At 56.6% G+C, this 139,850-nt stretch overlaps 4 protein-coding genes across 31 annotated transcripts; 2 read left to right on the top strand and 2 right to left on the bottom strand.

Annotated features, from left to right (window-relative positions):
* Positions 1 to 39,598: 39,598 nt before the first annotated feature.
* On the top strand, positions 39,599 to 41,005 carry LOC130856797 (basic salivary proline-rich protein 2-like). Its single transcript, XM_057741654.1, has 4 exons — positions 39,599 to 39,778; positions 39,893 to 40,038; positions 40,135 to 40,212; positions 40,408 to 41,005. Exons 1-4 carry the CDS (start codon positions 39,599 to 39,601, stop codon positions 41,003 to 41,005), a joined length of 1,002 nt encoding a protein of 333 aa, XP_057597637.1.
* A 14,193-nt stretch (positions 41,006 to 55,198) lies between these two features.
* On the bottom strand, positions 55,199 to 90,834 carry BRD1 (bromodomain containing 1). Of its 8 annotated transcripts, none has more exons than XM_057741656.1 (13): positions 90,703 to 90,834; positions 86,552 to 87,929; positions 77,349 to 77,505; positions 72,310 to 72,441; positions 71,844 to 71,972; positions 71,198 to 71,510; positions 69,466 to 69,726; positions 64,276 to 64,770; positions 58,536 to 58,677; positions 58,029 to 58,156; positions 57,631 to 57,740; positions 57,254 to 57,408; positions 55,199 to 56,621 (listed from the first exon to the last, which is right to left on the bottom strand). In XM_057741656.1, the coding sequence occupies exons 2-13, from the start codon at positions 87,913 to 87,915 to the stop codon at positions 56,438 to 56,440; spliced, it is 3,570 nt and encodes a 1,189-aa protein (XP_057597639.1). In that variant the 5' UTR covers positions 87,916 to 87,929; positions 90,703 to 90,834; the 3' UTR covers positions 55,199 to 56,437. The 8 variants fall into 8 exon arrangements, 7 of the variants coding, with proteins under 7 accessions (XP_057597639.1, XP_057597638.1, XP_057597640.1 ...); XM_057741655.1 differs by lacking the exon at positions 90,703 to 90,834 and adding an exon at positions 90,093 to 90,522; XM_057741657.1 differs by lacking the exon at positions 90,703 to 90,834 and adding an exon at positions 90,093 to 90,519 and having other exon boundaries at positions 64,276 to 64,380.
* A 20,089-nt stretch (positions 90,835 to 110,923) lies between these two features.
* Positions 110,924 to 119,905, bottom strand: LOC130856794 (collagen alpha-1(I) chain-like). Its single transcript, XM_057741641.1, has 9 exons — positions 119,718 to 119,905; positions 119,533 to 119,620; positions 119,108 to 119,294; positions 117,102 to 117,178; positions 114,969 to 115,751; positions 114,326 to 114,864; positions 113,960 to 113,989; positions 113,739 to 113,865; positions 110,924 to 111,394 (listed from the first exon to the last, which is right to left on the bottom strand). The coding sequence occupies exons 1-9, from the start codon at positions 119,903 to 119,905 to the stop codon at positions 110,924 to 110,926; spliced, it is 2,490 nt and encodes an 829-aa protein (XP_057597624.1).
* On the top strand, positions 115,117 to 139,411 carry ZBED4 (zinc finger BED-type containing 4). Of its 21 annotated transcripts, XM_057742237.1 has the most exons (8): positions 115,117 to 115,268; positions 115,827 to 115,880; positions 116,597 to 116,728; positions 116,991 to 117,066; positions 117,469 to 117,625; positions 118,354 to 118,458; positions 128,762 to 128,854; positions 134,660 to 139,411. In XM_057742237.1, exon 8 carries the CDS (start codon positions 134,991 to 134,993, stop codon positions 138,507 to 138,509), a length of 3,519 nt encoding a protein of 1,172 aa, XP_057598220.1. In that variant the 5' UTR covers positions 115,117 to 115,268; positions 115,827 to 115,880; positions 116,597 to 116,728; positions 116,991 to 117,066; positions 117,469 to 117,625; positions 118,354 to 118,458; positions 128,762 to 128,854; positions 134,660 to 134,990; the 3' UTR covers positions 138,510 to 139,411. The 21 variants fall into 21 exon arrangements, with proteins under 21 accessions (XP_057598220.1, XP_057598207.1, XP_057598210.1 ...); XM_057742224.1 differs by lacking the exons at positions 116,597 to 116,728; positions 117,469 to 117,625 and adding an exon at positions 117,736 to 117,868; XM_057742227.1 differs by lacking the exon at positions 116,597 to 116,728.
* Positions 139,412 to 139,850: the final 439 nt, after the last annotated feature.

Here is a 139,850-nt window from a genome sequence, read left to right as displayed (position 1 = left end):
TAGTATGTTTTCCTATGTTGTCTCATAAAAGCGTTACAAACATTTGTATTACCATTAAGTGCTTAATCCATTTGGAACCAACTTTTATGTTTGGAGTGGGGTAAGAGTCCTTTTTCTTCCTTTTTCTAGGTATTAACCAATTTCTCTAGCATCAGTTACTGATTGTCTCCTTTCCCCACTGAGGGGCAAGGCCAGCTGCACTAGAAATCACATACACACGACGCCCTCGATTCCTTCCCAGACTTTCCACGTCGTCAGGACTGAGCTCTGGGCACCAGGGCTCCCCTGTGCCTTCAGGAGGGGCCTACATTCCGTGAAAATTCACCACTCAGGATTTCCACTGTCTCTACAGCTCTGGCCTCTGAGGCCTCCTTACTTTCCTGATAGTTCATTGACGGGATGAAAAGACCTTTTAAACAGATTGTACCCAGCAGATTAGTCATCTGCAGTTGGATTACGTTTGGTGCTTTGTGACTGCCAGACATGGGAGGCCCTCCACACACCTTGGTGTAAGAATCCACCAGCTTCTTCCACTCCACTGTCATTCGGACTTGCCGTCACATTCACCAGTTTCTTTGATCACAATCCTTTCTGGCACTTCATTCTACATACACCCCATCAAGTGCTTCCAGCGAAAGCACACTCTGGTCTCAGCCTCAGACTGTCTTTACCCTTGTCTTGAGCATTTTAGCTGGGTATAGAATTCCAGATTGGCATTACTTCCTATCAGCCCATCGGAGCTCTCTCACTGCCCTCAGTAATCACTGCCGCTGATGAGACGTCTTCTAACCTAACTATCTTCTTTTCCACAGTGACTCTCTGATAGAGCACAATATTTTCTGTATTTATGTGTGTGTGTATATATATATACTTGTGAATGTGCCTGTGTGTGTATGCAGATGTGTGTCTGTGTGGATGTATGGTGATGTAAGCTTGTGGGTGTGGATGTGTGTGCATATGTGTGTATGCATGTATGTGGGTGTGTGTGGATGTAAGTATGTAGGTGTGAATGTGTGCATACATGTGCCTCTAATGTTCCACGATTTCACTTCAACATGATCAAGGTGCGTGTTTGCTTTCAGTTACTTCACTCAGTAGAGGGTATTTTCGTCACTCTTGGCAGACCCTCATCTAGTGTCCATTCAGGCATTGCCCTCCACTGTGCCCCCTCTTTTCCCTCCTGTGGAATCTCAGCAGATGGCCTAGGCTTTCTCATTCCATCTCCCTTCCGCATGTCTCTTCTCTTTGTGAGGAAGTGGCTTTTTTCACATCTACCTTTAAATTCACTGATTCTCTCATCAGCTGTGTCTATTGGCCACATAACCTGGTTACTTCTCACGTTAAAAGACTCTATTTTCATTTCTACACATTCAATCTGCTTCCTTTTCATCTGTTTACAATCTACCACCTTCATTCATAGTTTCCTACTCTTGCTTTGTCCCTGTATTATTTTTTTCTCCTTACGTTTGTTAAACACACCCACCTTAAAGCTCTTAGGATGTGCTACCATCTCTCATCTTTGGGGTGCACGTGCTCCCATTCCTTTCATCAGTCCCCAGGGCTGCTCTCAGGGTGCCAGGTTTTCATCTTTCCTTCTGACCTTACCTCCAGTGAGCTCTTCTCCACGGCAGCCTCTTGTTCCTAATTTGTGGAAACCCACACCCCCAGGACATATGACTTTCACTGGATCTACACAGATTTGCATTTTAACTTCTCAAGTTGCCTTCCCATAGAACGAGGGGAATAAATTCCACGTTACACATGGGAATGATTCAGGCAAGGGTTTCCCATCTTCATTCCATTGAGAAGCTCTTACTGAACACCTGTCTCATACCAGGTTCCTCACTCTTAGCTGACCCCGAAGACCACCCCAGCCCCGACCCCTGAGCCCTCCGCAGCCCTGACCACTGAGTCCAACCCAGCCCTGACCCCTGAGCCCTCCGCAGCCCTGACCACTGAGTCCACCCCAGCCCTGACCCTGAGTCCTTCCCAGCCCCACCCTGAGCCCACCCCAGCCCCGACCCCTGAGCCCTCCCCAGCCCTAACGCCTGAGCCCACCCCAGCCCTGGCAGAGGACTGGCCACCTTGTCGTTTCCACCACTTGCCGTGGTTTCTTTGGCCCCTTTCATCAGGATGGAGGCCCTCTACTCCCCTGCAAGCCTGCTCCAGGTGCCCACGTGGGCCTTCCCCTCAGCCCCCAAGGCCCATCCCTGAGTCTTCAGCTGCTTCTTACCCCAGCTGCCCCCGACTCAAGCTCCTTCCTTGTGTCTAGGTGGTGGAGAGCCCTATCCTTTTTCATCTCCTCTGTGTGTTTCTTGAGTTGTCATATGAAAGCATTTCTCAGCTTGTGGGCAGAGGGGGTTAGGTTCGACCTACCCCGCTATGAGCCTGGGGGGTTGCTACGGGGAGGAGGGGGTTGAGAAGCAGAGCAGGAACAGAGCTGCCCCCAGCCCCCCACCTCTGACAGGTGCGTGACAGGCTGACCCAACTTGTGTAGCTCGGGGTGGGGGAGGGGCACCTCAATTCTCGGTCACTAGAGCACGGCCGACCCCTAAACCCCACCAGGGGCTGCTCCTGGCCCCTCTCTCTCTCGGAGCTGCTGGTCCCAGACTCTGGCCAGGCCCCTGACTGCTGTCCCATCTGGGGAGGGACGTGCCCCGGGTCATACCTGGTCCCCCCCAGTCCCCTGCTTATGCCGCGTGGGGACCCCGCCCCACCAGGTGTCAGATCCGGGGAGAGAAGGCGGACCCTGAGTCCTTCCGGGACAGCAGACACGGGTGGGACAGGTCAGCCTCGCGCCCCCAGGACGACCACCGACCACCAGGAGGGCCCCGGGCCGGGTTGGGGCGGGAGGGGCAGGGAGGGGGCGCGGGAGCTGGTGTGCAGGGTCAGCGGCTCCTCTGTGAAATGTGAGGAAATGAGCCTCTAGCTCTCCTCCCACCAAAAACCGGGGAAGCTGCTAAAAACGAAAGAGTGTCTAAACGGCGTCTGTGGGAAGCGCAGGCCGGCAAACTCAATTAGAAGCATCTCCAGAAGCTGCAGGAAAATCAGTCTCCTTTCTTCATGGAAATAATGAAATTTTCTGTATTCCTACCCAAAGATGGTGCCTCCCAGAGGTGCCGGGGTGGGGGGGGAGGGGGGATACAGCGCTCCACTCCTGTGGGGTCCCAGGGAGAGCCCGGGGGGCGGTGGACAGGCTGGACCTGAGGAGAGGCCGAGCTCATCCACCAGGCCCAGCCCGCCTAGCTCAGAGCCGCTCACATGAGCTGTCCCGGCCTCCCTGTCCCCAGCCTCCCTGTCCCCGGCCTCCCTGTCCCCAGGTCTCCCTGTCCCCCAGCCTCCCTGTCCCCGGCCTCCCTGCCCCCAGCCTCCCTGTCCCCGGCCTCCCTGTTCCCAGGTCTCCCTTTCCCCAGGCCTCCCTGTCCCCGGCCTCCCTGTCCCCGGCCTCCCTGTTCCCTGGCCTCCCTGTCCCCGGCCTCCCTGTCCCCGGCCTCCCTGTCCCCGGCCTCCCTGTTCCCTGGCCTCCCTGTCCCCAGCCTCCCTGTTCCCAGGCCTCCCTTTCCCAAGCCTCCCTGTCCCCGGCCTCCCTGTCCCTGGCCTTGCTGTCTCTGGGCCTCCCTGTCTCCAGCCTCGCTGTCCCGGGCCACATGCAGGTGAAGGGACGGGCTCCCAGGCGGGGTCCACAGGGCCGGGTGGGGGACGCCTACAGGACATCACGTGCGTGTGGCACCACCTCCCTGGCCCCCTCTGGTCTGTGACGGGCTGCCTGTGAGGAGCAGAGAGAGGCTGGGGGGCCCTGGTGAGCAGTGCGCGTGTGTGCACGTGTGTGTGTGTGTACAAGCCTGCTAGTGCCCACGTGTGCATGTGCATGCACGGGCCTGTGTGTTTGTGCACACGTGCGTGTGTATGTGTGCAGAGGAGTGTTTGGAGCCCGTGTGACTGTATGTGTTGTGTGCCTGTGAACACGTGTGCGTGTGCGCATGTGAGCGTGTGTGCCTCTGCATGTGTGTGAGGCCCCCAGCTCGGAGCCAGCAGAGTCCTCACCGCAGCTCTGACCCTTGGGCCACGCTGGGCCCAGGCCCCAGCCCAGGAGCAGTGGTCAGCCGGCCGCGTGACCGCAGGCCAAGGGTGACTCAGCAGGAGGAGCAAGGAGAGCGGGGACGCGCCCCCGGGGACACACTTGCCGCCTCTGATCGTCGGGACAGGGGGGCCTCCTGGCGTCCAGGGGGTCGAGGCCCCGACACTGCTCCACGTGGGTCCCAGGCCGTCCCGAGGCTCCACGGGGATGACCGGGGACGCACGGGCAATGGCGAAGCTCTGGACACACACAGAGGGCTGGACACAACCATCTCATCACCCGGCCTCACCCTCCTGCAGCCCAAGGTCAGCCGGAGGTGGTCAGGAGGAGGTGCCAGCTCCCGCAGCCTGGGGTCATTTAGGGCAGGTCCAGGCGGGCTGTGGTCACGGAGCCAGGACAATCTTCCCAGGACCCTGCGTGCCCTGGTGGTCCTCTGCCCCTTTCCTCGGTGCCCCCCGAGGACCCCGGGCCCAAACACTGGCAGCTCAGCCCTCATCCCACGATGGCCCAGACCCTGGGGACCCCACACCCTTCCTCCCCAAGGGCCCCTCCTTAACCCGCGGCCTCCACAAGCCCCCAGCCCAGCCGGGCCCCTGGGGCGTCCCCGCCAGGACTGTTCAGGCTATGCGTTCCCCCCCCACCCCCACCCCCGTAGGATCCCGCATCTCCATCCCCCTCTTCCTCCCAAGAGAGCAAACCTTCATAATTTAGCACCGCAGGCCGGTCTCCGAGGCAGCTTTCAGGAGCTGCTTCATTAGTGAACACAATTAGAGGAGAAATTGATTTCTGGCCAGAAACGCGCACAAAGGAACCAGCCTCCCAGGTGGGAAGAGGCACTTTTGAAAAGCTGGGGGGAGTCTTTGAGATGCTAATGTTCCCCCCACCAACAGCAGGGGAGGTGGGAGGCAGGACGGGCAGGGGCGGGCGGGCGCCTGGACCCTGCGCTCCAGCCCCCAGGGCCTGTCCCTCCGTCCCCTCCGCACCGCGGTCTGGAAGCCCACGTTCTCCCCGAGACCCAGGCTCTCAGCTGCCCTGGCCAGGACCTCAGGCCACGGTCAAGGCGGGCTCGGCAGAGGCCTCACCGGGGCGAAAGTGTCCAGGAACCAGGGGTCAGGATGCCCCATCCGCGGGGCAGGAGCCCCCAGTGACGAGTGACGCTTTGGAGAACGGCCCCGGGGAGCCCCCAGGGCCCGAGGGATGCCGGCCCGGCCAGAGAGGCCACTCCCTGTCCCGCCCGCCTGTCTCCACCAGCCCGGAGCTCTGGGCAGAGGCGCTGGGCCGTGCGGACCGTCCTGGCCGCGCATCCTGTGGGCAGCAGAGCGGGAGCCCCTGCCGTGCGGGCAGTGCCGCGGCCGGGGGGGCAGCCTGTGCGAGTCACCCCCACGTGCTCACGGGACAGGACGGCGGAAACACACACGTGCACCGGCACACACGCCGGCACACGCGACGCACACGTGCATGCACGCCTCGGGCCGCCGTGTGCCCCTGCGGTGCACCTGCGGGCCGGTGGCGGTTCCTGGTGGCGCGTCCAGGGAGCTGATGGGCCGCGGCCCTGACGATGCCCCAGGAGCCCGGGCTGGGGAGCAGAGGCGGGGCAGGGGCCGCGGGGGCCGCGCCCGACCCTGTGCCGCCCCTTCTGCCTGGGCCCCCACCCCCCATCCGGGGCCAAGACATTCGGGGGTTTCCACTGTCTGACAGAAAGGACTGTCCCTCTTTCGTGGAAGAAGGGCGCCTGCTGCTAGAAACCAACTAAAACCAGATAATCAGGAGCCCTTTCCCTCCACCGCAGGACCCCCTCCTGCCCCGGGCACCCCAGCCAAAGCAGCCGAGCCTTCAGGCCGCACGGCCTCAGCCGCCTCCTGTCCTGTCCTCCGTGGCCTGAGCCACCTCTGGTCCACCAGCACCCAGCCAGGGACCCACGGTGTGGAAGGCAGGTGCTGTGTGTGGACGGCCCCCCAGGTGGGTGAGAGGCGCCAGGAGGAGAGGCTGTTTCTCATCCGTCTCCAGCCTCAGGAGAGCTGGGCTTTATTTTCTCAAGAGACAGGCCCATGCCCACCCTACAGCACGCCAGGCGCACGCGGGGTTCCGTGTCCTCAGCGAGCTTGGGTGAAGATGCAACACCCAGGAGGGGTGAGGAGGCCGGGGTGCTTCCTGGAGGCAGAGGCACCGAGAGGCTCCCAGGCCAGCGCAGGAGGCCCGCGGGGGCCGTGGGCTGGGGGCGGACACGACAGCTCACAGAGCCCTTGAGGCTGGTCCAAGGTCCTCTCTCTCTGCAGCTCGGGGGGATCACAGGACGCGTGGCCTGTGATCCTGGAGCACAAAACAGCGTTGAGGACCACGTCCACTGAGGATGCTCATGCCACATCCGTGGCATCCAAGCTGCCGGGTCAGCCTGGCCTTGCTGGAGGCACCCCCGCCACTCCCGCACATTCCTCTGCTGGGCCCTCAGCAGATGGCTGCTCATCTAAATTCTCCCCGTAGGGAGATCGGCATCAGATAAATCAATGCCACCGGTGGCTCAGGGAGGCAGCCCTTTCATGAGTCACCGTGTCGGCATCCACAGAAAATCTGTCCCAGCCTCTTACTGCAGCGCTGTGAGCACGGCCACGATAACCAGGCCGGCCCGCTCGCGAGGCCATGGTGCCCGGCTCCTCACACAGGCACTCGCCTCCCACCGCAGCCACTCCCACGGGCGGTGATTTATTTTGTTCACGCATAAAAATGTCTTTCTGTGGGAAAATGTGATTTCTGTTTCGCGTGTAAGTAGACACCATTTTTAACCTACGTGTCAAGTACTTATAGAAAGTACTGAATTTTTCAGAAAGACTCCCCGGGAGACTAGCTGGGAGTGGGGCGGGGGGCGCGGAGGGGATTCTTTACTTATTTACTATTTTAACCGGTGAAGGCCTGACAAGGAGCTGGCAGGGCAGCCTTTGGAGGGCGGTGGCTGCGGGTGGGAGCGTCCGTCAGGCACAAAGCGGATACAGCTGTGCCACGGGGGCCCCAAGGAGAGGGGCGAGCCCGGGTGACGGTCCCTTAAGGGCCCCGGAGCCAGGGCCCACCTGGCCTTCCTGTGACAGTGGGAGGAGGCCACGCGGGCCGGCGACTGGACACCACGGACGGGCCTCCCCCTGGACCCCGCGGCCGCCCCGCCTCCCAGGTCCAGGCCATCCCTGAAGGGCAGTGACCCCCCCCCACGGCCCACCACCCAGCTCAGGGAAGGTGGCATCAGGTCACCTCGACGGCACGTCCCTCGAGCTGAAGGGGACGCCGGCCGCTGCAGGGCTGGGACAGAACGGCCGCTCAGCGATAGGCGCGCCACGCTCCCCTGCGTCCGCGTCCCCAGCGCGCCAAGGGCGCCTCCCTGCGCTCCCCAGGGCCGCTCGGCCGGTAAGCGAGCGGCCCGTCCTGCTAATCAACCCAGGCTGGCGGACCGGCCATCAGGGAACGCGTGGCCCGGGGCCGCGGTGGGTCCCGGGAGAGCGCGTGCTGCCTGAACCCCTGCCCGCCGGGCGCGCGTGGCGGGCGGCCCTGCTCCCGCGTGTGGCCCACAGGCCGGGACCGTGGACCTCGCCCACTCTCGGCAGTTCGCACTGCCTGTCCGTCCCCACGCGCCTCCACGCGGCCAAAGCGGGTCTCCAGGCCCCGGTGCTCGCGGCGCTGACCCCCCGGCAGCCAAGCCCGCAGCGGGGCCGCGCTGCTCACTGCCCAGGAAGCCCCTGGACGCTGCCCGCGTGCTCGCACAGGCCCCTGCTGCCCGCTGGGCCCCGGGCTGGTCCTCCTCTCCCTCCCACCCCCCCCCCCCCCACCACAGCGGATGGATGCCCCTCCCCGGAACTGGCCTCCACGAGCTGCTCCTGGCTCCTCCGTCCGAGGCTTGACATCGCGCTTGGTCACGTGTCGTGGGCCCCTCGAGCCCAGGCCCAGCCTTCGCTCCGGCCACGTCCTCTGGACCCCCAAAGCCGGGGACGAAAGTGCCTGGCAGCCTTCGTCCCAGGAGGAGCCTGGGGGACGTGGAGCCGGGAAGGTATCCCCTCGGTGGGAAGCTCACGTCCTGAGTGACCTGTCCGCTGGTCTCAGCTGTCACACACCGACCCTCGTCTTGCAGGGTCAATCCTGAGGCCGTTTCAGCGTCCACGAGGGGAGAGGACTGGGGGATTCCTTTCCACGTGCACCCGGAGGTGCGCTTAGCAGGGAAGGAAGGCCTCGCCGCGGCGTCCACACCGCCTTGTCACGCAGACACCCACGGCTCCGCCCGCAGCTCCCGCCAGCCTGCCCCCTGCGCGCCAGGCCAGGCAGGGCCGAGCACACGCTGAGAGGCACACGGACGGCCAGGCACCCCGTGTCTCCTCGGGAGCTGACTGGAAATGCCAGCAGTGGGGACCTCCGACCACAGGATCGCAAGTCGCTGGGGGGTGGTGAAGGGGGGCAAAGACACGCAGAGCCCACCCGCCTGCTGGTCCCACAACGGCCACGCCCTCCAGTCACCCACACCCCGCCCTCCGGCCACCCACAGCCTTGGGGTCCGCACCAGCCATCCTCTCCCGTTTTCTCCCGGTGATGTTCGAATGTGGCCGCCAGGCTAGCAGGACCGCCAGGCACGGTCGCTGCACAGACGCCGCCTGCCGCAGGCTGAGGGCCAGTCCCGGCCACTGGCAGCCCCCTGCCCCCTCCTGGAGCAGCCGGACGGGCAGCGGGGCTCACGGGTGACCCCGCTAAGAGCCCGGCCCACACCTGGAGGGCGCCCGTCCTGCCAGGGCCGAATGAACAGGAGCCGGGGGCACGGTCGGCCCTGGGAGGCGGGGTGGCTGTGCCCACCCCCCCCCCAGCCCCGCTCAGCAGCCTGGACCACGCCTCTTCCCCCCCACAGCCGTGATGCCCAGAGGTGCCGCCTGAGGGTGGCCTTGGCTGCCGGCTCCAGGCTGCTCATTTGTCTTGGTTTTTTCCTCTTCAGGGCCCGCGCCCCCAGCCCCGCCCGTCGTCAGTGGCTCCCGAGGCCAGAAGAGGTTTGAGGGAAAGCAATCAGCGAGAACAGCTGCTCCCGCCCAGCGGGCCCTGCGCACGGCATCCGCTCCCAGCCCTGGGGCGGGAGGGGGACTGCGGCAGAGAGACGGGGGTCCCTGGGCTGCCCGCACCCCACCCCTGCGTCGCGGGCCATGTCGGGCAGGGCCTGAGCTCCAGGGCGCGGGATGAGAAGGAGGCTCAGGCTGGGTCGTGGGGCAGCGGGCGGCCTGGGGTCCCCCGGACAGAGCCCCTGACCCTGGGACCCGCCCTCGCTGCAGGTCTGCGTCTCCCGCAGGGGTCGTGGGCCCTGTCCCGGGTCCTGTCCCGACCTCCGCAGACACTGCTTTCAGCTCAGAGGCCGGCCAGGTGCCAGGGTTGCTAAGGGCGACCGGAGGAGGCCATCCACCCCTGTCCTGGGTACAGTGCAGGCCCCAGGCCCCCTGCACAGGTGGGGGCCGCTCTGCCCAGAGCCCAGAGCTAAGCCGCAGGGTGGGGGGTCAGGACCCTCGGGGCGATGGGCTGCCAGCCCAGCCGGAGGGGAGCGGGCCTCTGAGGAAAGCGAGAATGAAAAGGGAATTCCTTCCCCACAGCAAGTCCAGCTGAAGCCCGGGCATCCACCGGGTGGACGGGCGGAGGCCGTCGAAGCCCCACCATGTCTAGACGCTTTGCTCCCCGAGGACCCTGCATCCCTTCAGTTCTTCCCCCCAGTGTTCCTACTTCGCTGTATTTCCAGAACGTTTCAAGTGAATCTAAGAACATTCTGCCCTAATTTCAAGCAAAAGCAGCTTCCACGTTGCTCATTTGTCAGAGGACACTCCAGTGGGGGGGGGGGGTCGCTGGAAAGTTCGGGAAAGAGGGTTCGTCTGTTCCCTGCACCTCTAGCGGGGGCTCTCTGGGAGCAGCAGCCCCGGGCGTCCTTACCACAGCATCCTCTCCAGGCCTTCAGAGGCAGGTGGCCCAAGACAACGAAGACGCTCGGGGAAAATAAGCAAACACAGAAATGGAGGAACATCGGACCTGGAGGAGGAAAGCTTGTTCTTGACTTGGAGACAGCAAAGGAAAGGTCCAGGCCGAGGTAGGGAGAGCGGAGCCCACCACACGACGGGGCGGCGTCGCAGCCAACCTCCCCCAGCGAGGCACCTGGGTGCAGGTGATGCGTCCCCCCGGCAGGTGCCCAGAGCTGCTGGGATGGTGCCAGCAGGGCCGCCCACCCACCTGCCATGAGCAGAAGGGATGTTCTGGGTACCACTCCTGGGAGCATAATTTGACCACAAATCGAACGTGCCTATGTGCCCCTTAATCCCCCTTTATAAGTAAATGATCACCAACCCTTGGGCTGGAAGAAACCTACTGCAGTATGACTTACAGAATGAGAACTCAGAAACAGCCTCAATGCCAGCAATAAGGAAATAGGTAAATAATGATACACCCAACCACTGGACGACAGAGATACATAACGCCCTCTAGCAGGTGAAACAGCACAGCCAGGCTGATGACAAAACATCAAAAATCACACAATGCCTTCAGAACACAATTAAGTCTATGTTTAAAAAAATATTCATAGAAAAAAATATCAGGATGAAGTAGACCAAATTATAACAAAAGCTATCTTTTGTGGCTGGATCTATAAATAACTTTTTAAATCCTCTCTATTTTTAAGTATTTTTCAAATCCTCTTACATAAGCACACATCACTTGTATAATAATATATTATGCATATTTTTAACTGAGGCCACCAGACCCGGGAACCCGGCCACCCACCCCTCTCGCCCCGGGCGTCGGTCAGCAGGTCCTGTGGGTCTCCTCTGACGGTCCCCGTTCCCACCGGCACCACTGCACTCACCGTCTCCACCCTCCTCACCTCTCAGCACCCCCATCAACAAACCACACGCCCCCACGGCACAAACAGGACCGGGCTACTCCCCAGCTGAACAAGCCGTCGTTGCCCAGAAGATAAACACAAAACCCTGCAGGGCCTCCACGGCACTTGGCAAAACGGCCCGAGTCACCCTCCAGAGTTGCCCCCGCGATACCCGCTCGCACCGTCCTGTCTCATACTCACCAAGGCGCCGTTCCTCCTCCTGGACCAGCTCCCCCGGGCACCCTGTGTGCACCCCTCCTGTGTTGGTGCCGCGGTGTCCCCAGCACCTGTTCCCAGGGCAGCACCATCCTCCGTCTTGCACCCCCGGCACCTAGACACACGAGGTTTTCAGGAAGCAGGACCAGACGTGGGGAAGGACCAGAGGCAGGTGGGCAGGCGGCCGTGCTGTGTGGCCGAGCGTCCAAGGGAGCAACGCCAGGACCACACAACGGTGGTGACAGAGGAAGAATCGACCCAGTTAAATCTGCAGCTGCCAACGATGGTGCCACCCGTCAGCAAGAGCTTATCACGCGCCTGCTGTGCGCAAGGCGCCCCAAGGGGCTCCTTCTCTGATGGGAGGGGGTGTAGTGTTAGTTACACAATAATAGTCACAGACACTTTCCGAGCACTGGAGCGGACACTGCTGCCGGCCTGGTCCGTGCGCGTCACCCTCAGGGACCCCTCAGTGACCCACCGAGGCAGGGGCGGTGCAGGGACACCCCCGCCCTGCAGTCTGTGCTCAAGTCACACGCGGGCCCCCAGCCTCGCGGGCGTCCCCAGACCTGCCCTGTCCGCACGGCAGCCGCTGGCCTGTGTGGTCACGGAGCTCCGGAACCACGGCCCTGCGGCCGAGGGGCTGAAAGACAGCGAACTCACTGACTTGGACAGACAGGGTTTTAAGCTGATATGCTTTTGCTTCAAAGCAGAATTGATTCTTTTTAAAAGGTGCCTGTTTGGGTCAATATGGACGTGAGTATCAAGGGAAAACGATTTTTTGTGCTCAGTTCGGGTACTGGAAAACTTTCACGCCTGTTTGGAACCACAGGAGTAGGTGGATTTACCCCCTTCACGGCAGGGCTGATGAAACACAAGTGCAGATCAAGTTTGTCCGGCGAAAACCCAGCCTCTGAACATGGCTTACACGTCACGTGCTCAGCAGGCGTCCAAGACTCGGTGCAGGAAAGCAGGTAAAACGTCCCGTGAGTAACTCCAGTGGATTACACATTGGGGTGGTATTTGGGACCTGTTGGGTGAAATAAAACACAGGGTTGGGGGGGCGGGGGGTAAAGGGGAAGCTGGGACGAAGTGAGAGAGTAGCATAGACATATATCCACTACCAACTGTGAAACGGATAGGTAGTAGGAAGTTGCTGTATAACAAAGGGAGATCCACTCGAGGATGGGTGATGCCTTAGAGGATGGGGATGGGGAGGGCGGGGGGGCCTCGAGGGAGGGAGGGGATGTGGGGATAGGTGTATAAATACAGCTGATTCACTTTGGGGTACCTCAAAAGCTGGCACAAGAGTGTAAAGCAATTATTTTCCAATAAAGAGCTTGAAAAAACATTTTTTCCACTGCGAGGTTGGGAGGGGGCGATGGGGGAGCGAGCAGGCGGTGGGGGAGCGAGCAGGCACTTGATAAAACCAGGCGTCCATGGCAGGTGGGGGGTCCCAAGGAGGGTGATTCTTGAAGCCGGGAGGAGGGACACACAGAGCTTAGTGTAAGATCGCTCCCCTTTTAAATATCTGTGAAGACGCTTGCAATTTTCCATAATAGAAAGGCTTTTGTTTAAATCCCCGGGAGAGGCTCAAGCTGGCCTTCTCCAGCAGCGGAGGAGGGGCCCTGGCGGGAATCCCGACACGTCGGCCCCCAGCCCCCCAGAGCCGCGTCCCAGCTCCACCGAGCAGCCGGCGCCGCCTCGAGGGAGGGCCAGCACGTGTGGCCCCGGCTCCCAGGGAGAGAGTGGCCGGCGGCTGCAGGACCGGAGCGTCCTCTCGCGCATCGCCTGCCCGGTCCCACCGGCGCGGAGCTGCTCCGGCGCACCTGCCTCTCACCCGCCTGGCTCCTTCCAGAGCCCAGCACGCGGGGCTGCGGCCTCAGAGCCGGAAGTGAGGCCGGGCTCTGGGCGCCACGGCCCCTGCGTGAGGGCCGCGCCTACAGCCACGTCTGATGGTGCGCCGTTATCACATCCAACACCCCGACACAGAGCGCGCGTTGCGGGAAGTGTGCCGCGAGCCCATGGGGCAATCACACCCCGCGTCCTCCCGCCGAGCTCCCCGCTGTGCGGGCTTCTTCGGAAGCGGCATCTGGCCGAGACGATCTGAACAGACCACAGTTTAAATGACATTTTCACCTTCGGCAAATAGCCCTCTGCCTGCTAGGAATGGCAGTCCGTGTTGCAGACACGTCAGAAACAGGTGCCACCTCTCGTCACGCTCTGAGGATAAGCCCACTTCTCAGGCCCCTGGAGGGAGGCCGGGATCCTGACCCCCACACACACCCCCTGTGGTCCCTACGCTCCCTCACTCGGAGACGCTGGCAGCTTTCCTGTTGCCAAGTTCCGGTTGAACACGAGGGGACGAGGAGCCCTGCAGACAGACGGGACTGAGGCGGGTGGGACAGACGCCCAGATTTTTAAAGCTGCCCCAGTTGGAGCTGGAGCACCACGGCTGCCGCTCTCCTGCCGGGAGCCGAGTCTGCGGCAGAGACAGGCCTCCAGGGGCCTCCGGCCACCAGGCCCGGCCACTTGGGCACAGAGCGGGGTAAGACAAGCCCACACGGGCGGGGCCCACGCGGCACGAGAGGCGGGCGGCACGGCGGGCCCAGCGGAGCCAGAGCGGGCGGGGTGAGGCCTCTACACCCATCCCCTCTCGCGCCCTCTGACCTCCACGAGGCCAGGCTCTTGGACACGCCCTCTTTGGTCACGTGACCCTACGACCATTCTCCCCCCCGCCCCGCCCCCGCCACCCCGACGTCCCCGGGTGGTTCCTACAGAGCCTGGCCAAGGGTGCCGTCCTGCACGGACTGCTGGTCTCCATCCGGCCCAGCCCTGGCCCTCCCTGCCTTCCGGCCACGGACAAGCGCTGGCCCGTCGGGACCTGGGGGAGCAGGAAGTGACAGACGCCCAGTCCATCTGCCCTGAGGGCCGGGGGGTCCAGGAGAGCCCCGGGCTCTCGAGCCGTCACGTATCACCTCATCGCTTCTGAGAGGCTGCTCCATAGACCGGCGAGGGGCCCTTGGTGGGTCCACATCCGTGTCCTCCCGGTCTTGGCCTGGAAGGACTGACTGCCCGGCCTCCCTGCGAAGCTTCCTGGGCTGGCCACGGTGGTCCGAGGGAGGGCCCCTCTGAATGGCCAGCTCCTTGAGGACCGCTTGGATGCAGGGCTGGGTTCCCCAAAGGGAGGGATGCCGCACGTGCCAGCGGAGGCCAGCGGAGCCACGTCCAGACCTGACGCTGCCCCTTGACGATGTCGTCTGCCCAGCGGTCCTCAGTTCAGACCCCGTTCTCGGCTCAGAGGGCCGCTTGGCACAGGCAGAAGAGCAGGGACTATAAATCAGGTGAGTCGGTGTCCAAATCCTGATCACACACTACTTTCTGGGAAGTCACCTATCCTCTCTAAGCGTCAGCTCACTTGAGGGTAACGTGGGAACAACTCTATGCCCTCCTGAGTGCAGATGGGGGCCTGCAGGCCTGGCACGTGGTTGGTGCTCAGGAAGCACCACCGTGGGCTCCCGCGTGGCCTCCCTCTGGCGTCGCCTCCCTGTCACCTGGCCCGGTGGTTGGGCCCGAAAACTACAGGGGCTGCAGACGCGCCCCTGAACCCATCGGATTAAGACCACAAAGTGCTTACAGGCGGCCTGGAGGGCAAGACAGGTTACGGACTTGCTGGCACCAGCCGGTGGGAAATGTGCCATGCAGGCGACCTCTCTGAACAGAAAGCTCCTTGGCCAAGTCGCTTCAGAACCAGGACACGCCTCTGCAGGGGCCCCGCCCATGGCATGTGGAAGCTCTCGTGTCTGACCTCTTCCCATGTGTCCACTTAGCTAACTTCCAGGCGACTGGAGAAATAGCCATTCACAGTGCAGAGTGGGTCCTGGCTTCCGTGTCACCTTCCCGCTCATGACTTCTAAATTTCATGACAGCATTATGAGAACCACTTTCTGGTGGAGACACTGGCGCTTAGGTCATTGGAAAGACACCTAAGGCCTTTCCCAGGCATTTTTAATCAAGTGCGTGATGGATTCGGAAGAGAAGTTTGCTGGCTCTCAGTCCAGGCCCCCCTGCAAGCTGCAGCAGTGGCGCCGCCTCCAGCAGCCTCCGACACCATCCCGGGCACGTGCTGGCTGCTTGCAACATGCTCCTTGGCGCGCGGGCTGGATGGTCAAATGAGTCATGACTTCATGACTCCGTTAAATGTGATTCATATACACACCCAACACGACCTTTGTGGCCCTAACATATTTGGAATGCAGATTAAAGACACGGCCGTGCATGTGGATAACCTGACATCACGTAGTGGACTCACAGGTCTGGACCACTTGCTGGCTAGCATCTCGCCCTCCAACCCCACCACATCCACCAGGAGTGGCCTTGCCAGGGCCAGACTCAGGGTGTTGGGATAGTGAGATGCTGGTTCCCACCAGAGCTTTAGGCCTCAGCGTGAGGAGCCAGAAGTGAGGGGCTCTGGCCTTAGAGTGGGCTTGTCTCCAGCCCCGGAGCGGCTCCGGGAGAGTCTCACCCTCTGAATTTTGGGTTCACCTATAAAACGGGAACAGCGGCTCTCAAAGGATAAACAGGATAGTTGCATTACGACAGACATCAGCTCATCAACCCTACAGACCTGACAGCAGAACTTTAAAACCCCTAAAGAAGTAGGTGAATAAATAGACAAGTTCACAATTACGGTAAATTTCAGTGCTCCCCTCACAATAATTGAAAGGGTAAGTAGACCAGCAAAGACATGGAACACTTAAACCCGTTGTCAGACATCTTACCCTAAATAACATTCCCAGAATGCTCTGCCTAACAGCTGCAAAGCACACATTCTTTCCAGTGAGTGTGGAATGTTCTGGGCCATAAAACAGGCCCCGATACATTCAAAAAGACCCAAATCATGCTAAGTGTGTTCTATGGCCACAATGAGATTAAATCAGAGGTTAGGAGCAGAAAGTTATCTAGAAAATCCTCATGTATTTGGAAACCAAGTAATACACTTCTAAATAACTCATCAAAGAAGAGTCTTCTAAACTGAATGAAAATGAAAGCACACCATATCAAAGTTTATGGATGCAGCTAAAACTGTATATAGGGGAAAGTTCATAGCACTAAAATCTTACATTAGAAAGTATAAAAGCCTTCAAATCAATGACCTCAGCTTTCACCTTAAGAAAGTAGGGAGCCAAAAGACAATATATTGAATTAAAAGTATGCAGCATAAAAGACTAAAGACCAGAGAGGAAATCAATTACAGAAAAAAGAAAAACAATTGAGAAAATCAAAAGTTGCCTTTGAATTTGGCAAAGATTTCTCAGATATGACATCACAAACATAATGCTCTATTTTCAGATAAACTTAAAAGAAGATCCAGAGGCTCATGAAGTGCCCAGGGCCCTGGAAAGTTGTGCTGCAGCCCTGAAGAGGCCGAGGTTTCAGAAGCTCCAGCCTGGCCAGCGAGGTCCCCACCTCTGCAGCCTGGTGCTGAGGGGGTGGTCAGCCAGATGTGGCCCCAAACTGTGGTGTCATCCACTACCTTCCCTCCCTGACTCGTTACCCCATGCAGCCTTCAGCCCAGCTGGTGTGGACGGGAGACACTGAGCCAGCCCACAGTGGCCCAGGGCTGGACAAGGAGGAGGCACAGCAGACCCACATCACTTCATCTTTCCAGGCATCCAGGAGCCCCCCGCTTCGAGTTTCTAATTTTACCAAAGAATTCGTGTCTGAGGGAAGGATTTGGCGACCACAGTTTATAGAGGCACCAGCACACGGGCTCCAGGCACTCAGTCCATGCCGTCCTGAAGGGGCGGACAGGGGGTGGATTTAAAGCATCCTATGTAAGTCGCTGAGCCCAGGGCCTCACATCCAGGCCACCAAGCCCCAGCTCGCTCTGCCCACAGGACACAGGTCTGAACCGTGACTCTGTGACATCTCATGGGCAAATCCCCAGGGTCTCCCTCGCTCCCTGGAAGACTTTTATTTCACCCATTGCCTCCTCCCTCCATCCACCTGCACTTTCCTCACTCTGAGCTACACCTGCCTTTGGTTAGAGACACGGGTCGCAGCCACACGTAGGCACAGCTGAGGACAGATGTTCTCCTGGACGCCGGGGCCGACCCTGTTTCCTGTGGCTCCTCCAGACGCAGCCCCAGGCACTCCCCTCCTCCACCCTCTCTCCAGCACCTGGGGAGCCTGGGCTGGAGGAGGTGGGCCCTCGTTCCCCGGGCAGGGTCCCCAGGGAAGAGGTGGCCCCCCGGAGTTTGCGCCAGCGGCCAGGGCCAGGATGATGTGGGGGAGGGGGAGAAGAGACCCAGGTCAGGAGGGAAGAAGGATGAATTGGCCACCTCTGTGGACTCACAACCGGTCCCAGACAGGACGAGGACACCTGGTGGACACACAGCCACGGCCACACACATGTGCATTAGATGCACACACACAAATACACACGGACATGTGCACATATAAACACATCCATGCACATACTGCATATAAACACACACATACTTAAATCTACACACACAGAGACACGGATACATATACTGACATACGACACACGCATGCACACAGCTTACACCCACACGCATACACCCACAAGCCCATATACACACACATGTACACATGCACCCACACATGCTTACACTCAAGTCCATGCCACCTGACACCCGCCCGTGCCCTTGTCCACGCAGGCAGGTCAGTGGCCTCGTGCCTGGATGCAGCCCCGGGCGGAGCCCACACTGAGGAGCACCGCTGGCCCCACGAGGCTGCTCCCTACCGGCCATCACACACGGCCCACGTTCATTGCTTCTAGAGGCACCAATGCAAACCTGGTGCGTGGGAGGGAAGAAATAGCTGAGCCCCTTAAAGAGCTGAAGCGCCCCTGTCGCCTGGGGCCGGGGGCGACCCCCTCCTTTACAGCTGTGTTTACATCCTGACCTCGCTCTGGGGGCCGAGGGCGCCCCGTCATTCAGCGCCAGCATGAGCAGCCCGCCCCTGGGGATGGCTGCCCGGCGCTCGGCAGATTGGCAATTTGATTAGCGCTGGAAGAGCGCTGCAGTGGCCGCCTGTGTAATTTACTTAAACGGAACAAAATGTGACACGCAGTCCTGGAACCCAGGACTACACCTGTAGGAGCTTATTTGACACAAATTGAGATTTCAAGGTTTACAGATATTGCAAATGAAAACTCCCCGTAGGCTGTCAGGGAGGTTCACTGGTTCCTTTTATTTGGTTTGAATTAATCACAAGACAGGGAAAAAAAAATAGGCTCTATTTTTGGAGGGCTTTTTAAATAAAACCATTCTAAGGAGCATGCATGTCTTGCAGAGATATAATTAAATTTCCAAACTACAGTTTCCGGCTCTCCCCTCTGCCGCCAGTGCGTGAGGGGAATCTTGCGGACATCGAGGCACCCGTCCAGTTCTCGCCCGCTCCCCTCTGTCTACACCAGCGGAGGCCCAGCCCGCGGGGGCACCCAGTGGAGACAGCAGTGGCGTGAACCGCCCAGCCTGCCCCCAGGACCAGCCCGGCCCCTGCCCTGCCCCTGCTCTCCCTCCCCTGCCTCCTCCCAGTGGACGTGGGGCGCGTGTGACTCTGCAGACGTGGCTCCCCTGGGCTGGGGGGGCTGTCGCTTCACGTGGCTACAAAACAAACACCCAAACTCAGCCGCTCGGAATACGTACCCTTGCTCACTAGTTAATGGGTCCATGGGCTGTTCTGATCTCAGCTGGGTTTGCCCGTGTGTGGAGGATCAGCTGTGAGCTGGGACACACATTTCTGGCTCTGTCCCATGTTTGGGGCTCAGAGGGCTGCAGGCTGGTCCGGGGAGGCCTCGGGCAGGACAAGTGGACACCGATCCTCCAGCAGGCTGGCCCAGCCCACCTCGTGGCGGGCAGGCCCCTGGAGGCTGGCCTCAGAACGGGTGCGTGGTCACTGCACGAAGGCAGGTCCCAAGCCCGGGTTAAAGAGTGGGGAATAGACCCCAGAGCTTTTAGGGGGGCTACAAAGTGATGGCACAAAGAGTGTGGGTCCTGGGAGCCCCCCGTCGGGGTCCTCAGGGGTCCTCAGCTCCGTCAGAGCCCGCAGCGTGCGCCTGTGCTGAGCCCAGAGCTCCGCTCCCTGCCCTGCAGACTCGGAAGGGCCATCCCTGCCTCCCACCTCCACCCTCAGGCCGCTTCCTCCCCAGACCAAGTGTCTGGCTCGAGCTGCTGGAGGACACGGGCCGTCTGCCCGGCCCTCATCCCTGAGGCACCCACGGTGACGTCTGTCGGGGGCGCTCCCCGCCTCGGGAGAGCTGGCTATTTTAGGCAAAGCTTGTGAATGGGAGACAGCTGCTGGAAAGCAAACACGGAGTCCTCTCTGCTCTGTCTTTATAAATATCCCACTTGTTTGAAGCAAGGTCCTCATGCTTCTAACAAACGGATCTACTGACACCTCTTCCCAAGGAAGAAGCGCGGTGTTCCACAGCAGCCTGGATCTGTCCAGAGTGATGTCCTTTAAAGCCCTGACAGAAAACCTACATTGTCTCAGGACGGTAGAGAGTAAGTGAGTCCTTCTTTCTGGTGGGTCATCCATAACCCCGCACTTCTGTTTAATTTCCAAGCTCACGCACAATCAGCAGGCCTCACACTTTCCTCCTATCAGGTTCCATTAGACGGTCCTTCTCTTCTGAGTCCTACCTCCTAAATCATTATTGCAGATGTGTTTCTCCTAAGAGCCATTTGCAGGAATGTATGCTAAATTAACCCACAATATTCATTTCAGCTTCACAGTTGAGGGCTTTTATATTAAATGTCAAGAAACATTTTTAATTTGTGTGTTTAACGTCATGGGCTTGAAAACAAAAGCAAGAAGAAAACATTTTAATGAGAACCAGTATATTGAAGGCATCTATCTACCACCTTTCGGTCAGGTGCTCCCCAGGAAAGAGGCATAAAAGTGCCTGCACGTTTTCCCATTCGAAGACCAGAACTAGTTTAAGGAGCCAGTTGGATAAATTACGGGGAAAACCTTTTTCATCCAGAGACAAGAGCACATCCCGGCACCCGCCGGCCATCACGAGGACTTCCGCCAGCATCACGGGTGACTGAGAACAAAGCTCCCCCGTCTGGGCAAGTCCCGCCTCTCGCTCTCTCTAGGGCAGCGAGTACACTGGGCCTCGACCTCTGGGGGCCTCTTCTGCCCGGATCTGACTCGGGAAGTTCTGGAGCAGCTCTCTCCGATGGCCTGGGTGGGACGTGAGGCTGTGACTGGGCGTGATTGGGCATGGTTGAGCTGGTTGGGCTGGTTGGGTGTGGTTGGGTGTGGTTGGGGTGGTTGGGCATGGTTGGGTGTGGTTGGGTATGGTTGAGTGTGGTTGGGCGTGGTTGGGTGTGGTTGGGCGTGGTTGGGTGTGTTTGGGCGTGGCTGGGCTGGTTGGGCTGGTTAGGTGTGGTTGAGCTGGCTGGATTGGTTGGGCTGGTTGGGTGTGGTTGGGTGTGTTTGGGCATGGCTGGGCTGGTCGGGCTGGTTAGGTGTGATTGAGCTGGCTGGATTGGTTGGGCTGGTTGGGCCTGGGAAGCAAGCTGTGTAGTCACCACAGGGACAATCTGCCCGGAGGAGTTTGGAAGGACTGGCCGCAGTGTGAATGGGAGGCCTGGCTCCTGACCTCTTGCCGACCTCGTGCCCCGTGGGCTCTGCTCCTGGTCCTTCCTGCTTGCCCTCCAGCCCTTCTTCATCCGCTTTCCACTAGCAATGCCGGCATTCCCTCCCCGGCCCAACACTCCCCCACCAGCAAGGAGACCACCTCTCTCTGTGCAGGAGGACCTGGTCAGCTCGTCCGTCCTCCAGACCCACGTCCAAGCCCCCGGGCAGCGGTTGGAAGGGCCTGGCACCAAGCGGCCCCAGCGTCAGCTTTGCAGTCAGCCTGGTGCTGCTCCAGCCTCCCGTCCTCGTGAAGGACAGCACTTCCTGGGTTTGTCCGGGTCCCCCGGGAAGGAGACACCAGCGCTGAACCAGGCAAACCAGGCACCGGAGGAGCTGCTGCCCTGGGGACGGTCCGCCATGACCCCTGCCAGGCTGGGTGCTGGGCCGGGAGCCGCCAGGAGCACGGCCTGGGCTCCACCACGGTGGGGGCTTTCACCGCACGGGCACCATGGACCCACGCTGGCGATCCGCAGCTGTGCTCCTAGAGCCAGCACGCTGCCCGTCCCGCCTGTGCCCCAGCCTCCAGCCTCCACCGACGCACTGTGCCCACAGCGCCACCCACCGGAGTGCCCATCCCCCGCCCACCAATCCCCAGCACTGGGGCCAGAGGCGCTCTTTCAAGTGCAGGCCTGACCCGGACTTGGAGCCCTGGAGCCCCGTGGCCCCTGAGACTAAGCCAGGCCCCCCAGCCGGGGCGCCTCCCACTGCAGGCTCACTGGCCTCGCGCGGGCCCTGCTCCCACCTGCTCAGGGCCTTTGCACGGCTGCTCAGGCGGGGAAGGTGGTCTTCACTTAACCCCTCACCCCCTTAGCGCCCGCTCATCCTCAGTGCCAATCCGCCGTCACTCGCTGTCACGCTTCCCGCACGCCTAGACACGCCTTCCTTCAGACCAGCAGTCGCTAAAGGGTGGCCCGTTGAGCCCGGGGGTCCCCGAGCCCCTGGGCCCAGCTCCTTCCCACAAGAACATCAAGATGCCACCTGCTTCTCCACTGACCTGGCCTTCGCGCGGAGGATGTGGAAGCCGCTGGTGGCGGAGCCAGAGGAGGCCGAGCCCCAGCCCTGCGGGGACCTGTGCCCCGCCACCGCCCGGCCCTGGACGTGGGTGGAGGGGTCGATGGATGGGGAGGAGGTGACCAGGCCCGTGGGGTGACCACCATGTAGTGCATACAGACGTCGAACGGCAATGCTGCACCCCTGAGACCTATAAAAGTGAAAAATGATGGTAACAGTGGACTCCATCACGGGGGGGTGGGGGTGGAGAAGAAACGAGAGAAGGCGTGGGCAGCGTGCGCTCAGTCATCCAGCAGCTCCCCCCTCCCCGCCCTGACCTTGCTGGGGTCGCGCCCTGACCTTGCCGGGGTCGCTCTAGCGCAGGTGCTGGTGCACACCCTTTGCTGAATGAAAGCAGTTCCCGGCCGCACCCATCACGCAGACGGTTCTTCATCAGGGGTGAAACGTACACATCTCCTGAATGATTTATTAGCCTCTGTTTCTATATTTTCACTTACCATGTCATTTATTGTTATCCATGGATTTACTAGTACTAAGTGTCGTGGTACCCTGCGAGATTTGACTTACTGATGTTTTATTTAGGATTTTATTTCTGTGTTTTCAGTGAGATTGAACTTTTTTTTTTCTTTTCTGGTCAGGGTGTCAGGGTTGCGCCAGTTTCATAAATTCCGCATTTTTCTACAGCATCAAGGACGCGTGCCTCCCCTGGGACCCCCCCCCCCAAGACGTCCCAGCAGCCCCCTACCTAACACTCTGTCCTGGGGGGGCGTGGCACAGGAGGGGCGTCTGACGCCCGCCTCTGCTCCTCTGAGGGGCACTTGTTTGCTGTTGGTGCTTGGTGCGGGGCGGGCACTTGTCTGCAGAGATGCTGACACACGCTGTTACCGGTGTCCTCCGTTACATGTTCCTCGTGAATTGCACTTTAAAAATAACAGACACTCTTCTGTGATGTTTAATGAACTTTGTCTTGAGTTTATTTTTGTCTAATATTAATACCAATATGTTTGCCGTATTTGTTGACAATCACCTGGTACATATTTTATTTCTTGTGCTTCACCTTCTTTTAGGGTGTCTCTTATAATCATGAGAGGGCTGGAACCATTTCTTTTCTCAATTTGAGATCTCTGTCTTTAAATAGAAAACGTCCAGCCTGCCACTGTACCACAGAGGCCCACATGTGCCACGGGCCAGCCCTTTCTCCCAGGTGTCCTATTTCCACGTTTGCCCGACTTTGCTTTTCCTGCCCGTTGCTGGATGGAGCCTTCTCTCTTCTGTTTCTCCTTTGGGAAGTTATCTATCCAATTTCTAGTGGTTACCCTAATTTTTAAAAATAGGTTTCCCAGGGTTTTAAAATAGTACATGCTTATTATAAAAAGTTAAAGCAGTACAAAATGAAAGGAAAGAATTAAAATTTAAAATCTTGCCGTGCAGCCCCTGGTGAACACAAACTGTCGGCTGCGAAAAGGAACGAGGAAACGGACAGAATTGACTATAGAAGCAGCTTCACACAACAAGTGTTAATTTCTATCAAGAGTTTCACGTTTTACTTGAAATAAACAGACTTTTTTAAAAGTGAAAGTGAAGAAATGGCTGAAATATGTTATTCCTTCTCCAATGTTCCTTTAAAAAATCCCACCAAACCAGGGTGGGGGAGAAGAAATTACAAAAATACATTAAAAGGTTGGAGCTCTCTTAAATTGCATGGTTTCAATTCTAAGCACATATATTTACTCAATGGCACTGAATTTGGAGAAATTCCCTTTCTCTATTCACCTCCTAAGTGTCATTAAGAAGACCACTAAGGACTTCCTTGGTGGCACAGTGGTTAAGAATCCACCTGCCAGTGCAGGGGACATGGGTTCAATCCCTGGTCCAGGAAGATCCCACATGCCGTGGAGCAACTAAGCCCGTGCGCCACAACTACTGAGCCCACATGCTGCAACTACTGAAGCCCATACACCTAGAGCCTGTGCTACGCAACAAGAGAAGCCACCACACTGAGAAGCCCGCATACAATAATGAAGAGCAGCCCCCATTCACCACAACTAGAGAAAGCCCACGCGCAGCAACGAAGACCCAATGCAGCCAAAAATAAATAAATAAATAATCAAATAAATCTTAAAAAAAAAAAAAAGAAGACCATTGATTACGTTGTCCGGTTTCCACCATCTGCACCTGTTCCATCACAGCTACCTCCGCTCTCCAGCAAACTGGACCACTTTCCCACCTCGATCCCTTCATCCCCAGCTCCCGTTGGAACAGCCCTGCTTGACTGGATTTTGCTGTCACGTTGTCCTATGTTTATCATTCTGGGTCCTTTCAGTCTTTGTATTCAAGTAGCATTTTCCTTCCTTTCATTTTCTTTATTGCGGCAAAATATACACAACATGAAATGTACCATCTTAACCATTTCTTAGTGTAAGTTCGGTGACATTAAATCCATTCACTTTGTTGTCCAAACCATCCCCACCATCTGCCTCCAGAACCTTCTCATCTACCCAAACTGAAACTCTGTCCCGTGAAACACTTACTCTCCGTCCCCTCCCCAAGCCCCTGGCCCCAATATCTACTCTCTGTCCCTGTATATTTGACTACTCTGGGGACCTTACAGAAGTGGGATCATATTATATTTGTCCTTTTGTGACTGGTTTATTTCACTTAGCATCACGTCTTCAGGGTTCATCCGTGTTGTAGCAGGTGTCAGAATTCCCTTCCTTTTTAAGGCTGAATACTGTTCCCCTGTGTGTAGGGACCACGTTTGGTTACCCATTCACTTGCCATGGACACTTCGGTTGTTTCCACCTTGGACTGTGGTGTACAGACATCTGTTCACGTCCCCGTGTTCAGTGCCCGGGGCACGCACCCAGGAGTGGAACCGTTGATCACACGGTAATTCCAGGTGTAAGTTTTGAGGAGCCTCCAGGGTGTTTTCCACGGTGCCTGCACCATTTACGTTCCCACCAGCAGTGCCCAAAGTTCGGTGTCTCCACACCCTCCCCAACCCTCGTCCTACTGTTTTCTACAGCAGGCATCTAGTGGGTGTGAGGGGCGTTCTCCTGTGGCTTTTCTTTTTTTTTTTTATGTGGCTTTGATTTGCATTTTCCTAATGATTAGTGATTTGTGTCTTTTTTGGAGAAATATCCTTTCAAGTATTTTGCCCTTTTTTAATCAGGTTGATGAGTTTTAGGAACTCTTTATTCACCCTGGATATTAGATCCTCATCTGACGTACGATGTGCAGATGTTTTTTCCTATTCGGTGGGTTCTTTCACTCTGTTGATAGTGTCCTTGGCTGCACAAAAGAACATTATTTAATTTTGATGAAGTCTAATTTACCTACTTTTTATTCTGTTGCCTGTGCTGTTGGTGTCATATCCAAGAAATCATTGCCAACCCACTGTCATGAAGGTTTTCCCCTTTGTTTTCTTCTAAAAGTTTTATGTTTAGGTATTTGACCGATTTTGAGGTTTTTTTTGTATACGGTGTTAGGTAAGAGTCCAGCTTCCTTTTTTGCACGTGGATATCCAGTTTTCCCAGCACCATTTGTTGAAAACATTTCCCTTTCCCCACTGAATGGTTTTGTTGGACATCATTTGGCCATAGTTACCAAGAGCACTTATTTCTGGGCCGTCTGCTCTGGCCCACAGGTCTGCGTGTTGGTCTTCACACTGTGCTGCTTGGTTACTGCAGCTTTGTAGTAACTTTCGAAAACAGGAAGTGAGTCCTCCAAAGGTGTTCTTTTTCCAGATTGTTTCAGCTATTCTGGGTCTCCAGATTCCATAGGAATTCTAGGATGGATTGTTCTTTTTCAGCAAAAAATGGCACCAGGATTTTGATAGAGGTTGCATCGACTCTGCAGATCACTTTGGATAGTACTGACCTCTTAACAGTATCAAGTCTTCCAAGACATGGACGCAGGATGTCTTCCCATTTATGTCTTCTTTTGTCTATTTGTGTTTTTGTTAATTTCTCTCAGCAACATTTTGTAGTTTCCAGTGCACGAGTCTTTCACCTCCTTGGCTAAGTTCTTTCCTAAGTATTTTCATCTTTGCCATGTTATCATAAATGAGAGTGTTACTTCTTTTTGGATTGTTCATTGTTGGGGTACAGAAATGAGACCGACTTTTGTGGGCTGATTTTGTATCCTGCAACTTCGCTGGGTTTATTTCTTAACTCTAAAAGAGTTTTTGTGGAGTCTTTAGAGTTTTCTACTTGTAGGATCACGTCACTTGCAAACAGAGGTAATGTTACGCCTTCCTTTCCAACTTGGATGGCTTTTATCTCTTTTTTCCCTAATTGCTCTTTCTGGTACTTCTATACTGTGCTGAATAGACGTGGTGAAAGTGGGCATCCTGACTTGTTCCTGACCCCACAGGGAGCATTTTTATTCTTTCGCCATCAGTTGTGATGTTTGCTGTGGTCTTTTTAGATGCCGTTATTGCACTGTGGTGGTTTCATTCTACTCCTGGTTTGCTGAGTGTTTTCTTGTTTGGGTTTTTTTTTAATTGAAGGATAACTGACATGCAATGCTGTATTAGCTTCAGGCGTACAGCACAGTCATTCACCTTCCATGGGGGGTGGGGCAGCTCTGAACTGGAAGCAGCTGCACAAAGGGAAGGTCTGCTCCGGGAAGGGGCTTGCAGAGCCCCCACGGATAAGCCTATGGTTCCCACGGCACTGCCCACAATTATTCCACGTTACTCAGAGTCACACTAATGGAGGGGGTGTTATTAGCCTTGTTTGCAGAAGAGGAAGGCTCCGTCCTCCACTGGGCCGCCCTCACGCCTTCCTTCCTGCCTCCTTTGCTGAGAACTTTACAAGCACCTGCTCTGTTCTGCTAATGCCAGAGCTGCCTCCCCGGGGGACGATTCCCAAAGCACGTGACTTTGAGCCTCCGGTGGGCATTGCTCGCTTTCAATGTGTCTGCAGCTCTGCTCACGTTTGAAACACCCAACCTCGTTATCAAGGAAGTCCGGCCTCTCCTGGGGCTGCCTGCATGGCTGCGGGGATATCCACTCCTGTGTCTGCCCCGAGGAGTGTGGGCCGTTACCCAGAGCAGAGGATGACAGGGAGGAAACGGCATGGCCCAGGTGGACCTTCCAAGGGGTCCAGCATCCCGTGAGGGAGGGTTAGGGCGGGCAGGTGGGTGCTAGAGGGCAGATGTGTCCATGGCAGACTCCCCAGCTCAGCGTCAGGCCCAGGGACACCCCTGTGGCCTGGCGGTTCACCCTGACCCCCCACCACAGGGGGTGCTCTCAGGACACATCTGAGGAGGGGGACTGACCCCTGCCCTCTGTTGGTTGATGATCTCATGGCAGAGACTAATCCCAAGTGAGCTGCCAAGGGAGGAGTGTCCTGAGAGAGGCTGGCCCCTGGGGGCCCAGAGAAGGAGGTGACAGCTCTGAGCAGGGCGCATGTGGGGCAACCCACGTCTCCCCCAGAATCTGGTTGGGGGTTGGCCGGGGGCGCGGGGAGGGTGGGCGTTGTGGGCGCTGTCCGCGGTGCTGACCAGTCCAGCTGGGGACACAGGAAGCCCAGCAGAGGCGCCCGCTAAGCCCTAGCGGGTGACCGGGCGCTGGGAACGTTTAGTGATGGACTCAGGTGCGTGAGGACGTGCCAGCAGGGAAACGTGCCTCCACAACGGCAGGTGGGGAAGCTACCCCGCACAGCCCCCGTCCGCAGGGCTGGAGGGCCGCAGGGGAATAGGCACCGTCCAGGAACTGACAGGACCCAGCTCTCTGCCCACAGCCACCAAACTACCAACAACTCCCAGGCCCCTGGCTTCTCTCCCACTCGGGCGAGGCGCCCACGAGGCTTGAGTCAGCCCAAGCCTGGAGCTCCGGCCGGGGCAGTGAGCTCTGAACAGAGCCCGATCGGGGCACCCGTTGTGGTGGGAGTTGGGGATTCCAGCCACGTTACCGAAAGACCACAGGAGGGCAAGCAGTGAGCATCCTTGAGAAGAGGTGGTAGCAAGAGCCCAGGACGGTGGCCTCAGGTCTGGCCAGGGAAGGAAGGAGCAGATATGCTGGGCAGCCTTGTTGGGCTTCAGTTCAGTGAAAGAAATTATTTCCTGGAACACAGAATTGCCCAGAAATAGACCAGGAGTTCCTGTGAAGGGGTGAGCTCCCCCTCCGCTCTGTAACTTCAGGAGCTGGCAGAAAGATTCAAGTTAGATCACAAAGAAGTGTGGGTTTCTGCCTAGAGAGGCAAGCGGACCACCAGGGGCCCACCCAGACCACAGTGTCCTCACCCCAAAGTCGCACTTGCTCTCTGACTCCAACCCGACCCTGGGGCCGAGGTTCTGCCGCTGTTGACGGGAATCGTTTGCAGCTGTGAGCCTATATTGGTTTCTACCAAGCCCAGCTATTTATAACCCCTTCCAAATGGAAATATAAGGAAATGTGTTGGCAATTTTGTCTTTATTTCATAAAACACAGGATGCGGCCAAATGGGAGTCCGTTTCCGAACGAACACAATTACAGATCTGAAACATCGAGTTCACTTTTAGCTGCAAATATTATTTAGAGGAAATCTCTTGTTTTGTAAAAAGAAGCTGCGTGTTGACAGATTTCTTTGCCTCAGATTCCAGAGGGTTTCAAAGTCCCCAGAGTCGGGGTCCTACCTCGGGCTGAGGGGCTCGTCTCCCACCCACTAGGGACCCCCCGGCCTCCTTCAGGGCTGGGGGGGGGGTCACCAGGTCACGAGCAGCCGGGAAAGCAGACCCCCCACTGCCCCCGCCGTCCCCGGCCACCTGGAAAACCAGCCCCTCCACCATCAGGTTACGGGGGCGCAGCCCCCGGCCCCCCGCGCAGGCATTGGTGGCATCACTCAGCAGCTGAAGAGCAGGTGGCGCCTCCCCCGCCAGGTAGCCCGCCTGCTGCCCCTCACCAGGAGCCCCAGACGCGGGGCCCGAGCCCCGCCGTGGGCCACGCCACCCTGCCTCGGCCTCCCGGGGCCCGCGGGCGCCTCCTTGACCGGAAATGAAGCCCTTCCAGCCCCCACCTGCTCACGTGCTGGTGGCCTGTCCTCGGAGGTCACCGCCTCGCAGCCCCCCAGCCACCTGGGACGCGACAGCACCCGCTCACACCACTCAGCCCCACCCCGGCCCCTGCCTCGCGTGCCTCCCACCCCAGGCTTTGCAGCCACATGTGTCTGTCTCTACCCCCCCCCCAGAGGTTGGCTGCACGAGAGCAGAGGTGCCCTCTCCTGGCACCTGCCGCAGACCCCACACCCAGGACAGGGGTCAGAAGAGCCCCGAGGAAGGTACCAGCCTAGGAAGACTTCCTGGAGGCAGCCATCTCCAAGCCGAGCTGGAAGTATGAAGAGGCCATCACACTCTGGACGCGAGGTCCCTCAGGAAGTGGGGCCGGGACTCAGCGGCCTGTGGGCCTGTGGGTAGGCCGTCCTCCCCATGGACGGAGACACCTGGGGCTCCGCAGGTGAGAGCCTGAGATGGGAGAAGGGGCGGGGCTGCCACCTCCTGCCTCTCCGCCAGAGTCAGACCCACACTTGCAGGACTCAGCACCCCCAGGACCCCCGCTGTTTGGCCTCCTGCCAGCAGAGCCCACCCGACCCTGCGTTAGGATCCCATGCTCAGGGCAGGTCAGCGCCGGCCCCTACGTGGAATCTGTCCTGAGCCTCCCCGTGGGGACCTCAGTCCGACACCTTCCCGCCAGGTGAGGACAGGGCCCCCTTCTCGGTGGCAGACGTGGACCAGACGGATGGTGTGCGACACTCGGGCCACGGCCGCCTACGGGGAGGCCGGGGAGGGGAGCTCATTTTGGCTCCGAGCTGGGGCCAGAGCCCAAAGCTACGCAAGCTCCGTTTCTCCATGGGAGTTTCCACAGACCCCGTGGCCTGGGGAGGACAGACAGTCTGTGGTCATCGTGGGAGGTGAGGGGACATCACTCCACCAGCTGCCGCTGGAGGGGACGAGGGCACCACGTGGCCACCTGCTGCCCGCTGGGCCCCAGGGCCTCCTCGCTGACTCTTCACCACGACAGCCCGTCCTCTGTTTCACAGGCGTCCATCTCAGCTGCGGCTGAGAGCCACGAGGTCCGGCAGCCCTGGCCCCAGAACACCCCGCAGAAAGGACCCAGCTGAGAAAAAGGACACAGAGGAGCAGACCCTCGGCAGCCCCGCTGACGATGGGGAGACGCAGGCCCAGGGGAGGGCTCCCCTGGACCTCCCTGCAAGCCCCGTTCGGGTGGAGGGTGGGCTGTCCCATGCTGCCGGGCCCAGCCCCTGGACCTGGCGACCCGACCCCGAGGCCGGAGACCCTCCTGCCCGGCACGTTCCCCGCACAGGGACTGTCACGGGGACGGTACGTCCCCAGGCACCACGTCCCCGGTGAGTGACGGGGCCATCGTTTATTTTTCACATAAAAAATGATTTTGCCAAATGCACAAAATCTTAGAGCATTTTAGGTCCCAGGGTGAAACGGCCGAGTTTCTTAGGAGGCGATGGCTCTTGTGGCATCTCCGGGCGATGGATGACACGAAGCCATGGGTCAGGGGCGCGCCAGCCCGTGTCCCAGGAGAGGGCAGGGGTCTGGGGCCCACCTGCTGCACAGAGAAATAGCTCTGGACCCCACCCCCAACCCCGGCCAGGGCCCTTCCTCCCTGGAGGAGCGGGAATCAGCTCTGACCAAGCAAGCCCAGGGCTCACGCTAAGGGCGGTTTTCGATATATCCCTAATAACGCAGAGGGAACTAAAGGAAGAAACGTGGGGGAGGATCCAGGTGGGCTTGGTCTGCGCCTCCGCGCGGCCCCCACTCCACCAGGCCCAGCACGCCAGCCTCACAGCCAGCTCCCCTCGCCCACCCAGCCCAGGCCCTGCAGCCCCTCCCAGAGCAGCCCGAACTGGCCTCAGCGGCCCAGGCTTCTGTCCTCTGCGCAGGACGCCCACCCCTCCCCCTCCTTCAGAGCCTGGCGCCCCCCCACCCCCCGCGGCTGCATCCAGCCCCCGAGGCGGGACCCACCTGTGCAGGTGTGATTCAGGCGCAGGTCCCCGCGTCCCACCTCTCCTGGCTGAGTCCAGGAGGAGTCGCAGCATCAAAACGCCCCTACAGGAGTGTCACACGGGAGAAAGCCGCCAAACAGGGGCCCAAACCCCTCTCCTGCCCCAAGTCCTCACTGTGTGGCCCCAGGCAAGTCGTTTAACTTCTCTGGGCCTGTCTCCACTCCTATCAGGTGGTCATGAGGGCAGCACCTGTGTTGTCGTGTGAACAGAAGTGGATGCGTGGAAATCAGTTTGCCAGGGGGTCCTTGCTAACGTGGCCTGGACGGGTGAATGGACAGACGGGCGAGTGGATGGGTGGACAGGTGGGTGGATGGACAGGTGAGTGGATGGACAGGTGGGTGGATGGACAGGTGGGTGGATGGATGGACAGGTGGGTGGATGGACAGGTGAGTGGATGGATGGACAGGTGGATGGTTGGGTGGGTGGATGGATGGACGGATGGGTGGATGGACAGGTGGGTGGATGGACAGGTGGGTGGATGGACAGGTGGGTGGATGGGTGGACAGGTGGGTGGATGGACAGGTGGGTGGATGGGTGGACAGGTGGGTGGATGGATGGACAGGTGGGTGGATGGGTGGATAGATGGACAGGTGGATGGATGGGCGGGTATATGGATGGACAGGTGGATGGATGGGTGGACAGGTGGGTGGATGGACGGGTGAATGGATGGATGGACAGGTGGGTGGATGGATGGACAGGTGGGTGGATGGACGGGTGAATGGATGGATGGACAGGTGGGTGGATGGATGGACAGGTGGGTGGATGGATGGACAGGTGGATGGACGGATGGATGGATGGATGGACGGATGGGCCAGAGAAAGAACGTTTCACACCAACGGCTCCTTCCTCCCCCCGTAGCACCCCCCAAGGAGATGCCCTTTGCTCAGGGGCAAGAGGTGGTAGGGTCACCTGTGAGCCCCCAGGGTTTCCACGGCTCTGGAAATCCAGAGACCCTGAGCCTCCAGCACAGCAGCCGCGTGTGGCCTGGGCGGTCTGCTTCTGTCTGTGGCCCCGGGCGGGAGGCCGGAGTCCCCGCCGAGAGAGGCGCGCATGCAGGCGTCGTGCACATGCCTGGCCTCATCGCCAGGCTCAGGAAAAGTCAGCAATATCCACGTGCCGGCGTCAGGGACAGCTGCACAGCTCCTCCCAACCTCGGCCCTTCTGTCTTTAAAATTATGGTTAGTAATTAGCAGAGAATTTTGACTTAAAAAAACAAGAGTAATAAGACATTTAATGGTTTCCAAACTAATTGCAAATATGGCCATAATTGGAAAAGCAACTCCATAAAAATGATAGCTTGGCTCCGGCTGAGGCGCGACGATGCGTGCGTGGCCGTGGGGACATCTGCTCCCCTTTCCCCTCCGGGGCCCAGAGGCCGAGTCCCCTTCACATCCGCGCCCCCCTGCCCTGCCTCCCAGGGCTGGCTGGATCAAGGAGCTTTCATTCTCATTACCATTTTTTATATTAAACAGCTTTATTGAAATATAATTCACATATTACTCAACACACCCATTTAAAGTACACAGGCCAATGCCTTTAGTATGTTTATGGAGTTCTGCAGCTACCACTGCCATCGACTTTAGAGCATTTTTATCACCCCCAGAGCCCCACTCCCCCCGTCTCTGGCAACCACTGGTCTACTTTCTATCTCTTCAGATGCATCTACTCTGGACAGCTCATAGAAATGGAAATCATACGACACGTGGTCCTTTGAGACTGGCTTCTTTCACTTAGAATATGATTTTCAAGGTTCATCCACATTGTAGGACGTGTCAGGGTTTCATAACTTTTTACGGTTGGGTAATATTCCGTTCTGTGGATACACCTCATTTGGTTTATTTATTTATCCTTTGGCAGACGTTTGGATTGTTTCCACTTTTTGGTTCTTACAAATCATGCTGCTATAAACATTTACGTACGAGTTTTCAGTGGACATATGTTTCCACGTCTCGTGGATACACACCTAGGAGCGCAATTCCTGAGTCATTTGGTAACTCTACGTTTAACCATTTGGGGAACTGCTGAACCGTTTTCCGAGGTGGCTGCACCACGTGTCCTTCTGACCACCAAGGAGGAGAGTTCCAGCGTCGCCACGTCCTCACCAGCAGTTGCTACTATCTGTCCTTGAGCTGTGAGCCATCCTTTTGGGTATGAGGCAGTATCTCTGTGGTTTTGATCTGCATTTTCCCAGTGACTGATGGCACTGAACATCTTTTCATGTGCTTATTGGCCATGTAGATACCTTCTTTGGAGAAATGTCTTAGATCCTTTGCTCACTTTTCAATTACTTTATCATTTTATTATTGAGTTGTAATAATACCTTATATAAGTCTTATAGATTCTAGATACAAATCATTATCAGATATATGATTTGCAAATATTCTCTCTAGTTCTCTGGGTTGTCTTTTCATTTTCTTGATCGTATCCTTTGATGCCCAAACTTTTCAATTTTGTTGAAATCTCACTTACCTATTTTTTCCTTTGTTGAGTGTGTTTTGATGTCATATTTAAAAAACTGTTACCTAATCCAAGGTCATGACAACTTATACCCATGTTTCCTTCTAAGAGTTTACAGTTTCAGCTCTTACGGTTGGATCCTTGATGCACTGTGATTTAATTTTTGAGATGGTCTGAGGCAGGGACCCCAATTTATTCTTCTGCATGAGTATAGCCAGTTGTTCCAACACTATTATCTGAAAAAACTATTCTTTTCCCCCATGAATTGTCTTGGCACCCTTGTCAAAAATCAGTTGACTTCCAGCGTAAGGTTTTATTTTCGGGCTTTCTGCTCTAGTCCACTGCTCTGTGCGCCTGTCCTTAGCAGTACCACACTGTCTTCGTGACTGCAGCCTTGCAGTAAGTTTTGAAATCAGGAAGTATGAGTCCTCCAACTTTGTTTTTCTTTTTTCAAGATTGTTTTACTCTATTCAGGGTCTCTTGAGCGTCTATGTGAATTGTAGAATGACTTTTCTATTTCCACAAAGACGTCAGCTTAGATTCTAATTGCAATAACCATCTGTAGATCAATTTGGGGAGTGTTGCCGTCTTAACAATAATAAATCTTCTGATGAATGAACATGTCTTTCCATTTATTTAGATCTAATTTAATTTCTTTCAACAATGTTTTGTAGTTTTCAGAGTACAAGTTTGCTCTTCTTTGGTTAAACTTATTCCTAAGTATTTTATTATGACGATGCTATTGTAAGTGTAATCATTTTCCTAATTTCACTTTCCATTTGCTCGATGCTACTCTACAGAAATACAATTCATTTTTGTATATGGATCTTGCAACCTGCAACCTTTCTGAACTTGTTTACGGGCTCCAATAGTTTTCAGTAGAGTCCTTGCCTTTTTATATACAAAATCATGTCATCAGCAAATGGCAGTAGTTTTACTTCTTCCTTTCCAATACGGATGCCTGTTACCTCTTTTCTTTTCTTTCCTTTTCTTTTTCCTGATGCGCTGGCCAGAACCTCCCATGTATGTGATGTTGAAAAGAAGGCATGTGATCCCTGTCTCGCGCCTCGCCTCAGGGGAAAGCATTCAGTCTCTCACAATGAGGGGTTACTTAAGCTGTGCCTTTTTCATAGACGCCCTTTATCAGGTTGAAGGACTTCCCCTTTACTCCTAGTTTGTTTTTATCATAAAGGGGTTTGAATTTTGCCACGTCTTTCTGCATCTATCGAGAGGACCATGTGGTTTTGTCCTTTATTCTATTGATTTTCAGATGTTCAACCACCCTTGCCCCCCAGGGCAGGCTGGGTTACTTTAGTGAAGTCTGTTTCCCACCGTGTGAAGCCTTTGGCGTCACTGTCCGGTGGCTCGGCCTCGGGCACGTGCCGTCACCTGGGCGACAGGCTCCCTCCTGCGCGTCTTTCCCCGTCCGTCTGTCAGGCCGCTTGCCCCGTCTGGCATCACACTCAGCCATGCAGCTGAGCCGCTGGAGGGAGAAAGAGAGGCGGTCACAGCTCAGATGCTTCAGCTCTCAGAATTCTTACCAAGTTTCAGTAAATTTTCTTGAATAAATATTTCTTCATTTGCTATATGCCCTGAGGACAGTTTCAAGAGATTTTAAGTGGGTTTTTTAAAATATTTTTTGCAAGCTTTGCTTGTTTTGCTGGGGGCAGTCTTGAGTCTGTGGAGCTCTGTGCACCACCACCGTGGAAGTGGAACTCCTATTATCATTTTGAATTCCTTTTTCTAGCCCAGACCACCCACCTGTACACACAGCTGCCTCGTGGACACCCCACCTTTGGTTCTTTAAAATCCATGTAAACCCCCAAATAACTCTCTGTCCAGGCTTACTGTCTGCGAAGCCGCCTCCACCCACCAAGTGGACCAGGTCAGGAAGGCGACTGCCTCAGCACCCCTCTGTCCTCATGCCCCACTGGGCCCTTCCAGGCTCTGTCCACAGTCTCTCCCGTCCACTCGTCCCATGAGACCCTCAGCCTCTCGCTCCTGGACGGTGGGTCATCTCCGCCCGATAACTTAACCCGTATTTATTTACCAAGGCCAGGCTCCTACCTCTGCTCCTGCAAGAGGACAGGCTGACCTTGACTTCTGGGAGCGGCCCAATCGCGTGCCCTTCCAGACACACGCCTGCATCTGCTCAGAGCTCGCAAAATCTCGTGAGTGCCACACAAAGTCCTTCAAGCTAGAACATTCTAGAACAAATTTCACATTGCAGGGTCAGATGAAGAGGTTCCTTCCTGACAAGTTGGTGGACAGGACGCCTCGCCCAGCTCCAACTGCAAATTCCTGCAAGTGCTGGGGAGACACCCCCAGGGGCGCAGGCAGCCGGGAGCCGCGGCTGGAGGCTAAGTCACCGGGCACAGGAGTGAGGGCGTAAAACCAGCTGTTCTCCTGAGCAGCGGTTACATGAATAAACTAGACACACATTTGTTTACACAAATGAATCCCAACCATCATGCTGAGCGGGGTAGCGTGAGGGAGGCACGGTGCACTATGATCCCATTTACGCAGACGTCTGGAGCGCAGAAAACAACGTCGGGCACTGCTGGAGACTGGACCCCGCGGCCGCAGGGCAGGTGCGCTGCTTGCCGCAAGCGGTTACCGCAGGGGAAGCAGCCCAGGAGGGGCCCGGCCTCGAGCGCCCGCCTTCCTCAAAGCCGAGCATCTGGCAGGTCCACGCCATGTGGCAACGTGCTAACACCTGCCCAACAGGGTGGTGGGGTGTGAGTCCATTAGGTCACTGTCTATTTCTCTGTGTAGCGGAAATGTTTCATTAACATGTTTAAGGAAATGCAAGATCATCACTGGTGAAAAATTCATACTGTTGTGTAAATGACTGACATGGGCTCCTTTCTACTAGAGGCAGGATGGGTGTGTGGAGAGAGCAGGGCACCAGGGCCACACCTGCCCCCGCAGAACGCACCAAAGCATCTCCCACATGTCCTGAACACTCACCACCAGGCGGTCTGTAACCCGAGCACTGTCCCCCCCCACCTGTGACCACAGCCAGCCGCTGCCAGGAGGGCCCGGGGGGCGGCCTGGGTTTCATACCTCGCTGGCAGGTGTCTTCTGGGGTCTGCAGGAGGAAAATCTTCACTAAGCGTTGTCGCGCATCGAAGACCACCCAGTGCCCAGGCCATTCTAGGTTTCGCAGACGCCGTAGGAAATCAGACAGGCGGCGTCCAGCCCTGCCAGAGCTCAAAGTGCAGGTGCGAGGACACAGGACAGCCTCCGTGCCGGGAGAGAGTTGAGAGGGCCGTTTAACCAGACGTAGACATCAGACCTGTGGTTGCGGTTGTGGGGGCGGGGGCGGGGGGAGGCAGGGTCGACTGAGAGCTTGGGGTTGGCAGGTGCAAACAATTACATTCAGAGTGAATAAACAAGGGCCTGCTGCAGAGCACAGGGAGCTGTATCCAGTCTCCTGGGTTAGACCATGATGGAAAAGAATGTTTTAAAAAAGAATATATATACACACACACATACGCATATACATATATATAAACAAAAAAAGAAAAGAAAGCCGTGTAACAAAGCGCGCTGGGCAAAATCCAAGCAGAGGCCTGAGTGGTGAGAACCAGCCGTGCCGAGACCCAGGAACATGGTCCAGGGGTAGGAGACACGGAAAAAGTAAATACACCAGTGGCACCGGCTGGGCCATCTGGAGGCCAGTGAGGCCGGACGGGGCGGGAGAGGCAGAGATGGAGCGGGCGGGGGTCGGGGCCGGCCACGGGCCGAACGCCCGGGTCCCGGGTGAGGTGTCTCCCGCCGCGGCGTGAGGCCTCAGGGGACTTAAGCAGAGAGGAGGCCCCTTGAGTGTCTGGCAGGGACAGGATGGATGCGACTTGAGCTGGGAGGTGGTGAGCAGACGGGGGTGTGGGGGTGTCTGGAGGGTTTGGAGACGGCCCTGGCCAGCAGTGCTGGTTGGGGAGTCGTGAAGATCCCGGGGGTCTCCGGTCGGAGCAGCTGGGCCGTGGGGCTGTGACTGCAGGAGGAAGCGAGACCCCAACTGTGGCCCACAGCCAAGGTCAGCCAAGCTCAGAGGATGCACAGCGCCTGAGCGAGGACGAGGGGCTGGGACCAGGTCACCGAGATTGGGGTGGTTTGCAGAGGGGACGGGGAACAGGCCTGTGTGTGTAGACAGTCACTTATACTTTTTATACATTATAAATCCAGCCCATGGCAGGAGGGCAGAGGCAGAGGGAAGCTAAGGCCAGAGGCAGGCTTCCAGCAGCAGGTCAGACCCCTCCAGGCAGCGTGGCCCCCGGAGGCCAGAGCCCACCCCCACCCCGGGCATGGTTCAGAGGGTCCCGGGCCCAGCACCGAGTGTGAGGCTGGACCGGACACCGCCAAGGTCCTTGGGGTTCAGCCCGCCGCTGCTGCTGCTCCAGGACAGGCTGCCCAGGGGGAGGGAACACGGGGGCAAACTCCCCTGTGTGCCCAGCTACCCCCCAGGCCCCACTGCCGCCCGCTCCCCACAGGCCCAGGACCCACCCAGCGCTGGGGTCAAAGGTCCAGAGGAAGGAGGCCCGTGGGAACGCAGGGCTGCCAAAGGGCAGGGGCCTCTGTCTCCAGGGGGCAGAGCCCAGGGGCACAGAGGGCTGGGCGTGTGCGGCCAGGACGCCCCCTCTGTCCATCCCACCTGCCGGCCTCTTGACCAACGTGCTGGCGAGTGAGCAGCCCTGGGCCCCAGACACACGAAATCCCTGCAGCCCCGCCGCAGCCCCCACAGCCCTGGGGCACCCCGCCCGGCCCAGCACAGCCCTGCGGGGGTCCTGTGGGAGGTGGGCTGGGAGGGCAGGGCCTACACCCGGCACTGTGCGGAGGAGCCCAAGGGAAGGCCCGGGCGCCAGGGGCGCTCAGAGCCCTTCCTGGGACAGGCAGGCCCGGCGCCCCCGGACCAGCTCGGGCCAGCGCCAGCTTGTCCTCCACCTCCGCAAGGTCACGTCTGGCCAAGCAGCAGCAGGGGGAGAAGAAACCGTTGACGGGAGGGAGGGTCTGGGACAGAAATGGTTCCTCAGGGGTGTGGGGTCGGTGCCAGGAACACCCGGGAGCGAAGAGCTTAACAGAAAACGGGCAGCACTGAGTCATCTTCTGAAGCGTCGTGAGGAAGCGCGGGGACAGGGATGAGGGGGGGAGGATGGAGGGGGGAGGGGGAGGATGGAGGGGGTGAGGAGGGAGGGGGTGAGCATGGAGGGGGAGGGGGAGGGGTGAGCATGGAGGGGGGAGGATGGAGGGGGGAGGATGGAGGGGGTGAGGATGGAGGGGGTGAGCATGGAGGGGGAGGGGGAGGGGTGAGGATGGAGGGGGTGAGGGGGGCCAGCAGGAGGTTGCAGGGGGCCGGGGTGGGCCTGGGGTTGCACACATGGGTGTTCTGGGGCTCCGTGGGGGGTGGGGCCATGGGGGCGGGGCTCGGGGAAGGCAGCCCCAGGCCTCGTTATCTTCAAGGACAGAGCCCGCGACCACAGAGTCACCTGTCCCCCGGCATCGCCCCCACGGACCCCCCGCGGGGAGGAATCACAGGCACATGGAACCCTCCACCTTGAGCCAGACCCTGGCCAGGGCCCAGGCCCACGTGAGGAGGACGTGGAGGAGGAAGCCCTGAAGGAAACAGGCTGTGGGTGGGGCTGAGTCTGGGTGCCAGCTTCCCGCCCAGCGTGGCCATGGGAGGCACGGGGGACGTGGCCCCCTCACACGGGGCTTAGAGTCTGCGGGGCTTCCTGGGGCTGCTGCAGCCACACCCAACGGGGAAGGGGCTCGAGACGGCGCGGACGGTCCTTGTCACCACCCTGGAGCCCGAGCCCAAGGTCAGGGTGCAGGCTGGGGTTTGGTCCAGAGGCTCCGGGGAGGTCCCTCCTGCCTCTTCCAGCCTCTGCTGGCCCAGGGCTGCCCCACCCGCCGTGGCCTGCTCCTCACTGGTCCCGCCTGTCCTCAGAGGCCCTGGTAACCTCAGAGGGACGCAGACAGAGAGCTGGGCCCCTGCCTGGCCCGGCCGCGCCCTCCAGCCTCCTGCTGTGATCTCACCCCCCCCTGCCCCCGCCACGCCGTGCACCCTGCCCCCACGTGCAGGGGACGCTCACCTCGAACTCTGAGGCGGGCAGCCAGCTTCACCATCCTGCTCAGCCAAACACAGGCCGCCCACCACCACAGAGCGGCCAGGCTGCAGACGTGCGCTCCTCGTGGGGGTGTTGTCGCAGCGGCGGGCAGGGGGTCCTGGGCCCCCGTCCTCACCCTTCCATCGCACTGCCCGCTCTTGGGGTGATGTCCGCGGGCACCCAGCCACCCCTGCTGGTGTCAGCGCCTCCACGCCAGCCCCCCACGGTCACTCCAGGCACAGGGGACGCCCCTGCTTGGAGCTGGGGTGGGAGGGGCACAGCACCAGGGTGGCCGCCCTTGGGAGCCTCCGTCTGGGGGGAGGAGGGGGGAGACGCCGTCACCCAGGTAGCGACCCCTCCCCTGAGGGGGGCCCCGAGCTTGCTCTTGGGGGCGGGGGGCTTCCTGGGGGTCGTGGTGGGGGTCGAGGCGCGTCCCAGCTGTCGGCCTCACCCCGCCCAGGTCCCGGGCAGGGCCCCTGTGCCCCCCGGGGCCGCATCTGCTCCTTCTCGGCCCAAGTCAATGGGCTCCGGAGATAGGGTCCTGCACCCCCCAGGCTCCACACCCCCAGACCTGCAGGAGGGGTTTCCTGACACCGCGAGGGGGAGGTGGGCTGCGCGTGGCCCCCAGTGTCCCCCAGCCGCCCTCAGGGTCTCGGCAGACTCAGGCTCCCCCTGCCCCCCCGCCCTGGGCTCTCCTGGAAGGAGAGGCTCCCGGGTCCGCAGCGTCCCGCCCGCCCTGGGTGATCAGACGTCGCACGCGGAGCACCCGCCCCGCCGGGCGTGAAGACCCCGGTGAGACCCCTGCACGCCCGCCCTCCTCCGGAGCCCCGGGTGCCCCAGGTCCCGGCCTCCTGCTCTTGAACACGCCACTCATTAACTAGGGCGCCACGTCGAAACTCAAGGGACCATCCCGGTTCTGCCCAAACTTTTCCTGGTGCATATTTTCCGCTTTTCTCCCAAACTTTGGACTCACAGAAATCGGTCTCGGGCTGAGGTTGGGGACAGCGCCGGGCGCCCGGCCAGCAAAGAGCGCGCCTGCCACCTGGCGGCCACGCGGGGAACAACAGCAGCAGGTGGACGGGGCCGGGGCCCCGGCAGGGGACCCGGGAGCCGGCAGGCACGGCCCACCCCGCAGGGCAGCCGCCGGGAGAATCAACACCAACGCCTCAGACGCTGCAGAAAATGCCCGCTGCCACCACGCTCTCCAAAGGGCCTGGGGGCCCCGTCTGCAGCCGGCCCACCCTCGGCCTCCCCGCTGTCCCCTGAGCCCGGTGGGCGTGGGCGGATGCAGGAGAGCGAGACCCCAGGCTCAGGCACCAGGCGTGCAGGGAGGAGACCCCAGGCCAAGGGGCTGGAAGGGAGAGGTCTTGGCTCCTCCATGGTCAGGGCCACGGGCACCACCCACCTCCACTTCCTGCTGGACCCGAGCCCCCAGCCTTGTCTGAGGGCCCACCAGGCCCCTAGCAAGGACGAGGGCAGCGCCACACTGTGCAGGCTCTGGGCCCCTTCCCTCCCCAGGCCTGAGAGGCCGGCGCTGCCCCCGAGGGGACCATGCTGGAAGCAGATGATGTGATCCCTGGTCGGGCAGCCACCAGGACAGACTGAGCTGCAGGGACCCAGGGAGGAGGGTCCACCTGGTGTGCAGCCCAGGTGGGGGTCCAGGTGCAGAGCCGCCCCCCACTGTGTACTTGGGAAAACCCTGTCTTCCATGTAGGATTCACCCTGACTTTCTTCTCTCATTTATTTTAGATCGGCTACTTCATATAGATTCAAGATTCTAAATATTGTTTAACGTATTTTCTTGCTTTTAAGCAAAATTTATTTTTATTAATAAAAATCACTGCATATGCATTGCAATTAAGAAAATCCTTCTTATAAATAGACCCGGAGCAACTTTACAGTTTGTTCCAGGAAACCCACAACTGATGGTAAACAGCCCAACAGCCCTCGTCGCAGAGTAACGTTCTCAGGTCCCAGGGGGCCACAACAGAGCTCAGAGAGGCTCCGCCCTGTTCACACGCCACCCGCAGAGCCCAGCACACAGTCGGCGATTAATGTGTGTCCGCAGGACGCCGATGGCAGTGGGGCAGGAGCGCCCTGGGAGGGCCGGTCCTCGTGGAGTCCTGGGCTGTCCTGGCCCCGGGAGGAGCTGGACAGCGAGTCCTCGGGGGTTGGCGTCTGAGGGCTGCAGGCCCCACGAGGAGGCCCCCAAGGGAGCAGCGGGACAGAGCAGAGAGGGAGCTGGGCTGCAGGGGCCCCACAAGGCCTGAGCCTCCTCCCTGTCTTGGAGGACGCCCCCCACGGGCCCAGCCGCAGGACTCAGAAGGACCCCATGATGTCACGTGGCCTTGAGCGGGATCTAAGCCCCCCGCCCCCCACCAGCCTGTTGAAAAATGAACACTCCCACTGAGGCCCTCCCGCTTCCCTCGGACCCCCCTATCACGGTTGGATCACTTAGAATACCAGTGTATTTGAAGGTGGCAATTTGTTTTCAAACAAGGACAGCTGAGCACCATTATGTACCTGTGATCGCTGTACAGGTGTCAAGAAACCGAAATAACACCTTGTCTACAAAGTTGGACGGACACCACTAATTGGGCTTTAATTTACAACAGAGTCAGACACGTTTTTTTCTAAATCCCTTCAAAGTGTTTTCTTGGGGACAAGCGAACTGCCAGGCAAGTGCACCTCCCAGGGTCCCTGCTGAGGCCACACCTGGTGATGGATCAGGGCTGACAGATGTGAACTCAAAGACAGGCAGATTTCACCATGTCCTCGGAGATTAAGATCTGCAAATTAAATGTGTATCTGGAAAGACCCCTGTTTTTAAAGTGAATGCTGTACATTTGGGCTTTTAGCCTGATGGGTAGCACTGGCTTCCGAGGAGTAACATCGATGATGGGGTGATCAGGGCTCCAGAAGGAAACCGTCCAAAAAGCTGGTGCCCGAGGAGCCGTGCCAGACGTCCTCCTGAATCACCGCCCTGGGCCGTGCCTGCCCCACACGTGCTGGGCACAAGCACAGACCCTGTGGCTCATCCAGCAGGAGGTCCTTGGAGGAGCCGACAGGACTCGGGCACCCCAAAGCTCACCTGGAGGGTTTCACACCAAGGACAAGAAAAATCGAGACGAAGCCCTCAGGTGAAGCCACAGCCTCTGAGCCTGAGAGGGCCGCCCTGGTGCCCACATGCCCCGAGGTGACTGACCAGCTTGCACCGCAGACTGTCCCCAGAACCCAGGAAGCACAGGCACGGAGCGTGCACGGCTCACACAAAGGCAGCTGAGATGCTGGGAAGGTTAGAACCATCTGGCTGTCTGGATCCCGTGTGGTGAGCAGCTGTATATTCAGGAAGACAGGCGGGACGCAACCAGGAGGCAACAGCCGACAAGGCGGGTGGTCCTGGTGGGAGGAGGGTCAATCCAGACAGCTCGCACCTTGGGATCTGCCAGTGTCAGGGTGGGGGCCACAGAGTGGACCCTCTCAGCCCAGCTTGTCTCCCCCAAGAAGGGGCCCTATTTCTGATCAGCCAGGCTCTGTGCGGCTCAGGAAGGTAACCATAGGCTGGCATGGCCCTCTGTCTCCAGCTGCCCACGGCTGGACACCAGGATCCTCGTCTGAGCTGCAGCAGAAGCAAAATAAGCAGACTGCGTGGCTGCTTTGCATCTTCTGGTGATCAAGTCTCTCAGGTTTGTGTGTCTGGGAGTCTTTATTTTGCCTTCAATTTTGAAAGATATTTTCACTGCATAGAGTTCTCGGTTCTGGTATTTTATTGCAATACTTTAATAATGATGACCCACCATCTCCTGGCTTGCATTGTTTCTGAGGATAAGTTGGCTGTCATTCTTATCTTTGTTCCTCTTTCTGCATTTGGGATTTTCTCTTAGCACTCGTTTTAAGCAATGTGTTAATACCTGGTGTCATTTTCTTCATGTACTTGCTGTTTATTCGGTTTCTTAGATATGTGGATGGATGGGTGGGTGGGTGGATGGGTGGGTGGATGGATGGATGGATGGATGGATGGATGGATGGATGGATGGGTGGATGGGTGGGTGGGTGGATGGATGGATGGATGGGTGGATGGGTGGATGGATGGGTGGGTGGGTGGATGGATGGATGGATGGATGGGTGGATGGATGGGTGGGTGGGTGGATGGGTGGGTGGATGGATGGATGGATGGATGGGTGGATGGATGGGTGGGTGGATGGATGGATGGATGGATGGATGGATGGATGGATGGATGGGTGGTTGGATGGATGGGTGGGTGGGTGGATGGATGGATGGGTGGGTGGGTGGGTGGGTGGATGGATGGATGGGTAGATGGGTAGATGGATGGGTGGATGGATGGATGGATGGATGGATGGATGGATGGATGGATGGGTGGATGGGTGGGTGGGTGGGTGGGTGGATGAATGGATGGGTGGGTGGATGGATGGATGGATGGATGGATGGGTGGATGGATGGATGGATGGATGGATGGATGGATGGATGGATGGGTGGGTGGATGAATGGATGGATGGATAGATGGGTAGATGGATGGGTGAATGGATGGATGGATGGATGGATGGATGGATGGATGGATGGATGGATGGGTAGATGGATGGGTGGATGGATGGGTGGGTGGGTGGATGAATGGATGAATGATGGATGGATAGATGGGTAGATGAATGGGTGATTGGATGGATGGATGGATGGATGGGTGGGTGGGTGGATGGATGGGTGGATGGATGGATGGGTGGGTGGGTGGATGGATGGACAAATGGACGGATAGATGGCTGACACTCAACATCTCCAAAATTTCCCAGAGCTCATTGTGACACTGCTGAGATCTAAGCCACCTCTTGCCATAAACACTCCCAAGTAACTGCTCACTCACCTCTGAGAACTCACTCTGCAAGTCAATCAACAACCCCCTGAGATGTGGTCCCACCCACCCATCCGTCACACACAGTTGCCCACACAGTGGAGATGACAGCTGCTGGGGACTGGCTGTCAGTCACTGGCCTATATTCTGCACATACCTCAGCAATCAATCACCCTCTCAATCACCCACCCCACAGCAGTCGGCCAACTTCTGAACACAGCCCCTCACCCAGCTTCAGCTCCTCCCTCCAAAAGCCCCTTGAGTGACGGCTGTCACTGCACAACTTACACATCCCCCCTTGTGTTGTTTCATCTGTCCTCAGCACATTTGCCACCTGCAGCCCCTCTGCCAGACTCAGGAACAGTGAGCTTTCCCTCAAGGAGCTCACAGATAGAAGATCAGCAGACACACAGGTGGGCAAGTTGAGATTGCACGAGGAGCTGCGCACTCGCTCAGGAGAGGGAGGGAGGCGTCCAGAAGGCTGCCTGGAGGAGGTGCCTCTGCACTGAGTCATCAAAAATGAGTGGGAAAGCACCTCGTTTTCACCATTGAGTATGGCGTTCCCTGTAGGGTTTTTGTAGATGTTCAAGTTGAAGACGTTCCCTCCTATTCCTGTTTCGCTGACAGTTATCAGGAATGTGTGTTGTATTTTATCAAATGCTCTTTTTGCATCTATAGATATAATTGCATGAATTATTTTTCTTTAGCCTGTTGATGTGATGGATTAAGTTAATTGATTTTTGAATGTTGAGCCAAACATGCATACCTGAAATAAATCCCACTTGTTTGTAGTCCCAGTGCACTCTTCTTATACACTGTCAGATTCAATTTGCCAACATTTTGTTGAAAATTTTTGCATCTTATGTTCGTGAGAAATATTGGTCTATAGTTTACCTTTCTTGTGATTAATATCTTTGTCTTGGTATTAGAGTGACATAGCTTCATAGAATGAATTACGAGATGTTCCCTCTGCTCCTATTTTCTGGAACAGATTGTAGAGAATTGGTATAATTTCTCCCTTCAGTGTTTGGTAGAATTCACCAGTGAAGCCATCTGGGCCTGGTGCTCTCTGTTTAGGAAGGTTATTATTTTTTGATTCGATTTCTTTAACAGGTGAAAGCCTGTTCAGATTGCCTATTCTTTAACAAACTTTAGCAGATTGTGTCCTTCAAGAAACTGGTCCGTGTCACCTAGATTATACACTCTGTGGCATAAAGTCGTTCACAGTACCCCCTTGCTATCCTTTCAATGTCCATGGGATCTGTAGTGATGGCCTGTCTTTCTGATGTTATTAATTTGTGTATCCTCTCTCTTTTTCTTAGGCTGGATAGAGGTTTATCCATCTTATTGCTCTTTTCAAAGAACCAACTTTTAGTTTCAATGTTCTTCTCTATTGTTTTCCTATTTCCGAATTCACTAACTTCTACTGTTTTTTATTACTTATTTTATTCTTCTTTCTTTGGATTTGACTCGCTCTTCTTTTTCTAGTTTCCTAAAGTGAGAGCTCAATTATTGGTTCCAGATCTTTCCTCTTTTCTAATGTAAATCATTCTTCTATAAATTTCCTGTAAGCACTACTTTTGCTGCATCCTACCAATTTTGATAAATTATACTTTCATTTAATTCATAATATTTTTCAGTTTCTCTTGAGACTTTTATTTGACCTGTGTGTCGTTTCTTCTCCAAATGTTTTAAGATTTTCCAACTATCTTCCTCTTGCTGATTTCTAGCTTAATTCCATTGTGGTCTAACACACTTTATGTGATTACTAGCATTGTGGTGTGAGAACACACTCTACATGATTACCAGGCTTTTGAGTTTGTTGTGACCAAATGCTTTCTGGCGCAGAGTGTGGCCTATCTGGGCGAATGTTCCACGTGAGCTTGAGAAGAGCGTGTGTCCTGCTCTGTTGGACGGGGCTGCCTGCAGGTGTCCGTCAGGGCGGCCGATGGACCGCGCGGTCGGGTTCAGCTCTGTCTGCGACCGTCTGCCTGCTGGAGCTGCCCACTGCTAACAGGAGCCCAACGTCCAGTTAACACGGTGACCTGGCCATTTCTCCTTGCAGTTCTATCGATTTTTCCGCCCTGTTTTGACGCTCTTTTGCTGGGTGCAGACACATCTGCACTTGCCAGATGGTCAGGGTAGACAAGGAGGGGAGAGCAAAGGCCCAGGGAGCTTGGCAGGGCAGGGAGGAGGGGCCGGACAATAGGGAGGGGGGCGGGGTCCAGGCGGGTTCGGCAAACCCAGCAAGCCGTGCTTAGGCCTCCCCCGGGAAACACACGTAGCACGTGCTGAGGGGCTCGGACCCCTGGTGGGGGGGTCACGGCAGACAGACGCTGGGTGGTCCCGGGCCCTTTGCATGCCCCACCCCCGTGAGCGTGACCTGTGAGGGACCCATGACTTGCTTCTGAGCAAGAGAACACGACACGAGGGGTGGTGCCCGTGGCCATGTGCACGTGATTTCCTCACATGGGACTGTAGCCCCGTCATGACAGATCGGGGGCAAAGCAGCCACATTAGGACCACTGCACACCAGGACCCGAGAGTGCCCTCTGGCCTACCGCCAGCGGAAGAGGAAGCCACAGTCCTACAACCGAAAGAAACTGGACGGTGCCCACCGCTCAGCTGAGCGTGGAGCCCCGCGGCCCGGCTGCCCCCTGCCCTGTGGCCGCGCGACCCTGAGCTGACAGCCCGCAGAAACTGTGGATGCTGGTAAACGTGTGTGGCCTGAGCTGGGGCAGTTTGGCTCCACAGCAGAGGTCACTAGCGCAACAGCTGGCGCAGCAGGTCTCCAGGCCAGGACTCTCGTGCCCCAGAGCCCGGGGGCGACGTCCCCAGCGGCCCCGCGCCCACGGCACCGAGGGCCGAGCTCAGTTCTGAGACTTCACAGGAAGGAAGCGGGCGGAAAGCGGGTCAGGACCGTCCCTGTGAGTGGAGCAACGGGCGTGGGTGGGCAGCAGGGCCGGTGGGGTCCCGCGAGGCTGGGGTGCACGGCCCCCGCCCCAGCCAGCCCCCAGCGCCAGCTCCGGGCTCCCCGTCCGATTTCCTGGGGACGCTCAGCATAAGCAAAAAAACAAATGGCATCGGCAAGGAGCTGTGATGACGAGGTGACGACAGTGGACCCGGAACCGGGGCGTGCCGGGGGAGGGGCAGTGCCGCGCGGCCGGGTGTCAAGACAGCATGATGCATGCTGTGTGGGGAGAATTATCATCGTTTTCAAACGCCTTCCAACCTTTATTTTCCGTCCACAGTCTCCAAGTTTCTCCAGCCCCATTGCTGATTAGTTCCAGCTAAGTCTGCCGTTTCTCATGAAAAGAAAAGATCATGCATTTTATTTTCAATTAACTCGCAGGAATCCGTCAGGAGAGATCCAGCTGCAGCTCACCACTCACGGCCCAGTTTCTCAAACCGCCAGGAGCTGGGGGGGGGATCCGAGGCGGGCCTGGCCTCCCGCCCGCCTGCCGGCGTCACCCCGCTGTCCGGGTTGGGGCTGCTGTGTGCACAGCAGGCTGGGGGAGGGCCCCATTGCCACATCTACCCAGAGCCCCCCCGAGGCACGCGTGCCCCTCACGGGCAGGACGTGGCCCTGGCCGCCTACGTGGAAGGGCCAGCTCCCAGAATGCAGGCAGCGCTGCTGGGCAGGGGTCTGGCCTCCTGGCCCCCCAGCAGGACTGGAAGCCAAGAGGTCTGAGGGGCCAGCGGTCCCGTGGCTCCCGGCCCCACGTCCCCGGGGCATCCGATGGGGGGCCTGCGGGTGAGCTGTCCCCCCACAGGGCCTGTCCCCGTGTCCTTCTGCATCAGACCTTCCCTGCACCCAGGTCCCCTCTGACCTTGCACCAGCACTCAGCGTGGCCAGACAAGTGACCGGCTCTCAGAGGCCTCCCCGTGCGCTCCTCACCCGGCACCCCTCAGCCCCTGCCCTTTAGAGCCGTAGCCACTGGGGCCACACATCGCTTGGATGACGTCACCCCACCGGGTGACACCCCAGGCCTTAGAGCGTAGCCCCCAGCCCCCCAGCCCCTCGCCAGCGGCCCTCGTCTCTGCACCCACCCTCCACCCGGGACCGGCCACGTAATCGCAAAACCTGCAACACGGAAAGGCCCCTTGTTCAGAAGCAACTAAGACTTTCGAGACTCCTGTCTGCCCCACCCCCAGGGCTTCGTGCTTCTGTGTTGTGTCATCTGAGCCCCTGTGCCCGGGAAGCCCGTGGGGCAGGACTCTGTCTGTAGCCCGGTGCCTCAGACTGGCCTCCTCTACAGCATAGTCCGGCCACGTCACGGCCTCCACTTCACCTGAGATGCACAACCGCCTGGCCAGCACGTGGCCAGCCCGCCTGTCCAGGTGGCCTTCCTGCCCTGCTGGGCCTCTCTGGGTGCTACTCCATCCCAGCCCTGCTGCTTCCCTTGAACTGGTCCATTTCCTGACCCCTCCACGCCGTGCACCCAGCAGCGCCCCGGCCTGGGTGATGCCAGGAGACGCCTCCTCCAGGCAGCCCGCCAGCATACCTGCAATGCCTCACCATTGTTCTGGGTGCTGCCCAGCTCCTGCCTGGGGTGGGGGGCAGTGGGCTCTCACCCACCTCTTGTCCCGACACAGAGCCTGGCACACGGTAGGTCCCAGGAACATCTGTGGACCCAGGTGGACGCATGAAGGAAGGCACGAGGGAATGAACGGGGCTGAAGAGGGGAGGGGAGGCACACAGGAGGCTCAAGAAAGAGCCAGAGGTGGAGGCTGACGTGAAGAGGGAGGCAGCGCGAGGGGCCCACGAGGCCAGGCGGGGGTGCTGCCCCAGGGGGCCCTGTGGGGCACAGCCCAGGAAGGAGAGTCCTGGGCTCTGGGAAGGGATGTGGGGAGGTGTGGCCGGAGGGCAGGAGCGGAGGGGCAGCTGGGTGGGTGCCCCGCAGGGCTGCCGACAGCCAGCTGCCCCCGACCCAGAACGTGCCGTGAGATCTGCCTCTGGGGGAAGGACAGAGAAGGCCTGGCGGTGGGTCTGGGGGAACCAGAGCAGGGCCCCTAGCGCCCCAGGCCGGGGGCATCTCCCTACCAGGAGGCCCTCGGCCCCCCGGGGTCCCTCCTCCCAGCGCTGGCCGCACAGCCCACCCACCGTCCCCGGAGGAGCCCTCCCGGCCAGAGGCCCCTGCGGGGGGCAGGTGTGGGTGCTTGCAGCCCCGTGGGGAGATCCCGGTTGGGGAGGACTTGCTCAGGGGGGCACACGGGGCCTGGGGCACGTGGGGGCGCGTGCGGCTCCCATGCGGGGGTGGGAAGCCAAGCGGGAGCCAGCTGCCACCCGCAGCCCAGGGCGCCAAGCCCCGGGGCCGCACCAGCCCCCAGCCCCCGGGAGCACGGCTCGGGCAGCCGCACCCACCGCTCTGAGCGCCTTCCCCGCTCTGGGCTGCTGAACATCCACAGAGGCCACGGAGAGCGCGGCTCCACGGGCTGCCCCGCGGAGTCGGAGCCTCTGCTGCGCATAAATTAAAACAAACCTGCTGTTTCTCTGAGGACACGCGGCTGCAACAGGCCCGGCTGGCACGTCATACATTGTGATTTACGTGCAGACAGCGTCACACCACGTGTAGAATCATCAAGAAACACCAGGAAGACGCCGCTGCCCGGGGGCCGTGGGCCAGGCTGCCCCTCGCCAGGCCTGCAGCCGCCAGCCCAGGACCGCCAGCCTCAGCCCCACAGACAACAGAGCAGAAGCAGACACCAAGCTCAAGTTCACTCACCTACACACACACACACACACACACACACACACACACACACACACGGCCTCGCCACAGACACCGTTGCTGGGGTGAAAATATAAATACAGACGGGTGTGCGTATATACATACATACAATAAACTATTGTGTATTCATCAAACCACCACTTAAAGGCCAGAAAGTCAGTCCTCGGAGGAAGACAAAGGTTCAGGCAGCTTCTCCCGCCGAGCTGGGCTGAGCTGGGCTGGGCTGGGCTGAGCGCGGCTGGAGGCGCCGCGACTCCTGGCTTGACTCTGGGGGCTGAGCGGCCAGCACGGGCTGGCTTGTCCTCAGACCTTGACGGTCACCTGGTGTAGGCCCCGCACCCACTGCAGGGACAGGTCACGGAGGCTGGGGTCACGGAGGCCGCGTGGAGGCAGGGGGCAGGGGAGGGGGCGGGGGCCCCACTTTCCAACTCGGGCTGTGTTATTAGGAACAGCAGGAGGGCCTGGGCCTCCCACCCGCCCCACCCTTGGCCCAGGGTCCTTTGCACAGGGTCCCTCACTGCCCTGGACACAGCCACAGCCCTCAGACCCCTCTCTCCCTCCACCCTGGGGGCCTCTTCGGGTCGGGCAGGTGGAGGGAGGCGTGGGGGTCTGGAGGGTGGAAGCTGGAACCACGAGATGCTTTTCATTTGCAACAGGGGAAGTACTGTAATGAGATAAGGTAACAGAACCCCATTGAAAGTGACAAGAAGAGCATGTTAAGCGCAGAATGGCCCGTGTCTGTCCACAGCAGCGAGCAGGCAGCCGGCGGCCGGGCGTTGCTTCCTGCCCGGGGCTTGCACCCTCGCTGTGCGTCCCAGGCGTCCAGGCGCAGTCGGGTGGGTTTCCCAGGGAGGCTCTGCTCTCTGCAGTTTCTCCCCAAATCTGCAGCATTTGTGTGTCACTTGTATGTCGGTGAGTCACAGATGGAGTCTCAGAGCACTGGTGAATTTTTAATTTTCAATATCTTGGTGTATATGGCTTTTTTAAGACCAAATAACTCCTCCAGGATATCAAAGCATTTATTTTTAAACACCAGTCTCGCCTGTGACCCAGCAGAGACAACCGCGCAAGTGTGCCCACGCTGAGCCCTGGAACTCAGCAGAAATCAAGCGCTGTGACCACACAACCGCCGAGTTTGTTTTTATTGAAACGAGGCATATTTACAGGGAACGTCTGGGTTATAAGCAGCTGGGACGAGAGAGTAGGGGAGGCGACATGATGTCCTCCGAGGCTCCCCCCAAGTCAGCCAGGCCCCTCCGGGCCAGCCCAGTGTCCCCCGACCCAAGGCCGATTGCCCGCCGCCCCCGCTGCCCGGCCATTGAGCGGAGCCTGTCTGCCCGCATAGCATCCCCGTCCTTTCACACGGAGGCCAGGCCGGCTGGGCGGTAGCCTCCGTGGGGCCCGGGGCTGGGCCCCGCCAGCCTCACTTGCAGAGACCCCCTTGGCCAACCCGGCTCTGGACACACTCCCAGGGATCGGGGTCTCTGCACTCCGTTCCCACAAATGCAAGCAAGTCTCCCTTTGACACAGACAGCATTCTTCCGTGCTTTGCTTTTGACACTTTCTTTTGAAGATTTTCCCCGTCAGTGTACAAAGCCCTCCTCACTCTGCACCAGCTGCTGAGGACTCCGCTGTGGAGGGACGCTCAGGTTGTTTCTAACCTTTTGCTTTTACCAAAATGCTGCCGCCAGTCTTTTCACACTGGTGAGAATATTTCTGAAGGATGAACGCTCAGCGTTAGAACCACTGGGTCAAAGGATGTTCATCTGATGACCAGTGTGGACTCCTCTCCAGGGGCACCAGCTCCGCCATGCGCCCACCAGCAGTGTCTGGGAGGGCTCACCTCCCCCGCCTTGGACATTTCCTGTGGTTTTGTTTCTTTGCCAACCTGACAGCTTAGAAATGGCCTCTATGGTACAGTGTTAATTTGCATTTCTATTACTGCGAGTGAAATTAAGCATTTTGTAATATGTTTAGAGCCATTTGTATTTACTTTTCTGTGAAATGACTCCACTGTTTGCCCATTTTTTTCTATCCTATTGGTCTTTTTAAAACGGACTTGTAGAACTTTTATTTCTTAAGGAAATGAGCCCTTTTTCTGTGGTTTGAGTTGCAAATATTCTTCCTAATTGGTCTTTTGACATGGTGAACGATGGGACTTTTTTGACCATGCACGAACAAACTTTTTAATTTTACATTGTTAAATGTGTTGATATTTTCTTTTATGGTTTCTGGAGGTCACATCATATTTTAAAAGATCATCTTCATTCCATGGTTATAAATAATCACTCCATGATTTTTTTTCTGGAATTTTAATGATTTCATTTTGACCCATTTGAAATTTACCTACTGTAAAGAAAACAACTATGGCTTTAGAGGGAATAAATGTATGTTTCTATCACATAAAAAATCTTCAGGACTGCTAGTATCGACGAGAAATTAATCAGTTGATGTATAAAAGAAATGGAACATTTTATCCAATCCAAATTTGAGGATTATAACCCAGGAAGAGCATCTCAGAAAGCTCTGAGATCTGTTCCGCCCATCACAAGTTAAGGTGCAGTTACATAAGGTTTTCCAGACAGAAGTCTGTACATCAAATGAGTTATTATTGATAATTTGCACAACCCAGATCTAAGCGTCATCGTGGCCCCTTGGGAGATCAAGAAGGAAATTTATCTTTAAGGAGTTGTCTTACTGATGCTGGGAGAATGTTACTCTTCGTGGCTGAGCAGGTATTTCTGCCGATGGGGAAGGTTTGGTCGACGCATGATGCAGACGCACAATGCACAGTAAGGGGTAGAGAGGGGGCCATAGGGCAGAGAAAACTTTTGTTTAAATTTTTCTTGTCTTGCCATAAAATATGAATTGTATTTCACAACAGGAAAGCTCTTTGCTTGCATCAAAAGCCCAGGCTCCTTCAATCTTGTGGCTCTGCCACTTTCCACATAATCAAAAAACGGCTGCTCTGGCTCCAGCCACCACATCCACATTCCAGCCAGCAGAAGGAGGAAACGCCTCCCACCCGGAAGGTCATTTCCTGGAAGTGACGCTCCCTGTTACTTCCCGTTGATCCGGTCTCCTGGCCTCACCTAGCCGCAAGGGAGCCTGGAGGTTTGGCCGTTATTGCAAGAGGCTTCACTACAATACAAAAGGAGAATGTGGTGGGGGAGGCCAGTTGGAATCTCAGCCACCCCTTCCTTCAGTGGCAGGTGTTGTGGAAGAGGCTGCTCCCCACACCACAGAACTCGGCTCTGGAAGCATGAGGCTCAAGGAGTCCTGTTCTGAGGGCCTCAGCTGCACACCAGTGGTGCTCCTCTGGGGGGTCCCAGGAGGGTCCAGGGTCCGAGCAAGGCTGGCAAGACCTGACTCCACAAGTCTGTGGGGTGCCAGGGGTGTGGACAGTCTGCCTAGCCCGGGGTCATCCCCTGGTTTTGGGGGAAAGGTTTGGGGGAGACCTCTGCTCCCTCCTGCCCCAAGCAGCCGATGCACCTGGCCCAGGAGTGGGGAGTCTGCCCTACCCACAGAGCACACCTGGAAGGTGGACTCCAAGAGGGCTTGTGGGGGGAGAGGGGCGAGCATCCCTGTCTGCTTCAGAGAAAGCCTGAGTGCCGTCCACAGAACAGGGGAGGGTCTGCGCCTCGTGGTCGGACCCTGCCTGGGGGGGGACAGGGCCGGGAGCCCCAGCCACACACGTGACCGGCACCACCTACACAGCCTTGGACACGAAACGCCCCAGGGCTGGGCTGTAGTTCTGCCGCTGCACTGGGAGCTGGGCGCTGGGGCCATGCAGGTCTGTCATGCGGGGACTCAGGGGGCTCAAGCCCCACTGCCCGCACCACGAGACCCCAGTGTCCACCTGTGGCCTTAAGGCTATAGGGCCCAGGCCCCAGGCAGCAAGTTTCTAGGAAAGACGGCCAGCCTCTCCTGGGCTGGGCTCCGGCCTGAGGGGCCCTCACGCCCCCAGGCCCACTGCACTCCGAAGCTGCCCTTTCTGCCCACCTGCCCAGGGCTCCTCCGGGACCTGGCCCCTCCCCAAGCAGCCACTGGGGCAACCCCTCCCCCTCCCCCACCCCCCACCAGCCACCACGCTGCCCACCCACCCGGGCCTTGTCTCCACGCAGGCCCAGAACACCTCCCTGTGACCCAGAGCCCTGCAAGGGACAGAAACTCAAACAGCCCAAGAAGCGGGTCAGAGACAGAAGAGCAGGACACGGCGAGCAGGGCCACCCCGGGCCGACACCCGCTCACCTCGCCCTCTGAAGTTTCCACCGTTCCATCCTTGCATGTACATCCGACGTTGTTTTTTCTAAACTACGGAAAGATGAGCAGGACACAACAGGAGGAGAGACTGGAGTCTGACCCCCGGAGGCTGCACTTTGTGGGCAAATGCCCCATCCTGTAAAACATCTCAGGAAAGGAAGCCACAGCCGGGAGCCCAGCACCCCCCGGGCCTTGATCCGGGCAGGCAGCAGGGCCCCAGACACTGGGGTCCACCGCCAGCCCCCTCCCCCCACAAGCCCACACTGTGGGTTGGAGCCAAGACACAGCCACGCCCAGCGTGGAGCCAGGCGGTCTGCACTGGGCTGAGCGAGCTTCCAGGATGGGGGCTCCCCGGGGCCGAGCGCTGCCTGGCGAAAGCCCCAGGTGCAGGTGAGGAGCTCCCGGGATGCTGACTTCAGTGCTGACACCACAAAGCCGGGGACAGACAGGGACAGGGACAAGCTGGACGCCAGTGGGGGCAGTGGGCACTCCCGGGAGGCAGGGTGGCGGCAGAGGCCGGCTCCAGCCGGACGGGCAGAGCCGGGGAACAGGAGCCCCCATGCCCTCCCCCGCCCCCCATGAGCCCAGACACATCCTGGCGGCCAGGGTGGCGAGGCTCTAAGGAATCCACAGCAGCAGGACTCAGGGCGTGGCAGCCCCTCCCTGACCTTCGGCGTGACCTCGACTCCAGGGTGTTAGAGGCAGAGGAGGCCCTGGGCGCGGCTCCAGGCTCAGGGGCTCGCGTGTGAAGACCCCGTCTCTCTATCCCTCCTGTCCCTTCTCTGACCACAGCCAGGGCCTCGCCCGCGGCGACACAGCCCCAACAGGCCTTCCGAGAGGACCCCGGAACCACAGCAGAGAGAAAGCGTCCGTCAGACACGGGACAAAACTATCAAAGGAAGATGTTTTATTTTCAAGTTTCTATGGAGATGTTACAAACAACGGAGACTTCAAAAAAAAAAAAAAACATTAAAAAATTTTAAACTACCATTTTAAAATAAAAATGTGATTACGTAAAATAATAAATAACGACAACCCACGACACTCTGAGATGAATGCGTGTTACGTGCCTCAGCTGCAGGGACCCCTGCCCCGGTCCCAGCCCGGCCGCCAGCTGCACCGTACGCCCACCCGGCATCCTAGTGATGTAGGAATGAAAGCGCCACACCGTCCAAATCTTGACTTTATTTTTTAATATAAAAAATGCAATTTTGGAAACCCACCCTACCTTCTCCCCTAACATAATGCTTTATCTCTTAAAAATAAAAATAAAGTACTAATTCTATATACATCACATGTACCATACAAAAATGTATCCAAAGTTTCTATTGCTACCAAAGTGTTCTAAATTAAAACAAGTTACAGAAAGCCCCTCATTGTAAACAAAAGATTACAAGTTACAAAATCAAAGAACACACAGCCAGAGTCATTTATACAACAACCAACACGTCCTGCTCCCGAAGCAAGTTGAATTTCCATGTGCCTGTATAAAAACGCGTATCAATATACTTTCGCAAATTTATTTTTCATTATAAAGCAAATGAATACACTTTCTACAATAAATAATCCGCTGGGAGACACACCCGTGGGAGGCTGGGGCGCACAGGCAGAGGCTGGCGGGTGGTGGAGGACGGCGAGGCTGGCCCGGAGGGAGCGCCCGCCCGGCCCTCACGGGGGCGGCGGAGTGTTTTTGGTGATTCGCGAGTGCTGCGCGGCATAAACGTATTCTCCACCTCTTTCCACAAAGTACCTTTCAAAATAATGTCATTTTCTCTCTTAAAATACACATTTGTCATCGTAAATTTACATCCCATCTATTAAATAAGTGGTACTCTGTGTAAAGAGTATGATTTACAAAATTATTAAACATTCAAAAGTCTTTAAAAAAAAAAAAAGGCTACAGTTCCAAGAAAGTGACGCTGGCAGCGCCCTCCAGAACGACCTGTGAGGGGCACAGAGCCACACGCGGGGCCGCCCCACGCCACTCATAGAGCGCCCGACGGGGACGGCCTCGTAGAAAACTGGGAAAGAAACCTCCCCCTCCCCAGGAAAAAGAATTAAACTACACCTAAAAGTCAGAATAAGTTAAGTGGTGAACAATATACAGCATGTACAGTGTATCAACACTATGGACAAGGCCGCGGCCGCGTCAGTCTATGTCGCTGAGGTCGCTGGCCGGCTCCCCGTGCACGCGGCTCAGGTGGTTCATGGCACGGTCGAAGGCGATCCTCACCGCCTTCCGGATGCTGGAGTTCCTCCCCTCCATCATCTTCAACTTGTCTATCGTCTCATCGATGCCAAGAGGCACCATCTTGGACTTTGGGAGCCACTGCCTTTGAGGGAAGAAAACAGACCGTGAGGCCCGCGCAAGAGTCCACCTGCCCCAAGGCAACCACACCACATGCACCCGGCCTCCGTGCCGCCGCGCACTTCAGGCCAAGCAGCTCCTCAGAGAGCCCCGCGAACGCAGGATCGGCGGTCCCCTCCTTCCCTCCGCATCACTTCCCAGCGGACCCTCAGCCATCCACACGCTGCCCGAGTGACCACCAAGGGGCACGCGCCTACAGGCACGCACACACGCATGACACGTGCACTCCCACGGCAAGGGGGGCGGGGAGACCCGCTGAGCCACAGGGAACCCAGCAGGGGGGCGGCGCAGGCCGGGGGGGGGGGGGGGGGGAGAGGAAGACGGGCAGGGGTCAGCAAGACACACAAACCCGACGCAGCTGCACGGGGCACCGCAGCCGGTCGCACAGCCCGCAGCCTCCGGCACGGACAGGCTCCCAGTGCTGAGCGCAGAGGCACCCAGCACCGCAAGCGCAGGGGGCAGCTCCCGCCTGCCCTCGGCTCAGGGTCTGGACCGCGGCCCAGCGGGGGCGTCCCCTGGCCACGCGCAGGGGTCTGGGAGCCCGCGAGAGGCCCACAGGGCGCCCGTGGACCCACCCAGGACCCGGCGGGGACGCACCAGCTTCTCTTGTTGTCGAAGAAGAGGACGAGGAAGAGCTTCTCGTCCGCCTTGGTCTGCATGTGCTCGCCGATCTTCAGCACGTCCAGCGGCGGGGCCGGGATGGTGACCCCATTGTGGTGGCCGGGCACACGCGGCATCTTGGGGTCGATGATCTGCCGAGGGAGCACGGGGGTCACGACGGAGCCCGCACCCCCCGCGCCCTGGGGCAGGCCAGGCCGCTCCAGCCACACCTCTACACCCCAACACCCCCGCGTCCGTTTCTCAGGAGGTGGTCACAGGACACCTGTCCCGAGAGCGGTGGGACTGCTCCAGGCCCAGGGACACAGCCAGCTGGCTCGGCGCCCCCGCGCCCCGACACGTGCTCCGTGGCTCACCAGGGCCGGGTACGAGGGGTAGCCACTGCACTTGGCCCACACGACCTTCAGGGGCTCGAGAACAGAGGCCGCGGCGTCGGTTGAAATCCACATGCTGTTCTGACCAACTTCTGGGGAGGAGAGGGAGGGAGAGGAGGGAGTCACAAGGGCAAGGGCCCCCGGGACCCGACACACCCGCAGCCGCCCCAGGCTGGCAGGAGAGACACGGCGGGCGCCCTGGCCTGAGGGCTGGAGAGCCTGGTGCCCGCCCCGGTGCCGGGAGCATCTACGCCCGCCCCCAGGCTGTGACACTGTGTCACCCTGTGCCCCCAGCCCTCCCCAGCCCCGGGACCTCTGCCTCAAGGTTCCCGACACATCCCCCTCCAGGAGCGAGCAGGTGGCCGCGGGCTGAGACTCACCGGCCGCGATGCGGGCCGCCTTGGCGTAGTTGCCGTTCTCAATGCAGGAGATCAGCTCGCTGCGGTCCTCCAGCGTGTGCCTGCGGACCAGGGCGGGCTTGCCGCGGCCACACTTGGGGGCGCCAAAGCTTCGGCGGGAAAGAGAGGCCCGTCAGAGCCTGGCTGCGGGATCTGCAGCACCACCCCGTGCACGAGGGGAGGGGAGGAGCGAGGCCGTGCGGGCCACCTTCTTTTCTTTTCTGGCCACCCTGTGGCACCTGAGTTTCCAGACCACGGGCAGAACCCAAGCCTGGCAGTGAGAGTCCTAACCACTGCACGGCCAGAGAATTTTCGGCCACCATCTTGATAAAGACAAAACTCGGGAGGAAAAGGCCCAGTGCGGACGTAGCTCACACGTTCGCAAGCTGTGTTACACTTTCCCACTTCTGGTTAAATTCTACAAAGCGGACTAACGTGCAACAGGGGCAGTGTCCCCGGGAGGGTGGGGCGGGGCAGGGCGGGGCCCACCTGGAGTCGCAGAGCGGGCTGCTGCTGGAGGAGATGCTGGACTCGGAGGCGCAGCGGCGGCGAGGCGCAGCCGTCCTCCCCGGGGCGCCGCCCAGCCCCTGCTCCTGCTCACTCCTCGCAGCCCCAAAGCCATTGGCGAGACCTGCAACACAGGTGTGCACACGGCCCTGAGCTCAGCTCCACGGGGCAGGCGCCCACGCCACCATCCTCTCTGAACCAGGGACAGTGCCAGACAGACGCACCCCAGCACCCAGCACACTCAGAACACGCGGACAGGTGCACGGGGGGACGGGGGCACGGGGGTGGGGGGGCCCAAACGAAGATGACAAGCCACGGAGAAGTCGGGGCACGCTGGTCTCCAGAAGGTGCTCTTGAAAGACAGGCCCCACTAAGGCAAAGAGGGCCTCCTGCAATTCCTTCCTGGAGGCTCCACACCCGCCAACCCGCCAACCCGCCAACTCGCCAACTGAGGCCCTGAGTCTGGGCAGGGGCCCTGGGTGGGGCGGGGTTGGGGGGGATGGAGGGGAGCCACAGGAGCCGCCCCACGCCCAGGGGCTTCCAGGGGATCCGGGGGCTTCCTTCCACGTCCACGTCTAAAGAAAACCTTCTCTCAAAATAAAGCACTAGCAGGAACCTCAAAACACTCAGACCTCTGAAACCCAAAGACGAGCACCAGGCTCGTGTGGGTGCCGTGTCCAGAAGCCACGATACCATCCGCACCAAAGCACACGGGTGAGGACGCGCCACCAGGAGGCCAGAGCTCACGGAGGTCCATACACCCAAGCAGCCCAACAAGCCAATGGCATCACCTTAGCGTCCGAGAGGCGCTGTGATCAAGGCAAATCTCGAAGCCAAAGCACAGATCCTGCCCCTGAAAGCCTGACACCAGCAGGTGGCAGGGAGGACACCGAGCACCCCCACCCCAGGGCAGAAGGTGCCGGGAGCCACAGCCCCGTCCGGCAGGCGCCGCCCGGCCCGGCCCAGCCCCTCTGGGTGTGACAGCTGCAGGGGACGGCATGTTTTTTTTTTTTTTTTTTTCCCAAAAAAGAATCCCATTCCTCACGCTTCAAAAATCTTAAAATCCATTTCTTCAAAACTTTCTTGACGTAGTTGGCCAAATTACAGGGTTTTCCCATCTGCTTTACATATTTTTCTATAAACAAATACAGGTGAGTACACCTAGATGGCAGCCCAGAGGTAAAAACGCAGAAACAGAGCAAGCTCTGCTGCTCCTGAAGAGAGAGCAGCCCCCAACCCCCTCAAGCGAACCGGTCAGGCGGCCTGCTCTGTCTCCGGCGCGCTTAACACCACGCCTGTAAGACAAGCTCAGCACTTTCCACTCTAAACCTGATTCACATTCATAAGTAGTAACTGCAGGTAGTCGGGGGCGCTATACTCATTTTCAGAACCTGGACCAAACTACCTCAAGAGAGCAGGCCCACGAAACAGAGCGGCTGGGCTGAGGCCGCTCCTCGCCATCCCAGCCCGCGGGGCCCGGGTCCGCCAGGAGGGGCCGCGGTCACGCAGGTGCACGCGCAGCACCGGCCGGGCTACAAGACCCCACCTGCACGCCCTGGGGGCCCGGGACAGCGCCCGACACTGGCCAGGTCCAGACACTCTGTGGCGACAGCCCGGGGGTCAAGGACGTGCAGCCACGAAGCCGCTCCAAGCGGAGCCAGGGGCAGCCTGCCCCGTGCCCGCCCTCCCGCCGGCCCAGCGAGCTGTCCGTCCGCCTCCCAGCAGAGCAGGCGCAGCAGCCCTGGAAGGTGGCGGGGAATCTCACCGCCTGAGACAGGCACCCGCGCCTGGGAAGAGCTGGGGTGCAGGGTGAACAGCGCCTGCCGCCCACGACCCCCATCCCCAGGCAGGAAGGCGGCGGCCAGGAAGGACAAGAGGAGGGGCAGGGCACCCGTCACAGGACACACCTGGCGAAGGTCAGACAAAGGACGGGCCTCCTGAGCGCGGGGAAAGGGGAGGGGAGACCAGCTCCGGCTCCAGCCGGGCCACCCTCGCGACGTCCCCAGGGAGGCGGCCCAGACGTCACCTGCACGGCACGCGTGGTGACAAGTGACACCGGGGGGAGAAGATCCAGGAGTGGGGAGTCCTCGACCAGGAAACACGAGGACCCAAAGGCCACAGACTCCCCGGGTGACTGTCAGTCACGCAGGGCTTCCCACGTCACCCACGGGCACAAGGCTGTGTGGCTGCAACAGGGCCAGGCTCCGCATGCCGCCCCGCGCTGCCCGGAGACCCTGCAGGGGCTTGAGATGACACTCAGCGGGGCAGGGTCGCAGGTCCGCACAGAGGCGGGCCCAGAGCCATCGGCAGACAGCAGGCGTCCCCGTGATGCCGGGGGCCACGCGCGGGAGCACACGTGGGCGCCTTTTTAAACACCAAGCGCCAGGTCAGTGCCCCGTGAAAAGTGCCTCAGGGACAGGCCGACGCCCCTCACACGTGAGCTGCACCCCCAGAGCCCGTGGGACTCAGACTTGACGCCTCGGACGACTGAGCAGGCAGCCTGGAGTCTCAACCCCCTTCTCTGCCCCAGAGGAGGACACGCCGAGTGGGGAGCCCTGGCCCCCCGGGACTCTGGTCGGCAGTGGCTGTGGCAACCCAGGGCCTCCCACAGGCGTGCTGGGCGCCGAGGTCCACCCCGCCACGCCCTCTCCGTGCCGGCAGCCCAGCCAGAGGCTCAGCGAGCAGAGGGGCTGCGCTCCCCGCCGGCCACACAGGGTGGACCCAGGGCTCCCCTCCCGCAACACGGTACTGGGGCCTGCAGGCACAGGGACTGCAGCCGGCCTCTCGGAGCTGGGGGTGTGCGTGTTATTTTAGTTACAAGTTTTTATTTTCACTGTTGGCAATAGAATTGCATCTTTTGTGCGTTTTTCCACCTTTCAATAAAAACACAGAAGCACAGCAGGTAAGATCCCCACACCCTGCTGTTGCCCAAATCGGCTCCAAGACGACGCAGCAGCGTGGAAGGCTCGCCGGGTCACCCAGCACGGGACACCCCCACGCCCGCGGCCAGGACGTCCACTCACGGCAGCAGGCGTTCGGCGTGGTGACCAGAGACCCCCGGGCAGGGCCGGGGGGAGGAGTCAGAGGAGAGGTGAGCAAGGAGGGAGCCCCGGCAGAAACCAGGAGGCAGAGGCGCCGACAGCAGACGGCGAGGGGAGGCGGTGCCGATGCCACGGGGTCCGGAGCCGAGCGTGGCCTGCGCAGTCCTTCCCAAGCCCGGCACCCGACCCAGACCCCCTGGTCATCTCAGACCCGGTCCTGTGCTGGCCGAGGGCGGGTCAGAAGCTCTGTCCACGTACATCATCTGTGGACGCAGCAGGGTCTCCGGGCACCGTGGCCCCAGGCTTCCCTCGGCACGGTCACCCTATCCGTGGGGAGGCCGAACGAAGTCCCAGCCAGCTGGAGGACGGCGCGGCCCTGGCACCTGCGGGCGTGCGGCTGACTTACAGAGGGGCGGGTGGGGTGGGGCTCCTCCCAGTGCTGGTGTTTGTTTTGTTTGGAGGGTGGCTGAACCGGCGCTCCCAGAGTCATCCGCAAGAGTGAGGTGACGGGCAAGGGCGCGGGGCTCCTCTGTGCTCCGAGCGGGCCGCGTGCAGAGCTCCCGTCCAGGGTGAGCAAGAGAAAACAATTAGGGTCCAAAGAGGGGACTACCCAGCATGTTAGTAGTTAAAATGAGAACCTGGAAAACAGCGAAAAAGCCATTTAGTCTGACTGCAGGCGCCGCAGAGCAGCCTCCTCCCTGAGCGGCCTGCGGACACGGGTGACGGACGCGCGCGCACGTGCGCACACACCCCGCCACGCACAACGGGAGCCACGCGGCAGGCGCCTCGAGAGGAGCAGCGAGCAAGGGTCCAGCCGGCGGCCGTGGGAGGAGACCCGGCTCCGGGAGGAGGCGCCAGCACGCCGAGAGGCCCCAGCGCCCGGAGGGAACACGTCGGGTCTGCTGTGACCTGGAGTAGACAGGAGGCCCCCGAGGACACCCTACGAGGCAGAGCACGCGGACGGACCTCTGGGAAAAGCAGAAGGTATCGGAACACCCCAAGTGCCGAGACTGCGAGGACTGCCGCTCAGAGCAAGAGACCCGGCCGTGGAGCCCAGCAGACGCCGGGGGACGGGCCAGCCGAGCACCGAGAGGACCCACCACGCACGGCTGAGGGCACCGCCGTTCCGGGACAGGAAGCAAAGCGCTCCACTCGAGCCGGGCCACGGCAGCCGACACCTCCAGACGCAGCCCGGCCCACTCACGCCAGGCCTGAGAAACAACCAGCCTCACCGTCGCCACGGAAAACCTGCAAAATCCTCAGCTCGGACGCGGAAACCGGAAGGAGCGGATGTGATTTCCTACAAGGGACCTTTGGTGAGGGAGTCCAAGAGGCCCCTGAAAGCCCGACAGTGGAAGGCCCACAGAGGGTAACAGCACCAGAAGAACAGCCGGTGAGCGAGGGCCACCTCAGGGCCCGGCCGCCCACCCCTCGGACGGCAGCTTCGCCGGGGCCCTTGACCACAGTGCCCTGCGCGTCTGGTGCCAGGACACGGCGCCCTGACTCGCCCCCGGTGCAGACGCCGGGACCTCCCGTGCGCGTAAAAACCAAGCCGAGCGCGTCGCTGAATGTGGCTGAGAGGCCAGTGCGGTTAAGGAGCCCTGAGCACGGACACGGGGTCCCCCGCATCTGCATCCAGGAAACGGCCAAGCAGTTCGCGGTACTCAGAAACAAAGTTTTAACAGATTATCAGAAAACCCCAACTTCGTATCGACCCATCAAAATAAAAGCACAAGAGTATACACAACACTTCAATGAAACTAATGACACCTGCAGACGTTTATTTGGCGACAAAAAGAACCGTCTGCTGAGGTGCAGGCGACGCACCTCTGGGTAAGCCGCCCCTCCAGGATGGACGCCTGGGACCGAGCCACCCCAGCCAGCGGCCACCCCAGCCGGCCCCGCCAACTCGCGGCTCAGACTCAAGCGCCGAAGGAGGAGACCCACTTCTCTGTCTAGATGTGACCCACGGACCAACAGCAGACACGAGCCAGGCTCTGGTCCACGTCCAGGACCAAAGGAGGTTCGGACACGCCTCCGGGAGACAGCCCCCAGGCACGGACGACAGGCGGCTAGTTCGCCGGCACAGAAGCCCCGGCCCTCCGCCGGGAAGGCCGGCAGCAGGCTGTGGAAGAGCAGGGAGAGCACAGGTGCCTCCCGCGAACGCAGCCAGAGGGACACTCCTGACGGCACGCGGGCCCGTGGACGTGTGGGCGAGGTCATCAGACACAACCTACAGAGGCTGAGTGCTGAGTGAGCAGCCCTGTCAAGGACGCTCTTCGCAGATCACCCACCGCGCACGCGCCAACCCAGCCGCGCAGGACAGCGAGGAGCCGTGAGCGCGCCCGCGAGCAGGGGCGCACGCGCCGCACTCAGCCCGCGCCCCGCGGACGTCAGAGGGAGGCCCGCGGGGCGCCCGCCGCCACCCCCGGTGCCCGGTGCCCGGACCCACGCGCTCAGCACAGCCGCGCCCGGCCGCGCCCGGAAGCCTCCCCGGGGCCAGACGCCCCAGGGGAGGGAGCAGCAGGGCCCCCAGGCCAGGCCGGCCCCGGCCCGCGGCCACCCCGAGGGGGGGCTCCGCGAAGAACAACGCCGTGCGACTCCTCACGCGCACGACCGCGTGCCAACCCCGCCGCCGGCGCCCCCTGCCCCGCTCCGCCCCGAGACCCCGCGGCATTTACCTGTGTCCAGGCGCTTTCCCGGGGACCCCTCCTCCACCTCGGAGTCGCCGCAGGTGCTCCGCGACCTTTTTCTTGGCTGCAGAAGAGTCTCCAACCTCGGAAGGACTACAGACAAAAAGGTTTTGGTCCCTAGCTGAGGAGAAGTTGGCTGGGTTTCAGTGTTCTTGGCAGACTTTGGGGGGCTTACACTTTTCGATTTGCAGAAGAGAACAGAGGTGCGTCTGTTTACATCGCTCGAAGGCTCCGCCCCCGCGGAGGCCGCCGCCGGCGCAGCGCCACTACTGGCGAGGGTGGGCTCTGCAGGGTGTCCGATTACCAGTGCGCTCTGAGGGCAAGTGCTATGTGACTCATTACCAAATGTGACTCTTTGGAATAGTTTACTCTGCTCTGGGTTGAGTTCTACTGGTTTGAGGGTTGGTGGTTCTGAATTAGTCTCCGAGTTTGAAGGAAGAGGTAATGCATCTGATGGTTCAAGTTTAGGGGGAGATTTATCTCCTGAAAAAATTATAAATAAAGTGATTTTTGAAAACTGATAAGTATAAAGTCTATTATAAAATTCACTATCAATGTGAAGTCCACCAAACACTAATTCAATCAAGGAAACACAGCATCACACAATACTGTCTGCACGCAGCCGCGGGCCACACTGTGTGCGCTTCCCTAACACCGGGCCGCGGCGCCTGGCGCCCAGGTGTCCGGAGTGACCCTCTGAAGACCCCTGCGAAGGGCACCGCACATGCGCCTGCATCGACACATCATTCGCGTTCATGACAATTTCTGCAATCAACATGTACTTACCTTGAGGGAGAAAAATATTTCACGTGACTAAGGGGCTCTAAGAGGGCCGCCCCCCTCCTGACCCGGTCCGCTCGGTTAGCAAGCAGGAGACAGGCATGTAAATCTGATTTCGGACCAGGGCATGCTAAGTCGATGGCAAAAAACAGGGAGCGGTGAGTGGCTGAGAACGTCCCAGGAGAGCAGGAGGACGCCCCACTCTGTCCTCAGACACACTAACGGCTGTGCCACCTTCGGAAACGCTACCACCTAAGTTCTTTCTTTTAAGTCTCACTTGAACACTAAAAACAATCGTTGGACAAAGACTATGTGAACCTCTCAAGAAAGGCTTTTAAACATTACTAACATAAAAACGAGCAGCCTGAGAGCCAGTGTGTGAGCCCCAGGCTCTGGGCGGCTGGCAAAGCCCCTCCAGGGAAGAGGGGGCTGGCCGGGGCGGGCACACCCGCTGGAATAAGCCACCGAGGTTTCGCTCCAGGCAAGGCTGACTCTGGCTTCAGGAAGTGTGACAGAAAACAGGAAAAACACTAGGCAGTACACATTATCACGAGGTACAGTTTCTATCTTATGAAACCTGCACATCTCCCCAAAACCATCCGAAATACATGCAGTTAATATTTCAAATCCAAAGTCATTTTGAAAATGAAAAGCTACACAACTTCTAAAGTTCACTTATGTCTCCAAGCAAATGTTTCGAGAATTCTTCTAACTTATGCTGGGAAGAGCCAGCCAGGCTCAGACCCCAGGAGGGTGGCACCGAACTGCAGAAGCGCTCCGCCAGGCAGCCGTGGTCAGCTCTGCCCCAGAGGCGCCTTCGCTTTCAAATGCCACTCAGAGCCTGTCAAGACACGTGACAGCGACTCAGAAAACGAGGGGAGAGCCTTTCCTCGACCAAAAGCTGTTAGGAACGTCCGTTTCAGAAAGAGACACCAACTCATCTCGTGCACGTGTGCAAACACTAGGGCATGAGTCCCACTGACGGCACACAGCTGCTCACGAAGCCCCCCGCCCACTATTCACGGCCACATGGGAACACGGAGCCCGGTGGGAACGAAGGACGTGCAGAGCGACCACCGGGAGGCTTCCTGTCACCATGAATTCCCAGGGCTTCTCCCCGGGGATGGGGCCCTCCTCCTTCCCTTCCCAGCAGAGGCCTCCTCTCCCCACCCCCACCACCGCCCCCCCCCCCCCCCAGCCCCACGGGGGCTCTCTTGCTGACCTGACACCCAGGTGCCAGCATCGGCCTTGAACCTGGGCTGGGGAAGGGGGAAAACAACGACGGCGCTACCCCTCCTCCCTCCGTGGAGGGTCCCCACTACCGCCGCCCTCACCGCCACCCCCACCCCCCCCCCCCCCGCCCCGGCAACTCAGCACACGGGCTAAGACAACCTCAGGCCCCACCCCCCAGGCGCCCGCTCCCACCTCAGGGCAGCCACCCCCCAGGCGCCCACAGACCTGGCTGCACACACAAGGCCCCGGACCACACAGTCCACAGCATCCACTACGTCCACACTCAGCCCTGGGGGCAGCCTCATCGGAGGGGCCCCCCGACCCTCCTCCTCCCCAAAGGCGGTGCTGTGGCGCAGGGCACGTCCCAGGCCTCCGGGGGCCGCACGGATGCAGGGTGGGGGTGTGGGGGTCAAGGGCAGAAGCTGCTCAGGTGACCTGGTGGTGCAAACCACTCCCGCCACCAGCTGTAGGCCCCTCGCCAGCCACTGGCCCTGAGCCTCGGTGTCCTCGCCCATCAGACGAGAGCAGACAGCACGGTGCCTGCTGGCCCCACAGCTGCACCACCGCAACCGCTGCCCGCCACCTACAGAGCAGGTGCCAACCAGGGCCCTGGGGGGCCTGCCCACGGAGTCAACACACGGGACCAAAGTTCCCGTACAGTCACGCTGCTAACAATCACACGTCACTTAAATGCGCGTGAGACGAGCTCGACTGACTTCCAGAATGAGCTCTATTCGTTCGTGGCATAAACGAACGCACAACCTCAGAATTCGTAAGCATGAGACTCGGCCTCTGCAACCCCGTCCACTGCAGCTCTCACACAGCACAGCACCGCACGCTGGCACCGCTCGGGCGACCCCCTGCCCCGCTGCTCCGGGGAGTCCGCAGGGCAGCTCCACCACCACCCGCACCCCTGGCAGCCAGCCCGCCCACGAAACGCTGCCAGACTGAAGCCATGAGCAGCCTGGGGACCCAGCGTGGCACCTGTCTGGATGCTGTGCCACCAACCCTCCCAAGTCAGGGCCCCGCCGTCCAGCCTCAGCCGTGCTGACCCCAGCAGCCCCTCTGGAGCCCCCAGGGAAGGAGATGGGCGCAGTCTTGAAACAGCGAAGACAGAGCTCGAACCTGACAACTGGACCAAAAACCTGACAACTAGAGACAAACGTCCCCTCGGCAACTCTGAGGCCCACGGCCGCAGCCACGCTGTCCTCACTGTTCTGCCCCCAACTGCTCCTCAACGGAAGCCAAACTTCATGTGAAACTGAAGACCTGGCCACGAGGCTCCCGGGCTGACGGCCCCAAACCAGCAGCGCACAGTCCTCGGGCGGAGGCCACAGGCACCTGCCCCAGGCACCCACCCCAAGCGGCACGGACCCCACACCTGCGGGCCCTCAGGCCTGACCTCAGCGTCTCCTCCCTGCCCGAGTTTCCAATGGAAGCCCCGAGACCATCAAATCACAACTAAGACTGTGTCGGACGCAGAGAAATAAGTACTCTCTGAAGTGTGATGCGTGACAGCGTGGTGCCCAGCCTCTCAGGAGACTCCTGACTTCTGCCCTGGGACCGTGCTCCCAAGCACACGCTTCCACGCCTGTTCACAGACGGCTGTTCCCGCTGCCTTCCCTGACCGCTGTGTGACCCACACGGACCCCAGCCCCACTGTCTGGAAGCCTGGCTGCCACTTCACTGGGGCCACCCCCACCCTCCTCCCGGCCTCTCTGGCAGCCCACCGTTTTCTCCTCTGCACCCACGCTTGTCTCCTTCCACGTGTCCCTTCTAAGCAGCACGGCTCCGGGCCGTCCCCGCTCACGTCTGCCGCGCCTGCTTCCCCTGACACGGGCCCGGCCCCACAGAACAGCGCGAGGGGCCCGCCGGGGACGGCCGCCTAGCAGGAGAGCTCAGAGAAGCTGCTCTGATGACGGCGAGCCAACCTGCTGACACGTCCTCCCCGCTCAGCCGGAGGGCAGCCGGGAGGCAAGTGCGCACCCACGCCCAGGCCCCCGCCCCAGGCCCTGACGACCGGGGGCCACCCTGCACCCCGGGCACCCCCGAGAGCACAGAAAGGGGCGCCGCCCGAGAACCCAGGTAGGCCCAGATGGCGAGGGTCCCCGTGAGCCAGAGTTCCTCAGAACCAAACCCCCACAGGCAGGGCCGGCGCGGGGGACACAGCAGCAAGGCTCCCCCAGACTCTGTGGGCCGAACTTAACTCCCGGCACCCCTGAGAGAAGCTGCAGCCGACAGCAGGGCCACCCACACAACGAGGTCCTCACGAGAAGGCTGCGGCAGTCACTCAGCTGTACCCACCGGGCCACTTTCTAAGAGAAGGGACACCTCAGGGCTCCAGGTCCTTCCTGCCCCACTGCTGCCCCAGGCAACTGGCTAAAGAAGCAGGACACACAGGACACGGCTCGGCCAGAGAGACCCCCACCAACACCCCACCGCCCCCTCGCGGGCACCCACACAGGAAGCACAGGCGCTCACCGCCAGGACAGGGCAGGGCCGGCAAGGCTGGCACCGTCCACAGCAGACCATGACTCTTTTAGAAAGGCAACGCGTAGGACAACTTTGTGTCTCACTTTATCAATGTTTTTGCTACTCTTACTCAGTTGCGGCAGAAAAAAAAAAATCAGAAAGACCATAAAACAGCTGCTAACAGCTGCGCTGGGAGGGAGTGTGAGTCCACAGCCTAGGGTGCTGCCGGAGCCGTGCTGGCCCGCCCGTGAGGCAAGGAGAGCGGGAGCGGAGGGACCCTCTCCCGGCCCTGGAGCTTCCAGTCCCCCTGTAGGGCCCGTCCGGGGCCCAGGCGGACCTGGCGCCCGGGCGGGTCGGGGGCAGGGCTCCTCCCGGCGCGCCCCGCCCACGCCCCGCCCACGCCCCGCCCCCGCGGAGCACGCGGGCCCTCCCACCCGGCAAGGGCGGAGGGAGGGCAGCGCAGCCAGCCCTTCCGCGCAGCCGCCCTGGGCGCCTGGCGCCACGACTGCCCCGCTGTGCAGACCCGACCCACGGTGGTGCCCGCGTCCCGCCAGCGCCTGGCTCTGCGAGGCCGGGAGTGGGGGCGGGGACCTAAGCCGTGCTCCTGCGCCAGCGTCCCAGAACCGGGCTGAGACGCCCCCGAGCGGTGGTAAGGGTCCCTGCGCTCCTGGCCCGCGCCCCGAGCGTGCTTACCTTCCTCCCCGGTCTCCTGCCCCAGCCGGGCACCGTCCTCTTCCAAGCCTGCAGTACCTGAGTCGGCGGCCGAGGGCTGGCTGTGCTGCTGGCTCAGCTGGCTCCGCAGGGCGGCGATCTCCCTCTTCAGCAGCTTGGCGCGCTTGCTCCGCGACCCGCTGGACTTCATGGCGCAGGTGAGGTCCAGCGTGTCCAGCAGCTCCCTCAGCTGCTCCTCCAGGACCATGTGCGCCCTGTTGGCCGGGTCCAGCAACCTGTCCACTGCGGGCAGACACAAGGCGTCAGCCGCCTCGGGCCACCCTGCCGGCCCCACGCGAGCCGCCGCCACGGGCGGACACGGCAGCGGGGGCGGCGCCCGGGACGCCGGGCCCCCCTTCCAGGACCAGCCGCCCGCGCCAGACAGGAGCGCGGGGAGAGGCCGGAGGCAGGAGCGCACTCCCAAGGGCGCCAGCACCGACGTCTGCGCGTCGCGACGGGTGTCTGAGCTCAAGCCTCAGGCCCAGGCTGTGGTGTGGCTTTTTTAAAACTGGGCTGCAAAACTCACAGATAATTTGGAGCTTTAATGCACATTTACTACAAAAATTGCTAGCAATTTCAATGTCAGCCAAACCCCAAAATTCATAAAGCCCAGATTACCTTACGTCAGCGAGAGGTGCCTAAGAAACCAAACAAGTCTACAGAACCCCCTGCAAATAAAACGGGGACAAAAACGGCCGTGGGACCATCCAGACAAAGGAACAGCCTCCCTCCACAGGCAAACCTCTTACTAAAGCATCCGCTCATCGACAAAAGGAACAAGACGTCAGTACAGGGAGATAAATAAGAAAGCGTTCTAACAAAACTCCACAGATAAGAAGGTTCATGGAAACAAAAATCACGTCCCTGGAGAAACCTCACAGCATCTGGCCCACCCTCAGGCAGAGGAGCACCGCAGGACAGGGCTCGGGCCACCCCGACGCTACGGGAGAAAGAGATTCCACTTCTCACCCCTGATCCTCTCCTCTGTGAAAAGCTGGGTGCGGAGACGTACGCAAGCCGCACGTGCTGACTTGCCCAGCCATTTCCTGCAAGGCCCGACCTCCCAGGCCCCAGGCCCCTGGCCCCAGAGTTCTATGGGGGCAGAGCCACGCAGAGAGGCAGCTGGCTTCCAAGGGTCAGACGGGTCAGCAGACACCAGGGCGCCCCTTCCAAGGCCGCCCTGCAAGGTCTCAAACCCAGGGGAGAGGGTGCCATGCTTGTTCCCTGTTCACTTCCAAACACAGCAACAGCCTTCCTCTGGCCACAAGACGTCCTCACAAGTCCATCAGGGCCCACCTGGGCACAAGGCCCCAACTACACTGCTTCCGGGTCTGTATCAGCGCAACCTGGGCAGTCCCGCTCGGGGCCACGGGCCATGTGTGTCTCTCAAGTGAGCCCCTGAGACGTGGCTGCTCTGAACAGAGATGTACTGAATGTAAAACACACACTACACGGCAAAGAGAAACCAGTGAAGGCAATCCTCCGTAACATGTATGTCATTTATGGGTTAAAATCGCAATACTTACACGTACTGGGTTAAAGAGTTACTAACAATCGAGTTACTAACAATAACTTTTGCCTGTTTTTCCCTTTTCCACGAGGCTACTAAAAAACCTCTAGTCAGTGGGTGACTCCCACCCCATCTCCTGGGCCTGCCTACCCAGCGTCCGCGAGGGGAGCACCCTCCTGCCTGTTCCCGGAGAGCCGTGCTTACCGTCTTCCCAGGAGAAAGGCCGCCGGGGGGCCGCGGGGGGCCGCTCGGGCAGGTGCATCCCTGAGGCCTCCTCAAAGCCGACGCTGTCCACCTGGCGCCTGGCCTGCCTGAGCACCACGCCGCCCTGGTCGCGCAGCCGCACGGCGGCCCGGTAGAACACTGTGTCCTTGGCATTATACTTCATGCAGTTGTCCACGATGAGGTCAAAGTCCTCCTCCAACTCCCTGAGAGTCCGGTACCCTTGCGCTTCTAACCGTTTCCGCATTGTGGCAAAGTCCATGGGGTGTTTAATGTGGTCCAGATAATCCGGCACCTGATTTCAGGAAGGAAAACAACCGTTTACAAAGAAAACAGGACTCCTTCACGCTACATAACCAGCACACCTGCCACGTGAGGCAGTCACGCGTGCACATACACACAGGTGAACACACGCACAGCGCTCACGCAGCACCGAGTGGCAGCACCGAGACACGCCAAACTGAAGCCCAGGTCCTTCCAGGGACCCTCCCAGCCAAGGCCCCTCAGTTACAAACGCAGGAACCCGTCCCCTGACCGGGCAGGCATGTGCTGGGAGGGGCTCCGCCTACGTCCCTTTGGTCACGGCAGAGCCAGGAAGGGTGGGGGGCGGCAGGGCGAGGACACCCACCTCCTTCAGGCTCACTGGCTGGGCGAATATCCGGGCCGGGTCCTTCTCCTGCAGCTGGTCCAGCACGGAGCGCAGCAGCGCGGTGAGCGGGCTGAGCCGCAGCTCCAGGGCCATCTGCTCCACCTTCACCTGGGGGCCAACGCGCCCGTCTCAGCGCCCGCGGGGACCCGCCCACTGAGAGGCCGCTGCCCGCCTCGAGGGCTGGGCACCAGCCGTGGCCAACGGGGGCCCACTTTAAAGGCACACGTGGGGTGCCCCCCCCCCACCCAGCCTCCCAGGACCCGCACTGGACACACCGCCCCCACGCCAGCCAGCCTCCTTCAAGACAGAGGTCAGTGTCGTCCCCCCAAAGCCGCCTGCACCCCTCACCAGGGAGGACAGCTTGGAGGAGGCAGGGGGCAAGGCCTGCGGGGCCCAGGAGGCTGCGCAGCCCCGCCCCCCAGCTGCCCCGCCCCCGCGGCCTCACCTGCTCTCGCTTGAGCTTCTCGCGCTTGCGCAGGAGCTCGATGAGCAGGCGCGCGCGCTCCAGGTCGTGCCGCAGCCGCTGCCAGTACTTGAGCTTCTCTTTGGCGGCTTGAATCTCCTCATCGTTTTCTCTCTGAGGAGAGGGACGGAGTCGGCCCTGTGCCCTGCACAGACCCGCGGAGGGAGGGCTCCACGCCCCGGCGGGGCGCCCCCTCCCCAGCGCGGCTCGGCACCGCGCGCCTCCTTCCTGGGGACATGCGTGCGCGCGCGCTGCCACCAGCCTTTCTCCAGGCCAGCGCTGGGGGAGAGGGATGGGGCTGAGCAGGGAGGGCTGGGGACCAGGCTGCGCCGACTGGAGAGACCAGGCAGGCTCAGCTCAGGCACCCTTGCCCGGCCAGCGGCCCAGCGCTCCCGCCCCGCTAACCTGCCCGCGCCGCCGGGCACCTCCCCGCTTCCTTCCAGTCCCCGGCTCTGCCCAGGACCTGGCGTCCTCAACACACTCCTCCCAGAGGGTCTCAGGACTGCTGCCTGTCCCCAGCTCCCGGGGCCCACCTGCTACTGCCTGTGCCCGGCAACACCAGGAAGGCCACACGCACAGGCTCAGCCCACCCGGTGCCGGCGTCTCAGCTGAAGACTGACCGACCACAGCTCCAGGAAGAAGGGGCAGGTGGGCTCCCTCACCTCCTTCCCACCCCGGGCCCCGCTAAGGCTCCCAGCGGTGTCGGGGCCCTTCTGATCACAGCAGCCCACTGGGCTCCCCTTCTCCGCTGCCCTCCTGGACACACACGCCTCCAGCCTCAGCAGAGGCAGCACCCAGCGTCGGTTTCCGGAACACAGGCACAACGCTCAGGCCCTCCTCTCTCCCCGGCCCCCTCTGCCCCTTGGGCTTCCACCCCGCTCCAGACAGAGCTGAAACAGCACAGTCAGGAGGTGGGGTCCCCAGCCCCCAATGCGTACCCCAGTCCAAACCCTGAACCCTGGCAGCAGGGAGCACTCTGCCCTGAGGGCGGAAACGGTGGGGATCCACCCTGAGGCCACCGCGCATGGGGCCAGATCCTGAGGGTGAAGGCAAAGGACCACGAGGAGAGCTACAAGGCACCCTCTAGCCGCTCTGCTGGGAGCCACAGCAGAGTGAGGCCGAGGGGCCGCGCAGGGCTGCGGGCTGGGCCACAGCCTCCTCTCCACCAGGGGTCCTCCAGCAACACCAGATTCCAATCACGTTATCTGAAATTCTCAGGCATCAAATAGGAGTTAACAGTGACATCAGCTGTACAAACAAGGCCAGTAAATACATTAAAAGGTAGGCTTAGAAAACACAATTCCCCAAGAGCATCTGAAAACCATCTTGTCTGCTGGTTTGGCACGGACACTGAAGACATCAGCTCAGAGGACGTTCAGCCTGTTGACCCAGGTGAGGCAGAGGACACCAGTAAGTCCCAGCAAGCCCCTGGTGCCCACCTGCTGTGCTCACTGCCCGTTCGCCCCCGGCTGCAGGGCCCCCCTCCTCACACACGAAAGCCGCGCCACAGAGGAACCTGCTGGCAAGACCTGACCAAGGCCCGGGCCTCTCCTGCACAACAGGGCCTGAGTTTCTGACGGCTCGAGTGGTCTTTATTTCCTACATGAAACCGACCCTGGAAGCTTCCATAAACTGGGATAGTAATGAAGTCGTTTCTGGCGCCATAAAGCCATCAGGAAAGAGGATCTCAGAAGATGCTGTCTGCAATCGAGCCAACATCCACCCGACGACAGAAGGGAGGACACCCGCTGCCTGGAAGGGAGACGACCAGAACACCCCCCACCCCGGGTCAGGACCAACGAGGTCAGATCAAATCCCTGAGCTGGGGGAACAGGGCAGGCCAGCTCTGAGGGGTGAGGGCCCCGGCATGGCCACCCAACTCCCAGGACATGACCAAGGACATGAGATCCTGAGGGACAGCCACCTGGGCCCCTCACGCGGATGCCAGCAGCAGCAGGGTGCCCATCGAGAGGCCCTGCCCCCGCACTGCATGACGACCACGTTGTCCTAAAGCCACCAGACAGTGGACAGGGGACACCCTCCCACAGGAGGGCGCAGCGAGGTGAGCTGGTGACGTGCTCACTCAAGGGCAGGGCAGGACAGGGCAGGGCAGACAGGAGCTGCACCCCTCCCCCTGCACAGGCCTGCAGGCCCTTCCCCCCCAGCAGGTTCTGCCAGATGGCGGAGGACAGGCTCCAGGGAGGGTCACCGCCACGGGGTCCTGCACTGGCGGCCAGGCCAGGCCTTGGTGGGCTCTGAACACAGCACCCAGGAGGTGGCGGCCAGGAGCACCCAGCGGCAGCACCCAGCAACCTGAGGCCCCGCCTGCCCCAGACCAGCTCACCCCGGCTGTGTGAAGGTCTGCCGCAGGAGGGGAGGGCCGCGCCTGCCCTCTTCCAGGGCCCGCCTCAGGGCAGGTGCCCAGAAACACAGATAAATGAGTCAGTTTAAACTCTAACACCAAGTATTTTTAAACTTTCAAAAAACATCAAAATCACACCAAGCCTTAAACGTTCTGTGTGAAACAATGTTCCAGGCGCACCCAGAAGTCACCCTTCGCTAGGATGGGCAGGAAACAGAACTGGGTGCAGCCCCTCCGCCTGTCCGCCTCCCATCCTTCCCTCAAAGCGGGAGCTCACGCCGCCAGGGGGACGGGGGGCGGCCGGCCCCCACAGGCCGCAAAGCTGAGCTCTCTACCACCCAGTCAGAATCCGCTCCTGGGCAAGCCCAGGTGCACCTCAGGGATCACTTTACGGCGTAAGGACCCACATCTCTGTGGTTCCTGCCAATTCCTTCAGCCAAGAGAGCGGACCCTTCCGTTACCCGTGTCCTGTGGGCCCATTCTCCCGTCATCACAAATTCCCCCCGTGTGAGGCAGGATGTGGACAGAACACGACTGGCCTCAAGTCCACGCCCCGGCCTCCCTCCCGAGAGCATGTGCTCCTTCGGGAGGGCCTCCGCCCCCCGCCCCCCCCAGGTGCACACAGGCACCTCGCGAGCGCGTGCCCCCACCCCCCAGCTTCCTGCCCCCAACCCCCGCCCAGGCCCCGGGCCGCCACTCCCAGCCCCCACCCCAGCCCCAGGACGAGACTCCTGTGTCTCCCACTTCTCAGCCCCTGTCCCGCCTCCCTGCTGCCTGGCCCTCTGCCCCTGGGTCCCGCCCCCACCCCCCCCACCCCCCCCCACCCCCCCCCCCCCCCCGTGGAGCGGGAGACAGCCCCCAAGCCAGCCAGCCAGCCTCAGGCCCGCCCTGCGGCCTCCTGGACGGCCCCACCCACGGCCGACCCTCCTGGCCCAAGGGCACGTGTCCTGACAGGGCCGGACGGAGACCTGAACTCTGTGCCCCGAGGGGAAGAGGGAGGGGCAGGCACTGTGTCGCTAACAAAGGCCCGGCTGTGACGGAAGGTTGAGGAAGAGTCCTGGGGGCCAGACCCCCATCGGTAAGCACGGGCAGCCCCGGCCCCCAGGGCGGGCCGCAGGACCTGACAGAGCATTCGGCAGCCCCGCCGCTGGAGGGCGCGGGAGGGGGCGCGGGGCAGCTGAGCACCGGCACCTCGCGGCCTCTACACGCACGCCCAGCACAGCTGCGGGCCGCGGGTAAGGGAGCCCCGGGTGCGGGGCCCACCGCAGCACCCCTCGGCGTCCTCAGCCAAGGGTGGCGGCGCAGGGTCTGCACAGAGGCCTAGGCCCGTGCCACCCCTCCGGGGAGGGGACTCGGATGGCACTGCAGGCGCCAGCACCACCGGGGGAGGGACGGCCCGTTCATCACTCCTTCGGGGGCAGCGGGTCTGAGACGCCCCACAGGCCGACAGTGCCTCCTTCCCCAGACACGGAGGAGGGTCGGGGGCACACCCACCCCGTAGAGGCCCAGGATCTCAGCAGGTCCTCTGGATGTCAAAAAGCATTACAAAGACATTAAAAAATCCAAAACTAATTTAGCTGAGCATCCCACTGTGTTAGTGATGGCGCATGACCTACCCTGTCAGCACAGCAGGACTGGGAAAGCTAAGAGGAGGCCTCCCGAGGAAACGTCCCCGTCCAGGCCGGGCAGTGCGGGCAGAGGGCGGCTCTCAGCCGGGGGCTCACCCTGGGGCCAAGGAGAAGCAACAGCGGAGTCGGGGAGCAGCGGCTCTCCGAACAACGGGATGAAAGCAGCCCTGATTCACTCAGTGTGGGGACTATCAGGGATGGGGACTCTCCCGGCCGCCAGGCGGTCCTGCCCCAACCAGCACTCAGTGGAGGGAGCTCCCCACACACCAGGAACCCACCTGCCAGATACAGAGCCCAGGCCCCCCGCCCAGGGCACTGCGTTCCCCTGGACTCGCTCAGCCACCGCAGCTCAGGATGCAAAGGGACAGACAGCAGAGCCTTCTAGACGACGGGGTAGGCGGCCCACAACAGCCCGACAGGAACTGGGCAGGAGGGGCCCGCTGTGCGCCCAGGGTTGGCAGAGTCCAGGCTCCGCGCTGCATCTGAGTCCTAGCAGGCTGCGCCCCTCAGCATGAGCGGGCAGACGGCCCTTGCTCGTCTGGGTCTCACAGAACCAACCTCTTCCTTTCTAAATCCATCCTTTTAGAAAAATGCTCTGCAACACCAGATGGGTCTGTGACCCCAGAGCAACCGCCAAGACGGACGTGTGAGTCTGGTCTCGTTCTCTCCTCCCCTGCTCGTCCGGGCCCTCGTCGCCTTCAGCGCAGCCCCCGAGTTGCATCCCTTCTGCACCGTGCCGGGCATCCCCCGCCCACACAGTCAGCTGGGTAGAGGCTTCCCCGGCCTCCCCGACGGGTAGGGTCGGGAAGAGGCAGAACACCGCAGGATGGCAGGCGACGCGGATGGAGGCACTGCCTGGACCCCTGACCTAACACAGCACACGGTCCCCTGTGCCTCCAGAACCAGAGAGACTGGGGCTCGGGCCGAGGAGCCCGGGCCCGAGAGGCCAGCCACGCACCTGAGCCTGCATCCTCCGAGCTCCTCAGAGGCGCTGGAGGGTGAGAGAGACCCCGGGGACGCGGGCCACGTACCTGCTGCGTGTTTCTGTGGGACTGCAGGCTGGACTGGAGTCTGCGCAGCAGGGGGGCTCCGTTCCTAGACAGCCTTTTGAGGAGCCAGTAGCTGTGGGCGCGCTCAACAAACTGCTTCTTCCGCTGAATGGCCACCTGATTCGCAATCCTATTTAATCTAGAACACGGAAAAACTCAGAGTTTAGCTGTAAAGCAGGACACGGACACGTTCTCATCATGGAAACTAGAAACGACAGCATTGCTTTTAACAAACCGCGTGCGTCCCCACCGCATCTCTCAGCCGCGGCACCCTCACCGCCACCACCTGGCTCCCTGACTCCGCGGGAACGAGCCCGGCCTCCACCTGCCCACAGGCCGCGTCCACCCGTGATCGCGCCGGCAGCCCCCAGGCCACACCTCTCAGAGGAAAACGGGGGGGCCCCGGCGCTTCCACTTCCTCGGAGCAGCACGTCCACGCGCACCGACCTTCCCCAGGCGTGACCGACCCTGGAGAACCGCTCGCTCTCACGGGGGTGGGGGCCGTAGGGTCCCCGGTCCCCTCAAAGAGGAAAAGCAGTGGGGCAAGTGGAGGCGGAAGCAGCTGGGGGCGGGGGAGCTACTCGTCACCAAAACGACTCTGCGCCTCTCCAAGCCTCGTGCGAGACTCCATCCTTTCAGAGACTGTAAAACGCAAAGGACTTGTAAAAACGTTTCCACGAGGGGACACGAAGATGGTGTAAAACCCCTGGGGGCAAGGTTCCCGGTCCCTGTCGCCACTCTCCCTGCTGGAACATGCCTCAGGAAGGGCACAAATGCAGTCGGGAAGTACACTTCGACAGGACGGGGCGGCTTCCTCACTGCGCACCAAACATCAACGTTTCAGGACAGGGATTAAGGAATTTCAAGAGCAAATTTTCTGAAAGCACCATTCCTAAGTCGTACATCACTGCGCTGATGCCCTCAGCTCTGCCACGTCCAGACCCACGACAACCCTTTCCTTTAAAGCAGCGGCTGCAGCTCGAGCCTCGGTGCCGAAGGCCACGCGCCACAAGGGGTGGCCCTGCCCGGGATGCCCAGAGGAGCCCCCACGGCGCCTACCCTGGTGGCCAAGGAGCCCACTAACGGGGCAGCTACACAGCAAGCAGAGGCCGGGGCTGGGTGAGAGGGGCCGCGGCAGACGCGGAGCCCACGCCCCAGCCCAGCCTGTCCACAGGCCCGCGTGCTCGGGACGCCTGGTCACACGGTGCGAGCGGCAGCCAGAGCATCTCTGGTGTCCTGCGACCGCTCCAGCAGAAGGTGCCGGGGACCCCTGGGCTCCTCGTCTGAGGATGGGGCTGGGTTCCTCTTGGGCACCTCGTAGGCACCCTTCCATTGGGGTCTGTTTTCACCTTTTTGACGGCAGCCTGACGGAGGGGCAGTAAAGTGCACACATCTTAACGCACAGAGCTCAGGGGTCTCTACACATGCGGATGTGTTCTGACACACGCTCAGTTACTGTGACGGCCACGTGGGACAGCGCAGACAGAGGGCTGACGCGAAACGTGCTGAGCAGCCAACTGGAGAGGTTGGGAGAAGACAACAGGAAGGCCCCGAGACCGCGCACAGGCGGCGACACCGTCCCCAAGGCCACGCAGCGCCCAGGAAAGCAGCTGAGGAGAGCTTTCATGTTCTCCCCACCACAGCAACAGCGGCTGGGCAGGTGAAGGGTGAGCGACCTGACTTCATCCCGCAAACACCTGCAACATAAGTGATTCAAATCATCGCACCGCACACCTTAAATCTGCACTGTCCCACGTCAGTGAATCTCAGTGAAGCTGGGGGAACACAGACGAAGAGCAGAAAGTCATGAAACAGGAAACGAGGACACACAAGACAATCTCAACAAGACCAGAACTGTGTTCTCTGAAATGACTCGTAAAGAAACGCATGGAACAGAAATCGATTAAAAGTGAGTATCACGCCGCCATGTTCACAGCAGCACTACTTACAACAGCCAAGACACGGGAGCAACCCAGCTGTGCATTGACAGAGTGCATGAGGAAGGCGTGGTACGTGTACACAACGGACTATTACTCAGTCACAGAAAACAATGAAATAATGCCGCTGCAGCCACACGAATGGACCTGGAGATGACCATACTTAGTGAAGTCAGTCAGAAGGAGAAAGACAGACACCATGTGATGTCACGTATAAGTAGAATCTAAAATATGACCCAAGAGAACTTATCTACAAAACAGAAAAAGACTCACAGAGAGAACAGATTTACGGTTACCAAACAGGAAAGGGGGTAGGAGAAGGATAAATTCGGAGTTTGGGAGTAACACATACACAGGACTATGTGTAAAACAGATAACAAGGACTCACTGCATAGCACAGGGAACTATACTCAACATCCTATAACAAGCCATGATAGAAAAGAACATGAAAAACTGTGTGTGTGTGTGTGTGTGTACACATGTATGTATATCTGAGTCACTATGCTGTACACCAGAAACTAACACTTTCAAAATCAATTATACTTCAATTAAAAAAAAAAGAGTATCATGAAAACTGAGATGCAGCGGCTCCCTGGGTGGCACAGAGGTTAAGAATCCGCCTGCCAATGCAGGGGACACAGGTTTGATCCCTGGGCCAGGAAGATCCCACATGCCACGGAGCAACTAAGCCTGTGCGCCAGAACTACTGAGCCTGTGCTCCAGAGCCCGCGAGCCACAGCTACTGAAGCCTGCATGCCTAGAGCCCAAGCTCCACAACAAGAGAAGCCACCACAATGAGAAGCCTGCGCACCACAACAAAGAGTAACCCCCGCTCACAACTAGAGAAAGCCCACGCACAGCAACAGACCCAACACAGCCAATAAATAAATAAATTTTTTAAAAAACTGAGATGCAAAACAAACCTGTAGAAAAATGTAACTTACCAAATAATAATTACTCTAGAAACTGAATCAGTCTTTTAAAGTTTTCTTCCCACCCCGAAAAGAAAAAAAAAGAAAGCAATTTCTCAGAAGAAGTTCACCATCAGAAGATCAGATCAGCCCAAACTCATACCAACTCCAGGAAGGCAAGGAGATGCGTCCACTTCTCTGAGCAACCGTCCCAACGAGGCAGCGGGAGTGAAGTCAGGCCGAGTGCCAAGTACAAGGAGACACCCACCTGGGCCCGCGGTCTGTCCTAGGAAGGCAGGTGGTCTCAAGATTGCAAGTCCCATAAATGCAACTCACACAGCCACAGATCAGACAGCAGAATGCGATTGCCTCAAAAGATGTGGAAAGGCAAGGGGTCCATGTGATCTGCAATGCGCTCCAGGCACACTGGGAGCTACCCCTCCAGACCAGAGCCGGGGTGCCGGCCGCCCACCCCGCCCCCAGGATCGCTGCAGGGAGTATGCTCACCACACAGACAGACTCACCGCGTGGACAGAGGCGGGTCGGCAGCTGAACACCCGCAGGTGCTCACCAGCTATGAAGGGAGATGATTAACAGAATGTTCCTGAGCGACGAGGAAGGTCTAAAACGGAGACCCTGGACGACAGTGCCAGTGAGAGACAGACAGGACACACAGGTCACCTCCAAACTGGCCTGAAACTCCATGCAACTTCCACGCTCCCAAGGGGGCGGTCACGAAGCCTGAGGATGATGTGGAAGCACAGGGCAAGCAGGCGGGTGCACGAAGCCACGCACCCCGAGCCCGAGCCCGGGGCTGGGAGCACGGTCACGGGCCTCCGGGGAGGAGACGTCACTCCGTGAGTGATGCAGCTGTCTACAGCGCAGAGGGAGCCACGCTCCCAGCGCCGAGAAGACTCATCGGGGACGAGCATGAGGGACAGCGGGGCCGGGACGGCGAAGCGAGCGCTGCCTCGCTCCAGGCGCCAGAGATCCGGGCAGCGCCCAGGTCGAGGGGGCGCGAGAGACAGGGTGGGGGCGTCGTGCCAAAGCTCTCAGAAGAAAATCTCCAGGCCCTCAGGGAATGACACGTACAAGCCATAAAACAAAATAAAACAGGAGTTAAAGAAGCAGACGATCCCCACGAAGGGTGGGCCAAGGCAGGGCTGTCCGCTCTCCCCCGTCACATCCGCCTGCGCTGGTGGCCCTCGGCCGGGCTGTTTGGAAAAAGACAGGAAAAACTGCCCAACGGTCACTTCACAGGCATTGTCCACAAAGAGAACCTAAGGGAGACTACCATGTACTACGTCAACGTACAAAAACCTACACCTATACAATACCCAAAACCGCTCGTGTGAAGAAACACACAGTTTCCAATACTAGGTTTTCCACGGAGATTTTTATGGAGAAAACCATGAACTTTCAAAAAAAACCTTAAAGACATCTTACTGAGTACCGAGGTGGGCCAGACCCAGGTCAGGTAAAATGGCGGTGTGCAGTCCAGGCTTCCCGAAGGAGCACACGCACTGCGGGAGGGCCGCCCCACGCAGGTTGGGGCTCAGGGGCCAGAGGTGCCGGGACAGGTAAGCAACAGCCCCGCCAACCGGCTGGGAAGACCCGCACGTGGGCCGCATGACCACCATCTCCTGGAGGAAACTGGGGCAGGGGCAGCATCCTCCGACCAAACCAGACACAGATCCTGCTCCAGACACAACTCACTCCAGCCCTGCGAGGCACAGCCCAGGCAGGGTTCTGCGTTTACGGACCCACATCTGCTCTCCACACTGACATACCCATGGATGAAAGGACGTGCCTGGGACGCGTCCCAAAATGACCAAAAGGAAGGAGCAGGCGAGGGGGGCGGGCGGGTGCTGCCGACGCTGGGCCACACCGCGCGGCTGAGGAGACACGCTGGGGGGAGGACACCTGATGGGCGCTACCTAACAAGCCGCCACCCACACGCCGGGCCGGAGCGGGGAGACCCACCCCGGGGGGCGCACCGGGGCATCGCCCAAGCCCACCCCACGTGGCGATCCCACGAGGGCCAAAAAAAAAAAAAAACAGGCCTCAGAGGAACCCACCCCCATTTACGACGCGTGGCTGCTGTGAAAGGAGGTGGGCTGATGGGACTGGAGGGTCCCAAAAGCAAGGGGTCAGTGAAAACATTTTTTTTTTTTTTGCTACATTTGATAAGTCAGTGTTACCGTCTAGTTTTCTGTTTTTAAACTTTTTATATAAAAGTCCCGAGAAACAGGACAAACAGCATTAAAACCCATCCCCACCTGACGTGGGCAGACCCTGGAGCCGCGCCCGGGCCAGCCCGCCCGCGCCTGCCGGGAGCGGGTCCCTCCCTGCCCCACGCCTTCTCAGCGGGCACAGGCTGGGTCTCTACCCCGCGCCCCCGCCCTCTCCCAAAGCTCGGACAGAGGTCGGGGCACGTGAGCCAGGCCCACCTGCCAGACCTGAGGAGCCCAGAGTCTTTCACCCACCTCTGGAGGGAATGGTTCCGGGCCACGCTGGCTCCTGGGCGCCCCTGGAAGAGCCGGCGACGCAGTGGAGACACTTCTGTCCAGACTCCTTGCCTGCACTGTTTTTTATTTTTATTCACATCGACTCTTTGGTCAAAATACACCTGCTCACCGGATGTACCATCCCCACGCCCCCCCACTCCGTTCCCCGGGGAAGGCCCTCATGGGTGCAGAGCCTGGAGCCGGCAGCCCGGACAGACGGACCTGCCCGAGGAGACGCGAGCCCCCCACGCCACGCACCCCCCCCCTTCCAAATTCAAAACCAAGGAAAGCAACAAAGTCACAGGAGGGTCAGAACTAGAACACTTAGAGCAGCTCCAGGAAAATGCCGCGCGCTCCCAACCTCAGGCGGGAAGAGCCTCGGAGGCCGCCTCGGCCAGGCTCACCCAACGAGGCCAGGAGGGACACCGGGAGGGACACCAAGAGGAGCGGGACACGCGGGCCGGCACCTCCACGCAGCGGGCGTCTCACAACCCGCACTTCCCGCTTCTGGCTGGGTCTTCAGGGCTCCTCTCCAGGAGTCGCTCCCTAAACAGCCCGTCCCCAAGGACCCAGGCAGGTGGGTCCCTGGGGGCACCCAGAGCCGGGCTCCCACGTGCAGGGACCAACAGGCTTCTCCCATTTCCCCAGGCCACGGCCCATCAGAACGTCCATAAAACCTAATAAAATTCACTGCCAGAAACATGAAAAAAAACATATGAAACTCAAGTCCAAACTCCCTGCTGTTACATTCAACGAGCATTAACTCATCTGTCCAACGGCTCCCGAGCGCCGCTCTCCAGCCGTCCCCATCCGCGAGGGTGCCCTCGAGGGGACAGAGCCAGGACCCAGACCCTTCATCCTCATCGGGAACTCAGGGAACGGCTCATCAGGCAGCGTCCGCACTGAGGAGCATGCACGTGAACAATCGAAGCGGCCGGGAGGACAGGCCAGGAGGACAGGCGGAAGGACGTGAGGGAGGACAGGAGGGAAGACATGCAGGACAGGGCGGGAGGACAGGCGGGAGGACAGGTGGGAGGACGGGCGGGCCGGGTGCTCCTCCTTGGAGGCCCCTCCTCCCCAGAGGCTCCTCCTGCCCAGATACAGAGCGACACCCACTGCACAACCAGAGAGAGCAGAGTGACCAGGCCTGCTGCTCGGCAGGAACATAACTCAGTTAATCACCCCAAGGGACCCGGGAGGCTCCAACGCCACGAGTCCCCTCTCCTGGCCTGGCCCCTCCCCTCCCCTGCGAAGCAGATAAAGTGGATGAAGCATCAGAGGGTCCAATCAGAAGAGCAGCCACTTGAGGAGGAGACGGCGCTTCAACAGAAAAAGAGCAGCACCAGCACAAGCCAGCAAGGGGACAACGAGTGACTCTTCTCTCCTCTTCAGACCTGACTTTTCATATCTTCCCCAACTTTAAATATGTTGCTTCTATGTTGGGAAAAATTTATTCTAATTTGAGAACGCGTGAGGGAGGGGCGACACAGACAGACGGGCACAGCTCCGTGCCACCGGGACAACCACTCAGGAGCAGCTCGTCCTCGCTAAAGGCTGGACCCTCACCTGCAAAGGGACCAAGAGGCCATGAGGACCCCGCCAGACCCCACCCACCCACCCAGGGCAGAGCACCGCATCCCATCAGCGGGCCAGCAACGGCTCCTGGCCACGCAGCAGCCTGCGGGCCCCCGTCGGCCGGCCTGGCCACCAGCTCGGAGTCCCTGAACAGGTGGGCGCAGCCTCAGAACACTCACATCTTTATTCCAGAGCCTACCACTGAGAGACAAGAAAAGCTATCTTCGTAGCACAAAGACGCTATAAATTAAAGAAATTAAACCCACCATCTCCCTCTTGTTGAGAACAGACTATGATCTCAAAATCAGTTGGTCTTTTTCACTTGAAAACTTTTAAACCACTCAAATTACAAAAGCACTTACAGTCCCTGCCATACACCCACAGCTTCTCAACGCCGACCCTCCTCTCTGCAGGGAATAAGGGAGATCCTCCTCTTCTGAGATCTCCAAAGCCCCTCTTCCAGCCCCCAGGGCCGGCTCCCAAGCCGGCTCCCAACGCCGTCCTGTGGCGGCTGTAGAGGGGTCCCGCGCCAGCGGCTGCGGAGTGCGCGGCTTCACCCCCATTTACACGCCACTGGGGCCTGGTCAGAACGGGGCCACCAGCCCAGCTGCACCTCGGACCACAGCTTCAGAACAAGAGCAGGGGCTGTGAGCCTAGGCCTCCTAGCACCCAGCCGACACCTCACAGGGCAGTCCGACGTTGGGATCTCCACACTGACAGCAACGCCTGCGGCCACGAGCACTCGCCCGGGTGCTCCAAACTGAATGCGTTCCTAAGTTAGGGAAGAACGAGACGGGAGTGCGGCCAGCTACTCCTCCCGCACGCGGTTCAGCTCCATCACCTGAGCTGAAATATTTAGTGCAAAGCAAGAGTCGTCTTCTCCATCAGGCCGGGTCACCTCAGACCCCAGGGGCCCACAAACGCTTTCTCCTGTGGACGGGCCGACAGCCCCTGGAGCAGGCAACCACGCAGGGCTGGAGAGACAAGGCAGCACCTCACACGTCCGGCCGTTCGACTTATTGGATCACTTTTTTTGCTTCATTTACTTCAATTTCGGTAAAGCTGAAAATTTCAGGCTCTTAAACAGAAGCTGTGGATACAAACCCTATGCTTTTTGATCTACAGGTAGAAATTCCAGTGAAACTGTCTTTTAAATGTCAGACTGACTTACTTGCAAAGAGACACCTTGGTTTTCAGAGAACTTCCTCTGGATAAGAGATTATAAGCACTTCCTACTCACTTGATCTGAATTTACTGATTCTCTAACATACGTACTGTTCCATAAAAAAAAGAAAACTTCATTTTGGGAAAAAGGCCACACTTCTAACTCGTAATACAAAGGACGTACCTACTCCTCTGGGGATGAAACCACGATTCTCAGTGGCAGCTCCCACCACATCCTATGACATGGCGACACCCCGCGAGCTGCTCTCGGGGGCAGACACCCATTTCCATCCCGCCTGCAGCATCCAACGCTTTCCTCCCTTAAGCAGACTGCTCCAGAGCCCCAGGTCCCACCACACGGTGCTGTGTGTGCCTCCTCAAGCCACACGCACTCACAGGCTCTGGTGACAGGTTCATCAAGCCACTCACCTCGTATCCCAAACAAGAGCGTTTAACAGTGGCAAGAAGAACAAGCAGAGGAGGAAACGAGTCCCGCGATGGGGTGGCCGGCGGGGTCCTGACCCTGCCACCGTGGACCACTCTAGGCAGAGAACCCGATGCTGACCAGGCAATGCTCGTACCACGAGAGAAACAACCAGGAAAACCAGCAAGCCCGTCCCACGACAGGAAGGCAGCCGGCACCTCCCGCCACACGGCTCCCATCACCTTCACTCTCCCCTCCACCCCGGTGTCTGCCTTACCCAGCCACGCTACTTCAGTTTCCAACAAATTATTTTTAAAATCCCACAAGATTCCTAGATTTTGGTGAGGGAGCAGGGCAGAGAATGGCATTCCATCATGTTGATGATGGCAACAATCCCTGGGGCGCCACAGGGCCCCAGCCCCATGTGGCTGCAGTCAGTGTAGCCACCCTGACAGCGGCCACTCAGCCCGCGTGGACATCAAGGAAACCAGACACACTCCCCTGTCTCACAGACACAGATCTTTGGCAACATCCACGTTCCCGCGAAGTGCAGACTGAACAAAGCTGCATCGGAGGGGACAGCTGGGGCCACGCGGACCACACGCGGTGGCCCTGGGCACACAGACCCTGGGCGCCCTCCCAGCGGGCCTGGGCTCACCGCACTCACCTCTGAGGGGGGATGTAGGGAGCACACACGGGCGGCAGGGCCGCGCAGGGCCCCCGGAGCGTCTTCTTGGCCTTCTTCGCTTTCTTCCTGACCTTGGACGTGGACCTGACCGTTTTGACCGAGCTCTCCTTGCGACAAACGCCGTTTTTCATCTCGACGTCCCCATAAATGTTCAGGGGCCTCCGGGTGCAGCCCGGGGGCGTGTGGACATCACAGTACGCGGTCTTCCTGACGGAGAAGGTGGCGGCGCCGCCGGCCAGCTCCTTCACGGGCTCCATCTTCATGTAGAGGCCGGCGCGCTGGGCGCACGTCACGTGGAAGGCAGTGTAGCAGTTGGCCTTGTGGCACTGAATGCAGGCGCCCACACCCTTCTGCTTGCAGAGGTAGCAGGTCAGCTTCCAGCGGGCGGGAGGGATGTTCCGCACGCCGTCGATGGGCTCTATGAACACAGTGTTGGCGAAGCCGACCTCGGGGATCCACAGGGCGCACACCACGTGGCCCCAGCGGTCGTCGTCCGTCTTCTTGAAGGCGCCACCCTTGTTGGGGCACAGCACGCAGTCGGCCGGCCGGGCCCGGGACTGCAGGCAGTGGCGGCAGAGCCACTGGCCTTCGGGGATGTAGGGCACGCCATAGCACTCCTGGTGCACCGCCAGGTTGCACATGTCGCAGAAGAGGATGGCGTTGCTGTTCTGGCACTCGCCGTCCATGCACACGCAGCACACGGCGTCCTCATCGATCAGGCACTGCTGCTCCCCCTGCTTCTGCTTCTCGCAGTGCGACGCCTTCTCGAAGCGGTCCATGAGGAACTCGAACACGCTCTGGGACACGGCCGCCACGCAGTCGGCCCTGCGCTTCTCGTTGACGATCTCCAGCCAGGCGTAGTCTTCCTCGTCCATGTCGTACTCCACCTCGTTGTCCAGCTCCTCGGCCGACTTCTCCACGAACCTGTAGTACACGGGCGGCCGCCGGGGCGCTGACGGGGGGCTGTACTCCACCACCCGCACCTTAGGCTCGGGGAGCGCGCTGGCCGAGGCGGGGGCGCCGTGGGCGCTGGGCGGCGCTTCGTTCTTCTTCTTGACCCGGTTGTTCTTGTGCCGCTTAGTTCTCACGCACACGGGCGGCCTCTCGCTGTTCTCCTTGTTGCTGTTGCACTCGCTCAGCTCCTGAGCGGTGAGGTCATCTTCCAGGATGATCTCCAGGGGGTCGAAGATGCTGATCCTGTGCAGGCGCCCCTCGATCTCGATCTCCACCATCCTCTGGGCCTGCGCGTAGGTCAGGGTCTCTCGCGTCGGGGAGTGCTTAGTGCTGCCGGGGGAGGAAGGGTGCCTCGCTGCAGCGCGATGACCTCGGCCTTTCCTCCTCATTTGGTACTGACTCCCTGAAACAGACGCAGAGGACACGTTAACTCCATGCAGAGGACACGAGAAGCGAAAACCACCAAGTACACTCGGGCAGAGCTCACCAACGCGCATGAAAGCAAAACAAAACTCCCAGTGGACCTATCTCCGAGGTTTCCAAAATCACTCATCCCTGGACTCACAATGGTATCTCAACAACCTTCAATAGCCCGTTGCCACCAGGCCGCCCCTCCCCAAGGACTCCTTGGACCAGTGGAGAGGGCAGAAGGCGAGGAGGGGCCCCAAGAGGCACCCACGATAAGTCCTTCCAGGACACTGGCACCCACTGCTCACAGTCGCCTTCTTGGACCCACAGGTCACCAACCGCGACATCCCTCACAAGTATCGTCCCAGCCCTGAGCCCAAGACAGCACACACAAAGGGCTGGACTCCTGCAGGCTCTGGCCCCTGGCTCCCCTCCCAGTGCTGCCCAGGAGAGCCCTGAGCCCCAGAGTGGCGGTCCTGCCAGCACTCCTGGGAGACCCAGAAGCCTCAGCAATCTAACCACAGCCCGTCCATCCTCTCCACAAACACATCTTCCACAGCCATGTCGAGGCACAGGGCCACCAGCCACACCAGGACCCAACAGGAACATCCCGTACTAGCCTGGGGGTAGGCTTCACCCCTGGGAGGCCCCCACCCAGCCTCTGCAGGGCCTCAGAATGGCCACCATGAAACCCCCCATGGGCCAGCCACCTGCCCTGCCCCTCAGGGCACTTCCCAGCTGCTAGCTTGACCATGGTGCCAGGCCCACCTCCCGCCACAGCAAAGGCCACCCTGAGACCCCCGCGCCGCCCACAGAGCCCCCTCTGTCCCGTGACAGCACAGGCTCAGGTGCCTGAAATCTTGGCCACAGAGACTTATGAGAACACGCTCTTTTCAGACGCCCGCCATCCGTCACTGACTGAGTCTACTTTCAGTCTCGCTCGTGTGATGACTTCTGACTCTGGACCACTGCCCGCCAAGCAAGGCAGCGCCTTAGGAACTGACGACGAGGATCTCTCCTCCCTCCAAACCACCACAGTTTACTGACAGAAAGCAGAGTGATGTTTAAGAGATTGACTAACAAACATCCCAACGTGGAGCCCAAGGCCCACCGCTGGACGTGGTGGCCCCGAGGAGCCAGCACAGGGCGCCTGCACCGTCGCGATCCACCTGGTCTCCGGGAAAAGCCCTCACAGGGCAGGCTTCGCTTTGTCAAACCGGAACAGAAATCCCAGCAGACCCTAAATGCGCTTTTTAAGAAAGATCCTTCAGATTGTGGTTTTCTTTTTGCTTTGTCAAATAGAAATCCACATTTGACGTGAAATCTGACATGAATCCCCTACGAAGAGGAGCATGGAAAACAGCATGGGCGGCCAATCCCTAGATCACCTGCATCTCAGGGCGATTCCAGAGGCCAAAGCAGCCCTGGATTCCTGCGGAGCGGCTGGCCCCGCTGCCTCCCAGCTAGCCCTGGCCCCGCCACCACTTCTGGGAGAGAGGAGTCCCCCCGCCTGCTGTCAACACCACAGCCTGCAGAGTGGACCCCGGTGCGCCAGGCACTGCACACAGCTTCAGGGTCCTTACTGGGCTGGGGCAGAAGCGACAGGTGGTTACTCAGCTGATGAAAACCAAACGTGTAATTTTCTCCTCGAGAGCAAAGAACCAACAGCAATGACCATAATCGGCACTTCAAAACCCACTCTCCCCCACAGCGCACTGAGGCTCTGACCACTTGGTCCAAGAGGAGCAGCGCTTAACGGCCATGGCAGCTCCGCAACGTGCCAGCTCGATGGTGACAGGGGAAGCAGGCGCGGGTCGCTCTGCAGACCACCTCCCCCGCCCAGCCTCCCTACATCCCCAGGCTCCCGTCTCTGGCCCTCGGGCTCCATCCACACTTGACGCTTCTGCGAGAGGACAGGCGTTCCAACGAGGAGGCGACCAGCAGCCTCCCCAGACCCTTCTGATAAACGCAGAAAAGCCATGTGGCCACAAGAGAGGCAGACGGCACCGGCTCAGGGCCCTTCCCGCCCGCCTGTGGACAAGCCACCTGCAGCCTTGCGCAGGGCCGGGGCGCCAGGTGAGCGCAGGCCGCGCCCGCCGCCCCGCGCCCCCTCCCAGGCGGGGGGCTCCCTCCACGGGGGCGCGGCCTGCGCTCACACCTGCGCCGCGCACCCGCAGCGCGCGTCCGCCGTAAAGCACACCTCCGTCGAGTTCCTTCTTGCAGGCGGCCCCGGGGCCGCGGGCGCGGGACGGAGAGGGCCCTGGAGCCCGGAGCTGCCCGTCCGGCTCCAACACGCCCAGCGCCTCTGTTACATAACGCGACCCTCGGGCGCACGCTCGGCCGGGAGACCAGGACCCCGGCCCGCTGCCGTCTGGCCGGGCGGGCGGGAGGCGCGGCGGGCGGGCGGGCGCGCCCCGGCGCCCAGACAGCCCGGCCTCCCTCCCAGTCGGCCGCCCTCCCCGGCCTCCCAGCCGCCCGGCCTCCCTCCTTCCTGGCCGCCCGGCCTCCCAACCCGGCCTGGCCTCCCCGCCCCGGCGGCCCGGCCTCCCTCCCTTCCGGGTCCCCGGCCTCCCCGCCGCCGCCGCCGCCGCCCCGACACCACGGCCTCCCTCGGCCCCGCCGCCCGCGGACAATGCGCCGCCGCGGCGGCCGCCAAACATGGCGGCGGCCCCAGCACCGAGAGGCCGGCGGCGGCGGCCCGCGGGCGAGGCGGCGAGACGGCGAGACGGCGGCCCCGGCCCCGGCCCCGGCCAGCCCGACCCACTCACCTTCGGGGCCGCGGCCGCGGGAGCCGGGCGGCGGGCGCGGGAGCCGGCGCGGCCGAGGCGGCGCTAATGGCGCCCGCAGCTCCTCCGCCAACGGCCGCGCAGGCCCGGCCAGCCGCCGCTCTGGGCGCGGGCTCCTGGCGGCGGCGGCCCGGCCCGGCCCGGCTCGGCTCGGCGGCCGCGGGCTCTCGAGCGGCGGCTCGCGCGGGCGGCGGGGCCGGACGCAGGCCCGGCGCGGGAGCCCGGCCGGCGGGCGGCGGAGGCGGCAGAGGCGGCGGAGGCGGCAGAGGCGGCGGCGACGGCGGGGCGCTGGCGCGGGGCTGCTCGGACGCCCGGGCCGGCTCGCTCGCTCGCTCCCCAGCGAAGCAAACAATGCGGCGAGCGCTCCGCCCGGCGCGCTGCGTGCGAGACGCGCCCCGCCCGCCGCCGCCATGACGCGCGGCCGCCGTCCTGGGCAGGGGAGCGGGGGCAGGGAGGGCGGGGGAGGGGCGGCCGCGCAGGAGACGGCGCCGGGCAGCGGGCGCCGGGCAGCGGGACTGGGGGGCGTCTGAGGGGGCGCCGGGCACCAGGGCTGGGGGGGAGCGTCTGAGGAGGCGCCGGGCACCGGGCCTGGGGGGCATCTCAGGGGGCGCCGGGCACCGGGCCTGGGGGGCGTCTGAGGGGGCGCAGGATGTGGTGGAGGAGGCGCCGCGCCCCGGGAGCAGGAGCATTTGAGGGGGCGCCGGCCGGGGAGAGGCCTGAGGGGAGGCCGGTGGGGAGGGGATGCAGAGGTGGGGGCCAGAGCAGGAGCGGGGTGCACCGAGTGTCCGGGGGCCCTGGGGGAGTGCTGGCCGCAGGGTGGAGGGGCCCCCAAGTGGGCGCCCGCTGAGGCCTGGCTGGGCCAGGCGGGGGGTGGGGCAGCCTGAGGGCCCCGCGCCCCACAGGACCGGGCGCTGGTGCCGGGGACCGGGTGCCGGTAGGGGCTGGGGGAGGGGCGGGGAGCGCTGGGGACGGGCGGGGCGGCCCCGCCGGCCCGCGCTCTGCCGGGTGATCCAGGCCTGGGATGGGCGGTTGGGTCCGGAACCCTCTGTGGGATCCGCGTGGAACCAAAAGGGCCCCTGACCAGCAGTGGTTCAGAGACCCGAGTCTTCGTCGTGGCTCTGGCTGCTGCCACTGCGGGCTGTGCTGAAACAACGAAATTCCGTGGTTTCATGACAGCTCTCATCCCGAGATTAAGTCCAAAGTGTTTTGGGAGGAGGGAGAGGCCTAGATGTTTCTTTGGCTTCCCTGAGGATTTGAGGTTAGTGCAGTGGCTGTGAAGGAGCCCAGCCCTGGGGAAATGGAGGGCAGGTGGCCCCTGCCGGTGGCATCCAGGGAGAGGCCCCTCAGTAGGAGAAGGAACGTGCCGCCCAGGGCAGAGGCTTCTGAGTTGATGAGGCCTTCCCCCACCTGGGCAGGCAGGGCAGGCAGGGCAGGGGCCACTGCTTAGGCTCTTCCAGCAAACACCTTATTGTGAGTAGGCTGGCCATGTCCACCAGGTGTCCCAGGTGGGGGGCCTGTGCTGAGCAGAACTTGTGCCCCATTGCATCCAGTGTACAGGTTGAAAAGTGAAGACGTGGAGGGTCACCCCAGCCAAGGTCACCCAGTGGTCAAGTTCCTGAGCAAGGTCCAACCTCCAGACACATCCTTGGGCCGAGGTGAGGCAGGCCCAGCAGAGGGCCGGGACCACATCTGCAGCAGATGCAGGAGCCGCTCTTAGAGATGCCTGCTTTCTGAGTCCAGACATGTCAGAGCAGCAGCCGTGAACAACAAGCACTCGGGGCCTGCACCCTTCTCCACCCCGGGCACGCCAGACGCAAACCAGGAAGCTGGAGGCAGTCTTGTGAAAGAAGAGAAACAGGAAACAGGAGAGAGGCAGGGAGGACGGCTTCTCCACCAACCGACCCAAGTGACGCCCAGGAGGAGTGAAGGCACATCAGCGTGGCCTTCTGGAATTCTAAGGATGAAGAGACTAGCTCAGAAACCTTCAGAGAGGGACTTCCCTGGTGGTCCAGTGGTTAAGGCTCTGTGATTCCAATGCAGGGGGCCCAGCGTTGATCCCTGGTCAAGGCACTGGATCCCACATGCATGCCACAACTAAAAGATCCCAAGAGACGAAACTTAAAAAAAAAAAAAAAAAGACCCTGCGTGCTGCAACAAAGACCCTGCATACCGCAACTAAGACCCGATGCAGCCAAATAAATTTTTTTTTTAAAAATTACATTGGGAAGAAGAATAAAGTTATTAAAAAAAAAAAAAACCTTCAGAGAGGAAGGATTTTCTTTAGTCAGACTGAACCTGATTGTCAGTTGGCGGAGGGGTGAAAGTGTCAAAATTCTAAGAAAATTGAGCCTACAATTCCATACTCGGTGCAACTAGCATTCAAGCAAGACAGCAAAATAAAGGTGTCTTCCCAGGCTGTAAACATCCATACATTAAGTCTCTCAGAAAGAACTAAAAGACATGCCCTAGCAAAATGAAAAGTGAACCCAAGAGTAAGACCTGGATGCCAACAAAAAAACCCACTTAGACTGTTCAAAGAAGGTCAAATAACAACTTGAGAGAAAATCCCACACGAGCGCAACATTGCACATGGCAAGGGAAGGGAGGAGCAGGAAGGAAAAGTGCACGAAATTTCTTATATTGCTAGAGGATTTTAGAATCGATTGCAAAAAAGTCTAGAATACCAGAGTTTCCCTGAGAAAAATGAAAATAGTGTTTACGGATTTCAAAACAGCTGGGAGAAAACCGAAATGAAAAATTGACAGTGCCCAGGAAAAGCAGAAAAGAGAGAGAGAGAGACACATGATAGATGAGGAACGCAGCATGAGATAACAGGGATAAATCCAAACACTTGAGTAATCAGAGACATGATGGGATTAAGTTCATCTATAAAAAGACAGAGACTCTCTTATTAGAATGCAAATACTGTTAAATACTGTTTATGAGAAACACACCTAAAAATGTGGATGGAAAGTGTGTCATACAACTTTTGCTCCTCAGAAGACCATAAAGAGAATGAAGAACTAAAAGCTGAAAGGTATTTGCAACACATGCACCTGGCAAATGATTAGTATCCAGAATATATAAAGAACCCTTCCAAATCCATTAGAGACAAACAAGCCAAAAGAATGATGGGTGAATCCCATAACCAGTCTCCTTGCAGAGAGGAACAAGGAAAGGGCCAATAACCTCACCAGTGATTTTGGAAATGCAAACTAAAACCACACCGAATGAGCACAACCGTTAAATTCAGACGCCTACCCTGCTGGCAGAAATGTCTGGTGGTACGACTGTCTTCTAAACAATATGGCATCCTCCAAAGAAATTAAGCATGTGCATCAGTTAGCTGTGCTGCATAACAAACCACCTCCCCCAAAGTTTGTAGCTGAAACAACAGCAATCACTCCTTTCACTCACAGACCTGCTATTTGGGGAAGATTCAGCAGCAAAGCTGGTCCACTCCACATGACACCCCTGGAATGTCTCCACTGGGGGCTGGAGAGGCCATGTCCAAGATGCTGCACCCATGTGGCTGGCAAGCTGGTTCAGGCTGTGCGCTGAGGGCCTGGGGGACACCCTCAAGAGAGGGTGGCCAGGTTCGAAGAGCAAGAGTCCCAAGAGAACCAGGTGGGCCCGGTATCACTTTTCATACCATAGCCTCAGATGTCACATAGCATCATTTGCATGCAAACCTGTCCAGATTCAGGAGACAGGGGGACATCAGCCCCTACTTCCTGTGAAAAAAAATGTCAGAGTCACATTTTAAGAGGAGCCCGTGGCAGGGAGAAGTGGCCGTGGCCATTTCGGAAAATGCAAACTGCCATGATGTGCACACCTGTCCTGAGCTCTAGGGCTAAGCCAACATATATTCCCAGGGACATCCCATGCCTAGCTGCATGCCGGCGAAAGCTGCACTGATGCATCAGGAGACCTGTCAACGTTCAAGGCAGCACTGCTTTTAATAGCAAAAATGCTTGCGGGGGGAGGGGGACCCTTAACTGTCGGTGGACAATTACATGAGTTAAGTGAGGTGTGTCCACACGATGGACTAGCACACAGCAACTGAAGTGAATGAATTGCACCACTGGATCCACAGGGCTGAATCTCAGACACATGATGCTGAACAGGAGAAATGTAACGTCATGATAATACAAAGTGCGGTTCCATTTGCACTCAGCAGAGAGAGCTAGGAGCGCGTAGGGCATGTGGATATGTGCATACACAAACACACACCTGTATCTTTTCTAATATCTACGAACAATTCAAGCTCATACCGATAGCTTCAGTTCTAACACAGCAAATCTCATTCTGTCCCTTCCCCCTTTCTAACTTTCAGCAGTGAGAAGCCTCTGTGCTTTCACCTAGTAGCTCCAGCTCCATTGTCTGTCAGGCTACACCAGCTGGAAACTTGGCCCCAGGCGCATCAACCACTCCCCCCCCCACCCCCCCATTAGATGCATCAGCCAAAAGCTCAGCTCTGGGAATGTCCCTGCCTCCTCTGGCTGCACAGCCCCCCCACCCCCTCCCGTTATTTCTGCAGCTGGAAGCTTGGGCCCAACAAAGGCAAGGAGACAGGTATCTGCTTTTTTTTAAGTTTCTATTTTCTGGCAGAAGTAAGATAAAATCCTTCTTTCTTCTTGTTCTATCTCTAACCTTTTGTGTAGTAGACTGTGCTTTTGCAAACAAACGAAACATTCTTTAAATGAGGTATTTTCTCCCTTCAGAATTCAGGGAGAATCATTTTTACTGACTATTCGATTTTAATAGAAACCTAGTTATTTGCATAGGTTCAGTGGAATTCAGTCCTCTTTTTTACCAGGATATAATTAGACAAAAATGCTTGTGCCACCACGGCCTCAAGCGGGTATCATACTTGATAACACGTCTACGGTGATTCAAGATGACACACCCACCTCCAGAACAAGGACTTAGCCTCTGCGTTGACCCAGCACCCACAGACCTACACCAGTGCCTGAATGACGGAGTACCAGGTTTCAGCTTCACAAGTACAGTCAGGCAGACAGGAGCTGTGGCAGACACCTACCTAGGTCCTCATGAAGAGAGAAGCTCCCCTACATGCATAGGTGCTGCAGGCAAGAGAAATGTGAATCTCAGGCATGCTAGAGGCTCAGTCCCACATTCCCTGTGATGACATCTCTAGGCAGAAGTGGATTTTCCGGCCTTGGTCGTTGGGTAACCCCATGTGGTTTTGTTGTGCCAGCCCATCAAGGAGGCTTGGATGTCATAATTACCATTTCTTTCAGTACCTGTAGATGAATCAGGTCCAAACACAAGACCAGCTTTCCATGAAGAATAACCTAACCTTGGAGATTACATACTGTCATAAGGGGGAACTAACAGAAATTTTCCAAAACATGAATTTGTGAGAGGATGGCGGTGGGTCTTTTGGGTGGGAAGCTGAGTGTGGTCCAGCAGACCCACCAAGGGTATTTTTTGATTCACTATGGTATGCATCTGTTTTACCTGCCATTTACTATTGATTATTTTTAATGTTTATTTATTTATTTGGCTGCACTGGGTCTTAGTTGTGGCATGTGGGATCTTTGTTGCGGCCTGTGGGAGCTTTAGTTGCGGCATGCAGGATCTAGTTCCCTGACCAGGAATTGAACCTGGGACCCCTGCATTGGGAGTGTGGAGTCTTAACCACTGCACCACCAGGGAAGTCCCTTGATTATGATTTTTAATAACTCTAGGAGGGTACGGGCTTCCCTGGTGGTGCAGTGGTTAAGAATCTGCCTGCCAGTGCAGGGGACACGGGTTCAATCTCTGGGCCGGGAAGATCCCACATGCTGCAGAGAAAACTAAGCCCGTGCACCACAACTATTGAGCCTGCGCTTTAGGGCCTGCGAGCCACAACTGCTGAAGCCCACACGCCCTAAAGCCTGTGCTCCGAAACAAGAGAAGCCACCACAACGAGAAACCTGCGCACCTCAACAAAGAGTAACCCCCGCTCACTACAGCTAGAGAAAGCCCATGCGCAGCAATGAAGACCCAACACAGCCAAAAATAAAATAAATAAATCACAAAATAATTCTTAAAAAATAAAAATGCTTTGCTGAAAAAAAAATAACTCGATGAGGGTAGATTTTAACTTGCAGAAAATGGATGGCTAGGTAACGTGACTCTTGTCTGATCGCAATGCAGTTTGCCCAGAGGGAAGTGATAGACATTATTTCTGTAGGAAAGGTTAGCTGGAAGAGGCTGCAGTTTCATGGCCCTGTAGAACATTAACCAGTTTTTAGTCTAAATTAGCGCGATTCCTCAAGCAAGCTTCTTTTCAGCCACTACAAATCTTTCCCTCTCTCCAGGGTTGTGAACCAGCCTCACCGTTATGCTGGTTTCCTTGCTGATTCAAATCCATCTTGGACACACCCTCCCTTCAGAGCTGTGGCAGCTCCTGCATCTCGCTGCATCCTCATCCTCGGCATCTCTGCTGTGGAGGCTGACGGACATCCCAAACTGGATGTGCCTGATGCCCAGCGCTTGGCCTCCAATCCCCAAACTGCTCCCCTGTTTTCTTCCCATCTGTTATGGGCTGAGTTATGTGCCCCCCAAAAAAGATAGGTTGACATCCTAATCCCCAGTGCCTGTGAACGTGACCTTACGTGGAAACAGGGACTTTGCAGGTGATGAAGTTAAGGTGAGGTCACGGGGGGGCCCTAATCCCATGACTGGTGTCCCTATAAGTAGAGGGAACTTTGCACACAGATTCCAGGGAGAAGGCCATGTGACAACAGAGGCAGAGGCTGGAGGGACGCAGCTGCCAGCCCAGCAACACCGAGAGTGATGCCACCTGAGCCCAAGAGGCAGGAAGGATGCTCCCGACAGGCTCCCTTCAGGGGAGGCAGCCCCGCCGACACGACACCTCAGGCGAGTGCAGGGGTCCAGCCTCCAGGACTGGGAGACAGCGCGTCTCCGGGGTTGAAGCCCCGGGTCTGTGGCGCTTTGTCACGGCACCCAGGATACTAATGCACCTTCTCTGTTAATGGTGACTCCATGCTTCCTGAGTGAGAGGCAGCCTTACTGCTCACATCGGGTCCATCAGCGAATCCTGTTAACTCCCCCTTCAAATGTGTCCAGGACCAGTCGTGTGTCACTACCTCCTGTTACCATCCCAGAGCAAATCACTGTCATCCCTTGCCTAGGTTGTCTGGTGCCCTGACTGGTCTCTCTGCTTCCCCCGGCGTCTCTACAGCTTTTCTCTGCACAGCAGCCCACGTGATACTATCGCTTCTATGACCCAGCAGTTCCACTCCTTGGTATGTACCCAAGAGAAAGGAGAACACGTCCACACAGAACTTGTATGTGAATATTCACAGCAGTATTACACATAATAGCCGAGAGCGGAAAACAAACCAAATGTCGTCAATGGATGAATGGATAAATAAAATGTGGCCTATCCATAAGTGGAATATTATTTGACTATATAAAGGGATGAAGTACTGAAATGTGCTACAGCAGAGATGAATCTTGAAAGACGTTCTGTAAAGTGAAGGAGACAAAGGTCACATATCATATGATTCCATTTATATGAAATGTCCATAATAGGCAAAGCAGGTTAGTGGTTGCCAGGGCCTCGGGGAGGGGGGCTGCAGATGGGTGTGGGGTTTCTTGAGGGGTGATGAAAATGTTCTAAAATTGACTGTGGTGAGGGTTGCACAGCCCTGTGCATATACTAAAAACTTTTGAATTGTCCTTTCTTTCTTTCTTTTTTTTTTAATTGGTCTTGCTATGCTGCTTGCAGGATCTTAGTTCCCCTGATCAGGGATTGAACCCAGGCCATAGCTGGGAAAGCCCCAAGTCCCAACCATTGGACCACCAGGGAACTCCCTTGAATTGTACATTTTAAATGAGTGAACTATAGGGCATGCGAATTATATCTCAATAAAGCTGTTTTTAAAATACATTGAATTGGGACTTCCCTGGTGGTGCAGTGGTTGAGACTCCACACTCCCAAAGCAGGGGACACGGGTTCGATCCCTCATCAGGGAACTAGATCCCACATGAATGCCACAACTAAAAGTTCGCATGCCATAACTAAGGAGGCTGCCTGCCACAACTAAGACCCGGTGCAACCAAACAAATAAGTAAATAAATAAAATATTTAAGAATAATAATAATAAAATACGTTGAATAAATAATTATATAAATTAAAAAATTAAAAATAACACCAGAGAGATGATGTAGACATCTCTTCCTTCTCCTCCAACTAAACATACTTTAAAAGCTGGGAAATAATACAAGAGACAGATTACAGGGCTCTGGTAAGAAAGAAAAGGTAGGCTGGCTGGGGACCTAGGATTGAGGAAAACACTGCAGCCTGGACTCTCCCATCCCCCTCCCAAGTCCAGCATCTCCCCACCCTCCCACCCAACAGCTCAGGGAAGCCCAACTATCCTCCCATGGGGAAGTCACAAAAGATGGAGGAGGAACCCTGCAGGCACCAGGTCTCAGAAGCATCCTCCACCCCATAGGTCCAACCGGTCCCACTCCTCATCTGCCGGCTCTGGGCAGCCTGGCAGCTCCTCTCCCCGCAAGCAGTACCAGCAGAGTTAAGCAGAAGCTCCAGTGGCACCAGGTGAACAGAATGTACCAGAACAGAAAGGGCTCCGAAAACTAAATGATCATTGGAGTCACAACCCACAAGAGCAGGCCAGGATGTGTTGCACCTGTAGCACCTGAACAGTAGCAGGATGACTGCTGCTAAAATAGAAGGTTTCAACAGGATCCAGAGGCTCCCAACATACTATCCAAGCTGATTAGATTACAGTCTTGAAAACCACTTGTCAAACCAAGAACTTAGATGAGAGGAAAACAAACGACAGATGCCAACAGGGAGACAAATCAGATGCTGGAATTATCTGACAGGGACTGTAAAGCAGCCACCACGAAAATGCATCAACAACCAATCACAAATTACCTTGAAAAAAGTATAAAAACAGAAAGTCTTAGTGCATAGAAATGTTATTAAAAAACCAAATGGAAGTGATAGAACTGAAAAACACACCAAAATTTAGAACTCACTGAATGGGCTCGATAACACAATGAATATGACAGAAGAAAGAGTCCATGAACTAAAGGACAGAACAACCAAAAGAAAACAGACTGAGGGAGTATAAAAAAATAAAAGAAGTCTAACATTTGTGGCATTGGATCCCAGAAGGAATGGAGTAAGAACAAGAGGTTGAAAAAAATATTTGAAGAACTTATGGCAGAAACTTTCCAAATTTATAACATAGATAACCAACGGAGAACCTACTGTACAGCACAAGAGACTATACTCAATATTTTATAATAACCTACAGGGGAAAATAATCTGAAAAAAATAGATATATATGTATGAATAACTGAATCACTTTGCTAACACAACCTTGAAAAGCAACTATACTTCAATTTTTTGAAAAAAGAAACTTTCCAAATTTAGCAAAAGACATAAACTTACACATTCAAGAAACTGAATGAATCCCAAATAAGATAAATCCAAAGAAACCTATACCACACACATGATTAAACTTCTAAAATTTGTGACCAAAACAAACAAACAAAAAAACAAAACAAGGACTTCCTAGGTGGTGCAGGGTTAAGAATTCACCTGCCAATGCAGGGGACATGGGTTCAATGACTGCTTCAGGAAGATTTCACATGCTGCGGAGCAACTAAGCCCATGAGCCACAACTATTGAGCCTATGTGCTGCAACTACTGAAGCCTGCGCGCCTAGAGCCCGTGCTCCACAACAAGAGAAGCCACTGCAAGGAGAAGCCCTTGCACCACAACGAAGAGTAGCCCCCGCTCTCCGCAACTACAGGAAGCCCGTGTGCAGCAACCAGGACCCAACACAGCCAAAAGTGAATGAATAAATAAATAAGCTTTAAAACAAAACAAAACAAAACAACAACAACAAAAACTCTTGAAAGCAGAAAGAAATAAATAACACATTGCCTACAAGGGAAGAATAATTGCAATGACATTGGATTTTTTATCAGAAGCCGCAGAGGCCAGAAGGCAGTGGCACATTTTTCAAATGCTGAAAGGAAAGGACTGTGAACCATGAACTGTATATCTAGTGAAAATACACTTCAAGAACAAAAGGGAGGAAACTCCCTGGTTGTCCAGTGGTTAGGGCTCCACATTTTCACTGCCGAGGGCCCAGGTTCAGTCCCTGGTTGGGGAACTGAGATCCTGCAAGCTGTGGCCAAAAACAAAAAAAGAATTAAGGGGAAATAAAAATATCCACAGGCAAAGAAAACTAAAAGAATTTGTCACTAGCAGAACTACCCTTAAAAAATAGCTAAAGGAAGCTCTTCAAACAGAAAAGAAATGAAAACAGAAGGCTTAGAACTTCAGAAAGGAAAGACAAACAATGGAATGGGTGAAATAGTGGTAAATATAATAACTATCCTTCTCACCATGAGTTTCTTATGTCATATTGGGTGGTTGAAGGAAAACTTGTAACACTGTCTGATGTAGAGTTAAATGTATATAAAAGAAATACTTCAGACAATTATATTTTTAAAATAGGGATGGTAAAGGGAGTCAAATGGAAGTAAGGCTTCTACACGTCAAAGTGCCAAAATTATATCAGTAGACTGTGATAACTTATGTATGTGTACTGTAATACCCAGAGTCGTTGGAAAAACTATACACATTGCTATACTCAAAAACACTATAAAAAATCAATATGGAATTCCAAACAATGTTTGGTATCCCACAAGAAGGCAAGAAAAGAGAAAAAGAGACCAAGAGAGGAAACAAACAGAAAACAAATGATAAAATGGCAGACTTAAGCCCTAATATATCAAAATCGTAAATGTAAATGCTCTAAATACCCTGAACAAAACACACAGATTGTTAGGGTGAATTTTAAAAAAACACAACCGAACTATATGCCATCTACAGGATGGCAAACATAATGACATAGGTAGGGTAAAAATAAAAGAATGAAAAAATACTCATAATTCAAATATTAGCCAAAAATGTAGGCGTGGCCATAGTATATTATTTATTACATGTTATTATATACATTATGTATTATGTTATCATTTATTATATATTAAAATCGGATAAAGCAGATTGCAAAGCAAAGAAAATTACTAGGAACAAAGAGGAACATTACATAATGATAAAAGGATCAATCCAGTTGGAAGACACAATGATCTTAAGTATTTATGCACCAAACAACAGAGTTAAAAATATATAAAGCAAAAAATGATAGAGCTGAAAGAAGAAACACAAATCTAAAATCATAGTTAGGAACTTCTACATCACACTCTGAGCAACTGATAGAACTTTTAGACAGAAAGTCAACAAGGATATAGAAGAACTCAACGCCATCATGAGACAACAGGATCTAAATGACGTTCATGGAAATTCTACCCAACAAGAGCAGAATAAACATCCTTTTCAAGCACCCATGGAACACCAACCAAGAGAAATCATATCCTGGGTCACAGAGCAAACTTCAACAGATTTAAAAGGATTGAAATCATACAGAATATGTCCCCTGATCTTAACAGAATCACACTAGACGTGCCAACAGCAGAATATCGCAGGAAAATATCCAAACACTTGAAAACAAAACTAAATAAACTTCTCAATTATCCATGGGTCAAAGAGCAATGTTCGAGGGGCTTTTAAAAATATTGAACTGAATGAAACAGAAATACATTATATAAACATTTCTGGGACACAGCTAAAATGGTGCTGAGAGGGAAATCAGGAGCACTCAATACATATCTGAGAAATGAGGGAAAGGCTCAAATCGATAATCTGAGCTCCCACCTTAAGAACCTACACTTGCACACACAAAAAAGAGCAAAGTAAGCCTAAAGCAAGCAGAAGCAGGAAAATAATTAAATAAGAGTAGGAATCAATGGAATTGAAAACAGAAAAACAAGAGAAAAATAATTTTTTTAAAAGCTGGACAAAGGGAGTCCAACTCGAGGATGGAAGATGCCTTAGAGGACTGGGGCGGGGAGGGTGGGGGGGACTCAAGGTGGGGGAGTCAAGGAAGGGAGGGAATACGGGGATATGTGTATAAAAACAGATGATTGAACTTGGTGTACCCCCCAAGAAATAATAAATAAATAAATTAATTAATTAATTTTAAAAAGCTGGTTCTTTGAAAATATCAATAAAATTGACAAATCTCAGGCAAGACTGACAAAGAAGTAAAAAAAAGAGAAGACAAATTACTAATATCAAGAATGAAGCAGAAGGGGACTTCCTTGGTAGTCCAGTGGTTAAGACTCTGTGCTCCCAATGCAGGGAGCATGGGTTTAATCCCTGGTCAGGGAACTAAGATCCTGCATGCCACTCAGTGTGGCCAAAACACAAAAGAAAGAAAGAAAGAAACAGGAGATATCACTCCAGACCCTACAGACATAGACTAATAAGAAATGTGATGGTTAATTTTTTTTAATTTATTTATTATTTTTTTGGGGGGTACACCAAGTTCAATCATCTGTTTTTATACACATCTCCCCGTATTCCCTCCCTCCCTCGAGTCCCCCCCATCCTCCCCCTCCCAGTCCTCTAAGGCATCTTCCATCCTCAAGCTGAACACCCTTTGTTATATAACAACTTCCCACTGGCTATCTATTTTACAGTTGGTAGTATATATATGTCTGTGCTACTCTCTCGCTTCGTCTCAGCTTCCCCTTCACCCCCCCGCCCCCTCCCAAACCTCGAGTTCTCCAGTCCATTCTCTGCATCTGCATCCTTATTCTTATCACTGAGTTCATCAGTACAATTTTTAGATTCCGTATATGTGCGTTAGCATACAATATTTGTCTTTCTCTTTCTGACTTACTTCACTCTGTATGACAGACTCTAGGTCTATCCACCTCATAACATATAGCTCCATCTCATCCCTTTTTATAGCTGAGTAGTATTCCATTGTATATATATGCCACATCTTCTTTATCCATTCATTTGTTGATGGGCATTTAGGTTGCTTCCATGTGTGATGGTTAATTTTAGGTGTCAACTTCGCTGGGCCACAATGCCCAGATACTTGGTCAAACATTATTCTGAAGGTTACTGTGAGGGTGTTTTTGGATGAGATTTAAATTTACATCAATAGATTCTGAGTAAAGCAGATGGCCCTCCATAATGTAGGTGGGCCTTATCCAATCAGTAGAAGACCTGAGGAAAACAAAAGGCTGACCTCCCTCACGCAAGAGGGCTTCTCCAGCAGCTGGCCTTCTGAATACATCCGCAACATCAGCTCTTCTTGGTTCTATGCCAGACTACCTTTGGACTTGAACTTTCACTCTTTCCTGAGTCTCCAGCCTCCTTCATCAGATCTTGGACTCACCAAGCCTCTGCAATCTCATGAGCCAGTTGCAATCAATCAATCAACACATGTGTGCACACACACGGGCATGTGCACACAGACACACACACATCCTATTGGTTCTGTATCTCTGAAGAACCCTCATACAAAGAAGAAAAAAAACCCAGGGACTTCCCTGGTGGCGCAGTGGTTAAGAATCTGCCTGCTAATGCAGGGGACACAGGTTCAATCCCTGGTCTGTGAAGATCCCACGTTGCGGTGCAGCTAAGCCCGTGCACCACAGCTACTGAGCCTACGCTCTAGAGCCCGCAAGCCACAGCTACTGAACCTCGCACACCCTAGAGCCCATGCTCTGCAACAAGGGAAACCATTGCAATGAAAAGCCCTCACACTGCAACAAAGAATAGCCCCCGCTCGCCACAACTAGAGAAAGCCCGCGCGCAGCAACGAGGACCCAACACGGCCAATAAATAAATAAACAAATAAATTTACAAAAAAAGAAGACAAATTAACAACATTAGGAAGGAAATTGGGGACTCACTATGAGCCCTATATACAGTAAAAGGATAATAAGCAAATACTGTGAACAACTCTACAGACATAAATTTGACAACTGAGATGAAACGAACAAATCTTTTAAAAAACAGAAACTACCACTATTCACCCAAAATAAAGTAGATAATTTAAAGAGCCATAAAACTATTAATGAAGTTGAATTCATAATTTAAAACTCAAAAAAGAAGAGAAATCTCTAGGCCTAGATGGTTTCAGTGGAGACTTTTCCCAAATGATTAAACAAGAATTAACACCAATTCTACACAATCTCTTCCAGAAAACAGAAAAAAAGGGGAACACTTCCAAATTCATTTTAAAAAAATGCATTAAACTCATTGTTGAATAAGTACTTTTTTAAATAAATTTATTTATTTTATTTACTCATTGGCTGCATTGGGTCTTCATTGCTGCACACGGGCTTTCTCTAGTTGTGGCGAGCAGGGGCTACTCTTCATTGTAGTGCGAGGGCTCATCATTGCAGTGGCTTCTCTTGTTGTGGAGCACGGGCTCTAGGCATGTGGGCTTCAATAGTTGCAGCACACAGGCTCAACAGTTGTGGCACACAGGCTTAGTTGCTCTGTAGCATGTGGGATCACCCTGGAGCAGGGCTCAAACCCGTGTCCCCTGCATTGGCAGGCAGATTCTTAACCACTGGGCCACCTGGGAAGTCCCCAAATTCAGTTTATGAAGCTAGTATTATCCTGATACCAAAACCAAGTAAAGACAGTATCAAAAAAGAAAACTGCAGACCAAAGTCCCTCATGAATACAAACACAAAAATCCTCAACAAAATATTAGTAAATATAATTCAGCAACGTGTAAAAAAAAATTATACACCATGACCAGGGGGGTTTATTCCAAGGCTGCAAGGATGGTTCAATATTCAAAAATAAATTAATGTGAACCATCATATTAGCAGTCTAAAGTAGAAAAATTACATGCTATCAATCAATTCAGAAAAGGCAATTTGACAAAATTCAACACCCATACATGAAAAAACTCTCAGAAAAATAGCAATAGAGGGAAATGATCTCAACTTGATGAAGGTCATCTATAAATGAACTATAGCTAACATATTTCATGGTGAACTATAGCTAACATATTCCATGCTTTTCTCCTAAGATCAGGAATAAGGTAAGTATGTTGCTCTCACTACTTTTACTCAATCACGATCATGCTGGAAGTGCCATCCAGTGCAATACAGCAAGGAAAGGGAAAAAATGCATTTATCTCTGATATGAAGAAATAAAACCACCTCTATTTTATATGCAGATGACATGATTATCTACATAGAGTATCCCAAGGAATCTACCGAGAAAATTCCTAGAAATAATAAGTGAATTCAGGCAGGTCTCAGAATACAGTATAAACGTTTTCTAAAAATCCATTGCAGGACTTCCCTAGTGGCGCAGTGGTTAAGAATCTGCCTGCCAATGCAGCGGACATGGGTTCGATCCCTAGTCCAGGAACATCCCACATGCCACAGAGCAATTAAGCCCTTGTGCCACAACTACTGAGCCCACGTGCCACAACTACTGAAGCCCATGTGCCTAGAGCCCTTGCTCTGCAACAAGAGAAGTGCAATAAGAAGCCCACGCACCACAACGAATAGTAGTCCCTGCTCTGCACAACTAGAGAAAGCATATGTGCAGCAATGAAAACCCAAAGCAGCCAAAAATAAATAAACTAATTAATAAGAAAAAATTTGTGTACATATACCTAAAAAAATCATTCATATTTCTACATACTAGCAATGAACACAAGGACACTGGAATTAAAAATATAACACCATTTACAATGTTTTGAAATAAAATTAAAATGCTGAAAATGATAAAATGCTGATTTAAAAAAATCACAGATCTAAATAAATGGAGAGACATACCACTTTCATGGTTAGAATACTAAAAATAGTGAAAATGCCAGTTCTCTCTAAACTGATATACAAGTTAACACAATTCCTATCAAAATCCCAGCAAGGTTTTTTGTAGATACAGACAAGATTATTCTCAGATGACTATGGAATGGCGAAGGAACTATAATAGCCAAAACAATTTTGAAAAGGAGAATAAAGGCAGAGACTCAGTCTTCCCAATTTCAAGATTCATAATAGCGGAACTTCCTAGGTTGCACAGTGCTTAAGAACCTGCCTGCCAATGCAGGGGACACAGGTTCGAGCCCTGCCCCCGGAAGATCCCACATGCCGCAGAGCAACTAAGCCTGTGTGCCACAACTATTGAGCCTGCGCTCTAGAAACTGTGAGCCACTACTGTTGAGCCCGTGTGCCACAGCTACTGAAGCCTGCTCTCCTAGAGCTGGTGCTCCGCAACAGAAGAAGCGGCCCGCACACCACAATGAAGAGTAGCCCCCACTCGCCGCAACTAGAGTAAAGCCCGTGTGCAGCAATGAAGACCCAATGCAGCCAATAAATAAATAAATTTATAATAAAAAAAAGACGCATAATAGCTACGGTAACCAAGGCCAAGGTCTTGGCAGAGGGACAGACACACAGACAATAGAACAAAATGGAAAACATAGAAAGAGATCCACGCAAATGCGTCCAGATGATTTTTGAGAAACATGTAAAAACATTTCCGTGAAGAAAGGATAGCCTTTTCAACTAATTGTGCTAGAGCAAGTGGACATGCATAGGCGCGAGGAGGGGGAGGGGAGGGAGGAGGGACAGGAAGACGGGAAGGAAACCCAAGGGTTTCACAATTTACACAAAACTCAAATGGATCATGAATTTTAATGTAAAGCTATAAGACTTTCAGGGAAAAATGGAGGAGAGAGTCCTTGGGATCTAGGGACAGCAAAAAGGTCTGCACTTGACACCAAAGACAAAAGACATGAAAGAAAATATTGATGAAGAAGACCTCATCGAAATTTAAACTTGCTCCGTGAGACCCGGTTAAGAGGAGGAAAAGACAAGCTGCAGACTGAGCAAAAATATTTGCAAGCCGACTACCTGACAAAGGATGAGCCCATAGGGTACATACGAACGCTGAAACTCAGCGGCAAAAACGTAAGTAATCCCACTTCAAAAATCAGCACGAGAGGTAAAGAGACATTTCAAGGAAGAACACACACAGATGTCAATTAAGCATATGCAGGGACTTCCCTGGCCACCCAGCAGTTCGGGACTCTGTGCTTCCACTGCAGGGGGAGTGTTGGATCCCTGGTCACATGCCTCCTGAGCCTCTAACGCACGGTGAGATACCACACCTATTATAACGACAAAGTAAAAAGTTGTGACCATAACTGATGCCGGCGAGGATGTGGAGAAACTGGATCACTGATACCTATTAGGAGGGATGTGAAAAGGTAGAGCATGGCAGTTTCCTCAGGAGCTAAACATGCAACTACCCTAGGACCCAGTAGTCGCCCTCCAGGCATCTATCCCAGAGAAATGAAGACTTCTGTTCACACCAAAACCTGTACGTGAATGTTCATGGAGTCTTTTTTTGTAACAGACCCAAACTGGAATCAACCCAGATGTCCTTCGACAGCTGATGCTTGAACAAAGGTGATCCATCCACAGCACGGAACACTACTGACCATCACAAAGGGCTGAGTACTGACACTTGCAACAGCACGCGTGAGTTACGCGGAGTGAAGCTGCCAGTCGCAGCAGGTTACTTACCATCGATTCCACCTGTGGAACACTGAAATGACACAGCTTGACGGACGGAGGACAGATGAGTGGCTGCCAGGGGTTAGTGACAAGGCGGGGCAGGAAGGAGGTGGGTGTGGTCATAAAAGGACAAAATAACCATCCTTGTTGAAACTCGTCAGTATCTTGACTGTGATTTCACAAACCAACCCGGCTGATAAAATTGTATAGAATTTAATACACATGGACACAGACACACACGTACAAGTAAAATCAGGGAAACCAGAGCAAGATTGGTGGCCTGTATCAGCCTCATTATCCTGGTTGTGATCTACTTTCATCTGATAAAATGTGAGTTATTACTGGGGAAACCTGGCTAAAGTGCCCAAGGGCTCCTTTGTATTATTGGAATTGCATGTGAACCTCTAATTATCTCAGTAAATTTTTCAATTAAAAAAAAAGCTATTGCTAGTAATGTCTTCTGAAGAAATAACCAAAAAGGTCTGCAAAAGCATGAGAGTGTCGTGCTCCTCTGAGAAGTCTTGGTGCTGGGGGGCCAGGACTCAGCTGGCATCCTCCCACAGAGTCACAAGCTCGCCGCTGAAAACGACCCTTTGCAGCCATACTTGGGGTGTCTATGCGTGAGGAGCTATTTTGTTAAGTGAAAACAGTAGATTTATAAGGAGTACATACAGTAAAATCTTTTTTTTTTAATCAAAAGCCTTATATATAAAACCTGGACAAGATATACGTCTCATTGTTTTCGAAGTTATCCTTTGGGGTTGTATGATCATAGATCTCCTTTTTCCTTTATTTTGGTGTCGGCTGGACTCTTACTAGGGGACAGTATTCCTGTTATGACTAGGCTTGCTAGATGAAGTACGGGACACCCAGCTACATTTAAATCAAGATAAACAACAGTTTTTTAGCATGAGGACGTCCCATGCAATATTTTGCAATTTCATCTGCTAAAACTGGCCGTCCATTTAACGTCATAAGCGCCGAGTCATTTCCACCTTGGAAAATAAACCAGAACCAGCCATCACAGACTGGTGGCCTCCGTGCCTGACATCTGGGGGCCAGCATCTGAGCCCACCTGCACCCTCTGCCCCAGTCAGGGCCGGCTCCTGCAGGGAAATCCCCTCCCAGGCCCTGGGTCCCCTGCACGCTCCGCGAGGATGCCTGATGAGATGTCCTCGGCTCTCTCCAGCAGCCACAGCGTCTCTCCCACGGGGTCCTTGTGTCTCCACCTCTCTTCCTCCCTGGCCCCCGGGGTCCCTGGCCAGCCCCAAGCCCCTCCGTGATCTGGCCCCTGCCTACCGGGCTCCGCGTTCCGCCTCACACAGGCGTTTCCCCTGTCCCAGGGCCTTTGCCCCGAGCACTCTGCATGGGCCCCTTCCGGCCACGCTACCCCTCTTTCCCCTGACTGGTGGCACTTACTGCTGTTACGTGTCCCTGCCTCCTCCCCCCAAAAGAGGCAAATGCAGCTCTGTTCCCACGCACTCCTGTCTCAGCCGGCTCACCACCGCTTGCTAGGCACCCTACCTGCAACTTCTCTCCTGATCAATGCCTTACCGAACCCTGCCACTTTCTCTCCTGAGGCCCTCTGGGGCGCCTCCTGCAGGGGCCGTGGTCCTCACCTCAATGTCTCCCCAGCACCCCAGAAGTCTTCCTAACACAGCCACCCCAGTCCTTCAAGCCCCCTCCTCTGCACCCCAAGAAGAGGCCAAACTCCAGCTGAACGCTCTGGGATCTTCCCCCCCCACACCACTCCCGCGTCGTCACCTGCTCAGCCGGCTGGGTGGTTCCAGCCTAGGGCCTCCACCTGGGCAGGCTCCACCTGTCCTCTGAGCAGGGGCGCAGGTCTGGAGGGGGGGGGGCCTGGCAGACACAGCCCCCCCACCTCTCATTGTCCTCCTCCACCCTGCCCAGAGGAGGGGGCGCCAGTATCGTTCCCACGGCTCAGGTGGGGACGCTAGAGATCCTAGCTGCAGGGTGGACTGGGGCCCAGTGGGTGGCCTGTGCCACCATCAGTTAGGCCTCGGGGTCACGGTTCCTTGCAAGCCTACCCTGTGCCAGGGGCCCCTGGATCGCCCGTTTCTGGCTGTCACTCGCCAGGCTGGTGGCACCATGACATCAACGTCGCCTCCCGTGTGGAGACAGGGACCGTCTGGTGCCGCCATGAGGTCCCAGGGCCAGAGGAGTTAAGTGCAGGCTCTGCAGCTCCTCAGCCCCAAAGGAGGAAGGCCACGCCCGGCCCTGCGCCCCTCCACCCCAGAGAAAAACCGCTGGGACACGTCACGTGCCTATTGCAGGGGCTGGAGCTCTCCTGCCCCCGACAGCACAGCAGGAGGTCACAACGAAAACGGTTCAAAAGTGGAAGACGTGGAAGCCGCAGAGGCACTTCCTCTCTACTGGTCGTGGGGGTGGGGGTGGGGGTGGAGCCCCACTCGAGGCCCCTCCCATCCCAGGCGGCTGGAGAGGTTCTGGGGCGATACCTACATGGGGGGATACCTGCGTGGGGTCGAACGGAGCATCGCCCCCTCCCTCCCTCCTCCGGTTGGCTCACTGGGGCGTGGCGCCCCGAGCAAGGTGGGAGTGAGGCTGTGGGAAGGCAGGTGGGCTGGTGGGCGGGCAGGAGTGGGTCTGTGGCCTTAGGAGTCCTCCCTCCCATCCCCTCAGTCCCTCCCTTAGCCTGGACCCAAGCCTGGGGGGGCTCCCTCTACCCCCCGTTCCTCTTCCGCTCCCCACTGCCCCCCTCGCATCCCTCAGCCCTGAGGGCATCATCCCAACTGGAGAGCGTGGCCACCGAGCGCCCGGGGAAACCTGCTCCTCCCCGACCCGGGGTGCCCAATGCCCCCTCGTGCTCCAACGTCCCTGTACCCTTACTTCCAACCCGCAGATGCCCCAGCTCCTCAGAGGGCTGGGATGGGTGCAGGGTGGGGAGGCCAAGCCTGGCCTGGAAGGGCCCGCCCCCAGTTGGGGTCAGCGCTGCAGAGTGATTCAGGGGTTCAGTTTCGAAGAGCCTTGTGGAGCCCCCAGGTGACCCCGCTGATGCCTGCGTGTCGAGGGTGGTCCTTGGAGGGGTTCTCAAGCCCCCGCCCACCTGGGCCCCAGCCACCTGCTCTGAGGTCACTGAGGCCACCGAGGCAGAGGAGTGGCCTGCAGCACCATCCGTGGCCCTCGCGGCCCTCTGTCCACGCGGGCCGCACGGCAGTCCTCGGAGGGAGTGCACCCCGTGCTAGCTTCCCAGCCGCGGGACCTCGGGCTCGTTTCTCAAAGGTGAATCAAGATCCCAAGCCCGGCTCAGGGGACGTGAGGTTGAGGGTGTCACACGTGGGAGCAGCTGGGTCCCCCAGACAAACTCACGAGCTCCCCCCTGGCTGGGGCTGCTCTCTTCCTGCCGCCCTGATTCCACACCTAACTTCAGGGAGCCGCCTCAGGACGTCCTCCTCGGGCCACCGTGTGGCTCCCCAGACCTCGTGGGGACCCGCTCTGCCCCTGCCGGCTCTGTGACCTCGGGGAAGCCCTCCACCCCCTCCAGCTCCGGGTTCTCTTCTCTGAGATGAACAGTGACACCACCTTCTGTGTGTGTGGGGGGGGGGGGGGTGGGGGGCCCCAGGGACGACGGGGACAACGCGGTGAGGGCCTGGTAGGTGCTCGGCAGCCCGGAGCCCCCTGCTGCAGCCTGACGGCTTCCCTTCCACCTGGGCCCCCCCGGGGTCTTCCCCACCCGGCCTGCTGGCAGAGCTGTCCCCCTCCTGCACACACACACACACCATTCTTGCTCCCCGAAGGAAAGGCGGGGACATGTGCTGAGGACAACAGAGGGGGACCACTCTCAAGGTCCCAGAGCCACAGAGACCTGCCCTCCGGGAGCAGGTAACCACAGACTCTGAGTTCTCGGCTGGAGGGCTGCCCCCGGCACCTGCAACAGGAGACAGGCAGGTGTCCACCCCAAGCCCTGCACGCCACTGCACAGGCACCCCTGCTTCAGACCTGGCCCTCAGGACCTTGACGTGGTCACCAGGGCCAGGCAGGGCCCAGCTGCCTCCACATGTGACACCCTCAACCTCACGTCCCCTGAGCCGGGCTTGGGATCTTGATTCACCTTTGAGAAACGTGCCCGAGGTCCCGCGGCTGGGAAGCTAGCACGGGGTGCACTCCCTCCGAGGACTGCCGTGCGGCCCGCGTGGACGAGGGCCGCGAGGGCCACGGGGGATGCTGCAGGCCACTCCTCTGCCTCGGCGGCCTCAGTGACCTCAGAGCAGGTGGCCGGTCACTCTTTACGCCCCACGTTGCCTGAGCGTGGACTACACACAGCACCTGGTACCAGGCAGGGCACACCCCCCTCCCGCTTTCCTGGAGCTCCAAGTCTGCGCTCAGAACTGGGATAAAACCCAGGCGCCCACACCTTCGTTCAGCGTAAATTCAGATCCAGCACCTCGGGGACACAGGAAGTGTGCACGGATGATGTGGGACACGAACGGCCTGCAGCTGCTGACAGGGCCGCAAGGTGCCCTGGCTCACTGGGACGGTCCAGGGTATGCTGGTGCCAGTCTCATGAGTGTCGCACCCTGTGTCACGCCCATTTGGGTATTCAGTTATGTGGCCACCCTAGGTACGGAACAAAAATCCTTCCTAGGCGAGATCAGAGCAGGCCACACCTGGCCGACCTGCAGGATGTGAAAGGTGCCCTCAGACGAAGGAGGGAGGGTGGACCTGGTGAGTCCCTCAGTGAAGAGCTGTTGCCTTTCTGCCAGGAGAATCTCTTACATCCACCTCAGATCAGCACCGGGCAGCGGTGGGGACCCCACCAACCCATCCCACCAAGACTCAGAGAGTGCTCCGTCTTCTCAGCACTGGACACAAGCAGAGACAGCCCTGCTCTCCCGGAGCGTTCATTCTATTTGGGGAGGCTGACCACGAACAAGTCAATGTCAGAGAAGAAAGTGGCTGGGAGGGGTGGGGGTGAGCACTGCTTTATCGAGAAAGACCAGGGAGAGCCCCCCAGAGCAGTGACCTTTGGGCAAAGATCTGAAGAGGTAAGGGATGAGGCAGAAGACATCTGGGGAAGAGCATTCCGGTCGGGGAAGCAGCCAGTGCAAAAGCCCTGAGGTGGGGCCCGGAAGAGGACAGCGTGGCTGGAGCCGGGTCAACAGCGGCCAGGCAGTGTGTGCCTGGTCACCATGGTTTGACTCTGAAACAGGGACCCCCTCAAGGGAGTCAGTGGAGGAAAGACCAGCCCGGGGACCGGATAAGAGGCCGCTCGTTCATCTAGAGCAGGAGTTGGCAACTTCCTCTGTAAAGGACTGGGCAGCAAATGTTCCCAGCTTTGCGGGTCCCAGGGTCTCTGTTGCAGCTCCTCACGTGGCCCGCAAGGTGAAAGCAGCCGTAGGTGGTCCATGAGAGAGTGCACACACCTGTGTTCCAGGAAACTCCGGTCAGGACACTGACGGTTCAAGTTCACAGAAATTTCATGTCTTCTTATTTTGATTTCTCAGCCATTGAAAACTGAGAAAACATTCCTAGCTCACAGGCCAAACCAACAGGTGTCGGCAGGATTTGGACTGTGGCCACGGTTTGCTGTCCACCGCGCCCACCTCCAGCTTTAGAACAAACACCCACCCTGCCCTGTGCCAGGCAGCGTCCAGCAGGCGGCTCCTGCAGTGACAACAAAAGAGCAAAAGCCTGCTGCCACTGCGACTCGTCATACATCAGCGAGTTAGAGAAGAGGCGGGGGCGTCTCCGTTCTCACCTGCCTGGCTCGGTCGCAGAAGCCAGGCTCCTGGGGCGGGAGCGCAACCGGTGGCCAAGGAGGCAGCCAGAGTGGGGGGGGAGGGGCTGTCATGGAGGCCGTGGGAGGCGGGGAGAAGGGGAACACGCCCCACTCACCCCACTGAACTAGGCCCATAACTGTTGAGTGACGGACTTCCTAAACATCACGGTAAGACTTAGGAGGTGAACATACGAGTCTCACTCTCATACAAAGTAAGCTGTAGCCTAAAATAGGGTGACACAGGAGGGGCCTCTGGGCCACAACCGGTCTGCAGAACGCACTCGGCCCGCGCGTGGACTTGTGTCAGGAAGTTGCAGGGCGAACGTCCGGCTTTGGCACGCACACCCAGCGCGAGCCCGAGGGCCGCGCGGCCGGCACCCGCCGCGGGAAGCCCCAGCCCGCCGGCCGCTGCAGAGGAAGGGCCTGCCGCGCCGGCCCCGCAGCGCCGCGCTCCCGTCGCCGGTCTCCGCGAACCAGGGCGCGCGGGGCGGCACCGCACCGCCTCGGACTCGAGGGCTTAGGTGCGCCCAGCACGCCGCGCGGCGCCCCGCAGAGCCCGCCCGCGGAAGGACGCGCGGCGCTGTCCCGGGGGAGCCGGGCTCGGGGCTCCCGCGCAGGTGCGCTCCGCGGACGGCCGCTCCGGGGCGGCGCCGCGCGCACCTGCGGGCACCTGCGCGCACCTGCGTGCACGTGGCGCCGCAGCCCTCAGCGCCCCAGCACGTGTGCGCCCGGACCGCCGCCGACGGCCGGGGCACCGGGAACACCGCGGCGGCCGGCCGCCCCCAGCAGCGCCTGGCCGCCCCCAACAGCGCCCGCCCCGCCGGCGCCGCCCACCCCTCCAGCGGGGCCGACCCGGGGGCGGGGCCGGCGCGCGGGGAATGCGCCTGCGCGGTCGGTCTGCACGGGCCCGGGGCTAGGACTGCGCCTGCGTGGTCGGCCGCCACCGGCCCCGCCCCCCCCCGCCCGGGGCGGAATGGCGCCTGCGCACCGGCCGGGACCTGCCCATCCCCAGCGCCTCGGCCCCACGAGCGGCCCGTTCGGCCGGGCCCCGGGGAGGGACCGGCATGCGGGCACTGCGCCTGCGCGCGCCGGCCCCGCCCCCCCGGCCCCGCCCCGCGCCGCGCGGGGCCCTGGGAGGGGTGCAGCGTCCGGCGGCGTCGCGGGCGGGCGGCGGCGGCGGCGGGGCGGGAGGGGCGCGGGGGCAGACAAAGCCGCGGCTGATGAATGGGAGCGCGTCCGCCCGCGCGGCCGTCGTCCGCACCCGGGCGGGAGCCGCCCGGCGCCCGCGGTGAGTGTGCGGCCGGCGCCGGCTCTGCCTCAGCCGCGCGCTGGCGCCCCGGGCCGGGCCGTCCTGGCGCGCCGTCGGGGCCGGGGCCGCGGGCAGCGGGGAGCGGGCAGCGGGGCCGCCGCGATGCGCCCCGAGCGGGGCCGCGGGGCGGGGCCGGGGGCGCGGCCTCCCGTCGCGGGGACCCCGCCCGGGCCGCCCGCCTCGGCCGCGCGCCCCCGGCCCCGGCCCGGCTGACAGCTGGCGCGCGGCGGGCCGGCCGGTCTCACCCGGACGGGGCGCGTTTTCCGGGCCGCAGGGCTCGGTGGGGGAAGCCCCCGGGCGGGCGAAAGTTGCTGCGGACCCCGGGCCGGCCGCAGGCGCTCGGGAGGGCGCGGGGACGGAGGGGCCCGGCGGGGGCGGGGGGCCGCGGAGACCGGCCCGGGGCTGGGGGGCGCCGGCCGGCGGGCGGGCGCTCGTTGGGTGTCTTTCCTGAAGTCCTTCGCCCTCCGCCACCACAGCGGGTGGCCTTACAGATTACGTTTTTAGGATTTTCCTCTAGATGTAGTGTTCCGTTTTCAGAGCGCTTCCAGGAAGAGGCGGCCAGGGGCCTTATTTACATGTCCTGGGAAGCAGGTGAGACGTTTCTTATTGCCGCATGCTTCGGATGCTTTTCAGTGAGTGCGCGTGTTGCTGGGTGTGATCGTTCACGTTTAAGCAGTGAAAATATGAATCAAATTGCAAAGCACCGTGTCGAGTGTTTTTTCCAGTTGCGGTTGTTTTTCTCGACCCAACTAAAGGTGGAGTCATTTGTGTCTCCTCTTTCGTACTTTTTCTCTGACCCACACCATCCCCGTCGCTTAAGAGAATTGCCAGCCCCCTTGACTCGCCTTGTGTTGTGGGTGACTTTCCGTCACACACACGTGCACCTGCCTGGAAGCAAGTCCCTGCCAAGCTGAGCCCTCAAGCGAAGCTTCTGTCGGCGTTCTCGTGTTCGTAAAAAAGGGAAGTTATTTGCTTTGAAGCTAACTCTGATCAGATCACGTCTATAGTTTTAAAAAATCCACTTCAGGCTTTCATGAGACCAGTATGCGGACGCGCGTGCTTCCGTGTGACTTTTTATGTTAATATTTGGTGTCTTCTCTATATCGTGGTGATCAAATTAGGTGATGAGGGATTTAGTTGGGAGTTTTTAAAAAGTGATCTGAATAAGCCAAATTTCAGTTATGAATTAATATCCATACAAAGTTACCTCATGGGAGGAAACCGCTCACAACAGTTGGACTGTCCTCGGAGGGGTTTCCTGTGAGCTGTCCACGCAGGCCCGCACACTACCTGTAACCCTTAAACAGAGCACGTCTGCTCGTCGTGACTTACGTCTTCTCAGGAAGAGACCTAGCACCGCTGAAGAGAGGTTCTCTGAGTCTTCAAGAAGTTAATCTCTTATGTTGGAAGAAAGCTCAGACTTTTAGTCCACTTCACAGGTGATTACTTGACACTTGGCCCCCAGCAACACTGTTCTGGTTAATTCCTGATGTTTTTGGACATGAAAACTCTGCCCTGTGTTTTAACATCACCACACGTCGGAGGAGGTTCGAGTAACTCAGGCTGTGCACAGAATGTTCCTGCTGCATTGGGAAAGGTTTTAAGTGAATGATTAGGGTCGTTGATGGAATTCTGTGTGTGCAAAGGAGCTGATGCCTTCTTTACCTACGTAGTGAAGGAACGTGTGTACCTGTATTTCAGATTCCTGTCCGGCACAGAGTTTGGAGAGTGACCAGCAGTGGGCAGTGGAGCTGTTGGAGCACGAGCAGCAGTGCAGGTGGGCAGTGCTGTCCTTTCTTTCAGTCTGCGTACGCGTTTCTCTGTGCCCGGCTTCTGCTCCTCCATCAGCTGAACTGTGGTCTGATCTCGTCCTTCAGTGTGAGGACTGCCTGGCCAGGGGCGGGGGCAGGTGAGCGACTGTGGAGCCTCTTATGGCTGGTGGGGGCCCCTGGCTCTCCCTCGTCTGCGTGCTGGCTCCACCTGAGCTTCTCTGCACAAAGCATGCAACTGAGAGCCAGCGGCTGCCATTCTTCTAGTTACTGTTTGGTATTTAAGGTGCTGTTTGCATCTCAGGACTTGACGTAAGCCGTGAGAACCATCGTGCGTATTTACATTCTGTGTCTTGCTGAGTTTGGCTACATGAAAAGGCAGTTTGCCTCCTGCCCTGACTGTTCTGCAGCCTCTCCGTCTGGCCTCCCTGCATTGTCTGGATGACGGTGGCTTCCCGTCAGCCGGCTTCCCGGTGTTCGGGCCCTTTCCGCATCCCTGTCTTCCCTGCTCTTCTCCCGCACCCTGTGTGTCATCGCCTGACTTCTCATCACTCTGGAATAGTTCAGGTCACTGCTTAGCTAATTTTTTGCTGTGTGGTTTTGGTCGTTCAGATCCTGGAAGGCATTGTTAGGAATAAAATAGCCTTTTCTTCTCACGTCCCCTATTTCTGAGGTAGAGGGGAGCAGGAGAGAGAGAGGTGGCTGGCTCTGTGTGAGGTTTTCTCACCTCTGTATTCTGCACCTGGCGCTGTTCTACCTGCGGGGCCCACAGCGGTTTTTGAAAGAAGGCCTTGCCACCAGAGGACTGAGGTAGTGATGGGGACGATGGGCTTAAACCGGAGCGAAAGGCCCCGTGGGTGCTCCAGGGACAGACACAGGCCCGCGAGGGGGGTGGGGACGGGCCGTGGGAGCGCGTGTTCCAGGAAGCCCTCCTTTAGAGGGAGGGGGCCTTTGAGCCCTGCCCTGGAGGGTCTGGGGGGGACGCAGTGGAGGCCCTGAGTGAGAAGCAGCAGTGTGGGGGAGAGGCTGGCCCCTCCGTTTGCGCCCGTGTCCTGTCGTACAGCCCCCTCCCCAGCCTTGATCAGGTGTCCGCTCGCATTCAGGTGAAGGCCTTCAAGCAGCCGGCCCAAGCCCTTTCCCCGCACAGTTTGTGTGTGGTGGAAACCACTGCTGCTGGGCTGGGCTGGGCTGGGCTGGGCGCCCTCCACGCCCCGCCACGTGCTCTTTGTGTGATGTGATGGCTCCTGGTCTGCGCGGTCCCACACCCGCTGTGTCCTGCCTTACCACCCCCACAGGTGTCAGCCGAGGCGCTGAGCTTTCATTCAAGGCCACGGCTAACTGAGCCTCACCTTGTGGCCTGCCTGCCTGGAGATTGCCACGAAGGGAGCCCTGTGCCGTTGGTAAGACTCCAGTTCCTCTGCCACAGGCCGTGTGCCACATCCTGGGAGTGAAAGGACGCTTTAAACACTCTTCCAGCAGCTCCCAGCCACAGCAGCAATTTCAGACCTGTCACTGGTGAGACTGCCCTGTACCCCAGAGGAGAAGGTGCTGGTGTTGGGTAAAGGGGACCCTCAAAGAGACAGAGCAGAACAACCCCAATAGCCCTGGTCTATGCCCCAGAACATTTTAGGGGCAGAGCAGGGACCAGCTGACCTGACTGCAGTCTGTTTGCCACTCCAGAATGTGCTTTGCTTTCAGGGTGGCCTTATCAGGGCTTCTGACCACGTCTCGTGGAGATGGCTCGGTTCTGGGTTTCTGAGTTCACGCCTTTGCAGTGGGCTCTGGCTCCTAGTCTGGTTTCTCTGCCTCAGCTCGGCCAGTCCTGGGCGGTGGTTGCTCCGTGTAAGTGCCGGCCCTTCTGCATTGGAGGCAGCTGACGCTGTTGCCACCCCTGGCATATGTTAGTCATGGTTCTACACCCTCAGGAGGTGTTACAGTTACTCTCAGACGTGGACCAGATCTTAATTTATAGCCTTGGTGGCAAGACTGCCATGTCCAAGGGTGAAGCAGGCAAGGGTGCTGGCAGCGGCTCTGATGCGCGAGGTGTACCTGGCAGCGCCTGGGGGGCTCGTGGACTGTGAGTTGAAAGCAGATGTGCATCTGTGTTGCAGAGGCTCCGTGGTGGGGAGTTGGGGGGACGGTCCGTGGTGCTCTCTGACCTGCCCCGAGATGGAGCGCTGGTCCCGGTGGTGCCGCGGCTGCCCCCGGCTGCCCATCCGCTGCTTCCCAGCTTTTCCTAGGGAAATTGCAGATACCACAGTACTTCACCTCTAAGTGTCCTTTTCTTCTAAGAAAAGGCAAAGCAGAGAAGTCCCTGGCAGTCCAGTGGTTAGGACTCTGTGCTCTCACTGCCGTGGCCCAGGTTCAGTCCCTGGTCAGAGAACTAAGATCCTGTAAGCCTCACAGCATGGATCCCCCCCCCCCCCCAAAAAAAAAAAAAGACAAGGAAAAGGCAGAAGGATGTTCTCTCTCACCAGCAGCACAGCCGTGCCGGAGACGGTCAGTACTCCCTCACAGTGTGCAGGGGCCAGGCCCATCACGTCTCCCTGCTGTGCTTGTTCGCTGTTGGTCCCAGACCAGAATCCAGTCCAGGTCAGCGCACCGAGCACATCGCCTTAGCCTCTCGTGTTCTGGAGCCATAACCCGCCCCGCTCGTTACCATGACCTCGACTTTTTGAAGACGAGGCCCGTTGTCCCGCGCATGCCCCGTGTTTCGGGCGCCTTTGCCGGCTCCTGCTTTGTCACGCACAGTTGACCCTTGAGCAGCACAGTGGTGCTGCCCTCCAGGTAGTCAGAAATCCAGGGATGAGTTATGGTTGGTCCTCCGTGTCCACAGCTGCCCCCCATCCTCGGATGCCAGCCACCTGGGACCTGCACATCTTCACGCGGGTGTGCCGGGCTTCCTGTGTGCTGCCCTTGGAGGCTGTCCTCGTGGGACTGACACTCATTTTCTAGGGCTGCTATTCCTTCTTTCTGGTTGTCATCTGCGTTTCCTTCGTCCGCTAGGTTCGAGGAAGACAGGACAGGGGCTGAATTCTCTCCCTTTACCACCCCTTTCTGGGGAGCAGTGGCTGTAATATTCACCTCCGTTGTGGCAAATGTTTTTATTTTTATTTTTTTTAAGATTTATTTATTTGTTTGTTTATTTTTGGCTGCATTGAGCGTTTGTTGCTTGCACGGGTTGTTCTAGTTGTGGTGAGCGGGGGTCACTCTTCATTGCAGGTGCGCGGGCTTCTCATTGTGGTGGCTTCTCCTGTTGCAGAGCTCGGCTCTAGAGCACAGGCTTCAGTAGTTGTGGCACATGGGCTCAATAGTTGTGTCTCGTGAGCTCTAGAGCGCAGGCTCAGTAGTTGTGGCGCACGGACTTAGTTGCTCCGGAGCATGTGGGATCTAACGGGACCAGGGATGGAACCCATGTCCCCTGCATTGGCAGGCGGATTCTTAACCACTGCACCAGCAGGGTAGTCCCACCTGTCTTTCATAAAATGTGACAAGTACTATTTATGCTATGTGTCTTGCTTTTTATTCAGCAGTTTGTGTACAAGGGTGAGTCAAAAATTATCTGCACTCTAGCTGTAGAATTTATTTTAATTAACTTTTAGAAAAGAGAAATACATCATTTTTTGACATAACCTCCTTGCTTTTCAATACACTTTGTCCATCTGTCAACAAGCCTTCATATTCCCTAATTAAAAAATGTTTTAGGCTGAGCTGCGAGCCACGAATGCACTGCTGTCATCACTTCATCAGAAGTGAAGCTTCGTCCTTATAAGGCTGGTTTCAGGGGACTAAACAGGTGAAAGTCTGATGGAGCAAGATCAGGACTATAGGGAGGATGCTTTCACACCTCAAACGAAGTTTTTGCAGAGCGTGGACAGTGTGGGCAGACGTGTGCAGATGTGCGTTGTCACGCAAGCTCACGAGGCCCTTGGAGAGCAGGCCTCTGCGTTTAGTCCGAAGTTTAGGCTTCAGCTCTTCAGTAAGCATCTTGCTGTAACAAGCACTGTTGACTGTTGAACCTTTCTCCTGATAATGTTCCAGTACCGGCCCTGGAGAATCCCAGAGAACTGTAAGCATCAATTCTCCAGCTGATGGTTGACTCTGGAACTTTCTCTTGGTCGGCGATTGAGGATGTTTCCATTCCACACTCTGCCGTTTACCCTCAGGCTCGTCGTGATGAGTCCATGTCTGGTCACCAGTAATGATTCTCTTTAAGAAACTTTCACCTTCCTTAGAGTATCGGTCCACTTTTTGTTTGCAGATATCCAAACGCTTCTGTTTAAATTTGCTGCTAAAATAGTAGAAAAATTCTTCTCTTTAGTAGTAAGCTGCTAGAGCAAATGACAGCATTTTTCCTAAAATAGAAACATCTGGGACTTCCCTGATGGTCCAATGGTTCCAATGCAGGGGGCACGAGTTCAATCCCTGGTCGGGGAGCTAAGGTCCCACATGCTGCATAGTGCGGCCAAAAAATAAGCCAAAACAATAGAAATATCGTTATTTGTGATTTTGAAATAACGTGTACGAAACTAGTCCAGCAGTAGAGAAACGTGTAAAATAGAAGGTGAAAGTCTGTCCTCATGAGCGTGTCCCAGACGCACCTTCACGTGTGTGGGTGCGTTTACACCCCGGGCAGGCCTGCCTGGCCCTCTGGCTTTGCTGACAGCAGTGGGCGGGCGTCCCGCCTGCAGGGGGTGGTCCTTCCCACGTCACCATAGTTTCCTGAGGTTTTTAAAAACCTTCTTATCTTAAAGTACAGCGCAGAGACAAACTGCATAAAGTCATGGCTTGATGGGCTGTTAGAAGGTGGACACTTTGTAACCATCCCTTGTGTCAGGAGAGAAAATTTTGCCCTCCCTGGAATCCAGACTGTTTGGTTGAGGCTTGTTCTCTGGCAGATTTCTCAGGAAGGACTCAAGGAAGAATATTTCCTGAATTCTTGCCTGTTGATAATAGTTTTTCTGTGTCCCTTACACTTGAAAGTCAGGCTGACTGGATATAAAATGCTTGCCTCACATATTTTCCCCCTGAAGGTCTTAAATATGTTATTCTGTTGTCTTATAGCTTAAAACATTGTTGTCAGACTCATGACAATTTTATGTTCTTTCCCCTATAACCGACCTTGGTTTTTGCCTGAATGGAATTTCTCTTTTTTAAGTTCAGTGATTTTCCTAGAATATCCTCCAGAGTTAGCTGTTAAGGATGGGTTTCCTCAGCTTAATGGTATGCTCTTTCAATATACGTAGTTTCACAGTTCTTATCTCAGAGTTTTTCGTATCCTCTTCTCCTGCTTTGTCCACCTCTTTGGGGGAGGGGCGGGGCGTGGGGGATGCTCTAAACGCACACGTTGGATCTTCTTTACTGTAGTTTACGTCGGCCAGTTTCTCCTGAGTCTTTTTTGTCTCTTCATTTCTTTCCCATTGAAGAACTGTCCTTTCTAAACTTTTATGTTTATCTTAAGCAATCATCTGTGGAGTTTATTTGTTCTTATGTTGCGTCTGAGCTAGTCTCTATTCTCAAAATGACGTTTTACTTTGTGTGTGTGTGTGAGTGTATGTGTTTGTTTTGCTGAATATTTCAGGTTATGGGGGGGCGCGTATACACAGCCCACAGCCACCACCCACCACGCCATTTGCTGGCTTCATTCTCTTCTTTGAAAGGAGAGAGCTCTTTCTGTCTCTCCCCCCATCCAACTTTCCCCTTTTTCTCTCCTAGCCTCAGGCTTTGCAATTTGTAAAATGACATTTTACTTTTATTTGTAATATTTTCTTAGTATCCATAACATCATTTCAGTGTTTTACTGTCTTGATTTATTTTGTTCTTTTGTATTATTGTCTTAATTTCTTTAGCATCTGTTGAAATAAGTTATAGTTTTCATTTAGTTCGTGTGTATATTTTTCTAGTGTGCTTTCATTATCTATAGAGATGTTTTCCTGGTCTTTATTATTTTTTTCTCTTATCCTGTTGTAGGATTTGATCTTAATCCTTTTCCATTGCTTATTTTAGTTTTCTAGTGCTGCTTTAACAAATTATCACAAACTTAGTGGTTGAAAACAGCATAAATTTGGAGGTCAGAAATCCAAGATAGGTCTCACTGAGCTTAAATCAAGATATTGGCAGGCTTTATTTCTGGAGGCTCTAGCAGTGAACGCTTCCTTGCCTTTTACATTTTCTAGAGGCTGCCTACGTCCCCTGGATGTGAGTCCCTCCCTCCATCTTCAAAGTCAGCAACGCTGCATCTCTCTGAAGTCATGTTTTCCTCTGTCTCTTCTGCCTCTTCCTTCCACTTTTAAGGATCCTTGTGATAACATTGGGTCCACCCAGATAATCCAGAAGAATCTTCTTATTATTCTGTATCAGTAACCTTAATTCCATCCGCATCCTTATTAAGAATTCTACTGTGCTGTGTAACCTAACACAGTCACGGGTCTGAGGGTTAGGACATGGACTTCTTAGGGTCCATTATTCCATCTGCCACACTTATTTTTATCTGATATTAGCTTTTTAACATTTGAGAAAGTGAGATGACGGGGGATAACTTTCCCTAACTTCATGGTGCTTTCTCCCTTGCAGTCTTTATCTGCTACTAAAAATGTGGTGGCTTCCATCTTTACGTTTTACATTGTGTATCTAGGAATAGCCATAATTTTCTTATGTCTTTAGCTTTGGTACCCAGGTGATACTGGCCTCTTAGAATAAACTGGAAAGTATTCTGTCCTCCTCTTCAAAGAGTTTGTGGAGTATTGATATCATTTCTTCTGTAAATGTTTGATAAAATTCACCAGTGACACTGTCTGGGCCTACATTTTTCTTTGTGGGAAAATTTTAAGTTACTTATTCAATGTCTTTACTTGTTACAGGTCTATTCTGATTTTCTGTTATTTCTGGAGTCACTTTTGTTAATTTATTACTTTCTAGGAATTTTTCCATTTCATGTAAGTTGTTGAATTTGTTGGTAGAAAGTTGTTCATAATACTCTCTTATATTTCATTTAGTTTCTGAGGAGGCATTGGTAATGTTCCCACAGTTTTTGCAATCTATGTCTTCTTTTTTTCTTGGTTCATCTAGTTAGGGATTTGTCAATTTTGTTGATGTTTTCAAAGAACCAACTTTTGGTTTCACTGAAGTTCTATATCATTTTTCTGTTTTCTATTTCATTAATATCCACTCTAACCTGTGTTTTTTCCTTTTTTCTGCCTTGATTTGGTCTGTTGTTTTCCTAGTTTGCTTTTGGTTTTTTTAATCTGGAGGTGAATGCTTAAATTATTTGAGATTGTTCTTCCTTTCTAATATAGGTATTTAAAGCTATAAATTTCTCTCAGAGCACCACTTTAGCTGTATCTCATATATTTTGGTTTGTTGTGTTTTTATTTTCATTCAGATGAAATACTTTCTAATTTCCCTTGTAGTTTCTTTTTGACCCATGGATTATTTAGAAGTGTGTTATTATTGCCAAATATTTATTGTTTTCTCAGCTTTTCTTCTCACACTGTCTTATAGTTTACCTTCGTTCTGGTTGAAGGACATGTTTGTGTAGTTTCCGTTCTTTTACGTTTACTGCTGTTTGTCTCGTGGCCCAGCCTGTGAGCGGTGCGGTGGGATGTGTTGTGTGCAGTTGAAAGGATGAGTCCCGTGCTGCTGTTGGACGCAGCCTGTGTGGAGCTGCCGGTTCACGCTGGCTGCCGGTGCCGCTCACATCGTCTCCACCCTCACGGAGTCACTGTCGTGCTGTTCTGTCAATAGTTGGCCTTCCTTCAAGTTTGCTGATTCTTTCTTCTGCCGGTAACCAAGCCCCTCTAGTGAATTTTTCATTGCAGTTACACATTTCAGCTCTGTAATTTCTAATGTCATAATTGTTTCTTTTTCATAATTTTTCTCTCTATACTGATACTTACTTGGTAAGACATTGTCCTACTTTCCTGTAGTTTCTTTCTTTTTTTTTTTAAAGAATTGTTTTATTTATTTATTTATTTTTCATTTATTGGCTGTGTTGGGTCTTCGTTGCTGTGTGGGGGCTTTCTGTAGTTGTGGAGAGTGGGGCTACTTTTCATTGACGTGCACAGGCTTCTTATTGCGGTGGCTTCTCTTGCTGCGGACGGGCTTCAATAGTTGCGGCACGTGGGCTCTAGAGTGCAGGCTCGGTCGTTGTGACGCACAGGCTTAGTTGCTCTGCAGCAGGTGGGATCTTCCCGGGCCAGGGCTCGAACCCAGTCCCGTGCATGGGCAGGCGGATTCTTAACCCCTGCGCCACCAGGGACGTCCCTCCTGTAGTTTCTTTATGCATGGTTTCCTTTAGTTCTTGCACCATGTTAGAGTAGCTGATTTAGAGTCTTTGTCTAGTAAGTCCAGCCTCTGGGCACCCTCAGGGACAGTTTCGTTTTTTAAAAAATTAATTTATTGATTTATTGATTGATTGGCTGCATTGGGTCATCGTTGCTCTGCGTGGGCTTTCTCTAGTTGTGAGTGGGGCCTACTCACTGTGGTGGCTTTTCTTGTTGTGGAGCACAGGCTCTAAGCGCACGAGCTTCAGTAGTTGCAGCACGTGGGCTCAATAGTTGTGCCTCACAGACTCTAGAGCACAGGCTTAGTAGTTGTGGCACATGGGCTTCGTTGCTCCGCAACATATGGGATCTTCCTGGAGCAGGGATCCTGTGTCCCCTGCATTGGCAGGTAGATTCTTAACCACTGCACCACCTAGGAAGTCCCTCAGGGATAGTTTCTTGATTTTCCCCCCTGTATATGGGCCATACTTCCCTGCTTTTTTTGCATGTCTTGTAATTTTTTTGTTTTTGTTGAAAACTGGACAGCATCTGTTGTTATTGCTGGGGTTTGGTTTTGTTTTTGCCTGTTGTTCCTTTAGTGTCCTTCCTGGTCAAATTCTGAAAAGTCTGCAGTCCTTGTAGTGTTTGGACACGTCAGTCTCTGCCTGGTTAGCTTGGTGTCAGTAGATGCTTGCCGAGAGATTTCCTTAAATGCTGCCAACAGATGCATCTGCCATCTTTGCCGGTGGCTGTGTGTGTGTGCATGTACGTGTGCCTGTGTGTGTGTGTGTGCCTGTGCGTGTGCCTGTGTGTGTGTGCGTGTGCCTGTGTGTGTTGGGACAAGCCTTCGCCTTCTGCTTGCATAGGGCTTTGAGGTCAGTCAGAGGTGAGAGGTGGGGTGGCCCCTCAGGTCTCTCCTGAGCTGTCCTTCTACAGCCACAGGAATCTGTCAGAGCCTTTTGAAGACCCCTGCAGACATCTCATCCCCCAGATCTTCCTTCTCAACCTTAGGCCAGGCTCTCGTTTGCCCCACTGGAGTTGCAGGGTTAGGCAGCTGTGGTGTTACAGAAGCGCAGCTGTTTGTTTTCAACAGAAGCCCAGGGAGAGGGCTTTTCCCGCTGCAGGCTCTGAATCAGATCAAATAACTACCATGCCCCGTGAGCGGGGCTTTTCCAGGGACCTGTGACAAAGGTCAAGCGGTGACAGTGCTGTAGAGAGTGGGACTTTCTGAGGGACTGCAGGCCCGGTCTCCCCCTCTGGTGGCTGCAAGGCTACTGTTTTCACACACAGTGTGCCGCGTGGTTCCTGTGGGGAAGGCAGGGTGGGAGTGAAATGTTCTCGCGGAGCTCCCGTCGCTTTTCTTAAATAAGCGCTCCTCGGGTTGTTGCAGGTCTTTGCTTAGCCCCAGAGCTGAGGACACTTTGATGTTGACAGCTGCCCGGCGCTGCCTCTGCTTTCCTGGAGCCGCCGGGCTGTGGAGGTCCTCCTCGCCACTCTGAGCGGTGGCTTGCGTCCTGAGAGTTCCCTCGCTTCTCTACCCTTCCTTCCCTGTTTCTTTTCCCCCTGAGCCGCTCAGTTTAGAGTCTGTTCCCAGCAGCTTCTCTTTGCTGTGGGCCTTTGCCCAGGAGGACGCCCGGGCTGTGTGGTTTTGCTCCAGCCTCCTTGGACCTTCCTGCGGACCCCATGGACCGCTGACGTATGTCCGCTGTGGTGAGTGCGGAAGGCTCCTCCCAGCTTCAGCAGCTTGGTCCTCTGTTGGCTACGTTGGGATTATCCGTAGCGACACGTGCAGGGCTGCTTTCTTCTTCTGCCTGTACAGATCTAGTGCCACATGGGCCTTTTACATAGTCTTGGTTTGTCCTGGGGGCTTCTATTTTGGGGTGAAGGAAACACCTTGTCTGTTTTGTCTCGTTGATATCGTCCACGCGACTGTGGTTTTGCTCTTCTACTCCTGTGCTGTATTACCAGTCGAAACAGTGAACTTAACTGTAGTTCAAATGAATAACTACTCTTAAGAGAGAAAACTGACCCAAGAAACCCTTGGACGGTGCTTACTGTGTCCTCAAGCCCAAAGACAAAAACGTATAAACTAATGTCTGTAGTTCAGAAGTTTGTCTCTCCTGGGTGGTGTGAGTTAGCATTCTGAAACTGCTTTCTGAACGTTGTAGGACTGAGCAAATGAACAAATCTTTTAAGGCAAGTCGGAGGCAGACTTCTTGCTGTTGCAGAAAGAAGTTACAAACATGGGGAAAGGGAGGCTGGGATCCTCCTGTGATGTTGGATTGAAGTTGGAGGTCTCAGCGTGCACGTGTGGTCTTCAGCCACCTGTGCGTGTGCATGCAGGTGTATGTGTGTACTGATGGTTTTTAGTTAAGTCCATTGAAAGGGCCTGGAAGCAAAGGCACCAGGTGGCAGTGGGCACACCAAGCGCCTTGCTCTTCCCCTGCACCGTTACCGTTTCCGTCACCCTTGTCATTTTCTGTGCGTCACTGAATTTCCACGGGGGATTACTGCTGCCCGAAGAACACTCTTCTGCATTCCCTCTAGGAAGGCCACCTGCGGACGTAGTCTGTGTTTGATTGGTCCGACAGTGTTTTTATTTCATATTAATTCCTGCAGGAATATTTTTGCTGAGTATTAAATTCTGGTTTGGCTTTTATTTTTTTCACAACTGTGAAGATATCATTCCTTTGTCTCCTGGCTTACATTGCTTCTCTTGAAAAGTCAGTAGTCTGTCTAGTTATTTTTTCTTAAATAATTCCTATGGGAATTCCCTGGTGGCCCAGTGGTTAAGAATCCACCTGCCAATGCAGGGACACAGGTTCGAGCCCTGGTCCAGGAAGATTGCACATGCAGAGGAGCAACTAAGCCCGTGGGCCACAACTACTGAGCCCACACGCTGCAACGACTGAAGCCCACACACCTACAGCCTGTGCTCCGCAACAGGAGAAGCCACCGCACTGAGAAGCCCTCACACTGCAACAAAGAGTAGCCCCCGCTCACTACAACTAGAGAAAGCCCGCACACAGCAATGAAGACCCAACGTAGCCAATTAATTAATTAAAATAAAAACAATGCTAATTCCTATGGGAGTGTTGTAAGATCCATTAGGAAGGCTAGTGTACTGACCCGTGCGCTCATCACCCAGTTGTAACAGGTACCAACTCATGGCCACTCTTGTTTTATCTGTATCCCCCAACTCAGTTATGTTAAAGCAGATACCAGAAATCCTGTTTCATCTGAATATTTTTCAGTAAGAATCTTGAAAAGATGGGATTCTTTAAAAAAAGTTTTACCCACAATATGTTTATATCTTAGTAAACTAAGAGTTACTTAATATCAAATGTTAATTCAATATCCAAGTTTCCCACATTGTCTAAAAAATGTTCTTATACGGTTTGCTAATTCAGATCAGGAATCAAGAATCATTTGTTTGTTATAGAAGCTGGGCTGTTTGTCCTGTGGAATCTCCTGTGGTCTGGATTTTGCTGATCTCATCCCACCGGTGGTGATTAAATGTGCTCCTCCAGCCCTGGTAATTTTTATTTCTCTTCTTTATCTCTTGTTTTTAGCACTATTTTTTTTTTCTTTTTCTTTAACTCTTCCTTGGGGTTTGTAGGGATTCCTGAGCCTGTGATCTGAAGTCTTTGATCAGAACTTTTTTTTCTTATTCTTTTCCGTGATGGTGGCTCCCAGGACGCTGAATAGGGTTCCCTGTGCTGCACGGGAGGACCTTGCTGTGTCTCCATCCTGTGTGCACCGGTTTGCATCTGCTCACCCCAGACTCCCAGTCCTTCCCGCCCCCACCCCTCCCCCTTGGCAGCCACAAGTCTCTTCTCTTTGTGAGTCTGTTTCTGTTTCATAGATAGGTTCATCTGTGTCCTAGTTTAGATTGCACGTATAAGTGACATCAAATGATACTTGCCTTTCTCTGCCTGGCTGACTGAGTGTGGTCGTCTCCAGGTCCATCCATGCAGCCGCACTCTCAGCCACATTTCTTCCTCCTACACTCTGTCTTCTGTCCATGCCCCCCACCCCCGGTCCCCAGGGCTTCCAGGGCTCACGTCCCAATGTGAGCAGTGGCCCGTTTCCACCTGTGTGCTCCAGACTCGTCTCTCACCCTCTCTGTGCCTCAGTGTAAAAGGAGAAACATCCCACTGAATCTTCAAGATTGTCACACGGTTTAAATGAGACACCACAGGTTGAATGCTTAAAAGATGGCCCCCAGGAACCAGTGCCTGTTGGCTCTTCCATTCTCACCACCCCACGCTCTCGCCCCAGAGAGTCTCCAGAGAGAGTGAGAGTCACCAGAGACTGTGATGTTTGCCTTGAGGAGGGGAGAGCTGGTTTCTCCGAGACCCGGAGAGAGGAATGAGGACAGGGTCGTCCTGTCCGACATCAGGAGATGTCCAGGCACTGAAGTCGTATGGGAAGGAGGAGCAAGGCAGAGCCTGTGACTTTCCTAAAGGTTCTGAGATCCAGTACCTCTTTGTAGAGGCCTTAAGACCTTTATTACGTAGATGACCGTGTCTTCTGTGACTGAAGGCAGTGTGACTTTTCCTTCCTGACCCGCCTTCTGCCTGGGACTCCCCGTGGGACACTGGGCACGCGTGTGAGCTGGGGGCGGCTCCTGCCTTGTTCCTGAGCTCTCACTGCTCAGTGTGATGGTAGCTGTCGAGTGTTTCCAAAACCCCTCGTCAGGCTGAGGAAGTCTTCACCTCCTGCCTTGCTGAGAGTCTTGACGTGAATAGGAATGGAAGTAATGTTAAATGTTTTTCTGCATCTAATGACATGACCGTGTGGGTTTCCTCCCGTTTTTCCATGAATGTGCTGAATTCTGTTGGTTGATCTTTTAATGTTAAAGCCAGACATTCTTGTGATAAACCCCATTTATTCATGGTCTGTTATCGTTAATGCAGTGCTGAATTTGATTAGTTAAGTTTTTAAGAACTTGCTGCGTTTTCTTAAGGTTTTCCTGTGATCATAGGAATATGAATCTGATGCGTTTCTAACATCTTTGCTGGTTCTGGTGTCAGGGTAATACTACCTCATAAAAAAAGAGTTGGGAAGTGTTTCTTCTTTTATTTTTCTGGGAGAGTTTGTGTTTCACCAGTGTTTTTCTTTTTTTTCGTTAATGTTTGGTGAAATTCACCTGTGAAGCCATTTTGACCTGGCAGTTTCTTTCTTTCTTTTTTTTTTTTAAAGATTTATTTTATTATTTATTTTATTTTTGGCTGCATTGGGTCTTTGTTGCTGAGCATGGGCTTTCTCTAGTTGTGGCGAGCGGGGGCTGCTCTTCCTTGTGGTGCGCACGTTCCTCATTGTGGGGGCTTCTCTAGTTGCAGAGCACAGGCTCTAGGTGCACAGGCTTCAGTAGTTGTGGCGCATGGGCTCAGTAGTCGTAGCACACGGGCTTAGTTGCTCTGCAGCATGTGGGATCTTCCTGGCCCAGGGATCTAACCCATGTCCCCTGCATTGGCAGGCGGATTCTTAAACCACCGCACCACCAGGGAAGCCCCTGACAGTTTCTTTAAGGGAAGGTTTTTAACTACAAGTTTAGCTTTTAAAATAAATAGAGGGCTGTTTGGGTTCTCTGTTTAGTGAGTTTCTGTCATGTGTGCCTTTCCAGGATTCACCCATTTCATTTAAGCTGCGGAATTTACCATCCTAAAGTCACTCATCTATTTCCTTATGATCTTTTTGCATCTGTAAGATCTTTGGTGGAAATCCCCTCTTTCATTCCTGCTATTGGTAATTCCTGTCTTTTTCTTTTTTTAACTCTAATCAGTCTGTGTAGGAGTTTGCCAGTTTTGTTGATCTGTCCAAAGAACCAGTGTTAGGTTTCATTGGGTTTTTTTGCCCCCTGCCTCTTCCTGCCCCCCTCCCCCCCAATCTTATTGATTTCAAATCTTTATTGTTTTCTTCTCTTTGTTTGCTTTGGGATTAAATTTGCTTTACTTTTCCGTGTGATTTTTTTCTTTAGCCCTTGGCTTAATATAGAAGTGTTGGGACTTCCTAGGTGGCGCAGCGGTTAAGAACCTGCCCGCCAGTGCAGGGCACAAGGATTCGATCCCTGCCCCAGGAAGATCCCACGTGCTGCGGAGCAACGAAGCCCGTGTGCCGCAACTATTGAGCCTGTGCTCTAGAGCCCGTGAGCCACAACATTTGAGCCCGTGTGCCGCAACTACTGAACCACACGCACCTAGAGCTCGTGCTCGGCAACAAGAGAGGCCACTGCACTGAGGAGCCTGTGCCCCGCAGTGAAGAGTAGCCCCCGCTCACCACAACTAGAGAAAGCCCGCGTGCAGCAACGAAGACCCAACACAGCCAATAAATTAATTAATTAACTTAAAAAAATAATAAACTTTAAAAAAAAAGTTATTTATTTGAAGATATTTTGGATTTTTCCAGATATCATCCTAATGTTGAATTCTCATTCAGTCCCCTTATTGTCAGAGACCATTCTCTGTTTGATTTCAGTTCTTTTAACTTTATTGAGATTTGCTTTATTATCCAGAGAACAATCTATCTTGATGAATGTTTTTTTTAAGATTTATTTACTTTTGGCTGTGTTGGGTCTTTGTTGCTGCACACATGCTTTCTCTAGTCGTGGACAGCAGAGACTGCTCTTTGTCGTGGTGTGCAGGCTTCTCATTGTGGTGGCTTCTCTTGTTGTGGAGCTTGGGCTTTAGGTGCGAGGGCTCAGTAGTTGTAGCTCGTGGGCTCAGTAGTTGTGGCACACGGGCTCAATAGTTGTGGCTTGAGGGCTCTGGAGCACAGGCTCAGTAGTTGGGGGTGCACGGGCTTAGTTGCCCTGCGGCATGTGGGATCTTTCTGGCCCAGGGATTGAACCTGTGTCCCCTGCATTGGCAGGCAGATTCTTAACCACTGTCCCTCCTGGGAAGTCTCTTTTCTGTCCTTTTGCTTTGAACTTATTTGTGTCTTTATCTTTGAAATGCTTTTCATAGGCAGCACATAGTTAGTTTTACTTTTTTATCCAATCTGACAGTCCCTACCTTTCTTACAATACAGCTTTACTTGGGTTTGTGGGCAAAGGCTGTCCTGTGGCGCTCTGCTCACAGAATGATTCATGTCTGGTCACTGATAGGTGCTCCCATGTCCCACGCCGGCCGTTGTCCAGCACCAGCTGGCTGTCCTTCAGTTCAGTTCAGTTCGGACACCACTGCCTGGAATCATCCTCAGATCCCCAGGATCAGGGCTCAGTCCCACAAGACGGCTCCCATCCAGACACCAACCTCAGCTGTCACCTGTATTTCTGACCAACTGGCTTAATTTGGGCTTCCCACAATAAAGCACTTTCGTATCTGAAAAGGGTATGATGAGGATCATAGATGAACAGCCAGATGAAGATGTGCAGGGAGAGGTCTGGGGGGGTCCCGAGTGCAGGGGCTTCTGTCCGCGTGGGGTGGGGGTCACCCTCCCGACACGTGACTGTGTTCAGCTCCCCGAGCCCCAGCTCTTTGGGATCCTCTGGAAGCTTCATCGTGTGGGCGTGGTCAGGATTAACTCAGCCGCCACCCATCCTGGGGGTGGGGTCGGGTGGGGCTGGGCAGTCTGCAGTAGCCATGTGCCTCCTTGCAGGAGGCACCGCGTTAGAACAGAAGCTGTTCCTGCCACTCAGGGCTTCCAAGGGCTTTCGGAGCTCGTGTCCGGGGCTGGGGGCACACATTAGTGTACATACGTACATCATACTCTTCCATGTTGGGCGTAATTGACATACAGTAAACTGCCCTTATTTAAAGGGTACGATTTGCGAAATATATACCCACACTTGTGTGTACACACAGACACAGCTGCCAGCACTTGTGTGTGAGTCTGTGTGGGGGCACAGGCGCCGCACAGGCGTGTACTGGATGTTCAGCAAAGCCACAGAGCCACCCTTTTATGGAGGAGGATGGTCTTTTCAACAAATGGTGTTTGAACAATTAGATATTCATATGCAAAATAATTAATTTGAATCTTTCAAAGATCTAAGTATAAAATACAAAACTTGTAGAAAACACAGGAGAAAAATCTTTCTACGATACAACCCCAAAAGCACAGTCCATAAAACAAAGTGGTACATTGGACGTCATCACAGTTCAGGGCGTTGCTCTCCAGAAAGCACTGGGAGAGTAAGAACCAAGCCACAGGCTGGAGTCATAGACTTGATAAAGGGCTTCTTTCCAGACACGCAAAGAACTCTAAGAACTCGATAATAAGAAAAACACAATCTGTAAAAACATGGGCAAAATACATGAACAGACACTTCACCAATGGAGAGAAGCAAATGGCAGATAAGCCCACGAATGTTCAGCCTTGTTAGTCACCTGGGAAATTGCCTGTTAAGGCCATGAGAAGATGCCTCTGCATACGTGTTAATGAGAAGGGTAGAGTCACGACGGCCCGCACCCAGTCTTGGTATTTCCTCTTGACCCTCTTTTTCTGACTCCTTTAAGATACATGGTAGTGTCTGTGTGTCACCCCCAAGCTCCTCATGTATCCCTCCCCCACCTTCCCCTTTGGCGACCATAAGTCTGTTTTCTGTGTCTGAGAATCTGTTTCTGTTTTGTAAATTAGTTCATTTGTACCATGTTTTTAGATTGCACATAATGGTGTTTGTCTTTCTCTATCTTACTGCACTCAGTATGATCATCTCTAGGTCCATCCATGTGGCTGCAATGGCATTATTTCATTGTTTTTCATGGCTGAGTCATATTCCATTGTATACATGTGCCACATCTTCTTTATCCACTCCTCTGTCGGTGGACATCTAGGTTGCTTCCATGTCTTGGCTGTTGTAAATAGTGCTGCAATGAACATCGGGGTGTGTGTATCTTTTCAAACTATAGTTTTCTCTGGATATATGCCCAGGAGTGGGATTGCTGGGTCATATGGTAGCTCTGTTTTTAGTTTTTAAAGGAACCTCCAAACTGTTCTCCATAGTGGCTGTACCAACTTACATTCCCACCAGCAGTGCAGGAGGGTTCCCGTTTCTCCACATCCTCTCCAGCATTTATTATTTATAGACTTTTTGTTGGTAAGCATTCTGACCTGTGTGAGGTGATACCTCATTGTGGTTTTGATTTGCATTTCTCTAATAATAAGCAATGTTTTCATGTGCCTTTTGGCAATCTGTATGTCTTCTTTGGGGAAATGTCTATTTAGAGGGTATTTTCATTGTGTAACTAGATTATAAAAAAGTTGAGGAACAAGCTTTTCCACTTTAATTTACCATTGTCGAATCTTTTTCTGTGCACATTGAAGCTTGTGTATCTGTGCCAGTGTGGACTTGAACTCTGACGGAGCGCAGTGTCTAACCTGGTTTCATCTTCCGTAGATGATGCGAAAGGATCCCCGTGCCAGCCAGGTGACGGCAGCCCCGTGTCTAAGACGAGCAGGTTCCCGCTGCGCGCGTGCATGTTTACACCCAGAGATTTCTGAGCGTAGGACTCCTGAGAAGCGGCGGTCTGCATCCTAAGATGACGTGCTCATGAGACCCCTCAGTAAGATTTGTGATCAGCCACGTTCAGAAACATCCCGGAAGATGGGATTCTTTTGAAAGAACTGAAGGTGATGTGCATTTGGGGGCACAGAGGAGCACCTGGGTCCGTTTCCCACGCCCCCGGGGTGTCGGCATGAGGGAGCTGCCAGGGTAGTGATGGTCAGTCATGGAGAATCACCGGGAGACTCGTTCCAAAGGGGATGGCGATTTCGTTTCTGATGAAATAAATTTTAAAATAGAAGAGGAAGATGATGACCGAATCCCTAATCGTAGCTTGGAAAGGATGGATTTTAAAACTGAGCCGGAGGACAGGAAGCGGGCTGACAGTGGTGACGACGGGGCAGAGGGCAGAGGGGCGAGCTGTGGCGGCCCACGCCCCGGGAGGCGCGCCTCTCCCGAGCCCGAGGACGACTACGGGGCCCTGTTGTCGCAGTACAGCAGCACGCTGTACAGCGTGGCCATGGAGGCCGTGACGCAGAGCCTGCTCTCCGGCCGCGGCATCGGCTCCAGGAAGAAGTCCCCGGCTTGGAAGCATTTTTTCATCTCGCCCCGGGACAGCACGAAGGCCATCTGCAGGTACTGTATGAAGGAGTTCAGCAGGGGCAAGAACGAGAAGGACCTCAGCACCAGCTGTCTGATGCGGCACGTGAGGCGGGCGCACCCCACGGTGCTCGTCGAGGAAAACGGCAGCGCGCCGGCGCCCCTCCCTGCCCCTCCCCCGCGGCTCCCCCCGCCGCCCGCCAACGCCAGGGACCCGGGAACCGGCCTCTCACCCAGCAAGCTCGTCCCCAGAGCGGCCTCTAAGAGCCCATCTCCCCATCAGGTAGCGGAGGAATCTGGCTCTGTGGTTCCTCCCGAAGACGTCTCCTCCGACGTGGCAGTCTCTGAGAGGTACAGCAGGGACGATGCCCTGGCGGGGCTGCCCCCCCAGCCCCGCGCCGTCCACTGCGACGAGCCTGCGGAGAACGGGGCCGAGAAGAGCCTGCCGCTGCCCAGGAGCGCGTCCGGGTCCAGGAGGAGGTCCGCCGTCTGGAAGCACTTCTACCTGTCACCCCTGGACAGCTCCAAGGCCGTGTGCGTCCACTGCATGAATGAGTTCAGCCGGGGCAAGAACGGGAAGGACCTGGGCACCAGCTGCCTCATCAGGCACATGTGGCGGGCGCACCGCTCCATCGTGCTGCGCGAGAACGGCGGGGGTGCCAGCGTGCCGCCCCCCTACTCCGCGGCCCCCACCCTGCTGCCCGCCCCGCCGCCGCCCGAGGGAGAGCCCAGCCCCGCGCCCTCGTCTCCAGGGAGGCCGGTCCAGGACCCCCCATCCGCCGCCTCCTCCCCCGACCGGCGGGCGGAGGACCGGTCGGCGTGCTGGAACCCCGGAGACGTGCCGACGGACGCCGTGTCGGCGTTGCCGTCCCCCGACGACACGGGCGAGGCCTCGTGGGCGTGCTCTCCCGAGAAGCAGCCGGGCGCCGCGCCAAGCCCTCGCCCGTTCCAGTCCGGCGCTGTGTTCCAGCAGAACAAGAAGCTGATGAGGAGGCTGAAGTCGGAAGTGTGGCACCACTTCTCGCTGGCCCCCACCGACAGCCTCAAGGCCGTGTGCAGGCACTGCGGCTGCGCGATCAGCCGCGGGAAGAAGGGCGACGTGGGGACCAGCTGTTTGATGCGGCACCTCTGCCGGCGCCACCCGGAGGTCGTGGGCAGCCACAAGGGCTTCCTGGGGGCCAGCTTGGCAAACTCCCCGTACGCCACCCTGGCTTCTGCAGAAACTGCCTCCTCCAGGGTAACCGACCTGCCGACCGTGGTCACAAAAAACAGTCAAGGTGTGTTTCCCGTCAACAGCAAAAAGACCTCCAAGTTGTGGAATCATTTCTCTGTCTGCTCCGCAGACCCCACGAAGGTCGTGTGCTTGCACTGTGGCCGGACGATCAGCAGGGGCAAGAAGCCCACGAACCTGGGCACCAGCTGCCTCCTGAGGCACCTGCAGAGGTTTCACGGGGGCGTGCTGAGGCCCGACAGCCCCCGGGCGCCGCCCTCGCCTCCCGCCGCCCGGGGGCCCCTGGGCGCGGAGTTGGCGGGCGCTTCCTCCGGCGAAGGCGCCCACGAGAAGCTGTGTGATTCTCACCCAGTTGCCAAGAAGATAACCAGTCTCATTGCTGAAATGATCGCCCTTGACCTCCAGCCGTACTCATTTGTGGACAACGCTGGCTTCAACAGGCTGCTCGGATACTTGAAACCTCAGTACTGCCTGCCCCCGCCATCCTACTTCTCCAGGACGGCCATCCCGGGCATGTACGACCGCGTGAAGCACGTCATCATGTCGCAGCTGCAGGAAGCCGAGAGCGGCGTGGTCCACTTCACGTCTGCGATATGGATGAGCAGCCAGACCCGGGAGTACCTGACCCTCACCGCCCACTGGGTCACCTTCGAGTCGTCGGCCCGGCCGCCCTGCGAGGACCACCACTGCTCCGCGCTGCTGGACGTGTCGCAGGTGGACTGCGACTACAGTGGCGGCAGCATCCAGAAGCAGCTGGAGTGTTGGTGGGAGGCCTGGGTGACGTCGACCGGCCTGCAGGTGGGCATCACGGTCACCGACAACCCCAGCATAGGGAAGATGCTGAACGAGGGCGCGCGCTCGAGCGTGCAGTGCTTCAGCCACACGGTCAACCTCATCGTCAGCGAGGCCATCAAGAGCCAGAGGATGGTGCAGAACCTGCTCAGCACCGCGCGGAAGATCTGCGAGCGGGTCCACCGGTCGCCCCGGGCGAAAGCCAAGCTCGCGGAGCTGCAGAAGGAGTACGAGCTGCCGCCCCATCACCTCCTCCAGGACGTGCCGTCCAGGTGGAACACGTCGTTCCACATGCTGCAGCGGCTCATCGAGCAGAAGAGGGCGGTGAACGCGCTGGCCGTGGAGTGCAACTTCCGGGAGCTCATCAGCTGCGACCAGTGGGAGGTGATGCAGTCCGTGTGCCACGCCCTGAAGCCCTTCGACGCCGCCAGCCGGGAGCTGAGCGCCCGCGCGTCCGCGCTCAGCCAGGTCATCCCCATGATGCACATCCTCGGCCGGAGGGTGGAGATGCTCTTCCAGGAGACCATGGGCATCGACACCATGCTCGGGTCGCTCCGCGAGGCCGTGGTGAGCCGCCTGTCCGCCGCCCTCCACGACCCCAGGTACGCGCTGGCCACCCTGCTGGACCCGCGCTACAAAGCCTCCCTGTTCTCCGAGGAGGAGGCCGAGCAGTACAAGCAGGACTTGATCAGGGAACTGGAGACGCTGGATTCTACCTCAGGGCCCGCTCCCGTCTCCAACGGGTGTGACCCGGGCTCCCCAGCGAGAGACGGTGCCGGGGAGGAGAGCCTGTGGTCCCTCATGGCCAAGATGAAGAAGACCGAGCCCAGGGGGAGAGCGAAGGTGCCGGAGGACATGGTGCTCGCCTACCTGGAGGAGGAGGTGCTGGAGCACGGCTGCGACCCGCTCGCCTACTGGAACCTGAAGCGGGCGGCCTGGCCGGGCCTCTCCGCCTTGGCCGTGCGGTTTCTGGGCTGCCCCCCGAGCATCATCCCCTCCGAGCGGCTGTTCAGCACACCCACCGAGAACGGCAGCTTTGGCCAGTCCCGGCTCATGATGGAACATTTTGAGAAACTCATCTTTCTGAAAGTGAATCTTCCCTTGATACGCTTCCAGTATTGAAGCTCACGGTGGAGCCACCGGACGAGAAGCAGCGTCTGTCCGGGGCTGGCGGCTCACCGCGGTGGGGGCCCTGTGGGACGCAGGCCAGGCGCTCAGGTCCACGTCCACGGCAGGTTCCCGGTCCGGCCCTCACCGTCACGTCCACATGTGCCTTACCCAGTCCTTCAGGCCAGGTACCACGGTGTGTTTTTTAAGAAGTCCACTAGAAACTGCCTGTCTTGTCGATTATGAAATACGATGATTAGGTTTTCATTCATAACTGTAAAGTTTTTTAAAAGGTGGGGGTTAGTAGTTTGTTTTATTAGAAGGGCGGAGGAGATGTAAGCAGTTTTATTCTGTAGGCTTTTTATTTGATGATGTAAAAACCACAAATCAGGTACTGTATTTTAGTTGAAAATTGCTTTAATTGCAGCAAAACAGCTTATGTGGCTGTCAGATAAAATCTGTAAATAGAAGGTGGAGTTCAAGCCATCCTGACGGAGCAGTTCCTAACTGTGGGCTCTAAAGTACATTGCGGGGACAGCGCGTACTCTGGGAGGTAACTGTTTACCACGACAGACATGGCATTCGAAGACAAGCCTGCGCTCAGATGCACCCCACAATGTCGGTCATGTGGGGTTCGGGGAAGAGAGCACTCCCGTTTCAGGGGTTTGCCCTCGGTGCCGCGTGGGCTGTCAGCTCGGATACGTCCCCGCTGTTCACAATGAGCGCCGGTGGTGCCCGCTGTGTAGCTGGTGCGCAGTGTGACACGTTTACAGCATCCTGTTGATGAAATCTCCAAGCCTCTGACTCAGTGGCTCTACATCATGAAGTTATGAAATTTGTGCACTGACCCCCAATTTGATCAAATTACGTATACAGTTCTTTTTAGAAGAGGTGGCTTATTAACAGGGAAGAAGATTGCTATATTACAGTTGTAAGAATAGCCTTAGGTGTTTAGATTTTCTTTTTTATAATAGGGAAGATTCAGCCATCAGTGGGGTGTTTTAGAATCCCAAGGACATCAGAATGGAGTATCAGTCATCAGGTTTTTTTAACAATAATATGTCTTCAGAGTTCTTGCCTCAACATTTAGAAAAAGGTTCATTTTCTTATTTCAAACCAGTTAAATATTCTGGGTGAAACAAGTCACTGATTTGCCTATGACCTTTTAGAAGAGTTGTCGTTTTGTTAAAATACTGTACCTATTATTAATCTGAACTGGCATTGACTATGTTTTAGTGTATTTATAAATGGTGAACTCAGTTTCTGAAATTAAACTTTTTATTTGCAATTTTCTACTGCTGGAGGACTCTGGCTGTTTATTCTTAGGCTAATAAAACAGTGCTACTCTTGCAGGCC

The sequence above is a fragment of the Hippopotamus amphibius genome, chromosome 7 (genome assembly GCF_030028045.1).
Source record: "Hippopotamus amphibius kiboko isolate mHipAmp2 chromosome 7, mHipAmp2.hap2, whole genome shotgun sequence".
Lineage (NCBI taxonomy): Eukaryota > Metazoa > Chordata > Mammalia > Artiodactyla > Hippopotamidae > Hippopotamus > Hippopotamus amphibius.
This window is presented reverse-complemented; position numbering and strand designations above follow the sequence as displayed.

Coding starts and splice junctions, on each gene's coding strand:
- LOC130856797 (XM_057741654.1), top strand. CDS start 39,599: ATGTCCGCGGGCACCCAGCCACCCCTGCTGGTGTCAGCGCCTCCACGC. Junction 40,039..40,134: donor CCTGACACCGCGAGGGGGAG/GTGGGCTGCGCG, acceptor CTCTCCTGGAAG/GAGAGGCTCCCGGGTCCGCA. Junction 40,213..40,407: donor GAGCACCCGCCCCGCCGGGC/GTGAAGACCCCG, acceptor TTGGACTCACAG/AAATCGGTCTCGGGCTGAGG.
- BRD1 (XM_057741656.1), bottom strand. CDS start 87,915: ATGAGGAGGAAAGGCCGAGGTCATCGCGCTGCAGCGAGGCACCCTTCC. Junction 71,973..72,309: donor AGAAGCTCAAGCGAGAGCAG/GTGAGGCCGCGG, acceptor GTTGGCCCCCAG/GTGAAGGTGGAGCAGATGGC. Junction 58,157..58,535: donor AGCCCGCTCTGCGACTCCAG/GTGGGCCCCGCC, acceptor TTCCCGCCGAAG/CTTTGGCGCCCCCAAGTGTG.
- LOC130856794 (XM_057741641.1), bottom strand. CDS start 119,905: ATGGGGGGCAGCTGTGGACACGGAGGACCAACCATAACTCATCCCTGG. Junction 119,295..119,532: donor CCGGCACGGCTGTGCTGCTG/GTGAGAGAGAAC, acceptor CAATTTCCCTAG/GAAAAGCTGGGAAGCAGCGG. Junction 115,752..117,101: donor AGCCGGGCACAGAGAAACGC/GTACGCAGACTG, acceptor GTGGTGGCGGAG/GGCGAAGGACTTCAGGAAAG.
- ZBED4 (XM_057742245.1), top strand. CDS start 134,991: ATGGAGAATCACCGGGAGACTCGTTCCAAAGGGGATGGCGATTTCGTT.